The sequence below is a fragment of the Anser brachyrhynchus genome (assembly GCF_964034855.1).
Source record: "Anser brachyrhynchus genome assembly, chromosome: 1".
In the NCBI taxonomy this organism is placed as follows: domain Eukaryota; kingdom Metazoa; phylum Chordata; class Aves; order Anseriformes; family Anatidae; genus Anser; species Anser brachyrhynchus.
The window spans coordinates 121,857,177-121,971,314 of NC_137694.1; the positions used below are offsets into that span (position 1 = coordinate 121,857,177).

The window sequence follows — 114,138 nt, forward strand, 5'->3', positions numbered from 1 at the left end:
ATGGACACGGTTGTATTGGCAGCACAATAAAAAGAAAAATGCCTAGCAAAATGACCGGGTGCAAATTTTAAAGACTAGGATCAGAAGGGTCTTCCTTCCCTGATGAAGAAAGCACGCAGATAGTCATTGGCAAACTAGATATCCAGGAAAATGAGGCTGAAATTTCTGGCATCGCAGAGGATGCAAATCAACAAGGCATTAAAGTAAGTAAACAGAGGCCTGGAAAGTGAACAGAGAATATTTGTGCTTGATGTAATTATAATGAAGACAGCAGCAGGAAGGGATAAGACAGGAAAGGAAATCGCTTTATCAGTGCACATGGAGTAGGTTAAGTGGTTTTGATACTAGGAATGCCAAGAGGAGGAAGTATTCATAAATTTCTGCCACAAGGGACGATTGCAAATACCATGCAGGGCACAGCAAGTAACTCAGGCTGTAGGGACCCATCGTACACTGGACCTTTCAGAAGAAGAAGGGAGAAAAACAGGAGATGTTTAGAAGCATTAAAGGAATAACTGAAGAAATAGAAAGAGATCTTGAGGAAGGCAGGATAGTCAAAGCCAAAGAAAGAAAAAAATTCAGCAAGTGGTGTAAAATGGATGGCACCAAAGCCAGCTAGGAGGCTTATGACCTAAGGAAGATGTGGGCTAGTAGCTGGGAAAGGGGCAGTGGCATCTAGCGTGTGTACCATCCTCCAAGAAATGCATGAGCACTGGGCCAGATTTTCCTGTTTCCCAGGAGCAGAAGAGGGGATTTAAGTTGTGTGGTAAGAGCCCTGACTTGAAGGATGCTATTTCTCCTCACAAGCCAAGGTTTTATGATATCCTTAAACCGCTCCAGCAGTGACACCATGACTAGTATAACTGTCTTGACATGGCCGTGCCATGAAACCGAGATAACTGCACTGTGAAAGCCCAAGCTTTTCAGCACGGCGTGTCACTTAGCCAGTTCCAAGCCAGTGGTTTGCTTGCTGTAGTGTGGCTGACCGAGGACACGCTGGGCACAAAGCCGCTCACGTAGGTTGCTGTTTGAAAGGAAGCACAGACAGAGAAAAGGACCTGCAATATTGTCCCCTTAGCAAGAATTTGCAAAGATGTCTGGAGAACTTAGGCTGGGCGGGACCATGACATCCATCCGCTCTGCCCAGTGCAGCCCACTGAAATTCCTAAAATGATAAATCTGATGTTTTTCTTTTACCTCTGCTGGTTACCCTAGCCCTTCTTATTGAGCTCGTGCATTGTTACTCTAGGCTTCACCTATAAGTTTGCAGGGAGCAAGTTTTTGATGTATGTTTTTAATAATTTTTCCTTACTTCACTCGGGCAGCACCCTCCCCAGTGCCAAACACTGCTGCCTGTGGGAGACTTTCCAGTCACCCCGGTGAGCCAGGTCAAGCCACAGTCAAAGCCTCGTTCCTGGGAGCCTCACGCTGGTTACAGAACTGATAACGCCACGAGGAAAGCAAGCCTCGTGCTCAGTAATTGCCCAACGGTCTGTGAGAGAAATATCCATACTACCTAGTAGGCAGGCAGCACAGAGAGACCAGAGAGTCCAGAAAGACAGGCATATTGTTCTCCTATGGACATCTCTAGATGACATCTCTCTGCCTTAGTCTAGACTGGAATTAACCTTATGAATTCGGGTAATTATTCTCTGTCCTGAATCTTGCGTGAATGACTTTAGAGAGCCTTCTCCCCGCTGTCTCCAGCCAGAGCAGATTTCAGATCTTAATTGAAAAGGAAATGTTTGCCAAAGGTCAGTCTGAGTGGAAGAAAAGCCCCTTTCATTGTGGCTGGGGGGTAGAGCAGAGCAAATAAGTATCTCAAGGGAGGCATGGAAAGCCTTTGTGATTTATCTGTTAGGGGGAAGGTGGGAACCAGTGAATTTTCCCTCTCTTATTTATTTTTGTGCAGACTTTTCAAACTCAACACATTTCTAGCAAGACCATACATCATTTCAGTACTTACACAGCAGTTCTCAAGATCATTCATCCCTTTTTCTACATTTATGCACACGCTTGATAGGTCACGCTGCTCACGGCTTGGAGATCTCTGCGTGGATTAGTGCACAGCAATTTTTAAATAAATGGTTGGAGCGTCTCAAGTCACTTGTTGATTACCACCAACCACCTTGAATGCAAAACGGCATTCAGAGACCAGATGGGCATTGCTCTCCAGTTTTCATCTGAGGACACAATGTTCTTTTTGTGGTTATAGGCAATATATGGCGTAAATGGACTAACACTGTGTGTTTTTTAAAGCTTTTATTGTTGTTGTTGTTGTTTTAAATCTCTCACTTGAGCCTTTTGTTCCACACTGTATTGCACTCCTGGGTGCTGGGAAGCTGAGAGATGAATTGGGATGCTGGTACTTAGAGATGGGAACAGGCAGAGGAGGAACAGCCAGTCCATTTCTCCAGCAGTTTTGATAATTCTGGGTGTCTGGAAAATTGAAAGAGAATCCTGGCTACAGGACAGTGCCCTGTCAAAGACCTCAGTGTCAAACCTGCCTGAAGGGAGGGCGCAAAGAGGACGGAGCCAGGCCCTTTTCAGTGGTGCCCAGCACCAGGACCAGAGGCAGTGGGCACAAAGTGGAGCCCAGGAGGCTCCCTCTGAGCCCCAGGCAGCCCTTCTGTGCTGTGCGGGTGAGAAGCCCTGGCACAGGCTGCCCAGAGAGCTGTGGGGGCTCCTCCTTGGGGGTCTCCAAAAGCCGCCTGGGCACGGCCCTGGGCAGCCTGCGCTGGGTGGCCTTGCTTGGGCAGGGCTTGGGGTAGGTGGCCTCCAGAGCTCCCTGCAGGCCTCTGTGATTCTGTCATTATTTATTTATTTCAGCAGCAAAACCAACTTGGAGGAAAATAAAAAAAATCCTAATGAAAGACTGAGCTCTGTTTTGCAAAACTGCCTTGACAAAGTGCTTTGATACTGAGAGGCACAACTAAACTAAAAACCTGCCACCCGTTTTCACAGAGCATTCGTGGCTAAGCGTGCTCCTGCTCCTGTGTTTGCTTCTGCAAACAACCATCATAATATATGTTCTCTCTCTCCGTTGTGGTATTTGGCATCCAGACATCTTATTGAGTAATGGTTCTCCATCAACGGGTTGAAAAACAGGACAGCCTCACTAGCTACCTCTTTTGGAAACTGTCCAAAAGCTGCAGAGGATATATATATATATATATATATATATATATTTTTTTTTTTTTTTTTTTTTTTACAGTAGCCTTGACACCTGCCTTACACAGGTACCAGCAATCTGGAGACAGGCAGTACGCGCTAGCTTTCAGAGATGCTGAGTGCTGAGGTCCATGCAATTTCTGTGAATTTATTTCCCTTGAAGGTCAGGTCCCGTGCCTATAAATTATTGTCACTTGCCATGTACGATGTTCAAAATAAGCATGCTTGCTCTTCTGTCCAGCTCAGCAAGAGGGAAGAGTAAGAAAATCCATTGTGGCCCTGAGTATTAACAGCTCACTGCCCCCACAATTCAGAACCCTTTCTGTCTTATACACCTCCAATTGGTCTCACCGCCCTCTCGGAGCGCCAGGAAAGCCTTTCCTCGGTCGGACCAGTTATCCTCCCGTTATGTGGATGCCTAAAAGCAACGTGTGCGTGATCCCTACAATGCAGTCCTGCTGAGGAGTTGTTGAACACGTTTTTCAGAGCCCTTGATTGCAGTCTTGAGAATCCTAGTTACTACCCTGGCTAAATCAACAGTACTGTTAGAAGAATAACTATAATCTCCTGGTTTCTTTCTCCCAGGAAGACAGCAGGTAAAATAGATCGTTCTGCTGTACTGCAACTTCCTATAGCTGTTTTTGATTGCATTTTCCTCCCTGGTGCTACAATAAGAATTAAACTCCTGTCTCCGGTGCAGTTTTCAGCGGCTCTCCTGCTGTGAAGCGATGCTCTGAAATGCCCGGTGATTCACAGCTCTGATATTTCATGTCTAATGGAATTATTTCTGGATGGAATTGTTGGCTTTCCTGTGAGAGGGGGACTCATAAAGCTGGTAGGAGACAAATTATATGTGTCTACCCCTGTCTCCTCTGGAGCACTTCTCAAAATCAAATTACTTGGCTACACTTTTAAAAATTTCTCCTATTGCATGAATGTGTAAGTAATTTAAAGTAAAACATAGGGGCATTGTAATTATGCAAAACACCTGAAATTCAGGGTTATGAATGGACTTAAAGACCCAGTTGTGTCACAGCACAGAAGAATAAGAGAGGGAGATCTGGAAGCTCTCTCCGTGTAGACTGTACCATTAAAAACTCCATGTTACAGGTTTATATGCCTACGGTGATCGACTGACACGTGAAGTGTATTATGTATCACTGGATCAGGATTAAGACATTTTGTTGTCTGAAGTCAGTCTGAGCCTAAAGTGCCCCCAGTCCCTCCGTGGTCCCTGCCCCTGCTCCCATCGGAGGTGGCTGTGCCCTGGGGAGCCCACCAGGCTGCATGAGGGGGAGAAACACCCAGGGGAGCAGAGTGTTTTCCTGGTGCTCGGAAATCCCCCAAAACTACTCCAGGGTTTAGATCAGAAATCTGAGCTGCGGAGTAGGGCTTGAGAGCCTGCTGATGACTCACGCGAAAGCTGGGAGACATTTCTTTCCAATTAGTTAAATTCCCACAGCAAGCAAAGATCCCCCCGAGTGATATCAATTCCAACGTGCTCTTGTCCATCACGGGGAAAACGTAAGGCCCTGTCTGCAGGTCTGTGGGGCGCTCCACACCAGGAGGTTCATAAAATGGACGCAAACCTGCCCCACTGAGGCTGCAGCAGGTGGGGGCCCAGCCCCACAATGCTGGGCAGAGATCCCGCGGACACGGAGGGGCCGCATCCACCTCCCAGCTGGACACAGGCTGGGTGTTTCAGATGACGATGCTGGAGAAGACAGAAGTCAGGCAGGTGAGACACCGCTGAACTTGCTGGCTCTGACCTGGCGAGGGACCTGTGAAGTCCCACAGCCTGTGTGAGCGAGCAGTTTAACTTTCTCCCTCCAATGCACTTTTTTTTTTTTTTTTTTTGGTGCTTAAATCACTAAGCACCTGCCCTGTCCACTCTTCAATACCCTTTCCCAGCTATTGCTGTGATTCCTCACAGCTTAAGCCTCAGCTAAACGAAGTAACTTTGACCAACGAAGGCAGCAACTTCGGTGCTTGTCCCTCTTTCTGGATACATCATGCTTGTGTTGCAGCCTGCTTTGCACGGGTGCCAATCCCCTTAAAACAGGCCCGTTAGAGAGCAGCAGAATTCAATAGTCCTCTAACATACAACACAGACCACAAGGAGCTTTCCAAGGCATTTGGCAGCGTCCGACAATGCTTTGACTGTGGTTGTGAAAGATCTGCTTTCTGAATGGAGTCACCTCGGGTTGCTTGCCCCTAGAGAAAACCCTCTACACACACACACAGGCATGGAAGGGATCATCAGCATTCACAGAGGCCACAAAGGTTTGGGATTTCTTCAAAGAGTTGGTAACAAGATTGTGTAAGAACCAAATAGCCTTGCAAATAGCTGTATCCCATTAGTCATGATAGCAAATGCTGGGCTGAATAAAATGTTTATTGTGGCTTATGAAGTGTCTCTGTACACATAACCTTGGGCAAGACCCAGAAATTCTGGGCTCTGCATTTGAAAAGCAGCTGATTAAATAGCCCTGGCAAAATAATCAAAAAAAGCAGTGTTTATTTGCTCAATACATTAACCAAGTGATTAACTGAGTAATGGGGAACCCAGAAGAGAGAAGAAACCTTTCCCTTTGTGTGCAGAAAAGTGTTTTTCAACCTTTCCACCAGCATTACACATCCCTGGAAAACAAAACTAAGCTCGATATGCTTCTGCTCAGCCGGGAAAGCTCTCCTCAAACTGAACGATCATCTCAGTGCATTGCTCAGGCCTCCATGCCGCTCCTCCTCCCTTTCTCACAGAATTTGAAAGGCAGTGAAATGATTTTGGCTAACACTGGCTTTTTTTTTTTTTTTTTTTATGAGGGGTAAACACACATTCAGGAGTTCTGGAGGACTTCATGCACCCAAATCCAGGTGACTCCTTGCTATTTAACCCATCTAGTTATTCCTGCATTTTCCTTCTAGCAACTCAGCTTCTCACAGGTGATTGCTTCTGCTACCAGAAAATGAGTAAGTCTGCTGTAGATTTTTTTTTCATTCTCATTTCTGATGTAAACTGGTGTAACGAAAATGCTTAATTCTGTTTCAGAATTTCTACATTTCTTTGTCTCCTCCTGATTGTCCAAGATCCCCACTGAGTCCTTTCTAACCTTACTGTTCCTCGTATTCTGCAAGATGTTGATTATTTGAAAATTCTGCAGGCTTGCTGTTTCTGTGCAGCGTGTCCTCTGTGTATGTAAAAGAGAACACAGGGCAAAAACTATTCTTACTCTCTAAGAAAACTATAGAGGAGCTCTTTTTCCCTCTTCTTGCACTGACTCGAGAACGAAGGTTGGATTATTTTCAGGTGATGATAGAAGTGGCCAAGGAATCCCACAGCTACTGGGAACCAACTGCGGAACAAGTGCTTACAGTGCCTTCTGTGATGGCATCACCAGCTGGGTAGATGGGGGGAGAGCAGTGGATGTCATCTGCCTTGACTTCAGCAAGGCTTTTGATACCGTCTCCCATGACATCCTGCTAGCAAAGCTGAGGAAGTGTGGGATAGAGGAGTGGACAGTTAGGTGGGTTGGGAACTGGCTGACTGGCCGAGCTCAGAGGGTGATGATCGGCGGCGCAGAGTCCAGCTGGAGACCTGTGACTAGCGGTGTTCCCCAGGGGTCGGTGCTGGGCCCGGTCTTGTTCAACATCTTCATCGACGACCTTGATGAGGGAATAGTGTCTGCCCTCAGCAAGTACGCCGATGACACGAAGCTGGGAGGAGTGGCTGACACGCCAGAAGGCTGTGCTGCCATTCAGCGAGACCTGGACCGGCTGGAGAGGTGGGCAGGAAGAAACCAAATGAGGTTTAATAAGAGCAAGTGTAGAGTCCTGCACCTGGGAAGGAACAACCGGACCTATCAGTACAGGCTGGGGGACGACCTGCTGGAGAGGAGCTCTGGGGAGAAGGACCTGGGGGTCCTGGTGGACGACAGGTTGGCCATGAGCCAGCGGTGTGCTCTGGTGGCCAAGAAGGCCAATGGGACCCTGGCGTGCATTAAGAGGAGCGTGGCCAGCAGGGCAAGGGAGGTGATCCTCCCCCTCTACTCTGCCCTGGTCAGGCCTCACCTGGAGCACTGTGTCCAGTTCTGGGCTCCCCGGTACAAAAAAAGACAGGGATGTCCTGGAAAGAGTCCGGCGGAGGGCCACAAAGATGATACGGGGCCTGGAGCATCTTCCCTACGAAAAAAGGCTGAGAGACCTGGGTCTGTTCAGCCTGGAGAAAAGACTGAGAGGGGATCTCATCAATGTGTATAAATACCTGAGGCGTGGGAGACAGAGGGATTTGGCCAACCTCTTTGCAGTGGTTTGTGGGGACAGGAGAAGAGGTAATGGCCACAAGATGGAGCACGGGAAGTTCCGCGCCAACATGCGCAAGAACTTCTTCACGGTGAGGGTGACGGAGCACTGGAACAGGCTGCCCAGGGAAGTTGTGGAGTCTCCTTCTCTGGAGATATTCAAGGCCCGTCTGGACGCCTACCTGGGCAGCCTGCTCTAAGGAACCTGCTTTGGCAGGGGGGTTGGACCCGATGATCTTTCGAGGTCCCTTCCAACCCCTACAATTCTGTGATTCTGTGATAAACAGCTAATAAGCAATATGGCTTTTCTACCTCTAGGTGTAATCATTTACTCTCGAGTACCATGATGATACAGTGGTGATGGACCAAGTGCCAAAGCATAATACTCTAGGGCCGTTTGAGGTGCTGTAGGTTGTCTTTGCTGGCCACCAGCTCCTGCTCTAAGTGCCCCACCAGACTGTGCCACATCTGCCAGGCCTGTGCTCGTGTCTCCGAGGCCCTTAGATGTCTGAGAAGGCCGCAGCTGGGATCAGGCTTACCCTGGTCACCTCAAAGCCGGGTTTAGTACCAGCTTTGGAGCTGTGGTTAGTCTTTGGGCACCAAAGTCAGTGTGGGACACGGCACACCCGCACTGCCGGTCCATGTGTGGGGTCTGACCCGGGACTGTTGTCCAGGTCAAAGAGAAGGGTTTTTGGGGAAGGAAGGTTTTGACTACCAGGAACCAGGCATGAGCCTCTGTGTAAAAAGATGGAGAAAAAAAAGAAAAAGAAAAAGCCTATTCTTCAAGTGCACTCTTTAATGAAAACAGCACTTCTACTGATTAAAGCATAATAAATGTAATGAAAAACACTGTAAGCTATTAGTGACTGCTACCTGTTATGCATTTGTTTTAAGCCTTTTGAATGCTGATAACTTTTTTTTTCCCCCCACAAAATATTTCCACATTATTGCTGTTTCCTTTACACACTGCATTTGCAGTCATCTCTTGTAAATTCAAGTAATGAATTCAGAAGTCTGGACGGCATAATAATGGTGCCTTGCACGCTACCACGCTGCAGCCCCACAACGATTAACCTGCACAGGTGGATTAAGCCCCACAGAGCTGTTCTGATGCCAGGGAAAGCAGTGCACGTCCCTTCAGGCAGAACAAGAAGCCTTAAGGGCACCGCATTTCTGGGTCCCCGCAGCAGAAACGTACGTGCCTATTTGGTACCAGCCCAACGCCTCCAGGAAGTGTCAGATCTGCTCAGCATGCACTGTGCAGACAGCCTGCACATGTTCAGTAAACCTGACCTGCAGGGCTGTGCCTGGCTCCCAGCACACAGACCGAATATTGCACGTGCAGAAATGTCTGGTAAGCTCAATGCTTCTACAAAACGCTCAGTTGTTCTGCATGTGCGTGCTAAGTCCACCCAGTACTTCCAAAAAGTATCAGGACAGCTGATGGTGTGAGTAGTTTGTCCAAGACAGATCAAGGACTGTAAGGACTATCATCCTTTCCTGTAGATCGTCACAGAGGAATAGAATCACATGAAGTTAACCCACTGGAAATGCTGGATTCCATTGCTCATGTGCTGTGCAGCAGATCTATCCATGTGTTTTAAAAATGTCAAGGGGATTCAGATGTCTGGCATCCTGCTCGGATTCCTAAGTATAAAAAGAGTCTGTGATAACCTAGATGCATATTAGCTCTAATTAGAGCACAGAGAAGCGAAAGAGTAGAAGATAATTCTTAATCTGCTCACTGAGAAACAAGTAACAAAACAATTCTGTTATTTTAAATCTGCCAGACTTCACTGATAGCATATTAGTCAACATAATTAAACCGATATTAATATCTTTTTGTGAGAGGGCTAGCCAAAAGAGTTGTCTTGCTTTCAGCACTAAATTCAGGTTAGTAAGGATATTGACAATCTAAGCACTTAGCATAGTTCAATGGTTCCAAAAGGACCAAACACAGTTTTAAGTGTCTTGCTGAACTGGAACCCAGTTCACAAAGCAGGATCTAATACAGCCAGATACATACTGTATTGCATGCATTTTTCTACATATGATAAATTGTAAAGTAAAATATTGATTTCTAGAAATGACCCTACTCCTCCATTCTTTCTGCAGCTAGAGTTCTGCTGAGGTGTCAATGATCACTGACTTGTTGAAACACTTGGAGTGTACTGATGGAAAATGTTAATTTTAACAAGAGACACACAAATGCTTGCAAAAAACACGAATCAATTATAAGATAAACAAATGTACTTTTATTTTCATTTTGGTGTTATATGTGGCCCAGCAGTGAATTCCAATTTTGAAATTAATTAAATAACGTTTTGCAGCTGATCAGAAAATGGAAACCAATTAGCAGATTTTTAAAAAATCACAGACGTTGTTCAAGTATTACCATAGGAAACACACTGACATATTCTTGAAACTAATTAGTGACAACAAAGAAGGTGTTTTTTAATAGTGCACAAAGCTTTAGCTGACATACACACACATCCAGCCATCATGAAAACTACAAATGTCATGAATCTATTCACTGCTGAGAGGGATTAGCTGAAACGTACACCAAGTTACAGCACCAGATGAAATGAAACAAATTCTTTCCACAAAGGAGCTGTACACAGTGCCATCATATGCCCCTTGTTTTTGCTTAGAAAAATAGAGTTAGAAAACTTGCTTCTTTAGCCAAAATTCTGTTTAGGGAGTGAAGATCTAGGGGAGATGGACAAAGAATGAACTGATTCCTTCCAGCCACATCTCTCTGCATCCAACTCTGTGGAAGCTGCTCTGTTCCCGTTCTGCAGCAGTATTCTCCCGTGCCAGCCCACAGGAATGTCACAGAGGAAGATAATGCTCTCAGGGTCTCTATATTTCCAGTGTCAAAGAGTAGAGGGATTTGGAGGTTAGCTGGAGGACAGAAACAGCAGCCAGGGCACCCACGAAGCATGGGCAACCAAGGCCAACAGTAAAGCATCGTTGGTCTGCTCACCCTCTCTGAGATCAGCAATTAAGTGGATCAGTTTTGAGAGAAGTTTATGTCTGTCATACTACACAATGCTAGTTCTAACAGAGCTACAAAGTAAATAGAAAGAGAAAGAAAGAATGAAAAAAAAAAAAAAAACAGACTAATATGCCTCTGATGCTGGTAGAGCCAATCATTAAAGAACAGCATGGGAAATTTTTCAGTGATGCTGATCATTAGAAAAGGTACACAGCTTAGAGGCTCTAGACAAGAAGCAGCTTTTGCAATGGCGTTTATTGTCTCAAACATTTTCACAAATGTAATGCAATATTACATACTTCAGCAGAGCTAACCACACAGTTTTACTAAAGAATCATTCATTGCCTCGATCCTTTCTGAAGAAGGTAGACGTATCTGTGGACCAGAATATTCTGCCATTTTTTCTTTTGGCTGGAATCCAAGCATCAAAATGTAGGTTTTTCTAGCTGTGGTGAGTAATCCGTCAGCAGGGAAACCATGACAGCCTAGAGGAGGAAGAAAAGAAAAAATCCAATCACATTGGAAACAGATACTCCATAAAAATAAATAAGGGGAAAATATTTTCTAGCTCTAAGTCTTGTGTTGAGAGTTATTGGCCTGACAAAAAGTGCACGCTTAGATTTATTTGCTAGAATTTCTGATGATGAATCAGGAAAGGGCTGAAAATCACTTAGGATGTTCTGTATCACAGCTGATAGGTTTTTTCAGTGCAGACAAAATATATTAACGGACAGCCTAGCAGAAATTCAGACAAAGCACATTTAGACCAAAAGCTGAGGCCTTTTTGGTGTGTTATACTGTATCCTCAGCTGCTCCCAGGAAATGCTGCAGGTACCAAAACGGCAGGTGGGCTTGCTTGCAGATTTCAGTAGAACTGCCATTAGCATCAGCAGCAGTCATACTTGAATAAGGGCTTCAAAATGTATCCCAGCTTAGCTATACTTTCTGTGGTAAAACATGGGAAATACTCACTGAGGTTAATCGTGTGTCATGTACCCCTCCTGCTTCCCCCCTAGTATTTGATACACGCCCCAACAAACCCTTGGTATGGCCATGAACTGAGAAACGGGAATGTCAGCTAAATAAAATAGTGCTGAAGCAGCTTTGCTGTCCTCCCCGCACCTGCATGCACAACGAGCCCCTGTGCTTGCTCAGTTTTGAGAAGGTATTGCCTGGTTCACACTGTCGTGGTTTCCCAGCAATGTCTGACTGTACATTGTTCTTTCGGCCCAGGATTTACGGGGGCTGTGCTCTGGCTGCCTGTCTTTCCTTTCCCCACAGCACCGCTCAGTGTGACAGGCAGACCCCGGCACACGGTGGGGACTGAACACGCAGCTGTGCAGCCCCCCACTGCTGCCCATTTCAGAGCCATGCTCAGCCCTGTTCGGAATTACAGCTGAGCAAATAATTTATTTTTCAGTTCGCTAGCTGAGCTGAAAGGGTTAGAAAATAAGGTAGAAACAAAGCCCATGCATTCTTTATTCTTTAGCTTGATAAAATACTAGTATGACACTTTTCTTACCCAAACAAAATGTATAGTTTGAACCCAAAGTAAAGGTGCTTTTTATTTGTTTGTTTTAGAGTCATTAAACATTGTTAAAATAAAATAAAAAATACGAGCACTTTTCAGAAGTTTAAGGCCAAAACTGTGCGCTGAATTTAATACAAATTTGTTAATAATTTTCACTGTGTCCAAAATCTCATGTTTTGGTACATACAATACTCAGCCACTTACTAATTTAAAGCACATCTAGAGTTCATCTGAGAGCTATGTTAATGCCATTTCTGTTTTGTTTTTCATCTCAAAGTTTTCGCTAGCTTTTGTCAACATGATGGTTCTAAAGCCACCAATAAATAATAGGCTACTGAGATCTGGCAGCAATTTTCTGAAATTCTAGGAATGCTGAGAGAGGAGTTATGGTTTACATTAAGTGCCAAGCGTCCTCTCATGGTTCCCATGGATCACATAGTATCACACACACCATAACTTTTCAGGGTCCTTCAAAGTTTTGCTCTTGCGGTGCTTTCTCAGGGAAAGTTCCCATTGGTTTCAACGGCAGGTTTTCTTGAGAAAAAAATGCAGAATATCTAGCACCATCTGCTTTAAGTGTTTGGGAAATTGTAGTTTGTAAGACCAGTCCCTGGGACCTCAGCATTTAACATGTTTTAAAATGGAGCAGCAAAGTTAATCATTAGTGTAAACCTAGTGATTTAAATAAAAAAAATAAAATAAAATTACAGTTTATACTTTAGGTTTCACTTAGTGATAAAAACTGTGTCAAGCAACTGCAGACTATTATCAAAATAGGTCACATTTGTGTCCAGAAGTATTTGAGCTACAAATATATGTTGCCTACAGTCAAAACCGTGATGTGCAGCAGGGTGCATTTGAAACGTGTATTAATATTTATGATTTATTGAGAGACCATACTGAATCCAAGCCTGTAGAGTAACGCAGGACAGAAGGTGACCTAACCTCTAAATCATGTTATCTTCCTTAATTTATTTTTTTTTTACCATAATTGTCCATTTTCTGTTTTCTGCCTCCTGGAAAACCAATGAGCTTGGAGAATAAAATACTTCATCATCAACTTCTTCAGGTTTTCTGGGTAAACAATGTAAAAATGTCCAATTAGGAGCAGCAAATTTCACAGTCTGTAGATCAAAAAGAATTAAAAAAATCAAGATATATGCTATTACATTAATGAAATCTTTAACTGGTTAAAAGGTTAACAAATTTCACATTAGTTCCCATTCTAGTGACTTTGATGATGAACTCAGAAGAATTCCACTGACATCAAAAGAATTGCTCATCAGTGAATAAGGTGGGAATATCCCCATTCAAGTCAGCAAGAGTTCAGTGCTGCTTTCACAAAATCCATTTTTTACTTCTATTTCTCTGGCTTTAGAAGGAAGTAAAAACTCTAGTGACTTAGAGGATCGATAAACTGCGATCTGTATTTGAATGTCACACAATAATATAATACTATTGATAATTTCAACAAGAACACATTAAACCATGATTTAAAAGGCTGTGATTTTTTTTTCCTTTTGATATCGTCACTCATAATATATTGATCTAATATCAATAAGCAATGAAGCTTTAAACCAATTCGGAGATATACCCATTAGTAGTATTTTATGAACTTACGTTAAAATACAGTCAATTAAATCAGTAATTCTATCAGCAAGGAAAATATCCTTTTTATCTGGAACAATTAATGGTTTATGACTTCACATTATGTCTGTTTTTATTCTGATATGCACTTCAACTAGATGATTTTTAAAGACATTTATTCTTTGCTTTATACATTGACAGATAGACACAAAATTGCCCCAGATTATGCCCAGACTATGAACTTTAATAGTTAATCTGTGAGCTGCTCATTTTAAATAAAATGTAAGGGATCTTTTCTGATGGCAAAAAAAAAAAGAAATTCAAGGTTAGGAATAGTTTTCTTTTTATATATAAAAAAATAAAGGATTAGCTCTCCTGCACTGGTTATGTTCTGGATGTAGATCTCATTGGGAGGCTCTGAGAGAGGCCAAGCCATCTGAAGTGTACATATTAACCCAAAGCTTGTTATTTTTGTGAGTTTTCAAGCTGGAGTAAGGTTTGCATTTTTTTTTCCATAGCTCCACTCAAAAACACACCAAACCCATGCTTTATTGATGTTGATTCTTACAAATGCAATCCGTAAAAGGATCAGCCAAAAATGAAATCTGAATTCTTACCTGCATTGTAATCTGATAACCTCGAAATGCCTTTAGTCTTCTTTCCTTTTCCTCTTCTTGCCCCATGCTTATCCATGTATCTGTAACTAAGACATTGGCACCATTTGCAGCCTCCAACGGATCTGTTGTGAGAAGCAACTTGGTACCATACTAATGTGAATAAAATAAGGAAGATCAGGAAATCACAAAACTTCATTTATAGCAAAAATAAACTATTCAAACTACTATGATAGGTTGTTCCTTGGGCTCATACCTCTTTGGAGTATTGTTCAGTTATTTTAGTTATTCTCAGGTCTGGTTCAAAGCCCTGCCGAAAGAGACGATAGATAACATGATGGAACATACATAAGATCTTTAATGATTATTAACTCTGCTTAGAAAAATACTGACTGAACCATTTTCCTTTGGAAATGTCACGTTATTCGGCACTGTAAAGCTTCAGGACATTACTTTGATTTTGTTGAAAGTTTATTTTGGGGATAAACTGGTAGAAAGTATTCCAATAAGGTAAGGAAAATGTATTTCAACAGTTACAGAATGAAATACCGATACATCATTTAATTCTTTGTTCTAAATTGATTCTTGTATCTTGTAAAATCAAAGGTTTGCCCTCCTTTCTCCATGCCCACAGCTTTCTTACCTTGGGCGTTGCAATACGGAGATGCATTCCTAGCTTTGCAGCGCTCGTCATGATGGAGTGGAGGACGTTGTTTCCATCCCCGATCCAGGTGATGGTGAGTCCGTTCAGACCACCGTAGTGCTCCTGCCAGATGAATCACACAGCCCTGGGGTTACGCTCCAGGAGAATGGAGCAAGATGATGACATAGGGAGGGGTGGTTGGTTAGATTGTTCTGGTGCAAACGAATACTGGCTGCCTTCAAATACTAGCTGCTGTCAACATGGGATTATAGCTGTATGGAGACAGTTCTAATGCCAGAGATAGCACTCCTTCCAGTCTTCCCCCAAATTGGGAAAATATCCCTATATTCAGGTTTGCTCCAGCTTCTCTGTCTCCACACAACGTTCCCTGCAGTGGCCATGCTCTTAGAGTGCATTTTAACCAATCCAAGAATTGCAAAGAGCAATTCTTTAAAAGCAGCTGTGGCCTACAGGGCTTGCTCTCAAGTGCAGAGCCAAAGAATGCAGTGGTTTTATTAGAGTATGGATTACCCTAACCTGGAACAGCACTACAGTGTTAACTGTAGCTTTGCCTGATTACACTTACAGCCTGTACATGTGCAGCTACTCTGGCCCTTAGACACCAACAGATAAGGTTTAAGGAGGAACAAGAGTACCATCAGTACACTTTTCCAGATCAGGACAATTTGAAGCCCTTCAGCAAGGCTTGTTTTAAATAGGCATGTTTATAGGTACTTGAGTTGAGACCAGAAAACTTGTAGAGATATAACCAAGCACTTCTATATGCCTGCTCTGTACTACTCCACCTCAAGACTCGAAAGGCTAACTGCACGATGGAGAGCCTTTTATTCTTAGTTCAAAACTGGGCCTTGATGCTATTGCCTCGTATTAGCTGGAAGCCAGACAGTGTTTCAACACTTTGTATGACATGGTTCAATGCTTGTCAGAGAGGATAAGCACCCACATTGCAGAGCTGTACTGACAGGATACCTCGCAGACAGGCTCAGCAAAGATGCCAAAAGGCTGAACAGGAGAAGGGCTGGAACTGCACCCCCCTCTCCTGGCAGCAGCTTTTCCTAAACAAATAATTGCAGAGTTGTTGCAGACCAAACTTACTGTCATTTCTGCTAGTGAGCACGATTTTGAGTCAAAAATAGTAGCATCTGAATGATATTAAAATGCAGTTGAAATCTAAATCTAAGAGTCCTAGGCTGCCTACAGTTTAAAAGCCAAAATTATCATATCATGAAACTATAGCTTTTTGATCTGTAGACAACTATAGGCTCATGGGCAGAGCTGTGATGCGAGGGCATTCATGGGAGAGCAAAGCAGGACCTTGTGGACATGGAAGTTATTTTAGTAGAACAGCTCTGCAAGTCTCTAAGCATTGTTCAAAATCCTTCCACATCTCCTAGCAATGATGTTCCTAGGAGAAGGCCAAACTGAGGCATTTCTTTAAGGAGTCGTTTCCAGCTAGGGGTTAGCAATAGCTGAGACACAAACCCACAGCTAGGAGCAATTGAGACAACCCTCAGTTCTTTTGATCTCACTATTTAAAAATAGACATCACAGCCTGTAATGCTCAAAGCACTGACTAGTGAGTCACAAACACACTGCTATGTTAAATAACCTCCACCTTATTACCAGCTGCTACTCTGCATTAAAAGAAGCACAATGCATATTAAATACTTTCCTCTGTTTTCCCTAGCTACTAGCTGTTATGGATAAAATACAAAATACTGGCGATGTCTGTATAATAACCCTCATAATCTGCACTGCAAATTGCAAAGCCGCCTCTGCCGTGACTGCTGTATAGAGTGGACATAGCTGAGCTATTCTTAATGAAGACGTTCAGCTAATGGAAGAAGTCATAGTCAAGGCAGAATCAAGCTGTGTGCATGCCAGTGGAGCCTATTTTACATCGTGTGCTAAGCTTTGTGCTGCTGCTGGTATGCTACTGCTGCAGTTCCTACCTCTTCACTTAAAGCCAGCTCACATGACTGCGGCTGTGGTGCTTATCCTCAGCACACACGTGCTGTGGGGCATCCTGCATTGATACATCCTCAGCACCCAAGAACGTGAGAAAGATGAGGGGATTGCATCAGTCATAACCAATTAACGCAATACAAAAACTACTGTATATGAAAATGCATTTTGTTTTTCCATTTTATAGCACATGCTTGATCAACTACACAGAGGAAAACCTGCAAAAAGTCTTTTCCTATCACTGTAATTATCAAGGTTAAACCAGAATCTTTTCACCTGGCCCTCTGAAGATACTCTTCCCCTTGTATCACTCCCCAGTTTTTCCAAACTCTGTTATATTAATGTAGGCATTTTACCTGATTGGCTGTTCTGCAGTTTCTCTTTGTATTTGGGACCTGACTTCAAAATATTTAGACTTCTAGTAAAACCACAAAACAATATTTAGAAAATCTAGAGTCCTTCTCCCTTATGAGTGACTCTTTGGCAAGCTGACTGCTGTTTCAGTGAAACAAAACTCGATTTTGCTATTCTCATGAAAAATCCCTGCTAAATAATTAATGCCAATATTACAGTCAACTTTCTCACCCTCATGCTTCTTCTGCTGTGTTTCATTCTGTTCTTCTCCGTGGTTGCAGTGTATCAGTGCACCAAACCACGGGGAAAAAATAAGCATGCTCAACGGTATAGCGCTGTTGTATGTTTAGAGACGACTAACTAATTAATTAATTAGGGGCTTTCATGTCTGACTCTACGTGGAATTGCTTCCAGCAAGGCAGAAAATCTGACACCATTATAAGTTCCTTCTGAAACATTCGGCCTCAATGGTCATAACAACCCTCAATTAGAGCAAGCTTTTGAATGATGAATCAATATTCTGTCAAAATTTTAAATGGAAAGCAGAGGATAGTCAAAGCTTTAGTCCTTTGGGAGACAGCGTGATCTGGTAAATAAAAACCAGGGCAATCTTGGAAGGCACGTGCTGCACCAGTTATTGTACTCCTACCTTGGTGTTTGGCATGGTCATTGAAACAGTGTGTTCCAGAGGATCAGTCTGGATCTTAGCTGGGATTTCTAATTGTTAGAATAATGTTGATGATGATGGTGATGAATTTGAAGATTATAATAATTCGAGCTCTTTGGGTTACAGTTTGAGGAACGATTGAGAATGCACAGCAGCTCTCCAAACAGGGCGATGCTGTTATTTGTTGCGCTATTTGAAAAGGAACCCCTGATGCATTTGTAATGCTAAACATTTCTTTATGCCAACCATTTCTTTCTGAAAAAGAAATTTCCCTTCAGACCAGTAACATAAAAGCTAGTGGCATATGGATCCACTCTAATTACCAATCTGGCCATCCTGCAGTCAGCTACAAGCTAGCTGATTTGGCCAGTGGCATTAATATCAATTGAATCAATGTCAATACCTGGTCTGTCCCCAGAATACAAATTGTGTGATGCTGCCCGCCAGCCAAGCTTCGCAGAACAGAAATTGAGAGCCACAGCTTCTGCCCAGGAGACTGAGAGGCAGTGGGTGGGCTCAGGAAGCGGCTATTGTGTCTCTTCAGCACAGAGAGGGACGTAAAACGGCTCTCCATGTGCACAGCAGCAGCACACCAACTTGCAGTCTTTAAAGGCCAAATCCCCATGCTCTCCAAATCAGCTTGCAAAATGTTTACAACCATTTCTAGTGGGTTATAAGTCGAGAGAAAACTCAGCACAAACGAATTTTTTAGAAAGAATGCAACAGGTATGGTAAGAAAAACAAACCTGTTGGCATAATAGAGGACATCAATACTGACCACAGTATTAAAGGGGAGAGCCCACGTAGATGGAAAACCCGTGAGGGGCTCCAGGTTGCTCAGGAAGAAGGCACTGGGCAAGAAGATGTTGAACCTGAAGGATCTCACCCCAATACTCATGACAGTTTGTATCCTGACAAGAGCACCCTCAATACAGAATGAGAAAGAGACAGCCCCAGTAATAAACCCGCTGCAGTGTCTGGGGAATGGGCTAGAATATACAAAAAACTAAACACACCACTAAAATGCACCTGTGAAAAAGCAATCGGAAGCCATAAGCAGGAAGACAACCTGACAAAACAAACCAGGAAACTAGGCAGAGGAAGTGCTTGAAGAGGATTCAAGAAAGAATCTGGAAAAATTAACAGGATTTAGAAAATGGAGGAATAAAGATGTGCTAAACATGAAGAGGGCCAGTATGTGTGTAGAGCTCCAGTGGCAAACACCAGGGGAGAATAAAGAAGAGGAAAAAAAGTACATTTTGGGTGTGTACTGACAGCAGGGAGAGGCCAAATACAGGCAGGAAAGTATTTACAGAGATAAGGAAGAGACATTTTTAGGAGAAATCAGCTGCATAAATTCTGTAGTTATATGTAAATATAAGGCTATCAGTCTGTGTCACTATTGTATTTTGCATGCATGCATAAATCAAATAAATTGCTTTTGCATTGCAGAAAAGCAGTCCGAATGTTATATATGAACTTCTAACTGATTTAAAGAATCAGTGGTGCTATTCAACATCCCCATATTAATCTTCTTGCAGGGAGTGCTCAGATAACATCTGCTTACCCTGCAGAGAATCCCATGAGAAGTTTGATTGTGGCAACAACTAGACCCTGTGGCTCCCACTTCTTCAAGTGTTAATGCTACTTCTGTGAACTGCTAAAATTCATTATACGAGTGAAACGCTGTTTTATTAGGTGCTGTAAGACCAGCCTTCTTCACCTCAGCATACAGTGCGGAAAAGAACAAAGGCAGCAGAAGGGCAGAAAGGAAAAGAGCACACAGTGCCAACACCTGCAGTGCGCTGCTGGGAGCTCCCTCCCTGCCCGTCCCCTGCCTCCTGGGTAAGAAAGCAAGAGTGTAAAGTGCAGCATGCCCTCCGCAAAGTGGGCAACCATCCAGCTGCCCTCTGGAGATCTCCTGACAAACTCTGAGCTAAAGAACATGCTGGAAAGGCCAGGGGAGAGATGGGAATGGTTGGAGGAAATGGTGCTCTGCTATCAGGTTGGCTGGGAAAGTGTTGTAAATTTTAAAACGCTTCCATGGCTGTCCAAAAGCAAAGTCACTCCTGGAGCTCTCAGTGGGTGCTCGGTTTATCACGATACCAGTCCATATTGGATGTTTCTTTTGTATGAGCATCAGCTGTTACAGTCCTGTTTCCTCATCATGTCAAATGAGCAGGGACACTCATTCCGAAAACCCCCTCCCTCCCCAGTGCTTGATGTAACAAGGGCAGCAACTGCTGCTGCTGCTGTCCTGGCTATTCAAACCAAGGGACAGCCCACCCTGTTGGGACGTGTTCACCTGGAGCTTCTACCATTTCTGCCCTATTCAGGGACACAATAGAGGAGAAGCTAAGGATGATCAACAGGGCATCTACTCATTCTGCCAATCTCAACAGGTTTCTCCCAAAATCAGTGGAGAAAGAGAGACAACTCTAGAGGGTAATTGAGATGCTCAGCAGTCTCTCTTCATGGACTAGAGATGGCGTACAGAGCAACAACACTCTGAAGTTTGGTGCCACAGTCAGTGGCATCAACTATGCGCGATGAAACGAGATTTTTTTGGCAGAGATATCAACAGTTATGGAGACTATGAGTCATGATTACTGCTATTCACAATTGTTAAAATGCTAATAACCAAGGTGTTTGGAAGACAGAACCCCCCCCAAAACACAGTGATAATATACATCAATTTTACAGCTGCACAGTGTTTAAATAAAAAGATGATGTATAGTGTTTGATGACGTTCTCATTATGACTTACCACCTTACATAATTTTAACAGCTCAGTGTAGCTGGCTCAGAGTAATCTCCCACATGTAGCATATCCTGAGGTATGCAAAGCATTTTAATCTCAATTTCACTTTTCTTATTATTTTTTTTGCTAGTCTCTTCAATCTTAGTATTGAAAATTCTGAGAAAAATAGTAATCAAAGTAACAAAAAAGTATTTTCACTAAACATATGAATGGTTCAGTATTTAAAGTTTAAGGCATGAATAATTTGTTATTTCTCTCGCTAGATCTTTTCCATATACCAAACGTCCTGTAGTTTGAAACACAGCTGAATGAATCAGGAAATTATTCTAACCCTCCTTTTTTCAAGCAGTGTGATTTTTATTCATTCAGAAAGCAAACAAGGTCAGAAGAGTTCATCAGCGTTGTCAACCAGCCCTGCAGTACACCAATATTTTTTAATAAGCTAGTTCCTCAATTGATTGTAAAACAGCGTAGTCCTTCTGTTCACAGATAAACATCTGGCATTCTATGTGTAAAATGTCATCCAGCTGTCAAACCAAATATTTCATTAGATTAGAGCTACAAAATATGATCTTTGTTAACTGTTCTTTGATGTGAGCAAAGTTTAAATAGGTTTAAGAGCCTGAACATTGGGGATTTGCACCGGTAGCATTAACTGGCTTTTCAAAGTAAACTTGAAGCAATTTCCCAATACATGGATAATGACTCCTCTTACATTGTTCATGGGTTAAGGCAGCATCAAGACTGAACTACTGAGTCTTTTAAAGTCAGTAGCAAAACTTCCATTAGTGTTGGTTAAGCCAACATCTCACCTTTATCTTAGTATGTAACCCTCCCTGCACATTTTTTAAATCGCAGCCTAATTCCAATGAAGTACTTGATTTTATGCTTAACTTCAGTACCACTACAGTGGGTAGGACTAAGTAATTGTTTTAAATTTAAAAAAAATCTTAATTATATTCCTGAATAAAGATCTCTTTAAATAACGAGTGTCATGTAATTACCACTTAGAAAAACCTAGGACTAAACAGTTTTGAACCTGACTTTCCCAATGTTGTTAAGCAGGGATTATATTGTTACCTGAAGAGTTAGGTAATCAGCTAAAATCTGTAGAGGATGATATAAATTGGACAATCCATTGATTACTGGGATTGTGGCTTCTTTCGTCATTAGGTCCAGATCATTATGCTTATAAACTCGAGCCAAGATTGCATTTGTCATACTGGACAGCACCCTAGGGGACAGCAGAAGATATCCAAGTCAAACATAATAAATACATCCCTTTTGCACCCTTCAATGTGCAGTGCATAAATATTAATGAGAAGTGGTAATGAATCAGTTTTTTTCAGCTGTCTGAATAATGTATGATGCCTGCATAAAGCACTTAAATGCAGATATTTAACAAGCTGCTAATAAGCAAGCAGTTTTACTTATTAACAGACTATAGCAAGTAAATGAAAACTACTGCTGTTTCTCTTCAGCTTTTGATTGTAGCTACAGATAGAGCATCAATAAATGTTAGGTTACGTTAATAAATGAACTAAGATAAGAGATTGCACAACAATGTAATACTTGAATTCGATAACTTTGGAAGAGATAAGATTTCTTTAGTCTTTCATCGAAGAACAAATGTAGTATTGACTGGATATTACAGTGCCTCTGTATGGTATCTTGACCTTTGTGAGGATTAGGTCTACAGATCTGTCTTAGATCACCACAGTCGTTTACTGGTTTTAACAAACATGGGAACAGGAGGCCAACAATACCAGCCTGTTCTTTCTCCTATCTATATATCTGTATATTGACACTCATGATATCAGCACTAAAGTAATGTCCAAGTTGGAAACTCATTACATGGATAGGGGCATGCAGGATTCACTGTGCCACTCCAGCTTTAGCCTCGTTTGCCAAAGTGTGAAAGACTCAGAGATTAGCATGGTGGATTAGCATAGCATACTCTGTGTGCTCTGAATTCTTTAGATAAATTAAACATGGATTGTGGCTTTGCATTTCTTTTTTAATCAAGCCCTGAAGCATGACTTTGAAGTAGCATTTTGTGTGCGTTAATATTATCTTTAATAGGACCTTAAAACAACAACAAAAAAAGAAGAGACTGGAGAGAAGACTATGAAAAACTGTTGCAGTATTTCTTTCTGATTAGCCAGAAAGGATTCTGATACCTCCTCAGGTGGAAATATAGCTGTTAATCGCATGGCCTTTACACAGAAAAATTTCCTGATGAAGTAAGTCAGTAACAATTTTTTTTCTACTGACATCAGACATTCCTTACACAAGCAAAACTCATAAAATGTTACAAGATTCCCAGTAGAGCTCTCTCTGAAGGAAAGACTGCTGATAGCAGCCACAAGTGTAAAGGAGGAACCGAACAAACTATTTACTGATTGTAAACTATTGGAATACCGTCTGTGTGACTATTTCTTCCTGGCTCATGATTTCTATTATTCAGTTTGTCTGGTTTTTTTTTTTTATTTATTTTATTCTAGCTTGAAGTATGTGACTTCAGAAAACCTGTTCTGAACTAGCCATCAGAGATATGATGCATGACCTCTGTTGTTAGCCATCTAATAGGTGTCCACCCTAAACAAGAAATATCTAGTTCCACTTCAGACAAGGAAAAAAGGCAATCACATTGAAAAATTGCCCATTTATCTTGGACATTTTACAGGATATTAGGTCAGCTGACCTAAAAGCATTTCAAGAAGATGGTTCCTTTACAGGGTATGGCAGTAGAGGAAAATCAGTCATAATCAATGACAAACTAGTGAATACTGCTGGATTTCCATCTTTACCCTGTTGAAAGTAGGTACTAGAATTATTGGGCTCTTACCAGGAAGACATCAGACAGTTCTTTTTCCAGCATTTCTAGATATCATATCTTATAGGAGGAAGTCCAAGTGGAAACTGGGATAATCTTTCATGAAATCAAAACCAAATTTAATTCAGCCAAAAATCTACACCTCATCTGAGGAAATGAAGTCTCTTGTAAGCAAAACAATATAAAGGAAACCACATAAGTCTGGAATTGCATAGTAAAAAAGATCTGGTTAGAAAAGACGCTTTAGTGAAGATGATGTTTTGGAAGGTGAGGGGGAGTAAGCATAGGTTTATCAGGTGATTTTGCATTTGATGGAATTATCAAGGTACCTATGCTATCACCAGTTAAAAGTTTTTGTTTGTTTGTTTTTTTTGTTTAAGATTGTGAGCCTATAAACTTAACCTTCAAAATCCCAGAGCTTGTAAATATATGAGTACATTGGAATGCTACATATGAATCTTTTCAAAATAAGTTTTATTTCTACCTAGAAAAGCTGTGAAGTTTTGCTCAGCTGTATCCCCTATGGAATTCAAAAATAAACACAAATAAAAATATGTCTTTTGATGTTATCTCTGAACTTTTTAACCCAATGTTGTGATTTTAGAGCATTTGTGTACTTTGGGGGTAAAATATTCTTATCCAGGGTTTGGAGTATTCTATGTATTTTTTGAAAGTATGTATCAATTCAAAAGGTTTAATTTCCTGATAAGACTACTTCATTGTCATTGACAGTAGTAAAGAGGCATGTCGTAGACTTGTTCTTAGTAAGAAGTAAACCCATCCACCATAGATGGAGAGATTCATCCCCTGATAACGCCAATGGACTTGTACAATCATCCTAGGAGCTCTTTATTACTGCCACTGAATGTTATGGCTACTGAGTTATAGCAGTGCACAACGGAACTTCTCTACACTGGAAAATACAGACGCAATACTTACATTTCATTTCACGTAGTGTATCAGACATGCTAAACACTGAAAGGCTTGGAGCTCCTTAATGGGTAGTAACTTTTTGCTACTGTGTCAGTGTAAATGTAAATGTGTTGTGAAGCATGGAAGAACTGTATTATAACCAAGTAATAAGTCACTAAAAATATGTTCACAGCAGAAATGCTTTCAACCCTTACCTTCAGCAATTATAATAAAAAACGTGGACTTTTATAACTCGGTGTCCCCTTTGCTTTAAGTCTCAATCTTAAGTATTTCTAAGGCCTTCAGAGCCCTAGACACAAAGCTGTAAATATTTTAAATACCCTCTGGGTTTACTACAAGCATTGTTTTTTTTATTCTCACATTAACTGAATGAGGTTGGCATGTCATCCTTCATTCACAAGATATGCCAAGGAATTTATAATCATGTTGTTCTTTTGGGTAAACTACTCAGTCTTGATTATGCAAAGTCAATAATAATTCCGCTAATGAGAGCAGGACTGAAGCAGAGCACTTGGGGCTCCGTAGTGATTTGGGAAAGCCTTCTCTCCACTGTCATAGGCAAGTGCTGTGACTCAGCAGAGCAGAAAAATCCCCAGGTCAGGGTCTTGAATAGCAACTTGATGTGGAAGAGGGGAGCAGTGACAGCGAAACGGTGGGGTGAGGGCTTGCACGGGAAGTGGGAACTTTCTCTACCAAATGGGGACTCCTCTGGAATGGCTGGAAGATTTGCTTCTTTCCACCTTTTGCCTTATTTCTTGTAGTCTGTCCATCTTTCCTTTTCCATTTTGCTTGTGCAAGCAAAGGTCATTCAATATACTGCAAACTAAAGATTTAACAGCCCTTTATCACCCTATTTGGGAAGAAGAAAAAAAAATGGTCTACAGAAGACATGTCCTTTTGTGGATTAGAACAGGACTGGATTTGCTGTAGGGCTGGTGTGTGAAAGACAGAGAAGTTCCAGACAATGGCCCTGCGTGTCTGGTGGGATGGTGCTTGGAGAGGTTGTTGCAGAGGATCACTCTATAAGGGCCCTGACCACATCCTTATCCTTCCTGGAGGTTGAAACGAAGAAGAGGGGAAATCCTTGGACAATAATACTTCCATCACTTAGGAGGAACTATCTTTAATATGTCTTCCATTCACATTTAACATGACATAGTAATTAAATTGGGGCAATGTGCCATGATGTATGAAGAATTTCTTTTGAGGGGATGTGTTTGAATCCCCTGGCAGTGCACGAGCTCTACTGAACTGGCCAGGTGGAAGCAGTGACCTAGTATACCTCAGACTTGACTGATAAATCTCAGATTAATCTGGTCCCTTTGTAGGCTCATGAGTTTCCACAATTTTTGAATCATTTAAACTCATAGTTACTAAAGCAAGGCATTGGGACAGTTTCACTGAAACATCTAGATACTATAGCTGCAGTTCTTGTGATATTGGCAGTTATATACCTAGCAGGAAGTCAGCATTTTCACGCCTCAAGAGACTGAAATTTTGACTTTCTACTATCAACACCCATCTGTCCTCCACTTCAGCAGTTAAAGGCAGGAAATGAAAATTTTAAATGTTCTAATGTTTCATATTTTTCTTACATTTTCCTTGGGTTTTCTCATATAGAGAACAGCCACACAGTTCTCAGTCTCTCCCACTAGACCGTGAAAACTGTAATACACAGCGGGGCAATGGAACCTCGGCTGGCTGATGGCATATTTTGACTTGAGCCTGACAAACTTGACACTGCATATCTTTCAACAGAACAAAAAGGATCTTTCAGATGCTACTAACATTTCAACAGCTGAGCCTGAGAGAATCAACCCCAGGCTGCAAAAGGGCTTCCTAGAAAGAAGCACAATACCAAGGCTGGGTGAGTCTTTAATATATGGAGGGCTCTGAAAAACTGCAAGGGCATCTGCAGAAGATAACCTCATGTTCTGCCTACTTTGAGCTAAGTTCTTTCCTGCTAGGGCAATGGGGATAGACTGCTAGCTACCCATTCCTGTATGCATGTGGGACTTAGCATGATTAAGATCTTCCACGGGTGCTGGTAAGAGAGTGATGCCATAGCCCAGCCTCCAAGCAGTCCTGACAGTGAGTATGGCAGTGGAGGAAGGCACATGGCATCAAAAATTTGCTGCAAAGTGTTGGCCAAGATCGGTGCTGCTGAAAGAGGGGGATCAGAGTGGCCTTCAGTGCTCCCCTGCAGGTAAATTAAGGTTCACCAGCAGCTACTATAACTAGGATAAATAAAGTCTTTGCTTTCTGATTTTTTTTTTGATTTACCAGTCAGCTGTACTTCTATCTCCATGAGGAGCAACAGAACAAGAAGGTTCTAGTCTTATCTGAATATATGTGCCTTTATCAGCAGAGCTGTTCTATGAAAGTTTGTAATATGTTTCTGTTTGTGTGACTGTCACTCTCGTTATCACTCCACAACCAAAATTCAATAAAATTACCTCTTGTTGTGAGATGTTTTGGAGAGCAAGAATGGTTGGACTGATCATGTACAGAACTATAGTTTCTGTGAGCTGACCTGTAAATACTTAAGAATTTGGAGTGCCTTCTGACGTTTTCCATAAAGAAAATATTAACTTTGAAAAACCTGCAAGACAGGTTTCAGCCTGATAACTACTTCCTTAAACATTAATGGTGGACTTGGCAGTGCTAGTTTAAAGGTTGGACTAGATGATCTTAGAGGTCCTTTCCAACATAAACGATTCTATGATTCTGTGATCTATCAGATATATAGTGATCAGTCAAGTGACATCTTACCAACCTTGCTGTATCTGTGAGACTCTCATTAGTGCCCAGATGAATGTCTTGTGTTGTAAGGAAAGAAGGATGTCCTCCAAGGAGAGCAAATCCTACAATGAGGACAAATAAAAAAAAAAAAAAAAGAAATTAAACACCAGCACCTCATACTTACAACCAAGATTTCATGCAAAAGGTATTCACAGCAATGAAACGAAAAGTCAGCAGGGCATCCAAATGTTTCAAATGCTTAAAGTTGGGTACCACAAGATGCAAATAAGTGTGTTAGAATAAAACTCCTCAAATATGATGCTTTGCTAAAATTCCTGGGCATGAGATCTGATCTGTTTTCGCAGGATCAGTCATAGGCTACATATTGTTGAAATATGTGGCTTCCTGTTAAGAGTTAAGTAACCCATTCATCATGCTGAATTTCTACGACGTCTACTTCAAGAGACTTTGCATCATAGAACTAGAAAGGACCATCTGAGTCATTAGGTCTAAGTCCACATCCCTGCAACAAGTTGCAAGGATATTCACCCAGATAGAAGACCTTAAGTCTCCTCATATACCATTATAAACTTAGGCTGGTCACAAATAACCAAGTGTCTTAAAAACGGTGATGTGACAGGGACAGAAGGAAAGATCTCGGGCACTGTCAGTATCTCTCCACCCTGCAATAGTAAGGAATTTACAAGGTGAGCCAAAGAACCAGATGGATTAGGTCTGAAGAATGAAATACATTCCCAAACAGGAAATCAGGGAAAGACTTGAGCATCATTTAAGAATATAAAACACTTTGGGAAACTGGACAGTATTTTAGACTGACAAATTTCACACTAAGGGTAAATCTCAGGTTCCATCATGCCTTATTTCCATGCTGACACAAACATAGAAGGAAACTGTTTTTTTTTTTCACCATGCTCAAGCCTGCCTGCCTTCACCTGGTTTAAGTGCAAAGACTCCTTACACTGAATCTCTGTGTAAAGGCCATCATGGCCATGATGGCCATCGTCCATGGGGAGGATGGGCTCTGAGGGGGGTTGTTTTATAAACTTTCACAAATGGTTTAGCACAGGCCTAGCACAGGACACAGCGTCCTACCACTGGGAAAGTATGAAGCAGAGGATTTGAACTGGGCTGTAAGTAGCCCTGTAAGGCATTTACTGTGCAGTGGGAACGATTTTCCACGTAAAAACAACTCTCTGCTAGTAGAGAAACTGTCAGGGAGGTCTTGACTTGTCTCTAATACCCACGATGGAGGAAATTCTGGAGAATCCTGATGTGGAAACACCAACCTTGTTGAGACAACCCCTCAGAGGAGTGAGCCTCTACGGTGACAAAAAGCTAGACAAAAGCCCAGATTATTTTTATTGTTGTGAAGAGAAAGGCTGCACACAGCACAGAAGAGCGGAGACCCTCTTCTCTACCACAGTGTGATCTCCTGGAAGTGCTAACATTTTCTACTGTTATTAAAATAAATAAATGAATAAAGAAGCAAAAAGATTAAAAGCTGCTTGGGCTGGTTATAGCCATTAGATGGCACTGCAGACATCGTCAGGACTGCAGCCTCAACACGATGTTTGTAAAGGCACGTCAAAGATTAAAAAATTGACCCCACAGCTACTCTTCAAAAATGATCAAACCAGTAATGAACACTGAAACCTTTCACAGCTAAAACCAAGCAATGAGGTTCAGGCTGCAGGCGTGGGCCCCACAGCTGGGCCCCTAGCACAGAGAAGCCCTTATTAAATTCCGTCCCATGCGGGAAGCAGGGTTGAGGTGAGGTCCTCCAATTCGGATCAGTTCAGCCAGTCTTTAGACTTCAAAATGAAACCTTGCCTTTTGACTGCCTCAATTTCCCTAAAAGTAGTATTAAAAACAATGATGCTCCAGGTCCCACCTGCAGGGCAACTCTCTGCTCCATCCATCCAGTGTATATTCACTTTTGCTAATGGGCCTGATTTTACTTTCCCTTTGTCATTATTAAGAAGTGCTCCAAATCACAGCGAGACTGGATTCAGACCCAGCAAACTTTTAAGAATGAAGCATCACTTATTCTACTGTTACTATTTGCTAATAGAGAAACATTATCAATATGTTTGTTGCTTCACCCTTCTTTCTTAGTTATTCAGAAGCCTTTTTGTATTAAGGCAGGAAAAATGTTTAGGTTTCCCCAGATATTTTCACCTCCTCTCTGCAGCTTAGCCACAAACACTGTATTTATGGGAACGTGCATGCAAACTGGTGCCTAGACGTTACAGCCTGTTTATTCAATACTGATTTTTAAGTCAAGATCTCTTGGATGAAAAGTCATTTGTAGTAACTTCTCCTGACAGATTTCTTGTTTGTTTGTTTGTTTGTTTAAAGTTATATATGATTATGTCAGTGATTTATACCAGGAAGTTCCACACAATACAACAGCTCTGCACTTCAGGCTTCTAAATGAGGACACTTTGGCAGATGTTTCACAGTCCAGGCAGGCTCCCATGGACACGTTCTGTTTTCTATAGTGATGCACAAGTAGATAAAGAGGAATCTGACCATTTATTCAGAATTGCCAGGCGTCAGGCAGCCTAGTCAGATCCACCACCTGGAGTCTGTGTACATAGCAGAGTCCTAATGTGTTGGGTTTCTGCTCATGAACTGGCCATCTGTGCAGGGCCTGGGAACATATTTCCATCCAAAACTTTCCATCTGTAAATACAGGAGCTCTGTGCTCTAGCTGCTGTGTAGTTGCAGGGGAAGTATCCATGCTTTAGATTCTTTCATCCAGACTACTGGCAGGAAAAAAAAAAAACAACAAAAAAACTAAAACTTTTGAAGATATTCAGCAAAAAAGCACACTCTGGAGTGCTATGTTAAACTGGAAGATCTAATCCTCTTTGTTGTTGCAATTTGGTTGTATCCAAAGTCACTTGCTAAGTGTTTATATGGATCTCGGTATCTTCAACAAACCACAGTAAATGTTCATACTGGAGAGACAGAATAGATTATTATCTCATTACCAAACTTCTTACTACTGTTAATTTTTAAATAATGGACAGTTTTATGCCTCAGGCTGTGGTATTATTGATTCCACTTATGCAAATGCTTTTACTTAGCACATGAGTTCTGGTGGTTGTACAGACCTGGGTTAAATTTCCATTCCAGCCTGTCGCTGCTACATTGGGTAAGTGGGCCAAAACGAATCCTCTTGTTCACACACTGGATACACATTTATGGGGCTGCCTTGCCATCACCAGGAGCCATATACACCCATCTTCTCAAACTCAAAGGAAGGATCCTGTTTTATATTTCAAGACATCTAGATTCGGATTTGTTAGTTTCCTCACTGCCAGGATGCCTGCCTCTCTGCAGGATGTACAATCTACCAAGTATCTTTCAGTTTAGACTGATAACAAAGAATGTTTCTCGCTAACAATTACAGGAGCATTCCTAAAGCAGAAGCCTGCAACCTGATAATCATTTTTAAAGTGACCCCTCTAACTGGAGAGTGAGCTAAAAGAGTGCTCTTGCCCGCTTTGTAATGTACCCAAGCTAAATAACACTAGCCACTCTAAAGAAAAAGCATACTGTATATTCCTGCCGTGTAATATCATCCCCACTACATTAGAACATGCCAAGTGATGTAATTATTTCTGTGACAGTATGTAGTAGCCTTCAGGCATGGGCTTCATCTTCCCCTCACCCCCATGGTAGGAGGAGTGAGCTGGGAGTAATTCTGATGAAGCCAGTGGCAGCAAACCTCTATAAACCTGTCAGAACCTTCTGTATTTCAGTACAGAGGGAAAGAAGGTACACAGGGATTTTCTGCCCGCATTGTTCCAACTCTATTTCTTCCTTCTGACATACTGTCTGCATTCAGTGTCTGTGAAATGATAGGATTTATTTATAATTTGTTAGCTAAAATGTAACTTAAGCTGTTTATTTTAAGAGTACTAGTGACAAACAGAATATTTTACAATAATGCTATAACACAAACAGGGCTTTCAGCTTTATGCCATACCTGAGGATGTTTATTTTACAAGTAATATACGACCATGTGGAATACTTTTGTTTTCAAAAAGTATGCAAGATTTTATACAGAATGGGTATGAGATTCTGACTGCAGACAAATGACATTTACCAGTATAATAGCACAGATGTCACATTTCCCAATATAATAGCCAGTGGTAGCAATAAATATAGTAGGTGTTGTAAAACTGGATTTACTTTACCAATAGCCTATGGAAGTTATTTGTAGTTCTTCATCAAACTTACAAGACCACTACTATTCTGAAAATGGTAAAATAATACGGGTTTCAGAAATATGCGTTAGGACAAGATTACATTTGTTCAACAGGGTAAAGGGACCATGGATTATGCCACAGGGACCTATACATTATTCAGTACAGTCCCAATGCCATAAGAATAAAATATTTTAGAGACATAGCATATTGGAAAAGCAACTTCAGCTGTTCTGTTCTATTATAAATTCATGTTTATTTGTTTTTCAAGAATGGAGTTCTTCAGGGGCATAGAGACAGCAGGACTTCTGAAAAGACTTCCACAGTGTTCATATATGGCAGCATTCTAGACACTGCAGAGCAGATATTGCAACCAGCGTTTTCCAAGTTTCTACTCCTTTAAACTGAAACACATTGATTTTTATCTAATTGTTCCTAAAAGTTGCAAAGTTTGTTCAGATCAATCTGATCACCAGAACTTTGTCCCACAAGTGACCTCTTTCAACATCTTGAAGGTGCAGCTTTTGGGAAAAGCTATTTAAGATGACTCCTCTATTTTATAAGCAAACATTCCAATCCACTTCAATGTACACTCCCACTGGACATAAGGAAATTGGCAAGAAATTAGCTTATTCAGTGATAAGGAACGCATGTGACCCCACATTGTTTTCAGCTATAAATTACAAGGGACAATTTGTGTATGTCAAAAAGTAGCTGAAATATATAGTTTCCGTAGACAGAAAAAACTCGAGTCTGCCTTTGAAACAAAGTCTTAGGCTTAGTGGACTTAAGACCAAATAACTGAAGGTGTGAAGATAATTCACAGAAGTTAAACTGCATTAAACTCCCTTGTGGAAACTCTCACTCAGAAACAATTTGGTTTTATTTCATTGGAGCTTAATCCCCCTTGGATGATTTTATATGCATTAGCTCCCATCCTTAAGTTAATTCATCTGAACTTTCCTGAGCTTCCTTCTTCCATAAGCCTTTCAAAGCCAAGGACTAAATAGTGCTTCCCTCTGAATACAGAAGCAAGAAGGATAAACAGATTCAGAGAATTCAAGATTACCTGCTATTATAAGTATGGCAGGCAACAAGAAAATGGCCTAAAAACTCCAGTATTAAAAGGCAGGTTGCCCTTACAAAGAGGGAACGCGAGTTAGAAACACATTCATAATCCCTGCTTCATCTAGAGAAAATAGAAAGGAACAACAAGCCTACATAAAGACCAGGATGAGCAGGTAAAGGGCTGTGCTAGACAATATGAAGGCAAACTTAAAAATGCTTGCAGATGACCTATCTTCTTCCTCCTTACATTATTTTTACCTTTTCCTTTACATCTTGTAAAGAAATGTGAATACTCAACAAGTTTTCTGTCCCTTAACCTATGAGAAGCTTCTCCTTCCCCAATGAGTAAAAATGTACCCACAAGACAACCACCAATTCACAGTTATTCCTGGTTTTCTTGGAACCATGCAAACACATGAATAAACTATTTCATTAGTCCCACTGACTTCAGTGCAACTACCATGTAAATAAAGATATGCATGTGTTTCAGTGTTTGCTTTAGTGTTTTTTAGGACTGTATCCTAAAAGAATAGTGTTCCAGTGCCTCGTCTTATTATCCTAATACCATGGAATCTCCATCGAGTTATCTTCCCATGTAGGTAATCATGTTAAATTTCTTTTTTTCCCTAACACATATCAAGGCATTACTGTGATTCCCCATCTAAACACATACTCTGAAATGTGACAATGGTAATGCATAACGCATTAGAAAGATATTTATTAGAGCTTGCACAAGATGTAATTTGTGATGCTTACTAAAATTTATGTAGGGAAATATGCATATTGGTGGGAACTTACATCGGAAATGTTCACTTTGACCTGTTGCTTTATTTCTGGTCTATCATGTTTTGGAACGATCTGGCGAAATTTCAGTGGCCGTTAATATGCAAGGTGAAACACCATTAGCTATCATTCTTTTCCTATTTTTGCTTTAAGATATTAGGTGTCTCTTAATTAAAAAATGCTAGATACAAAATTATGTAGTGCTTTTCAGTGCATACTCACAGTATACAATTTCAAATAAAAGGTGATTGTGCCATTGCTCTGATATACCTGTTTCTGCAGATAATCTTGTTCTTGTACTTCTCTTCTCAAAAATCATGGCCAAAGCTTTTCCTTGCATCAAAGGTAAGTACTGGAAAACAGGAGTTGAAGGCATTTCAATTTTATAGTCATTATCAATTTTCCACTGTGAAAATACTTCTTGCACATTTTAATTCAGCATTAGAAAATTAAAACTTTTTTATTTTTTTTTTAACCATAACTTTATTCCTCTGCTCTTCAAGGACATCTAGCAACAGAAAAGGTTAAAGAGAAAGATCTAATTCTAGGGGCACAAAGACACTGCATTTTGGCACCCAAACTGATCTCCCATTAAGGAGAACTGTTACTAATTTTATTCCCATGCAATACAGGGAACTGTCTTCTATGTCCTACATTTAGTGCTGCATATACACCACGTGTACGTGGATGGGGCTGGCCAATAACAGGCCCAGCTATGCAACACTGCGTAACTTTTTCATTTGCAAAGTCCTCTGCAGTATTTAAAGAATATCTCTGAACATTTTACAGGAACATTCTTTGACCTGTAGTATGTGGTTCACAGTATTAAAGAGCTTAGGTGATGATGTTTAGGACAAGCCAGCTAAATTGCTGGTTCCCAATATCTTTCAAAACAATATTTATTTCAATATCTGAGTGACCCAAATGTCATTTGGACGATTTTACCTCTCCTTTGTGCTTTATCCTTTGTTTCAAATCTGAAGCCATCCACAGCAAATGCTTCAGTTCCTCAGCTGTGTAGTTCTGTAGAGTAAGGAGGTCACGACCTTTCAGGCTTACATTCATTTGAGATGGTGGCCCACGCCTGTGTCAAAAGAACAAAAAAATATGCTTTTGGCATTTGACACAAAATTGTACTCGTGTTAAAGCCAATGAACAAGTAGCTGAAATCTCTCTCGCTCCCCTCATTTGACCCAGCTGGATCAGCTTGATGGAGTGCCTTAACTGGTTTCAATAACTTCTGTCATGCTGGCACAACATGCCACAATGCAGTATATTGATCACCACAGTAACAGCGTCTCAAATTGTACTATACACCGTACATTAGATGTAGCTTCTTTTGCCTTCTTATGTGTATGACTTGACTGTGTGCTGCCTAATCAAATAAAGCCAAACGCGTAGCCACTCAGGGCTCGGTGAAATGGCTTACAAGGAGAATATAAAGCAGTCCTTTGGAGCACAGAACATCGAGGAACTGGTCTTGGTGTTCTCTTTCCCTCCTGCATGTTTTGTGGTTGGGTAAGACACGTGCAATCTTCCACCCCCATATATACATATTATGGCATTTTTATATATGTCTTTTAAGTACCCATGGCACTGGGGATGAGGGTAACCAAACTGAAAACTAACAAAATAGCCATGTGCTCTGGCCCTTCTCCTACCACACCAGACATTCAGAACATGTGTAGTTTATTTACTTAGGGAGGGTACAGTACCTCCAGCCAGATTTATGAGTTTTGAATCACGTGGAATGGGATGTTTATAATCACCCACAGAAGTTTCACAATATAATTTCTGTTATTTTAGGTGAGGTGTATTAATGAAACAGTTGAGTCTAAGCCTGTGTTTCCACTGGTTTAAGATTAAGACTAGAGTGACAGATTATCTCCTTCTCTGGCACTGTATCTACAGCCCTCCTTAGTGTAACACAGATTGCACTGTACTCTTGCTGAAGTTTTGGATGGGTGCAAGCTAAACATATATTTCTTTTTAACTAAAGGCAGCATTTTTAAGCCGATCTGATGGAATGGAGTACAAAGCAATGCAAACAGCTGCTTCTGCAGCTACGGGTTTTGTATTTCCAAGTAGGTTCCCCTTGAGCTCACCTCTGAGGCCAGGCTCAGCTACACCACCTGCCCATTGTCATGCTTCTGAGCCCACAGTTAGGAAAATTCAGGAAAATATACCATAATTTCTGTTCATTCTTCTGTTAATTCCGATGAATAAAAGCTCAGGTAGTGGATAGGCCTATGTGGCTTCTAAAGATTTTGGTGTTGGTTAAATCTGAAGGAATGGACTTTTTCTGCAGAATTCTGTTGTATAGGCTCAAATTGAAACTGAACAGAGAATACGGCATCTCTTAAACTAATAGCACCAAACATTATTACTGTTAATTTGACAACGCAGTACAAATTGCATGACTTTTCAAATCATGTAGCAGAACTTTTTCCTTTAATTGAATGTTGTGTCTTTTCTTTCTGGACACCCTTAAGAGTTCTTTAGATAGACATTATACCACCACCATTATTAAGAAGACTTTTTTCACAGTGAAAAGGATTATGTGTAACAGCAGGAACGTGGAGAATATTTGAAGAAGTAGCACACAAAATACAGATGCCCTGGAGATTAATTTTGCTGGAGCTCAGTACATGCTGTCATATATCAGGGTAATGTGCTCCAGAGATTATGCAGACGGCCAGAGGATCCACCACTAAGCTAGCTGAGCATAAAGCACCACAGAGGTTCCCATCAATGTCTACAATCAGTCTCTGCACAGGTCCTCAAATTGCAGGAGGAATGGACTTCTATGAAGCACTGTTCAGAAAAGGGAATGGATTTCTTGCTTTCTAAGTTCAGAGTGATGTTGCCCATGTATTTTCTTACAGTGTTACTGAAAAGTGATTCTTAAGTGAAATGCAATCTGAATTGTATGCATGACTTCATTAATACATATTTGTCAGTAACATTTAAAATAATAACGCACATTTCCAAGACATAAAGACTAGTGTTCACACCACTACAATCATTAGTAAAATAAAGTTACATATTTTTCCCTAGGTGTTATCCTTCTGTCCCTATGCCTGCCTCCAAACTGAAGTAAACTTAGAAACAGTTAGCAAGTGCCCAAATGCCACGTTTTTGAAACTGAAGTGGGTATTACAAAGCATTATTACATAATGCTTTCCTGTACTTCTGTATTTGATAGCTGCAGAATAGAATATACCTGGCATTAGAAGAAAGGTTGGGCATTTATGCATCAGGTAGCTTCCACCATTGCTTGAAAAACAGCCTGCCAAGGTATGCTATTGAAATCCATTCCTGTGAATACCAAGGCTCTAGCTTGATATTCAAGCGATTGGATATGACTTCAATATGTGCATTCTGAAGGAAATGTAGTTTAATGAACATGACCTTTTAAAAAATATTTTCTCAGAAGAGGGATTTGCTGCTCCGTCCATTTTTGGGGAACGAAAAAATACTCATCCTGTTTTAACATCTATGCACTTGCTTGCTGCATGGTCACTCTATTCTCCTTCACTGCATCATTTCCAGTCACAGAACATGCCAACTTGGAAGGATCTCAAAAGGATCATCAGGTCCACAAAGGACCACCCAAAAATCAAACTCAGTATCTGAGAGCCTCGTCCAGACATTGCTTGTAATCTGGCAGGCTTGGTGCCATGACCTACAGAGCCTGTCCCAGTGCCTGACCACCCTCTGGGTGCAGAACCTTTCCCTAACCCCCAGCCTGACCCTCCCCTGTCCCAGCTCCATGCCGTTCCCTCGGGTCCTGTCGCTGTCCCCAGAGAGCAGAGCTCAGCGCCTGCCCCTCCGCTCCCCTCGTGAGGGAGCTGCAGGCCGCCATGAGGCCTCCCCTCGGCCTGCTCTGCTCTGGGCTGAGCAAACCAAGGGGCCTCAGCTGCTCCTCATACGGCTTGTCCTCTAGACCCTTCACCATTTTTGTAGCCCTCCTTTGGACTCTCTCTACTAGCTTTATGCCCTTTTTAGACTGTGGTACCCCAAACTGCACACAGCACATGACGTGAGGCCGCACCAGCAGAGAGCAGACCAGGACAATCCCTTCCCTTGACCGGCTCACAGTGCTATGCCTGACACACCCCAGGGGATGGTTGGCCCTCATGGCTGCCAGGACACACTGCTGGCTCATGTTGCTGTCAACCAGAACCCCCAGATCCATTTCCACAGGGCTCCTCTCCAGCCTCTCGTCCCCCAGTCTGTACATATATCCAGGATTGCTTCATCCCGGGTGCAGAATCATGTGCTTGGTCTTGTTAAATTTCATACAGTTGGTGATTGCGCAGCCCTCTCATTTATCAAGATCTCTCTGCAAGGTCTCTCTGCCCTCAAGGGAGTCAAAGCTCCTCCTAATTTAGTGTCATCTGCAAACTTACTTAGTAAACTTTTGAGTCCTATGTCCAGGTCATTTATGAAAACAATAAAGAGAACTGCCCCTAAAATGGAGACCTGGGGTACTCCACTAGTGACTGGCTGCCTCATTTAAATGTAATCTCATTTACTGTAGCCATTTGAGCCCAACCTACCAGCCAATTGTTCACACATTGTATTATGTATGTCTCTAGCTGTATGCTGTATGTTCTGTCCAGGACACTGTGAGAGACTTTACTGAAAGTTTTGCTGAAATTCAAAAAGATTACATCAAATGGCTTCCCTTGGTCAACTAGGAAGGTAATAGAATAAAATAAAATAAAATTAGTTAAACAGGACTTTCCCTTTGTGAACCTGTGATGGCTATAATCAATGACTGCTCTGCCATTCAAGTGTTTTTCAATAACTCCCAGAATAATCTTCATAATATTACTAGGCACTGAACTGAGACTCACAGGCCTGTAATGACCAGCATCTCCTTTCTTGCCATTCTTGAAAATCAGGACAACATTTGTCAGCTTCCAATCAACTGGGACCTCTCCAGATTCCCAAGACTATAGAAAAATACTTGACACAGCTCTCATGATGATACCAAACATCTCTTTGAGTACCCTGGGATGAATCCCATCAGTCCCCATAGACTTATATGCATCCAGATGGATGGATGCTTTTGTTTCCAGTCTTCAGTGCTGCTGCTCCCTGAGTTTCTAATGGCAACCTACAATTGCTTGAAGGGAGTTACAGAAATTGCCTAGTCATAACCTCCCAAGCAGCAACATCTGTTCACAGATCTTGTTTTACCACTTGGCACCACTGAGAAGTGTATTGAGTAGTATCTACCACTAACTTCTGCACTAGTAGACAGTGAAACACTAAAATTGTTTATCCAAAAAGTATTTGGAATTACCATCCTTGGAGATTTTCAAGACTTGGCTAAGCAAAGATATAGCTGACCTGATCTGCTATTGTCATACTACAAGAAAGTTGGACTACAGATCGTTTCCTGATCAATGTGTTCCCATCATGATTCTGCTTTATTGCTATGACCTTCAGAAATGTGTTCTCTTCCCTTGTCCCCAACCTCAGAAACAAAGGCAGAAGTGGTCAATGAATTGCAGTTAAGGGGCATGAGACAACAAACCAGAGTTAAAATATAACAGGCAGAAATGCAAGGTCAAGCAGTTGCATATTTCCTTCTGAGCAGGGATAGAAATTACTTTGGATTACTAGCATATCAATTGATATATATTACGTTATCTTGTGATATCAGCCATGGTGTGCTTAACTTGTAATGTTCATAAGACAGTGGTGATTGATAGTTTATGCCAATGTTATGATATAGTGTAAAAAAAAAAAAATGACAACATTATACAGGGAGCTTAATAAATTGGATGATTTTTGAAAACCAGGTTTACTGGGTTTACTGCAGTTGTTTTCCACACCTGCATTTCTATCGTCGCTGCTAAACAGAGAAAGTTCTCACTGATTACCAGCAGTGAAAATCTATAAATCCATTGAAGAAATTATCACCCAGGCTTCAGGACCACTCTAAAACTGTCACAAATAAACCAAAGAACTCAGAAAACGTTTGTGTTTCATTTGATGTAATGTAGAAATTATACATAAAAATGCCATTGCGTACTAGGATTTCTGTTTATATGAAATTCCTGTATATTGCTTTCTAACACTAATCATTTGTTATAAATGCTGCTAATATTATTCATATTGACACCAACACAAAAATAGATAGATGTGGCATTAAGTTTCAGGCCTTTAATTTTAACTTGATTCTTGAGATGTGACAAGCATTAGAAACAGCTTACTGAAACAGTGTCATAGAGGTACTTTTCTGAAGCCATAGGGGAGGGGCAAGTTGATGTGGCTGAAGAAAGAATCCAAGTGAGGTTACGCAGATGGGTCACCTTGGTTAATTTTGAATCCCATATCACATAATGCTTTTCCTACGTGCCTTAAGTGTACACAGAAATAATAATAACAAAAAAACCCCACACCATCTCTGAAGCTGATTCACCTTGCAGCTTCAAGGAGATAATTCACACTCCCCCTTCCCCTCCCAGTACTGATCATGATAATTGTCTAAGTACATAAGGATTTCCCATGCTTTACTTAGATATTTATCAAATACTGTACCTGCAGAGCACACTGTACTCAAGAAGCAACATTTTTTCTTGGTTTTGAAGCTAAATCCCATGGAAAGAATTAACAAGATTTCACAAATATAAAAAGGAAAAATCCTCCAGTCTCATAAAGACTCAAAGCTTGCTGCCTCAGAAGGCAAAAGGGCACTAAAAATGCTAACAGAAGCTTATATCTCTCACTCCTCCACAGAATTCAATTGCTTTTGTCTCCAGTTTTCTGATTAAATGTCACTGAATGCCAGACAAAAGAAAAGGATTAACTTACCAAAAATGTCGCAGCAGATGCTTGTTGTTCCACGTTAATTTTTTAATATGGAAAAAGCTCCTCAAATTAAAAAGCATCTTCCTTTCACAGTAGATTTCTCTCAGTCCTAAAAACAAAGTTAACAGAAATGAAGTTGTGTGAAGCAGCCACTGTGCAAATGAGGATACTATGAAGAACAGACAATCTTATCTTCGATTTTTCCAGTCTGGGCCAGGCCTGGTCAGGGCTCATATTGAATCTTTTCCTTGGTTAGATAAAATTCGACAGATAAAGACTTTCCACAGGGTCCATTGCACAACTCACAGTTTGTGCTCTTCTGTCTGGGACCATCATATTATACCTTGTGTCAATAGCATATCGTAGCAATTTCATGTTTGTCAAATATCTGTGCAGGAACATGTCCTAACAGAGAAAAAAAAAAAAAAAAAAGAAAGCAAAAGAAGAATTGTTATGGCACTGCAAGAACAGGGCTGCCTGGGGCTGGGGGCCAGGCCTATAGGGCTCCCTATGGGATTGGGCAGGGCAGGGCCTGGCAGCCAAGGCCCATCCCGCTGCCCCACCAGGAACAAGGTAGCTGGTGGCAACGGGACAGCCCCATCCCTGGCACCAGGCACCTCTGGAGTGGCCAAGTCCATAGGGCTACTTGCACGTGAGGTGAGCCTGCCGCATCCTGCTGAGAGGTGGCTGGTGGTGGCTGCTCATCGTGGCGCAAGTGCTGATCTCCTCTCCAGAAGGGACAAAGTGAGATCTGCATACCCAAGGGGTGGCAGGTCTGTGCCTCAGGTTAGGAGGGCATGAGCAGGCTGATAAAGAACGATTACTGAAAGCCTCTCTCCTCTTTGAGCTGGCAGGAGACTGACCCTTGACACCTCCTTTCTTGAGAGGCAGCAGCAGTCAGCTTCTGAGTACACGGTCAGTAGAGGAGCAGGGTCCAAACTGCCTTTTTTGTTGTTTTGTTTTGTTACTAACAGTTCTTTCTTTTCAGAGAAAATCAGCACCAAGACTGGGAACCAGAAAACATACACATACATTTGTTAAATATCGAAGATTCACACTCAAGCTGTGATGCCTGATTACAACACGTTTCTCATGGTACAATCACAGCTTACCACGTTTAGTCAGTCATGACCAATGTAATTAATATAAACTAGGAGCTCTCCTGAGTTTTCAAGGATTGCATGGGGTTTACCTTCACAAAGGTGTTGCCTTTCAGACATTAAAATTAACGTATTCCCTCAACAAAGTACAACAATACAGCAAAGTTATATTAATAATATCATGGAGTGAAAGGAACAGATTTCTTCATTGCTCCTCAAATGTGAAAATAAAAGCAATATTCATGAGCTGAATGTGTTACCACTTACTAACTAGCACCACTAAAAAGGCATCTGAGGGACTTTGCCATAAAAGCCTTCAGTGCTGAATAATTTGAGGCATATTGTTAGCTATTAGGGTGTTAGGGTGTGCAGGAGGAACATCACTGCTTTAAACTCTGTCTTTGGTTTAAGACCATTTTAGCTGATGATTTTAAGCATTAAGAACTGAGAAAGGAAAAAAAGAGAAAGCAACACATTCAATCCAATTACAGCAATTGAAATTCCAGTGGTATTCACAAGGTGCAGTCTTGAAAAACTCACAGAAGACATATAGCTTAATAGACCAGTCAGGTTCATATTCATATTGGATGCCAATATCAATATAACTTCTTTATCCTAAGCTACTTTTCTCTCTATCAATACAGATTTACACCACATTATTTTCTCTACACCAGTATGTCTCAACCCATATGCTCTTATTGTTGCATTTTAAATGCCAGGGCCTGGAATACAGAATTCCCAAACCAATGCCCTTGCTGTCTGCTTCAGATTACAACTGCAGTCCTTTGTGCCATGTGGTGGGCACTACAGCCAAGAAATGTCTCGTTTGTGCCCTGGAGAGGGGCTGGGTAGGTGCTTGACAGGAAGGGCACTGCAGTTGCTCCCTACAAAACAGGAATACTACAGTAAAGGAATGGGCAGACCTTTTCCCACAAACCTCAGAGACAGACAGTGCAAAGGGAGAAGAGTCTGCAGCACCGCTGTTATTATCTAAGTATCACTGGCTGAATGGAAGATTGAATGTCTGCTTGCGTACCCAGTCAGAAAACTTCAGAGGGACAGCTCGGTGAAGCCACACAAGCCACCAAACAGAAAAGAGTTCTTTCTTAGGACAGCAGCATCCTAGTGGTGGCAAAATAAAGATTCTGAACTATATTCTGTTTATGTGGCCGAGGGATGGCAGCTCAGGAGACTCAGCGAAAGCAGTGAGTTTATTAGGGGACAGGTTTGGCTAAGCTGGGAGCTCAAGGCAGAGCCCCCACACAGACAGATGTCTGCTTCAGGAGCCAGTGGCAGGGACAGGCCACAGGAGGAAGACCGAAATGTCCCTGAAGGGAGGGTGCAAAGAGGACGGAGCCAGGCTCTTCAGTGGTGCCCAGTACCAGGACAAGAGGCAGTGGGCACAACCGGGAGCCCAGGAGGCTCCCTCTGAGCACCGGGCAGCCCTTCTGTGCTGTGCGGTGAGGAGCCCTGGCACAGGCTGCCCCGAGAGCTGTGGGGGCTCCTCCTTGGGGATCTCCAAAAGCCGCCTGGGCACGGCCCTGGGCAGCCTGCTCTGGGTGGCCCTGCTCGGGGGGAGCGGCGGGACCGGCGCCACCGCCCCACCGCCAGCCGTCAGGGGGCGCCCCCCGTCCTCCATCCCGGCGGCAGCCCCGGGGCGGGCGGTGCGGGGGGCGCGGGGCGGCGCCGCTCTCTATGTCCGTTGCCCGTGGCAGGCCCGCTGTTTACTTCCGTCCGCATGGGGCGCGGGGCCGAGCGCCGCCCGCCCGCCGCCATGGCCGAGCCCGCCGGGGAGCCCGAGCTGACGGTGCCCGGTGAGTGCCGCCGGGCGGTGGGGGGCGGGTGGGCGGGCGGACACACGGACACGCAGCCGCTTCCCTTCGGCCCGCTGCAGGCTGGGGGGGCCTCGACCTCCTGCTGCTCCGGCCCCGAAGTATATCTATTCATATATATTCCTATTAACGTTGCGAAAAGGAAAATGAGCTGGGGAGCTCTGCTTTGGCGTTAGTGCCTAACAGATCGCAGTATGCATGCCTCGATATACAGCTCGGCTGGCTGGCTGGGGATTAAAACCCGAAACAAATATCACGTTTTCAGATACCTGCTGTTGGCATGTCTGTGAGTGTAGGCTTATCTGGGTAAAAAAAGGCACAAAACAAAACGTTAAAGCCTTGAGTTTGTCTGCAGAAAGATGTGTTTTCAATAAAAGGCAGCTGAAGGGGCAGTAAATACACTTCTGTAAATGGTTAATGAATGTGGTGCATAAAATTACATCTCACCAGTAATATCGGAAGCTTTTATGTTAACCATTTCAAAAGGAGTGTCAGATTTACAGTTCAAGAGAGAGCTTCGGGTTTTGGAGCTGGGGTGCAGACCATTGATGCCAATGAAACATTTCAGTGTATATATTTTCAGCAAAAGCAATGGTATTATTAAATTATATATACTTCCACGGAAGCAGCCTAGTGTTCCTCTGTGTGTTACCATAGCCTATCAGTTAAAAAAAAAAGTCTGCAAAGAATAGTTGTGTGTGTCCTCCCCCCCCCCCCCCCCTCAAGTGTTTAAAGCGCAAGGTTTGACATCTTTAAATAGGAGGCCTAATTTTGCTTTACCGCGCTGCATGGCATTTTGGCAAATGATTTAACTTGTAAGTTCATTTATTCCCCATAGGATGAATGTTTTCTGTGTCAAGCCAAACGCTTGACAAAATGCTTGACCAAAGGGTGAATGAATAGTTAATGTTGTGTGTTTTAAAACAATGGTGCTGGCACTTTTAAAAATGGAAAGAATTGAGCAAACCGATTACAAGGGAGGAAGAGCTGTTTGGGTTTCGTTGTGGGGTGGGTTTTTTTGGGCTTTTTTATATCGTAGCCTTATGAACAAGGACAGTTGTGGCAACCCGTGTTTTGAAGGCTGAGGGTTTTGATTTTAGGGGGCCATTTTTAGAGCACATGTATCTTTTCAGATGGGTGAGGAGGAGTGGTCAGTTTGGAGCCTGTCACCTCTTTACAGTGTGTCTCTCTCTCTCTCTCTAATCCAATTTGGAAAACCTGTTTGAATTCAAGTAAGTGAGAATTCTTTGTCTCGACCTGCTTTCAGGATGAGCTTTTGATTGTACTTTTTGGGGGCAGTTCGTCAGAGTTCTTTTTTCTTTATGCATCTAGTAATTTTTCTTAGGGGGTAGTGATAAAGTACATTGTACTTTCAAATAAGTTTGTGTGTCTTCAGAATACAGTGTATCATCAGCAGTATCTGTTCTTCTAGGAAATTCACGGAAGCTAGGAAGTATCAGAAGGACTAAAATCTGAGCCTGAAAATCAGATAGTCTTGATGAAACAGAATGGAAAAAAATACTTCAGCCACTATTTTATTTTTTTATTTTTTAAGGAAAAAGATAGGTAACTAAAATGTGCAATTGGGTTAATAGGAAATGACTATTTTAAAATGTCTGAGGAAAAATTTATATCCACTAAAATTGACATTTTTTTTAATGTTTTAGAATCAGGTGCTGTTTTCACGTTTGGGAAAAGCAGCTTTGCAGAAAATGTTCCTAGCAAATTCTGGTTCAAAAATGACAAGCCTGTACATATATCATGTGGAGATGAACATACCGCTATTGTTACAGGTCAGTATTGGAAGTGGTGTGTATGATAAAAGGTTATACATTTGGACAGCTTGGATTCTTATTTAAATTCTGAGGTAATACTTGAAATGTGGAGAGGAGAGGGAACTGTTCACACTGGGGCTGTTGGATGCCTTTGAAGTTAACAGGAGTCAATGAAGGTTTTCACAAGACGTGCCCAGGAACTGTCATGAGTGAATCTGTAATAACTGAATGTATCATGTTGGATTTAAAATAAGCATGAACTTGTTCAGCTTAAATGTTTCTTGTAAATCTGATGGTGTCCAGTAGACAGTCTTCAGTATATAGGTTTGTATTGTGGAAGTAAACAGTATCTGTTGAACTCAGTCAACAAGTTCACTGGGAATCTGCCTGAAATGATAGATAAAATTGTATCTCTGAAAGGAAGTTCTGCCTTATCAGTTAACTGTCAACTGAAAACAACCCTTGAAAGAACAACTCAAAGAACTTTAGAAAATCCTACTAAAATCAGAAATAAATAGCAAAAGCATTCAGAGAAGCTCAGAAGCAATACGCTGAACCGTCATTATTGATGTTCCTTTTCATTTCTTTGAAATGCTGGAAGCAATACTCATCGGAGAGTTCATTCAGTTTCTTATGTGAAAGAGACTGCTCTTTTGTGATGAAAACGTGTGTTAATTATGTTGACAACCACCTTTAGATAGATAATCAGACTTTTTTATCATGAAATTCCTCCTATGCATATTTTCAGGATGTTTTTTATCAAAGTACATTTATTCCTCATCAGGACCCAGTGTTGTATCTTTGTCATTGCTCATTAAATAATTTCTCAAGTTTTTTTTTTTCCCTGCTATATCCCCAAGCAAAGTTGAAAATGCTGGATTTTTTAGAATGAAAAGTTCCAAGCATGATAAAAGAAGATTATAGATTTCATGGACTGCAGAACAATTTGAAGTAAAATTATACAATGAATTTTTCAAGCCTAACTTCATAGAAGATGAATTATGCATGAATAGATTATGTTTTGAACAAAACTTCACACTTTTTTTTTGATTGAACCCATTCTATTAAATTGCCTGTTGCATAAAATTAATCAGAACATAACCTAGGGCACTGTGAAATTTTCCTCTTGACTTTTTTTTAGTGTATCCCTTCATATGCCCACACCCAGTTTGAAATAACACTAGTATTATTCTCAGTTTCAGAGTGGTCAATTTAAATTGCCTCCTTTAACTCCCTCAGCATGTGCTTGTGCCAGCACTGTTACACTAATCAGCAGCAATCCACTAATTCCCATGTCCCTGTGATAGAGGCCACTTGAATAAAGCTTTTTGAACAAGTCAACTTGCATAGGGTTGCACGTAGCGCCATTTCTGTACATCTCTTTCCCCACCTCCCTGATATTTTAACATATACTGCATATTTTAAAAATGGTCTCCCTAGCTGGCCTTTGCTGTGGTAGTGTGCAGATAAGTCATGTGGGGTACTTCTAGGTAAGATCATCCTTTTCTCAAAGCTTTTGTAGAGAGGGAACTGTAGAAACATGAATTTAAAAAAATAAATCTTTGATATCAAAAGTTTGTTTGGGACATGATAAAGTAGAAGCAAAAGTGAGGGAAAAATAGTGACCAACACTGAACAAAGGGATTGAAACTGCAGGAGTCATACAAATGGTAAAAAAGGAAAAGAGAAAATCTTTGTCCCTCATTTTTTCTTCACACCTGTGCATGCACATGTGCACCACACATTTCTGCCATTAGATGGAGTTGGATGATACAGTGGAATTAAAGCCCTTGGTGAATGACATTGAACTGCAATAACACCTGGAATAAAAGAGCCACAGAAGTGCATGGTGGTAATGAATTTACTGAGAAGGATGCGGACCATGTAGAAAAGCGGGAGTTCCTTGAAATCCATCTGAACCTGACCTGGAAGAAAGAAAAGACAAACATTGCTGAGGAAGGGAAGGTATCTCAAGCAGGTGTGTACTGCATGCTTCATATTACTTTCAGTCTTTACTGGTCACAGCGTTTCACACTCCTTTGTTTTCCGCCCCCTGGAAGAGTAGGGGGAACTATGTATTTAGGGGACAGTGGGAATATGAGGTAGATTCAAATCTGATAGAAATGCATCAGATTTATATTAAAATGTGTCAACAATCAAAACTGTCACGCAAACTGACTCAAAACATGCCTTACAGCTGGTTTTGGGCAGGAAAGACAGCGACATCTAGCACTGAATGTTGACTAAATGCAAATGAAGAAAATGTACAGGAAGTAATATTCAGCATTCAAAGTATTCAGAACATTTCAAATACTTCTTTCATCTAATCCAACATCAGTATTCCCATATGACTTCTGGGGAGAAAAGTGTAAAGTGAATATAAAAAAAACTATTCTTTGCTTTTTAGGTTAGGATTTTGAGTCCAAAATAAATTGCATTTACATACCATGGCTGTATGTTGGAATCTAAAGAATCAGTGACAGTTTCTTGCTGACGTTGAGTTGGCTTGTTGAGCTAGTCAGGGAAACACTTCTTCCTCTACTTTTGGAATTTGGGATTGAATTTTTGTATTTCCTTCCTCATTTTCTTTCTGCCTTAAGCACAATCTTGACTAAAATGTTCAGTTTTTTTAAGCAGTTGTCTGAACAGTTTTCTTCCAGCATCCCTTGTAATATGTTTAACAAAATTTCTTGCCCCATTCCTCTATTTTGTGGCCCAAGAACAGTTCACTGACAGTTCACTCCCTGCATCTTTTGTAACTGTAGGCTTTGTGAAGGAATATATTCATCCTCTTGGGAGCTAGTATGAATTAAGTGACATTAACCATATTTTAAGGATCTCTTTCCAGTACCTATCTATTAATAATTTTATTTTCTACAAGCCTCTTAAAGTTAACAGCTGTCTTATTGTTTATTGGCCTTAATTAGGGTATCCTAGGCAGATCGCCCACATTTGATCGAAGAGACCGATCCAGTTCACAAGGGGGAAATGGTGATGGCAGAAAATGTATCTTCTGGACTCAGAGCTCTGGAGAGAATTGAAACCCCTGGTGCAAGAGGGTAAAAGGAAAGAAAGAAGTATGAAAAGGAAAAACAGGAGTTCAAGGAGGTTCACGCAGAAGCACAACAAGATAGTATGCATATAATTTCAAGTTATGTAAGGCATTAAATATTCAACAGTTTACACAAAAGAGACATTGGAATCCCTCCAGGTCTTGGGACTTAAAACTCCATCTATTCTTTCTGCCTGCTGGCAGGCCATCAGAACATGACTCCTGTGTCTTTTGCACTCAGCTGTAAGGGGAAAACGAGGAGGATTACTACATGTTTGTCTTAGTTTTTTGTTATGTGTAGGAGCAAGCAACATACTTTCCTGTTTGTGTTTGTATGATGCTAAATATCCTAAGCATGACTGTTCTTACTGCTCAATAAAACTTTTGAGAATATTGTGACTTGCCTAAGAAAATTAATGTCATTCCCATTTTCATGAGATGTATTTGAATTGTATACGAATTTCAAACGATGTGTTAAGAGTTTATTAACAAAATAGCACAAATAAATACAAAAAAAAAATCGTGACGCCTGGCATATGATACTCTGTCCAAAATACTCAATATAGCTTCTTAACAGAATGTCCTAATGTTCAAAGTCTGTATGTACTCTCCCCATTTTATCTCTATCCCACACTAATACCATGTAGGAAGCAAGGGGTAAAATGCCTAAAACATAGGTGAATAGGGATGGATGGGTGGCTGTTAATATTATGAAGCATGTAGAGTATTTCAGCTTGTACTCCCCAGCTGCTGAGTAATGCCTATAGCCAGGCTTCATGAACCAGGGTTGCACATGACAAACGGGGTTCTAAGGAATCACAATGATAGTAGCAGCCACCATATGGGAAATATCCTGGTTAGTACCCTCTTCCTGAAGTCTCTTACAAAATCTGCTGTTTCAAAAGATGTAAGCATCTTGTTGCTTTTGTTAATAGCTCGGAGTTGGTGTAACATTGGTGATGTGCCAATGCATAAATACTTTGGAGAAATAGCCTAGTCTTGCATCAGGAGGAGAGTGAAGACTGGTGTTTGGTGTATGTTTTCATCACCAAAACAGTCCAGGTAGTCCCTTTCTTAATACCCTGTTGTATCCCTTCTTTTGCCCAGAATTGTAATCTTACTGTGCTGGACCAGTCTTCTGCCTGCTATTCCCTATGGCAGATGGCCATGGTCTGTGTGTATCTGCTCTAACATGAATGCAAAACGGCATGAGCAATTGGAGTTTTCAAGGTTTTGAAATGATCCTTGCGTATTTGCCTGCTGTGAAAGTAGTTCTCACTTCAGTGGATCTGTGGTGATGACTAGAGATTACTCGGTACACAGTTACGAAAATAGGGCATTTTGCATGCAAAGTTCTGAAGTGTCTCCTGGCCAGTTCTGATGCCACGTTATGCCTGTTCTAAAACCTGGTCTGGTATAGGGACCCAGAAATGTTGCTTCATTACAGGCATTTGATATGGCTTCTCTGTAGTGTCTTAGTTTTTATTCACTGTCTGAATTACATACGTCTCGGTTTTCTTATTTTCTATTACACTAAGTCTTGGAAGCCTGAAATTATAAAAGGCTGTCACTCAGCTGGTAAAGAATATATGTATAAAAAAATCTCATCTGTTAAGCTTCTTGATTTATAACGCAATGTCTGAGAACTTAAAGATTGATATAAGAAAGAGCAGATTATAGGATTAAAAGCATGACCTGCTGGAATTCTGAATAGATAAAAAAGGATGTGATTAAACCCAATTATGGCAACTTGGCATCGTGTTCCCACAAGTACTACCATCGTCACAGGCATTTAAAAGGTATATAGTAGTGATACAAAGTAGGATGCCATTTGCTAATAAAGTTTTCTGTGTCACCGTGTGTTTTGCCTTCAGTGACACACCTCTGCGTGTGTTTTGGCATGGTTGCATTACCGAAATTGGGATGGTGATACAAATGCTGTTAGTAAAATTTGGTAAGCGTTGCCTTTACCTCAGAATTTTTTCCCTTTCAACTTATTGGAAAGACGTAATATTGACACACAGCCCAATATTCCATAAATTGTCAAATCTGACAATTGGATTGAGACTCCGGTTACTAGTTATGTTTCATTTTGAGTATTTTTTTAAAATTTGTGGTTATATTTAAGAAAATAATTGGATTTTTGTAACAGTATTCTTGTATTTTAAAAATCTCCAAATCATATATCAAAGTCTCTGTAAATCACATTCAGAACCTTCACAAGGAACCTGTGCTACTGAAGTACAAACAGCCATAATATTTTGGCATTGCTATGTGGAAATGTGTTGTGCTCATGCGATAATTGATGGCTAGGGTAACCGGGATTTTATTTACATGACAGCTCCGTGATGGAATCTAACTTACAAAGACCTGCAGAGCTGGAGCAAAAGTAAACAATCTTGTTTTAACAGTTGTAAAAGGGATTTTTGGTTTTTGTGTTTGTGGTGTTGGGTTGTTTTTGACAACTCAGATTCTGTTGTTTGCAAAGACTTATGTTGAAGGAGGGGTTTTATCTTTGGATGTGAACTTCAGAGCTTTACACGAGGTAATAGTTTAAAAAATTAAATGGAATGGGATTCATTCATTTTAAGGTATTGCCAGTAGTGAGATTTGGCAGTCTGATCTGCATGGCTGATGAAAAAAATTTTATCTGTTCATTTACCATCCTCTTAAAATAATGGACTGTTCTGAATTGCAACAGTTCACTGTTGGTAATGGTCAAATCTGCAAATTCAATGATATGTCATAACAGTTTTGGAAATAAAATTTTAGCATTATACCTGTTGAAGATTTCTAATCTGATGTTTTCATTTAGGCAAACAAAACTCCCTGACTTCATGGTGTTTTTATACATTTCTTCTTTATATGCAGAGTACTTTGTTAATCCATGATGGAAGATGCAGAGAAGCAAAAAGGCTCTTGTAGTAGGCCTAATACGTCCAAAGGAAAACCCATACAACTTGTGCACCTATTTGAAAATGTATCGTAAACTATGTTCTGTAGAAGCGCAAATTTGTAAATCATTTTAAGAGAAGAAATTTAGCAGTAAAAAAAACAAACAACCACCATTCCTCCCCAATAGAATATTGAATATTAGAATTGAATGAATATTAGAATTTTGTGTTTGTGTTATATAGCTGCATTATTCATCCCTGTCTCTGACGTAAAAAGTGTGCGTGCTCAGATAAATGTATTGTTGTTTTACAAGTAGCCCTATAGTGACTGTGCTTCCTGTGCTTCCAGGGTCTGTCCAAGAGTACACTTTTTTTATTTTATGATGAGTGCTTTATCTGTGCTGTAGTTAAAGGAGAGGATGTCTGTTCTGCTTTTTTGTCCCTTCTTCTGGCAGGGGTTTTCTTACACATACACAATGCAATTACTACTCTTATGTTGAAAAATCACAAGGATAGTAATTATTGCTTACACTTAGGTATGGAAGTGCCTAATTTTGAATCTTCCAGTATAAAGGATATAATAAATAGCATAGTGTGTGAATGACCATCTCACCTTGTGTGAGATATTCAAACGCTCATACGAATTCTAACTGTGCCTTTTCTTTCAGGGAATGGTAAACTTTACATGTTTGGCAGTAACAACTGGGGCCAATTAGGACTAGGATCAAAGAATACTGTCAGCAAACCAACATGTGTTAAAGGTTTGTTTAATTTTTCTTTTGTCCTTTTGAAAGGTTACCCTTGTGAAAATGTGCTTTATAAGATGCAGTTCCAGAGTAACAGACTGATTTCTTTACTCATCATGTGTAGCATATTACTGCATAAGCTCATAAAGATAGTTTAAAAGGAAACCTGGCTACTTTTCCTTCAGTTCAGATTCTGGGTCCTTTTGTGTCTGAAAATAACTTCAGATACATAGAATCCAATCTTTTTTCATCTTTTTAGCAAGTGTAAGATGTGCCTGAGGAGGCATAAATGGAAATATATTTGTATGAAGTGTAGAAAAACAATAAAATGAATGTCCATATTCCTTCATATGCTGTAAAATATGTTTTCTTTGCATTCTTTTATCTTCTGAATCTTTCCTAGCCAGTTCTGTCTTGTCAAGCAAAACTAATACTTTCTTCCCTATCCCCTTACTTATGTCAAATCAGATCTATCCCATTAACACATTCCTTTTCACATTTAAATGTTTATCCTCATCCTTTCTGTGAGCAGATCGATCTGTTAGTTTATTGCTTGAAAACAAATTACTGTGTTTGTTCAAGCTGTTTTCTTCCTAATTTAGTTTATTCCACTATTCTTTATCTGCTCCTCTCTCTATTTCACTTCAGAGGGAGAATGCAGCCACTCTCGGGTTCACATCTTCTGTCAGCCATGTGAGAGATTGATTCTTACCTTGGCTTGAATGGATAGGGTATCAAGTTCTGTTTTATTGTCAGATTGCAATGGAGATATAAAACAAACAAACAAACAAAAAACAGAGAGATGACAGCAATTCAAAAGAGACCTGGTTTCCACTGAAGAAAGTCACAAGGGGGTATCTTTCCTCTCTTGGCAGTAGGCAGCAGGAGAAAGACCTGGAGCTTTTCTTGCTAGCTTTCAGACATCGGTTGGCTCTGGGAGTGGGGTTGCAAAAACACGTTTCAGTTTCTGCTCAGGGCCAAGTAGTTGTGGCTGCTCATTTTCTGACAAAATAGTTCTGGAGTTTAACTGGAGACTAATGTAATTGGTTATGAAAAACTGCCAGCAATGTTGTCAATATTGCATGGCTCATTGGATGTGATTGATTAGCGTAAGTGGGAGGTTAGGGAGCACGGGCTTCTGCTGAGCTTATCAGGCTGATGTAGGAGGCAGTGGTGGGATATAAAGCAGCAAATTAAATTTTAGGAAGAAACTAATATTGGAAATACTATGGTTCTAAACTGGTAGTAACAGTAGATGACAGGTAGGATAAGTAGGGTTCTGAGTTTGCACAATTTTTGTTTGTGTCTATATGATACACCAGAGAGAGATCAGGCTTAAGTAGGTAGATTTGTTCAGTATGAAGGAGAAGGGATTTAAATTTGAATGTTACAATGCTGATGAAGGTTGATTTGGAAGGACTGAAAAGGTTTTTGTGAAAGGGATGATGGTTGTTGCCTTTCTCATGGACCAGTGCAGTGGAAAAAAATACATTATGTAAAAATAATGTTGTTTTAAGAGCATCATGAGTATTGTATAAGGTAAATTGGTGTGACCTGACTGCATAGAAGATATGCATGGGTGGGTGGTAATTGAGCTGATTTTAAGTCAGGATGGTATATGCAAAATCTGTTATTTTAGGCAGTAGTCCAGGTAAGACTGCCCTTACCAGTTGTGAGTTTAGTGATTAATAAAAGGTCAGTACAGAGCAAAAGTCTAGCAAGAAAGTAGCTGTGCATTACGAGGGAAGGTATGTTTGACAGGACAAAACAAAAGGTATGATTTTAAAGATTTAAAATAATGGAAGAAGTGAAGGAGTGAATTAAGAACAGTATTATTAATGAAAACTGAAGAAAGCTCTAAGCATGCATTTTGTACTGCAAGTTGATGTACTCTTTGAGGCGTATCCTGTAAATGGTAAATTCTGTGGAATGTGGCATTTGGATAAAGTAGTCATCATCAAGTTATCCTGAGTATAGCAGCTATAAGTTTTTAAGATATATTTGCTTTCTTCTCTTAGGAGAATCCTGATTTAATGAGTCATGTGCTAAGATCAAATGGCCAGCTAACCTTGTAATCATTCTCTAGGTAAAAATAAGAAAAAAACCATAGCTTTCTCTAGAGCATAGAACATTTTGTTGTTAAACCAACTATCAGACTGTTTGTAACTTTTTCTCTCCTCTTCTTTGCCTGTATTTCATAGCTTTAAAGCCAGAAAAAACAAAACTTGCTGTTTGTGGAAGAAACCACACTTTAGTTTACACAGGTATGTAACATACTATGTACATATTGAAGGTAGATTTTTTCTTTCGTTTTAATGCCAAATTACATTGGTAACCCCATGAGTGTTCAGGAAAGAAAAAAAAAAGCTAAGTGAGCTGTTAAAACTTGTTTCTTGATATCCAATTCTTTGAATACTTGAATTATTCTGTGCAATGAATTTAAAAATAATGTTGTATAGGAGTTTACTAATAGTATAGAGATGAAAAAATTTGTCGCCTGCATTTGAGGTGTGGCTAACAATTACCAATATTAAATTTAAGTCCTTTATAGGTATGTTTTTATATATCTGTGCTCAAATTTACCTTTAACAAGGTACGCATCTTTATTAGTGTGAAGTTTTGTATTTCAGTAAAGATAGTAGAACATTACATTTTGAGGCCTTCAAAGTTTGTTGCATTTTAGTTAGACAAGGTAGTCTGCAATTTCACTGACAAGTTACTTTACTAAGATATAAATAAATAAACTTTAAATTTAAATTGAAAACAAATACATTTTTAGGGAGAGAGTATACAGGGAATTGATGCAAATTATTGTCACGGTTCTAAAAGTTGTGTAATGGAATAGCCATCTTTGTGGTAGCAATGCTGTAGCTTGCAGTAATGTGATAAAGAGATTTGCTTGTTTATTAGGGCATTTACATACGTGGAAACCGTGAGCATTGTAAATAGGCCTATTAGAATAAAACAGAAGATTTTAATATCAGTTGAGTATGCAAGACTGCACAGCGTAAATATTAGTCACTTTTAGTGTACACTCTGGCTAAATAATTTGTAACCTTTTATATAGCATGGTCCATTTGTAAATTGTATGTTAGTTGCTTATCACATTTGTGTCTGGATTTGTGTTATTAATGAGCCTTGGCTTTTTCATCGTAGATAAGCACTTCAAAAACGAAACATACTAAAATTAAAAATATAAATTTTGAAGTTCTTTTAAGTTAAAGATATCAATCATCAGCTTTAACTTCAATTTTAAGATTCTAAAACAAAATAAAAGCTAGTTAATGAAAGTGATTTGAATATTAAAATGAGTAAAAGATTTCTAATAAAAATGTAAGTAAAAATGTATTTCATTCCTTCTGTTCCAAACTATCAAGTTATGTATCTCTTGAATTTACGTACTAATATGATTTTAATTTTCTTGCCTGTGACATCATTCTCCATTTTCCCCTGTTTTATCTTAATTAAACTATAAATTCTTTAGTGAAGGAGCTGCTTCCAGCTGTTAGGGCCACAGGTAGTAATTTTATGAGGACTCTTGCAGAACTTCAGGTAATATTTGCTTTTCAGATCAGCCTCCAAAATGATTGGAAACACACTCAGTTCACAGACATGTAAGGCCTATCGACTATTTCGATCTAAATGTGTGCAGGAAAACCTCCCTGCTAATTACAACAGGAACATCTGGCGTCAACTGTAGAATATTTCAGGGCAGTAGACCCCGACTTCTCTGTAATGTTTTCCCATAGAAAATTAAATTACTTGCTGCAATTTCTCTGACTTCTTGCCACTGCTGACAATATCCTCTTTCTGTGTATTACATGTGGTTTTCTGTATGCAGAAAAAGGAAATGTGTATGCTGCTGGAGGTAACAGTGAAGGTCAGTTGGGATTAGGTGACACAGAGGAAAGGACCACGTTTCATTTAATTAGTTTTTTTACCAACCAGCACAAGATCAAACAGCTAGCAGCTGGATCATACACTTCAGCAGCAGTAACTGGTAAGAGCAACAGCTAATAAAATCTATTTATGTGTGTTCGAGCCTGGTGTTCCAGGGAAACATTTATTCCCTCTCTCTGTCTGCATGTATGTGTATATTTTCTATGCCTCCCTGTCTTCTTTCCCCATTAAACCTAAGATCTTTTCCTTTTTTTTTTTTTTTTTATAGACAATTGCCTATTTCACACAATGTGGTAAAGGGAGGCTGCTGAATAACTTGTTAAAATTTTTGTGAGAACGGAACTTTTCCATGGGCAGTGACCTGCAACGGGTCTCATTCTGTACTAGTTACAGAATCTGTACAAAGGAAGGACAGTATGAGTACTCTCAAATGGGAAAAACTCCAATTAATTTCCGGGGAAGCCAGCTGCAAAACATGAATCTAACAGAAACGAAGTTTCTCTAATTCTACTTCTCACTACAGTTATTTTGGTCTGCTGGTACAGGCTACACAGCAGTGTCATTACTAATTCTGAGAGTGGCCTAACCTATGACTCCAATGCGAAATTACATGATCATGACTTGATGAAGTCTACACAGTTATAATATGTTCAGCCATAGTCCTTTATTACCCTGTAATTTCTCAAGACTTGTTGCAAAGCGACTGTTTCTGTACATGTTTAGGATAAATTATTGAGGCTGTGATTTCAGAAAGTGACAGAGCAGGGGAGTATTTAAGAAAGATGTTAGCCTGCTTTTCTTTGGTTTGTATTTTTTGTGACAATTGCGAACATTCTCATAAGATTTGTAAATGAACTTTGAATGGTTTTAGTGCCAAGCAGCATCTCAGTAGCTTTGTGTATGATAGGTGTTTTATTCACAGCTTATTTCCCACCAATAAGAAATATGCAGAGAGAAGGCCTTATCTCTTCTAGAAAACTCTTGAGATTTTTCACGTTGTTCACTACCTGTTTTTGCTTCTTATTGCTGCCATTGGTCTTTGTGTCACCAGAGGTTGGTCTTAATAAAACTGGAACAGCTATTGTGATAGTTCAAGTAAAACAAAATGAAGCTGGGCAATATAATAACCTGTGAAGAGAACTGAAAGATAAGGAAAGAATAAGGGAGATGAGTACCAAAGTCAGAATAGGGAATAGGTTTGGAAGAACAGGAAGGTGGTGACGTGCTACTAGAAATGAGAATATGCCTCCAATTCACCATGATGTTTCCATGCTGACCTCTGGCAACTGAATTGCCTTATACTCTCAGTCTTCCTCTCTTTTTGAAGGAATGTTCTTGTACTGGTGCTGTTTATGGTCTAATATCAGTGGATCACTAAGTGTTTTGAGTCACTCTTGAGAAGATTAGGGAATACCCTCATACTTCAGACTGTTTTGTTGCATTGTGTTAAATATCACTTTATGTCCCTGAGATAATGACGTTTAGTGGTGTTGTACACAGAGCTTATGAAATGCTTCTTAAATAGGTAAATTAACTTTTTATTAGTGTAGTTTTGCTTTGAAATCTGTTAACTTTCCGTGTCTTCATTTTAGAGGATGGGCAGCTTTTTGTCTGGGGTGATAATTCAGAAGGTCAGATTGGCTTGGCTGATAAAGCTTATGTCTGTGTCCCTTGTCAAGTGGATGTTGGAAAACCCGTTTCGTCAGTATCCTGTGGGTATTATCATTCTGCCTTGATAACAGGTAAGAGGATGAGATAATGGTTAGCAGAGACAAATCACTGGTTCTCAGGTTGTTTTATTGGTAAAGGTAGTTAATAAGACATTCATTACTTTTGAAACTATACAGGCCATAGTTGTTACAAACTGTTCTGAGAAAGTCATCTGTGTGGTTTTGTATCGCACTGGGAGTTTTTATTGGTGAGAGGTTCTCTAAAACATGGTACCGTTTCACTTATTTGGAGAATTTATATATAATCTACTCTGTAATTGTTTATTATTATTGATTTAACAATCCCGTGAAAAAAAATCGCAGTAAATGTTCTGCATATACACAATGAAGGATATTAGGAAGAATGACTGTCTTATACATAATTTTATTTTCATGAAGGTTATGACAAATGTAGATTAATACTATGGTTTCAATAATCCAGTTCTTCTTGAAATTACACTTGTTTGTTTGATGATCATCTAGAAAATACAAATACTGAATAGACTTACTATGTTTTGAGGTAAAATTAATCTCATTTACTAGCAGTGCAACATTGTTGTCAAAGTTTGATGTTACGTCTTATTCTTAGGTTTTTAAGTCAATTAGGCAATATACATTGCGAGGAGAAGCATACCCTACAGTAAGTTGGTGTCTGTTCTCCAAGCCATCTCTACATATTCCCGCCTCTTTTTTTTTTTTTACGAAGTGGTGATACCACTCATTTTTTAACAATGCCCATGTGGTTGAATTTATCAGTCAGTATGGATAGTGTTAAGTGTGAGCAGCTATGAATTCCTCTCAGCCATATATTAACATTATTAAGCTTCACAGTATAGCAAATTAGAGTAAGAGTAATTAAAGATTTTGAAGGATCAATAGTTTTGATTGTAAAGCCTTTAATAGGTACCCAGTAACTACTCCATCAACTTGATAAATATTACTTTTCCACATAGAATATCTATACAGCTCTCTGAGAACATGCTGTTAACAGAATGAGAGCTTCCTACGGTGTCGAGGTATTAATTAGGTGTTATGCTGGTAGCATGCAACTTCTACTACAGATGCCTTATTACAATAAATGAACAAAATACCTCTGACTGATCAGGAGCTCTAAACCTGTTGGGAAGTCTACATCTTCCTGAACTTGAAATAAACGGAAAAAAAAAAGAAGACCCTTAATTCAAGGATATAGTAAGAAGGTCTGTATTTCTGCCTTAGAGCCAAGAGCTGAAGTTCTGACAAGATCGCAATGGGATCTGACAAAGCTCTCATTAAAAGGTGGGCTGAGGGCAAGCGTCTAAGATCAAGGAGATAACAGTGTGTGCCAGGTTCTCTGAGGAAGTGGAAATTGTTAATGGAGGGGGATGAAAAAAAGGAATTAGGGTAACAACTGAGTGAGAGAAATGGATCCCCTTAAAATATTAATAAGAAGATAAGCTGGTTATCACCAATGAAAATGAGGACTTGTTGAACCCATTACTGTTTAAACAAGCCTGGTTGGGGGATGGGAGATCTTAATTTTCAGCCTCTAGTATCTGGAAATCCTGCAAAAGTTGAGCCTGACTCTACCTTCCTGAAACTACTGGCACACAGATGACCTTTTTATGGTGAAATGAGAAATATTTTTTGATTATTTTCCTTTGGGAAAAAAAAGAAATTTGAAGAAAAATTATTTTCCTTTGGGCCCTTGCAGTTTTCTTTGACTGATATTGTAAGTAGCATAGAAGTTTAGTGTTGGGCTTTTTAGTGAAAAAATCTTCTGTTGCACAGAGTTTAAAAGCAGCTCTACACATTTAATTTAAGTGGACCATAGTCACACATTTTTGTAGTCCTGATGCTAGCCATTAATTCATACGAATTTGGAAGTTCTGCAAGCTGAGTCTAAGTACAAATATAGCTACCTTCTTTTTCTTACAGCCTACTTAAGAAGGCACTATGCTGTTACAAGGTTTTATGTTAAAAAAAGAAAAAAAAGGTGATACTTTTATTACTGGCAGGATTCTTTTATTCCTTATGGAAGAGACTTGCTTGTATTACTTGCTGGACTGGCTCAGGACAGTGGTTCACATCCTCAGTAGTCTGCCTCTGAGTGGTAGTAGAACATAGCAAACCAGATAATTATGGAGTATCTGGAATATTCTTATAGAAGAGAGATAAGAGGTTTTCTTCTCTAAATTGCCATTTAGTCATTGAATTATGCTTGAAATTATGTTTAAGAGTTTGTCTAGCACGGGGGGTTTTCCATATGTTTTGATTGTATGATTTTATCATGTACACTAGAATTTAAAGTTGTTAGTGGTGTTTTTGATACATAATTTTGGGGGAAATATCTGGAAAAAAAACAGTGATTCTGAATTTCTAGGAATTAAATTTGAACAGTTCGGGTGGGTGTATAATCAATATTAATTCCCTCAACACAATACAAAGGAACGTTTTTAGACTGTGATTGCTATTACTATGAAGGAAATGGAAGAAACCGTCACTAGCAAACTTTCAACACCTGTTTTGCCAGTTATTACAGTACTGTATAATTAGCACATTTTGTCTTTTTAAACATGACTTGTTATTTAAAAAGCATCAAATAGTATACTATCTTTAATAATAAAACATGGTTGCAGGATGTAGGACTTGATATATGTAGCAGGGTTGAACTGATGACCATGTCACCATATGGTTCCCTTTCTTAATATATTTGCAATTGACATAAAATATATATTGGCTAAGTGGGCTGGTAGGATCACAGGCATGTTTGGGTTAAAACATACAAGGTGGTTAATGAGGACGCACTAGAATACATAGCATGGTCACAGAGTGCCCTCTCCAGGTCAGGATGTTCATTAATAAGAGACAACCGAGGAAGAAAAAAAGTTATGTTGTATAGATTTGAGCTTTTTTTTTCCTTTTTAAATTAAAGATGTTATTTCTTTGAAACAGCTTTTGTTTAAGAAGATTGTTCAAGTAGGTTCAGTAGGAATATGTTTTAAGGTTCTTAACTACCAGAAAAGTACTATGAAGTACAGTAGCAGTCAATGAAGAGTGTAATCTTGATGCAAACCTTTTAGTAAATAGAAATATGTTTTTATAGAAATTGTGGTATTTGATCATCTGAATTTGTAATTCAATTGTACTAGAAAACTCCAAAGTTTTTCTTATCTACTAAGTCTTTTTGTGGACATAGGACATTTGCTCCCTGTATTAGCAGTATCTCTCAGAGAAAGTAACAGAGAAAGAAGTAGCTGAAAATGTAGCAACACTTTTTGAGTCCATTTACAGATCTTTACTTGTCTGGTCTTTGGCCACACTCACTCAAGAGGGAACAATTTTTCGGAAAGTGCTAAGCTTGGCAAGTGTCTATAGCGTCATCTGTCCGCTGAAGGAGACGTAGGGCAGGAACCCAGATATATCTAACCACTATTGTGGTGTCTAACACAGAGTCACATTCTTGGAAACAGAAAGGAATTGAATATATTAGACATCTTCTGATGCTTCTCCTGCCAGAACTGTTAACTATAAGCAAGGTCAAAGTAAATTCTCCTTGAGAAGATACCTTCTCATAGAGAGATTTGTGGGTTCCCCAAATTCCTTCCTTTTATATAATTTACAGTTGTTTTTAAGGACCAGTTTTAAAGGTCATCCATTCCAAAGACTTCCATGGTTAGAATTCCAGTCTGTGAGGAGGTGTCAACCAATTTAATCTGGAAAAAATATTTCATTTTTTTCTTTATTTATTCAAAAGATCATACAGTGATTCAATTCTTTTGTCTCCTGCCATCAGCCAGATCTCATCTCTTCTGTCTTATACAGTACTCACTATCTTTGAGGAGCAATGATAATTTTCTGTTTCCTTGTTGCTTATTCATTTCCTTGACATGCTCCTGTGACCTGCGTTTAGTGATACCGAAAACATACCACATTAGGAAAGTTTAATATGTGAGAAGACTCACATGAGAGGAAAAAAATTGAATAGCCAGGTTCCATGGACTTATTTTGAACAGAATGTCCCTAAAATGCAGATGCGCTGCACACATATAATTGTACTGAAAATTTATCTGAGTTTGACTGGATCCTATTTACATTTTATCGGTATTCTTCATAATTTTTAGACTACAGTTTGCCTTAAAGGGATGTGTAATGTATTCAAAAATTACTTTAGTAAATGGGTTTATCTTTGTTAGCTGGATTATTAAGTTTAAAAAATGTAATAAACTTGATTAGTTTGGGAAGTCAATGGAAGCTTGACCATTCGAATCTCTAATCCTATTAATTAGATTGTGATTGGATTAATATTTACTGTGCAGTAGTGTTTTTAAAAAAATGCTGTGGTGTCTTCAAAGAGAATTGCATTAGTAGTTAACCCCTAAGTGCTTTTTGGGGTTTATGAATTTGTTTGAAGAAATACATGGCAGATCTGAGAATATTAAGACGTTAATACTTACCTTCCAAAAAATGTAAGTTTTGTGTTGTTGTTTTTTCTTCTTGCAGTCCCTAATAAAATCTTCCAGTGGGAGCATTGACACCTCTTGTTGTCAATGGAATGGTTTGATTATAGACACTCTGACGCTACAATTAATTCTTTTTTTTTTTTTGCTGTTACTTAGGCTAGTATTTCAGAATTTAAAAAATGCTGCTGCACATAACTGCAAAGTATCTGTTACTGAGGCCTGTTCAGAGTGTTTCTGCACATAGGAATAAAGATCAGAATTAAAATAGAAAATCAAACTGAACAGAGAAGTCTAAACACATTACATAGTTTAGAAATGAAATACACTTCTCAGCAGCTGAGATTGTCTGCCGTTTCTTTAAAAAACACGTTGAAGTGACTACGAAACACCTCTTAGAAGAGCATGGAAGCATGCAACAGAAACATTTCTGCACAGATATGTGCAAATAAATGAAGTGTTGTTAACATTATTGGTGTTATTTTAAATGGTTTGTGTGAAAATGTCATTAATGAAAGAAAAGAGAAAATGTCAGGAATGAATGATAAAATAAGGACAGGCAGGAGGATGTGGTTACACCTCTGATGATGGTAGGTAGGAAATACAGCTGCTAACCTGATTCATTACCTTGCCAAAGATAATGTGGCTCTGTGAATACATTGTGGTGGTTACTCTTAATAACCAGACTCCTGTGAAACCCTGCAAGAAACTTGACATTGAGTGTCGTTGTATTATTGTTATTTCCTGATTGCATCTGTAGTCACAGCATTCAGAAAAGACAATTAGTCTAGTTGCTGGCCTTAGCGGCCTAGAAGCATGGTACTTGGAGACTCCATACCTTAGCGAGAGGCAGATGTAATCTTGAAAAACTAAGAACCCATATAAAACAATATAAAATAGTTTGGGATTTTTTTTTTTGACTAAGGCAGAGGCCAAATTGTGAGCTTTAGATATAAATATTGTGCCGTCAAAGTTAGGTTCTAAATTTTTGATGCAAGTGCTGGGTTGCAGCTTTGCACTGAGAATTGGGACCAGTTTCCATTTAAAGCAGGAATTTGGCTTTTATGAAAAATGGCCTTTTTACAGTCCTTGTGCTTTGAGTATGGGATACATTTTTTTTCCCCCAGAATTTTCAAGTTGATTGACTGATTTATGAATTTAAATAGATTTGAAGCTTAGGTGTCTTAAAAAATGCATAACTTTTTTTTTTTTAAATTTTTTGTCCAGAATGAACATTACTATAAAATATGAGACATACTTCAAATTCTCCCTATAAGTAAAATTCATTGAAAACCTATCCTCAGGCTTCATTTGAAGAAAATACTTCATAATTTAGATCTTTTTTTTTTCTTTTCGTAGACTACTGGTAACAAAGGTAGCATACATCTTAGATCAGCATGACGGCTCCAGAATTACTTCCTCTGAGAGGATGTGAGTAGAAGCACTGTTTCATTAAAAGACATGGTAGTTTGAGGGTTTTCTGAATGCATCAGAACCCTTCTTGACTTCATTGCTCTCCACAGCTTCCTGAGGAGGGGAAATGGAGAGGGAGGCACTGGTCTCTTCTCACTGGTAACTGGTGGCAGGACGTGGGAATGGCACAAAGCTGTGCCAAGACCAGATATTAGGAAAAATTTCTTTACAGTGAGGGTAGTCAAACACTGGAACAGGTTTCAGTGAAGTGGTTGATGCCCCATGCCTGTTCATGTTTGAGGCATTTATTTGGATGAGGTCATCAATAATATGCTTTAACTTTTGATTAGCCAAAAAGTTAGACTCAGTGATCTTTGTAGGTCCCTTCCAACTAAACTAAACCTACTCTACTCTACTCTACTCTACTCTACTCTACTCTACTCTACTCTACTCTACTCTACTCTACTCTACTCTACTCCATTCCATTCCATTCCATTCCATTCCATTCCATTCCATTTTTATGGAAGGTCCTGGCAACGGCGGTCTCAGTGCTGCTCTGTGTGTGCACCAACTGCTGTAGTCACTGTTCAGCACAAATTGTTGAGTCATGCGCCACAGAGGAAAAAAGAAAAAGTGTCACTGGCAAAGACTTTGCCAGGAAAAACACGTTGAATCTAGTTTATCTATTGGAATATGTCAGACAGCTTAAATGAAAACATGTTAGTAACTAGTCATCCCATAGCTATGCGTAGTGAAGCTGTAGTTTTGCTACTTGAAATTCTTGCTCAGTTTTTATTCATGCAAAAGGAAGTTTTAAATGAGTATATTGCCAGAGTAAAAGTAAGGAAAAATGAATAAAAAAGACCCATTTCTAACTGACACCAGTTTTGACTTTCTTATCCTCAGAATTAAAAATTCAAAAAAAATCCTTTCCTGCCTTGGCTTGTAACACTCAAGTTTTAATAAACCTCAGTTCATTTTGAATTATATTCTTCCATTTTTATTAACTTGATTTTGATAATGTGGCTAATCTCATTCGCTTTTTAGAAAGCATATATAGCTTCATTTTTTCTACTTTACATTTTGATGCATTAGTTTACTTTTAGATCATATTTTCTATTTTTATGTAATCTTATTTTTCTGGTCATTGTCACTAACCTTAAATTCCCAAATTTTAAGTTTTGGCTGACAAAGTGGAATGAAAAGTAACAAACATAGCAGCTATGCTAAGAAAAAAGGCTAACACAAAACTAGTAGTAAGTTCGTTTTCTTATTCCCTGCTTATGTTCAGTGGAGAGAGTGGGACTTCTCTAATGAACAGTTCTGAACACATAAATAAGGCTTCAGCTTTGAAACACTGCGAGCACATCTATTTTCAGTGTCATTGGGCAAAAAACAGCATTTCTAAAGTTAATTCAACTTTAATATTGGCAATGAATTTAGAGCTTTTGAATATGAATCTCTCAAACATTTGTTGTGCATAGTGCAATAGTAATGCCTCTGAATTCTGTAAAAGCAAATTTGTGAGCACTAAATGTATCCCTCTAAAAGCAAAAGTACATTTTGTACAGAAACATAAATGTACGTTTCCAAAAGTATTGTAAATGTGTGCTTCTGATGACTGAGCATTAGTAATGCAGTATAAGTATGTGGTTTGTTATTATGTGGATTACGTAAGTGTAGCTATGTCTTCAAATTTCCCTTGAGCAGACAGCTCCTACATTAGTCTAAATGTTTAATTGTCTTGGACTAGCTCCGTGTGAGAGTTCTGCTTATCCATGTGCAAATTAGATTAAAAATTAACCAAATTAGATTAAAAACCAAACTTTTTCTTACAAAATAGCGTGTGTTGATGTTTGCAGGGTAAATATTTTCACATGTAAACTTTGGGCCATGATTTGCTAAGAAGATATTATTCCATAGAACTCATTTTTCTCTGGAGTGGAGAACACTCAGCTATTAATTTAAAGCCGTTCATGACAGTAAGGAAACATTTCCCAACAAAACCTCACTCTGACCTATTAGAATAGTGGGGAGGCCCATTAGCACAGAAAATCAGAAATGCAGGAAGTAGATAAATTGTAAATATAGCAATGGAAAATACATTTTACATGTTAGTTCTTTAACTACTGTAGAAGGATGCTATACTGAATAGTACTTTAGGAGAACGGTACTTTAGGATCTATATTGAATGGTACTTTAGACTTCCATAGTAGTGAAAAATCAAAAGAGGTAATTGGAAAGATGAAGCAAAGGAAACTTTGAAAGTAAAATAAGTTACCCAAACTTTGGATTGAACAGATTTTGAACTGAATTTGTAAAAAGTCTGGGTAAATCAGAAAGCTCTTCTGATATCATTTTCTGGCAGATCAGAAAGAGGCTGCAGGAATGTATTTGAAACAGTTTTGTCTCAGTATTTTTTCTGAACTTATTTCTGGTGGAGTTATTGCTGTGGAACCACTGTTGTTGATATATAACTCTTCTTGTCTGGACTTCATGCAATTTCATATCATTTACTCAGCTTTTTTATTTTTTCTCTGTATCTCACAAGAAGAAAGTGTGTATTTTCCATCAAGATTTTCTGTTTTAATTGAGACTATTATGAACAACTTCAGTTGAGATGAATACTGATTACAGAAGGAATAATAACCTCTCTGACATGGGATGTTTATTGTTTTGTTTTTCCCTGGCTATATTCCTTGCAGGCAATGATTCTTACCTTGTGAAGAAGGTGGTGTTAAAATTTAGCTCCTCCAAGTCCCATCAAGGCATACTAATGCACATACACAGCTATTTGGACATCATACAAATATGTTCAGTTGTCCTGTAAGGTTCATATACTTTTCTGTTTTACTGACTTGAGTCTGCAGCTGTCTAGATGATCCAGACTTGTTTCTGAGTGCTTTGTGTGAGTCCTCTTCTCTTCTGTATTTTCACAGGAGATGGTGAGCTCTATACTTTTGGAGAACCTGAGAATGGGAAACTGGGATTATTGCCTGAACAGCTGAAGAACAATAGAGTCCCACAGCCTGTACTGGGAATTATGGAAAAGGTTAATAAGGTTGCTTGTGGTGGAGAACACACAGTAGTGCTTACAGGTAAGGTATTTAATTGCCTTTTTACAGCCCTATAACTTAGTAATCTCAATTTGTTTTAAATAATTTTCATCCCACTGTAAAGTAAGATTCTGTAGTGATGCTAACCAGAAGACCATTGTATATCAGGGAGGTAGAAATCCACACGATGGTTAACCTGAGTAAGTGCAGGCTTGCGCTGTGCTGTGCTAGCCCTTTGCTGGAGGATAAACTTTGCAAGCTAATTGTAACAGAAGAGCTTACAGGCAGCGCTTACTCAGTACCAATGGTTATCTCACCTGCGTGCTCTTGCCTTTATCTAAAACTTCACATTCCCATGTGAATGTCATTTTTGTTTGACAGTGAAAATGATGAATTGATTTTTTTTTTTTCGTGTAAGAAAACCCTGTAAGAGCTCAACTGACCAAAACAGGGTAACCTTTCTGTGGATGGAATCTGTGTGGCATGCTGTGCATGGTTGGAGGCACATTCAATTCCACGTAGCTCAGGTTTCCCAGCATATGAAGGGATGTAAGATTATTTGTACCAATCTCTTTTTTTTTTATTTATAGTGTTATCCCCAATAAATAGCGTTTTAAGAGATACTTTACAAGTCTGAGAGCCTTTCTTACTGGGATCCTAACAAGCTAACACCTCCTAGCGCAAAACCAGTGATCAATGTTTCTTTCTTCTGAGGAGCTTGAAATTAGTGTTGGGAGTGTGGGGAGGAAGTCTTAGATGAAGTCTTCCAATCTGTAGTAAATTTAAATGACCCAGAATATGCGGTGTTTAGAAAGTCACTTTCCAATTAGCTGTTGAAATAGCGAAAAAGTTGCACAATCTAATGGATGCCTAAATGGATTAAATATCTCTTGTAATACAGGCAACACCTGTGACTTCAGGTGAATTCTGTATTAAGGTGAGCAGAATCTTTCACATGCGTATAAAACTAGTTCAGATACAGCATATTAAACATATCATACAAGTATATAAAAATCATTGAATAAAACTGTTATATAGTAGTTCACAGGGTTGAAATTATAATACTTGGAAGATGAAATATGGTCTATATTACTGTTTTACAAATCTTTTTTAGCACATTTTGAAATATCTCAATCAGCTGATTTGAATGGGAAGTCTTCTCAGTGATTAGAGCTGTTTCCACCAGTTACAGAGGGTATCAGTGGGTGGGATAAAATGGCTTGTCTCACAACTTTGAGGTGATGCCCGGTACGGTAAGTACCAGAGAAAATGATAGTTAACTACTTTTTTGTGCATATAAGAAATACTTTTTAAAGTTTTGGATGAGTGAGTGAGTAAAGGAAATAGGATGCTATACAACACTTAAAACACACCAAGAATGGTAGTGTATTTCTAGAAATTTGAATGAGAAACTCAAAAAGAATTATTTTTAGTATATATTTGTCATAATTTTATGTGTTGAAATGCATTCATTGGCTGACTGTGCCTAGATAGATTCACAGTATGCAAAATAATGTTACGGTTTTAGGAGGTAGGAATTTAGGAGGTTCATAGCCATTGTCAGAACAAAAATTCCTACCATTTGGCCTCAAAATAGCTAAGTGTTTATTTTAAGTGTTATTTTATGTGTTTTAATTTTATTTTTTTTGTCAATATGGAGGATTGTTTTAAACAGAAAAAAAAATTATAAGTAATAAGAGAGAAAAGCAATGTCTTTTGTAATCAGCTGTAATACACAAATAGTAAAATGGAAAAGGAAATTTGGAAAGAACAGAGAAATAAGTTAGATCCTTATTATTACATTGAATGTTTCCAAACAGTCTGGGCCTAATGAAAATTCAACCTGAACAACTTCAAGAATTGAGACTCTTAGAAATATGCAAGGTTTTCTTGAAAATTTCAGAAGGATGGATGAGGGGTTTAAAAGACCCTGAAAATTACAGATCAGTCACTGTAACTTCTTTAGCTGTGTAGAAGTGTTGAGACAATTAAACAGCCTGTTCATAAACAATTGGAAGATAATTCAGACAATATTATAAGACCAATACAATTTCTTCTATCAGAAGGTAATAGCCAATAGATCTTATTATCTTTTGAATTTCATGAGGCTTTTCAATAGCTTTTAACAGGGATTCTCTGGAATCAGGTATGGAACTATAGAGGACTGCACATTGCAAAGAAGATAGCCATATAGTGCTTTTAGTAGTAACATTGTAGATATGTAAAAAGAAGTTGCCTGTTGTGGTGGTTTTGCTCAGCTGGGCAGCTGTGTTCCACCACAACCACTGTCACTCCCTCTCCTCAAAGGGCAAGGGAGAGAAAGTAAGATCAAAAGGGCTCAGGGGTTGAGATTAACAGGGAGCTCAGTAAACGATTATCATCATGGGCAGAACAGACTCAGTGTAGGGAGATGAATATAATTTATTGCCTATCACTGGCAGACTAGAACAGCGAGAATTAAGAGCAAACCAAAACCACCTTCCCCACATCCACCCTCTTCTATGTCCTCACCCTGAGCAGTGCAGGGGAATGGGGAATGGGGGCTGCGGTCAGTCCCTGATGCTTCGTCTCCGCCGCTCCCCCACGGTCACCCTCTGCCCCTGCTCCACGCGGGGTCCCTCCCACGGGATGCCGTCCTGCCCGAACTGAGCCTGCGGGGGCTGCCCACAGGCAGCAGCTCTTCCAGCACTGATCCCACACGGCTCCGTACCACGGGGTCCATCCATCCCCCAGGAGCAAACTGCTGCAGCACGGGTCCCCCACGGGCGGGCGGCAGCTCCCCCCAGACCCCCTGCTCCTGCGTGGGCTCCTCTCCACGGGCTGCAGCTCCGGCCCGGGGCCTGCTCCTGCGGGGGCTCTCCATGGGCCGCAGCCTCCTCCAGGCCACATCCACCTGCTCCACGTGGGCTCCTCCACGGGCTGCAGCGTGGAGATCTGCTCCGTGTGGGACCCATGGGCTGCAGGGGGACAGCCTGCTCCACCAGGGGCCTCTCCACAGGCCGCAGGGGAACTGCTGCTGCCTGCCTGGAGCACCTCCTGCCCTCCTGCTGCACTCACCTGGGGGGCTGCAGGGCTGGGTCTCACTCTTTGCTCTCCCAGCCGCTGTGGAACAGCAGAGTTTTTTCCCTGTCTTAAATCTGCTCTCCCAGAGGTGCAAACATCACTTACTGGCTCGGGTTTGGGCAGCAGTGGGTCCCTTTGGAGCCTGCTGAAACTGGCCCATATCTAACAAGGGGCAGCTTCTGAACTCTTCTCACAGAGGCCACCCCTGCAGCCCCCCTGCTGCCAAAACCTTGCCACGTAAACCAAACCCAATACATGTGCAAAACCACCAAGTTTACATTCCACTGCATGAAGGACTTTTATGAGTTCTGCTGGAACAGTGTGTACATTTTGATCATTGCATTTTTGAAAAGGCATAAAATGATTTGGAGATTCCGTAGTGAAACAACAGGGATGTCAAAGGTTAAGAAAACATACCTTGAGAGGAAAGTTTTAAAAAAGGGGAACTGATTAAGCTAAGAAAGAGAAAACTAAGGAGAGACATGGCACCACTTTTCACTGGCATAAATTCCTCCTTAGAAGGAAGGTAATCAGTTGTTCTCTTTGTGGGATCTCAGAGTAGGACTCTGGTTGCAACACAGGTTAAGTTAGATGTTAAGTAGAATTTTCCATCATAAGGATGGACGCATTTAAAAAACTGGGGCATCTCAGTGATTATAGTATCTCTGTGATCAAAGAAGAAATAGTAGGATCCAGGGAAGTATGGAACAGTCAGTCTGCCTTCTCCTTCAGAAAGCGTGTTATGTTTTTCTGTAATGTGCTGGCATAGTTCTTTCCATGTTCCCATTATAGCTTTTCTTGTGGCTGTCTTGTTTTAATCTAATCATGTATCTTATTCCTGGGAGCTTCTGGGAGCTTCAGTAATTCAAACAGAAGACTCTTTCCTTCTTCTCCACCTTTCCTGACCATCCTGTTTGAGTTGCCATCTGCCTGTCAAAATTTCTATTCATTGGATTTAATAATTATAAAATACTATAGAAGCAGGAAAGGGGTGTTTGACTTTGCCCACAGATGATTTCAAAATTATCAGTTTTAGCTTTTATGAATTCCACAACTGTATAGCATGCCTGTAATTAATCTTCTATCAAAATGCAGAAGCTATGAAAACAAGTAGGTTTTGTAAGTCCTTAAATCTGTATTTTGGAAATGCTAAGTAGTCATCTGTTGTCAATCTGGCAGAGTGCCTTCAAGGTTATGAAATTAAAGTTTCTAAAATATAAACTGAAAATCTATCTGGGGGGGATTTTAAGTAATTTGATGTGATATTGTACTGCAAGTCACTGGAGAGAATAAAGGTGGATGTGCTGGAAATAGTTATGTGTAATGATGAGACAAGCTGCAAGATTCTGGGTAAATCAAAACTCCTTTGGGAAGAGTATGAAGAGGAAACAACAGTAGCCAATCCAGGAAATAATGCAAGCATTTGTCTACATTTCAAAGGCTTTGTCTCTGTTCTTTCACCAACATACAGTCTCACCCTGGCAGTATTCTGTCATAAAATAAATTTCTTTACATGAAATCAGATTATCATTATTAGGAAAAAAATTACCATAGATTTAAAGCTAGCAAATATATAAATCCTAGCATTATTTTATGGGTTATAAAGTGAAGTTCAGCAGAAAGAATTAGATTATCATTATTGATTTTTTTGACCATAAATCTCAAACCAACCAAAAGATATTTTGTTTTAATGGTATTTCATGTGATAAAATTTCATTAAAACAAATGACTTATACAGAGATTTTGTAGGAAGATGTAGACCTGGATGATATTTGCATTATAGTTAAATCTTACAGGAGATAAAAGTAGAACGCAGAGGCAAACTATAAATGCCAAAAAAAATGAAGAAAACACCATAGTAAATCAATGTCTTGCTATGTAAGATTTATTTGCCTATGGAAATAGATGATATAATAGAAGACACATAAGAAATTCAGTGCTGGCTTAGCTGTCAGTTGATGATCAAAGTGCTGAGTGCCAGTACTTCCAGTTGGGTCAAGAGAAGAAGAAAACAATATCCTCTGACAAAAATGCCTAAAGATTGATAGTTGCTGTAATAAGAGTGAAAGGTCAGATAGAAGATTTTAAATGTAATTCAGCAATTATTATTCAGTGCCTAGTAATGTTATGGAGGAGATTATTCTGGGAGTTACTGAAAAACAATTGAATGACAGGACAGTCATTGGTCATAGCCAACACAGGTTCACAAGGGGAAAGTCCTGTTTAACTAAATCAATTTCATTTTATGACAAGGTTACCCACCTAGTTGACCAAGGGAAGCCAGTTGATATAATCTTTTTTAGATTTTAGCAAAGCTTTCAATACTGTCTCTCACAGTATCCTTATAGAATCGTTAAGGTCGGAAAAGATCTCCAAGATCGTCTGGTCCAACCATCCCCCTACCACCAATACCACTAGTATCATCCACTAAACCAAATCCCTAAGCACCAGGTCCAGCCTTTCCTTAAACACCCCTAGGGATAGTGACTCTACCACTTCCCTGGGCAACCCATTCCAATGCCTGACTACTCTTTCTGAGAAGAAATGTCTTCTGATTTCCAACCTAAACTTTGTGTGATGCAACTTGAGGCCATTTCCTCTTGTTCTAACTCTAGTTATTTGCAAGAAGAGGACAACCCCCAGCTCCCCACAATGTCCTTTCGGGTAGTTGGAGAGAGCAGTAAGGTCTCCCCTGGGCCTCCTTTTCTCCAGTCTAAAAAAAAAACAGTTTCCCCAGCCACTCCTCACAGGACTTGTGCTCCAGGCCCCCCACCAGTTTCGTAGCCCTTCTCTGGACACATTCCAGGGCCTTGATGTCTTTCTTGTAGTGAGGGGCCCTGTGGACAAAACACCCAGCATACAGCTAGACAAGCATATAATACGGTGGGCGAACAATTGGCTGACAGTTGGAACTCAAAGGCCTATAATAACTGAGGTTACATTTAAATGGGGGCAGACAGTCACTAGTGGGGTTCCCAAATACTCCGTTTTAGGGACAGTTCTCTTCAGTGTTTTTATTAATCATTCGGACACGGGACTCAAATAAGTAATACTAAACATGCTAAGTAATTTTGCAGATGATACTAAATTAGGTGTTGACTACCTCAACAGGGGAGAGTAGAGGGGCCTTGCGGAGAGATTTTGACAAGTGAGAGGGCAGGGCAATCACCAACTGTATGAAATTTAACAAGACCAAGAACAGGATTCTGCACCTGGGTTGAGGTACAGACTGGGTGATGAGAGGCTGGAGCACAGCCCTGTGGAAAGGGATCTGGGGGTTCTGGTTGACGGCAAGTTGAATACAAGTCAACGGTGTGTCCTGACAGGCAGGAGGGCCAACCATCCCCTGGGGTGTATCAGGCACAGCACTACTAGCTGGTCGAGGGAAAGGATTGTCCTGGTCTCCTCTGTGCTGGTTCGACCTCACCTTAAGCACTGTGTGCAGTTTGGGGCACCACGGTATAAAAAGGATATAAAACTATTAGTGTCCAAAGGAGGACTACGAAAATGATGGTCTAGAGGGCAGGATGTATGAGGAGCAGCTGAGGTCCTTTGGTTTGTTCAGCCCAGAGCAGAGCAGGCCCAGGGGAGACCTCATGGTGGCCTGCAGCTCCCTCACGAGGGGAGCGGAGGGGCAGGCGCTGAGCTCTGCTCTCTGGGGACAGCGACAGGACCCGAGGGAACGGCATGGAGCTGGGACAGGGGAGGGTGAGGGTGGGTGTTAGGGAAAGGTTCTTCAATGACAGGGTGATTGGGAACTGGTGCAGGCTCTATTCGGTCATGGCACTGAGCCTACTGGAGTTCAAGAAGCATTTCAACAACGCTTTCAGGCATACAGTTTGATTTTAGGTAGTCCTTTGTGGAGCCACGAGTTGGGCTTGATCATCCTTGTTGCTCCCTTCCAGTTCAGGGTATTCTATAGATCTATGATTCTATCATTAAATAGGCTACAGCTATGAAATTCTGCCTCAGACACTTTGAACAAAAGAGTAAAGTTAATAGAAATATCTCAAGTGAAGGGTGCATTGTCAGTGGTGTTGACATACAGAAATTTTTCTGACTCAAACTTGTGAAAAGTATTTGGGAAACAAGCTATATTGGGCCACTGTAATCATTTAAAAAGTGAGTGTAGCATATGTGCATTTTAGGCTTTACACCATAAAGTCAATTTGGAATACATACTGGAGCGTATGTTGCATCCTGAGATGAAGTGGTGTGACCACAAATTCAAAATTCTGAAGAGGGATATAGCTTAACGAGCCTGAGAAACATATCTCTTTTAAGATTAGTTTCTTAAATTTGTAAATTCCTAAACTAGTACAGTTTTGCAGAAATCCTGAATTTCATGTCATGTACAAATGGGTACTGTTTGGCTTTAGTAACACCATGTATGCTGATACAGTTTTCATCTTACCGGGGTCTTTCCAGTTTTTCAGGGTGTGTCATTTCAGTCTTAAACAATAAGGAGTGAGTGTCTGGTTATTGTATATTCTTCTGTTTCATCTATCTCATTTAACATAGGAATAAGACAGGAGCAAATATCATAGGGAGAAACTGTTGTACATCTTTGTTCGTTTCTTGTCATCAGTTCTACTTAGGGATCATCAAATTAGAAGAAAGCATAATCCAGTTATCTTATTGAGTATGAGAGAAGTTTCTTCCTGACTCTCATGCATAATTAGTCTATTCCAAAGCACTTCATTTGATTTCTTTCTTATGACTGTCTTATCTACTCTATTGGTAATTTTGCATGGTAAGAACCATTGTTATCTGGGTTATTAAATCAAACTGCTGTTTGGAATCTCTCCAGCAATGTATTGGAGTAAATGGTAGAATCTAGAATGGAAAATAATTAATTTTGTGGTCTGAAATTCCAAAATGGGAAACTTTTTTTTTTTCTAAAGAACAAAAAATTAAATATCACTATTAATTGATAACAGTAATAAGGGGGAAAAAAGGAAAAGAAAATGAAAAAAAAAACACTTTTTAAATATACAAGGTTTTAGAGATTTTGAATATGGGATTGGAAAACATCTTCTCTACAACTCTTATTGTTACTTCTTCCTTTAATATTTGCTTTCGTTCTAGAGAATAAATAGAACAGTTAAAATTCAGTTGCTGCAAAAGTTTTCTCTCTTTGTAGCAGCACAAACTTACTCATTTCATAACAGTCTTAGCAGCCAGTTCATGAAGATCATATCCTCATTTCAGGTGATTTCTTTCATTCAGACTAAAAAAACTGTTATCCATGATTCTTTCAAAAGCTTTCTACCAAAAATGAAAGCTGTTGGTACCATCATCTTCAAAAGAAACGAGAGCACAACAATCCCGAGTTGTGTACTTTTTCAATAAAGCCTTTTAAAAAGTAGCATGAAAGCAACTTGTGAATCTAGAAGTTGGAGAAGAAACAGATGATTGGGAGTGGCCTCAGTATCTTTTTTTTTTTTTTTCCAAATGATGACAGATCCTCTGGGAATAATCCTCTCTATAAAAGGATGTATTACCTCCTTTTATTCTCTGAAGGGAGGGAAAGCAAAGATATCTCTTCAAAGGAAAGAAGTAAAGCAGTTCTTGGAGAATGGGTCACTCGACATTACAATACAACACATTAGTGTGTTAGCATGTAAAATGATGGATTTTTTATCTTCTGTTTCAAGGTCTTAAAAAGAAAAGGAAGTCAAGATACCCTTTTGAAAGAGAATGAGAAGGATGAAAAAGCTATACCTTTTTATGACAGAACTGAGAGACTGTTCAAACTGTATAGGATTATCTAGATTTTTCAAACAATTCTTAAGTCTGCATACTATTGATACTGAAATCTCCAAATCCAATTATGAGCTGTGGTAAAACTGAGTATTATGTCAACAGCTGATTTTTACAGTAACATTTTTCTGCGTAAGCTATTCAAAAATAAAGCTCTAGTAAGACTGAATAGCCTATTGACAGAGTAGTAGTAATAATGTTCAAGGGAAATGAAGACATATGGAGATTCTGTGAGCATAACTGTTTCTGTTATTCTTCTGCAGGTTTTTAACTTTGTATGTAGCCTCAAATATGTAGCAAAGAATGCACGGATCTTGGGGACTCTTGGAGCTCCCTCAGTTCTTTCAGCAAATAGCGTGTGTTAAAAAAAATATCTGAAAACTATACATTTTTTGTCTAGGACTATTATATTTATAGTGACAACTGTCATTGAGATTGGAGAGCTGTTATGTACTCCAGAAGAAGCTTGTAGAAGTGGTTGGTGTCCTTTTGAACACAGTGGGAAATATCCCTGTTCTTCCAAAATAGGAAATACAGGAAGTAAAGGAGAAGCAATCCCAGTACCCAAGAGGCCAAGACAGGACTTGGGCTCTTTCCCCTGCGTGCTGTTAACACAGCTGAGCCATCCTCATGCTTCACTAAAGCACTGGAGGAAAAGGTGCTCCCTGCATGCTGTTGCGGCCGTGTGTCTTTCCTCTCCACTTATACCACTCTGGTACTGTCTTGACCATTCCACAGGAAACCACATGAGTTAAAAAGCAAAAAAGCAACAACCTGGCTTACTGAGCTGAGCTGTCTTACTGTGTAGCCAGGTGGACAGAGGATACAGTGCAAGCAAGAGAGAAGAATGGGGAAGTGACATCTGCCCTTTTGGTGGTGTTTCATCTAATCATATCATTGTTGGGACTGACAACAGTAAGAAGTCAGCAACCATGGGACTGTATCCCCTTTTGTATTCATGTTGTCAGCAATTTTGTTTGCAAATTCAAGTTCAGAATGGAGTTAGCTCTGTCATTTTCTCACCAAGTCTGTGAGATTGCTTTGCCACAGACTTCTGTTGATCCCCATTTCTGCTAAGTGGAATTATTACTGAGGTTAGGCCTCGCTTATGCACAAGAGATGAATCATTTAAGAATGGTGCAAGGTTTTTGTCTTTCTGTACCTTGATAAATGACTAATAAGCAAATTTTAGGAGGAGCTAAATTTAGGTGCCTGTGGTATTTGGAGGTAGAAGAGAAATTCATTCTTCTTATGAAGGTACTCTAAACTGGTTTAGGATTGATCTCTTCTCCTCATTGTCAGTAGCAATGGGGGAAGAAAATAGTATCCTGTACTTTTGAAGTTAACATCTCTAAACACAAATGCCTTTAGAGGTCTCGCCTGTTTTATGAAAAAGGCGTTGCATATTGCATATTGCAATTAAAGATAATATGAAAAAACTCCAACTTCACTCAAAATAATTATGTGAATCAGATAGAGATGTATATTTTGAAAATTACAAGATCTTCTGTTTTTCAAAGTAGAAAGTCAAATGGCATACTTTTAAATAGGATTTATGGAATCAGCCATCCTGAGAAAGCCATTTCCTAAAACGAAGGTAAGACTTCTTCAGTTCACTTAGAGTGAGGTATCTTTCAGGAATCATGTATTGATTCTTATCCAGAAAGTCAAAATGTCAGATTTTTTTTAAAGATCCCCAAAGATGTTCAGTGCTTTCTTGTGCTGAAATTTCCAGTAGAGGGAGCTTTACTATTACATTTAGTAGAAAAATTACTTTACTGAGTATTTTGCATCTCCCATCTAAAATAGTGAGAGACCTTTTTTTTTTTTTTATGATGTAAATTCGTGACATCTTTATATGGAACAATTTTGAAAGGGGCAGAAAGGGCAAACTGTTTTCTAAAAAGAAAATTTCCATATTTAGTGTTACAGTATTTCATCATGGTTCCTTTGAAATTGAAGTTCTGTATAAAGCGGTAAGTGTGCTACTATGGTGGTAGTATCAAATCTGGTCCATTGTCTGCTTTCTCTTTCCTTGAAGGTAGTGAAAGATTAGTTTGGAGTGAATGGTAACATAATTTGGTTTTAATATTTCTGTGGTTTGTTGCTGGTGCAAGAGCAACAACAAAAGAGTTGCACAGAATAAATTACTTTTGTGGTGCTGACACTTACTTGGCTATTCCAGTGACCTTCTGTCCTTAACTCGAAGTGCTCAAAAAGGAAAGATTCTCCTTCGATTCTTTTTTTTACACATTCAGATGTAAATGCCTATTCCTGCCTTGTTCTTGAAGATGCTGAGGTTTTTGGTGGGATGGCATCCATATGGCAAGAGCAGGCGTGCTCTGCACTGTGTTCATAATCATGATGTAAGGATATATTGCTCCCAAGTCACAGTTCTTTTTGCTTGAGGTAGGATTTTTTTTTTGTCCTTCCCAATCCTTCACAGATTTTCATTAAGTTTTTACAAGTTTTAATTACTATTTTTCCAGCTTTTCCTTTGTTGCCTACATGCAGAAAAACAACAACAACAAAACAGAACAAAACAAAACAAACTACATAAAAACAAGCAAACAAGCAAAACCACCCAGGAAGTAAAATTCCAAGAAAATGTCTTCCCAAAAATATGTAGTATTTGAATTTCTCTTTTCATGCATCACCTCATCAAGATTTCTAAGCTTCACAGTCATCTCCTGTTGTGATGGAGTGCAAGGGATGGACACACCAACAATCTTTATTTTCTTGGAGATCATCACATTTTTTTTCCTGGCACAGACAGTCCATTAAATGGAAAAAATATGAATGTGGAAAGATTATTATTCTGTAACAAGATAACACAGTTATAATGTTCTCTATATTTAATGCAGGGTTGATTTGGTAGCCAAAGACAATACTGAAACCTCTTCTGTTATTGTTCCAGGATCTTCTTCCACACATATCAGTTGTGTTTTAAAGAGGTCTATTCTATTACATTTGGGGTCATACAGTATATATGTAGGTAACCAGAAATTAAGATTAGGCTATTGTACTTGAAAATGCACTAAACATTGTGGTCTTGAGATAATTGTGGTGCATGATCTCCCATAACATTTTGTATTGGCTAATATTTTGTGTACATGTGGTCTGTGGATTATTTGCAGTTATGTTAGAAATATTAAATACTAAACCATTCAAAATTATATTCTGCATATTGTTGCCTCTTTTCTATTTTATTTTGTTATTAACTGATAAATTTAATTAAATGGTATTTTTTTAATTGATGAAACAGTGCTTTTTGATGCTGATGTCATTTGGCTTTCATTTGGCTAATAGAAAGCAGGTTATAATATATCATAGAATCACAGAATGGGTTGGTTTGGAAGGAACCTTAAAGACCACCTGGTTCCACCCCCCTGCCATGGGCAGGGACACCTCCCACCAGACCAGGTTGCCCAAAGCCCCATCCAGCCTGGCCTTGAGCACCTCCAGGGATGGGGCATCCACAGCTTCTCTGGGCAGCCTGTGCCAGGGCCTCACCACCCTCTGAGTAAAGAATTTCCTGTAGCAGCATATTTTTTGTTAACTTTGCCTGTACATTTTCAGAGACAGATGTATATACTTTTGGACTTGGACAGTATGGGCAGCTGGGACATGGCACTCTTACTTTTGAAACGTCAGTACCAAAGTCTGTGGAACACTTGAGGAGGCGTAAAATACATAACGTTACATGTGGGGAAAATCACACTGCTGTAATAGCAGGTATGTATGTGAAAAATTCAGAAATGCACTTGTAGCTTCTCTGTGCTGTTAAAGCTTTTGTTATAAAATGAGTAGTAGAAGAAGACATTGCAAACTTACTGGTTCTAAAGGTTAAGGAGTTGGTGACAAATTCAGATTCAATATTAGGAATTTTAGATTCACAACCATGCATAGTTGTGTATACAATATCTCCTGGAGAATTGTAACCTCACAATCATGAATTACTAACAAGTATGCTTGTTTAGAAGCCTTTTTTTTTTTTTTTGCTATACAGTTTCAATCCCATTGTTTCATTTTTTCCCCAAATGTCTAGACTAACTGTAATCTTAGCCAGTCCTTTGTCTGAAAAAATACGTACTTTTAGATCATATTCATCTGTCGAGAATCTAAAAATAATTGTTCAGTTTTTGCTTTGGGGAGAGAAATATTCCTTACTTGCATGGCCTGTTACTTTGTTTGTAATGGTTTTGTCCTGTTTTTCTGTTGAATCTTTGTTGTTAACAACATCGTTTTTTTTCCACATACAGAGAATGGCCTCATGTTTACTTTTGGAGATGGGCGACACGGCAAGTTAGGCCTTGGAGAAGAGAATTTTGCGAATCAGTTTGATCCCGCTCTGTGTTCCAATTTTTTGAGTTTCACAGTCCTTTTGGTAAAACTTTTTGTCATGCTTCTCAAACATCAAGATGTTTAGATTCTTATGAAATGTTGTTAATGAGAGCTGAAATCTCATTATAGAATGATTTTTTCCTGCAACATTTAATTAGTAGATAGCCTAGATAAGAGAAGGCTCAGGAATAATCTTATCAATGGCTATAAATACCTGGAGGGAGGATGTGAAGAGAACGGAGCCAGGCTGTTTTCAGTGGTGCCTAGTGCCAGGATAAGAGGCAGTGGGCACAAACTGGAGTATAGTAGGCTCTGTCTGAGCACCAGGCAGCACTTCTGTGCTGTGTGGGTGAGGAGCCCTGGCACAGGCTGCCCAGAGAGCTGTGGGGTCTCCCACCTTGGAGATCCTTAAGAGCTGTAGGACGTGGCCCTGGGCAACCTGCTCTAGGTGGCCCTTGTTTGAGCAAGGCGTTGAAGCAGGTTAACTCCTGAGGTCCCTTCCAACCCTAACCATTCTGTGATTCCATGAAAACACAAAGGGAAACACAAAAAGGACATTGGTTTTGCTTATCACACTATACATTTAGTTTAGAATGTGTTTCTTTGTACTACACATATAGGCTGTTTTGGGGGATTTTATTCAGTAGCATTGGGCTATAGTGTTTTAGTCTGTAAAGCCGGTAGTAGCCTATAAAAGAAAATACTTGTTTCTTTTTGCTTTTTTGGCAGTTGGGGCGGGGGGGCTGGGGGGGGGGGGGCGCCAAATCTTCTCTGAAAACACCAGAATGATATCTATTTAAATATCTATTTCATTTTAATGATTATTTGTACAGTGGGATATTTGTAAAATCTTCAGATTTTTATTTTATTTTTTTTTGCTATCCATATGGGATGAGAAAAGAGAAGTACTCTTTTCTTTTAAGAGCATTATTTTTATATATTTCCTGGGGTTTTTAAGAAATAAACATAACAGAATTGCCAACATCAGAAATGCAAACATCACTCGAGGTTGAGCAAAATTTGAGACTTAAGTACATGGTTTACAGTTCTGTTTGTTTACAGGACATAGAGTTTAAAAAGTTTTATCAGAAGTAAAGGTTTTAAACTTTTCTAAAGGGAAACCTCTGGTCTTCCAATAACAATACCTTGTCTATTGGAGGTTGTAGGACTTTGCATTACATTTTGTGGATATTGTAATAAAATGCCTGCCTGTATATTACTGTAGTTATCTGTTGCCTACATTTGGCTCACTGAAAATAATTTGCAACAGTCCTTTAAAATAAATAGCATAAATAGTCCTTTAAAATAATAAGCAACGGTCCTTTCAAAATCAGTGGAAATATTTTTGTTTTCTTCTGTATCAGTAGTTTCTTAGCCTTATCTAATGTGTTGTTGAATACAAATATATTGTGTGTTAGTGAGGAAAAATGAACATAGATCATTACTCATTAATAATCATAATTATGTACTTTTATTTAACTAAAGTCAGTAGCAACTAGATTTGAAGTAACTTAGTATCTCTTACTTTTGTTTTGGTTTTCTTATGATCTAAGTCCCTGGGGATGATTATAAGAAAATGAGATCCTTGTGTTGATGCTTGCAAAGGAAATAATCAGAACTTTGTTTTGGTGCTGTAGGTGGCTTGTGGTGGTTGTCACATGCTTGTTTTTGCTACTCCGAGACCTAAAGAATCTGAAGAAATACTCTTAGAAGATTTATATGAGAGCCGTTTGATTGCTACTATCTCTAACATGAGTGGAGAGTCACTAGTAACAAACACCTTACAACTAACATCAGCACGAATGCGACGTCGAGAGAGGGTAAATTGAGAGCTGTTGGGAGTTGCCATACTTTTTGTGGGAAACAGTCACTTTTTAAACTGAAGTAACAGCATATACTCAGCAGACAAATATATCTCATTCAAATATATGTTTAATTTTAATGTATAAAAAGAAGAATGAATATCCACCCTCTTCCCAAAATTGATGTAGGTAAAAAGATAACTATTGGCCAGATTTTACTTGTTTACGTGTATGAAAAACACTCAAATTGGGCTTGTATTTTTTTATTTCTAAAATACATATTCTGTTTCTTTGCATTTTTCAAAATATCTTAGAAATACAATTAAATAAGCAAGAATATGACTCCTTTTGATGTTCCCTCTGAGTCCTTGGAGCAAGTTTATAGTTTATACGTTTTCAAAGAGAATCTCTCACAATTGTCTTAAAATAATCTTAAGATACTGTTGCTACTTGCTACTTGCTACTTTCAACAGTGTTTCTTCTCCTTTATTTCCAGCTACGTATTCCACGTGATTTCCTTGAGCAGCACAGTGAGATGGTCGTCTTACTGTCCTGTCTGAAATCTAGCTCCCTCACAAAAACACAAAAGAATGGTTTTCCTTTATTTTGTAAAATTGTAGTGATGCTGTGGATCCTATACCTCAATGCAATTGAGAAACAAGTATTTTTATTTTAAATAAAAATCAAATTTTGTTTTCTTCTTTGTTTATATTTTAAGACTACTTGAGATTATTGTGTAGAAACCATCTAAAATATCCCATTGTACAGCTCTCCAATTTTTAGGACTACAAATAATCAATACGTTCAAGAAATCAAGTTTATACTTGTATAACAAAGTTACAACGCTGTATCATCAAATGAAGGAAAACACCATTCTTATGTATGGGAGGTTACTTATGTTTAATGTTTGTACCCTTATCTTCAGGATTTTCTCAATATATGTTCTTTTAATCTTCTAAAGGAAAGGTCACCAGAACAGTTGATTCGAATGGCACGAACTCTGCCTCCACTGGGAGAACACTTCTTAAAATCTTCATTGCCTGTGTCTAGCAACACCAGCCCACTCTGTTTTTCTGCAACAAGTCATCGTAAAGCTGTGCCTGTGGAGGAGAGACACCATGAAAAAGGTGAATTGTCACCACATTTTGCTACTCTTTTCTGAGAATTACGTAGTTTGTTCTTCATCATTCGTAAATGAATGCTCAGTTTGAACACAAAAGAAGGCTCCAGTTCAGCCTTAACTAATGAGTGTTTGGCAGAATACAGACAGAAGTTGAGAAATATGTAGAAGAAATGGCCTCAAACTTGGTTCATGGTTGGAAAATGTGCATAAAGATTTAGAGAAGGGGTGAGTAAAAGAAAAACAATGCTCAGATTGTGGTTCCTGTGCTTATAGAAATACAAGCTTATAGAAATACAGCTTTATAAAAAGATCAGTAACCACTTTCTCTGTTGTCATGATGAAAAAGAATTACAGAGAAAAAGTGATTAGGAAACATACTAAAGACTCAGGAAGGTTTAACGGAGACCTTGGATAAGAAAAGAGGTATACTAATTCATACAGGAGCTTTCTTCCTCCATTGGAAATGAAAAGTGCTGTTCATTTTCTGTTGTCTAAGATAATAAGGATTTGGAATATCCTAGCTAATGCCAAAACCTGGATAACAGTGATTGATACTGTGCTAGACTTGTGCAGAGGTTCTCTAGAGCCGTACTGGAATTATCTGAGTTCCTCGGGGTGTGTGATTTCCTGGAAGAAGGAATGCTGAAGAGTGCAGAATGCAGCGTTTCATGTAAAAGTTAGTTCAGATTGATCGGACAGTCAAATCCAATTTGACAGTAATTAATTCTGCTAGAATTAAAATGATTATTAGTAGAGTTGCTAGCATGTCCATAGTGGTTCCAGGAAAGCATTGCAGTGAAATTTGAAGTGCATTTAGAGTCTTTTGAGGTCTAAAACCTAGGGTTTTGTGCCATAAGAAACTAGTCATACACCTAATGAACCTGAAAATGTAGGAACATTTTCATTATGCTGTGTTGGAGTTACTAAACTCACTCTCCATCCTCTACACAGGTAATGTGCTATGTAGATAATATGACTGCAGATAATTTACTCTAATTGCTACACTATTATTGAAAGATTATCCAAAAAGAAAGCTTTGTCCCACGTAACATTTACCCTTTGAAAGCCTGTAAAAATGGCCAGAGATTGGCAGTGCACTGAGGCTAGATCTTTGAGCTACCATTAATGTTAATACTGATGAAAATGAGGTGGAAGTTTTTCTGCTGTGTCTTAGGTTGGGAAGATGAGGAATCTCAGAACTTCAGCCCAATGTCAGTAAAAGATCGGTAGTCTCTCTTTTACAAGAGTAGGCTGTACTGCTTGATATATATCACTTACTCAAATGATATTTGTTTACCTTGAAGAAAAGAATCATCAAAAAGATGAACCTAGTGAAGGCTCTGCAGAAGATTCAGATAATGAAAATAAAGACAGAAACCTTGGAGATACAACTGACATCCTAAATATGGTAATATATTTCACTAATGAATCTGTGAGTCGATTGCTTTTGTGCAGGGGGACAACAACACAAATAAGTCCTGCTTCAAGTTCTAGTGCAGAACTTTTGTGTAGCCCAGAACTTCATATGTGACATGAAGAAGTAATAACATACTATTAAGTGAGCATGCATTTAATGTCATCATTATGCAATGAAAACATTTATTTTCATTTTCCAAGTGATGTTGTATTATGACACTGAAGCACAACCACAACCCCTCCCAACACTTCAGCTCTGGATATCAGAAAGAAAAGGAGAAGAGCATTGGATACCCCATAGTGATCTCTTATCTCTGAACTTCTTCCTCTTGATGATTTCCCAGACAGAGAACTGCAGGAAAAGAAACAGATCTGTCTGTTCCTCAAAGAGCTTTTTTAGTATAGGTGGATCATATTAAAGGGAAGACCAAAATGGAGACAGTTTGATTATGTGGTAATCCGCAAGCATGTTCCCACATGTTTTTCTTATTTAAAAACTGTTCACCTTATCACATGTGCATCTCCCAAAACATTTTCTTCTCTCAGCAGGTAGGGCATGTCCCAGCCTTACCCAGTGCAGCAGAAAGAGAGCTTTTGTTTTCCTTCAATGGAATGTAAACAAATGTGCAAATCACTGTGGACTCAGCTCAAGATATCTTGACAGTTGTACTGGGGGGATTGCACATTTTACGAATGATTAGTTGTTTGTACTTAACAAGTACTTAGTAATTTAACAATCTGTGCATACAACATAACACTTAGAAAACTTCATTTTCATTTACAAGAAAAAATTGTTTTCAGATGTGATGGACAACATGGCTTTCATTAATTTACTGAGACATAACATTGCACACTTTATATGGTAAACTTCTTTCCTCTTTTTATTTTTGTATCCATTATGAGTCAGTTTCAAAACTTATCAGAATGAAACAGTAAATTTGAAAAACATCTGTCAGGCAAACTTGTCAAAATATATAAAAAAAATATTGATCTTCAGGAATTTAAATGAAAGCTGTTACAGCATAGTTGTTTAAATTTTTCTAAACTGTGGGAACATAGGTATTGTTGACAAGTGTTTGAGCAGAAAAAGCCTTTAATGGCATGTTGATGATGTAAGTTCTGGGAGTCAGAAACCAGAACTATCCATGCTCACTGTCTTGAAAAAGAATACGGTGGTTAAAGCATAAGCAGTTAGCTAACAGCTGCAGAAAGTATTTTCTACTCATTTATAATATATGGGGAAGGATGACAAGAATCTCACTATTCTTGCCCACCTAGTAGTATTCTTCATTGCCTTGCCTTTTATGTTTTTCTTGCTGAGACATAAAGGCATCAGATTCCAATGAAAACTTCTGCTATAGTGTTCCTTTGAACATGTTCTTTCAAGGCTGTGGAATCAAACTGGATGTTAAGCTGAAGGCTGGGATGCTAAGGTAGTGAAGTGTTCTATTTGTAGCCACAACTTCACACGGGGTGGGAAGCGGATCTAAAATGTGCTTGTGGGCAGTAAGAGAAGGCGTGTAGTTTTCAGTCTCCGTAGTCTCCAATATAGACATACAAGCTGCTTACCACTATCTCTCTTTGTAAGAAGTAAATGAAGAAGTGTGTGTAAAATAGATGAGTTTGAGTAATCATACAGATTTTTTCTCAGCCTGGCTGTGCAATAGTATTACAATGGTCATATACCATGATGGTGTTGTGCTTCGTGCTTCTCACACTTCTCAAAAGCTGTGTGCATTCCCTGTATAATCAAATAGCACCTCTTCTTCAGGTTTTAACTTACTAGTAATGTCATAATTGAAATAGCAGTTGTAAATTTAAAATAAAACTTACTCAGATTACAGTTTCTCACTACAAGGTGGCTTTGTTTTTTTCCTGGGCTCAACTGGAAGATCCAGCATTTTCTCAGGAGTCCTTTTTCTGAAGAAGTCTGATTGTCCCCTAGAGTGTTGGTAGCTGGAAAATTAACAGTTACGGTGGAAGATGGTGCTGTCTAGTCATTTCTCATGTTCAGATCTCCTTTTGCCTCCTCTGATCTTCAGAGGAGCAACTCACTGTCCTTTCAGCCAAGAACCAGATGACCTGAAAAGGCAAATTACCTGATCCCTTTCCTTCACTAGAGAAATAATTAATTTGGCAACTGTTTTAAAGAGGAAGTGCCAGTTGATGCAATATGCTTATATATATGAGAACAGAAACAAAGCACTAACCTTCAGGTAGTGAAAATCTGCAGACCACATAATATTAATAATTGTCTGAACATAAGAATCTGTGAGTTTATTAATTTTTTAATTAAATAAACTTCTTTACTAAATGTATGCTCCAAAGAAGTCCTGCCTTTCTGATGTCTGCAAGAATGTAATTAGCATATAGAAGTAGGTATAAGTTTCTGTTAATCAAATTTTCCTCTACTTGTTGGGGTGCTTTAGCATTTTTAACATGTATGAAGGTGTTTACTGGTTAGATGTGTATCATCTAGCGACAACACAATGAGAAATCAATGAATGCTAAGTTTAAAATCAGTAGTTTAATCTCTAGCTCAGGGATTTTTAAAGTGTTTTTTGACTCAAAAGTTATCAGCTAAATAAAAGCAATAGACTAAGTGCATATAACATTTAGAAACCTAATCTCTAGACAATCATTTACCTATTTTCCTTACTGAATGAGACTGGTAAGGATACACAGAAACCTTTTAAAATGTTATACTGCATATTTTCTTTGAAATAGTGTGAAGATTTGAGTTCCTTTACAGAAACTGTAGCTTTCATTTAACTAGCAATTTAATTGGCAAGCATGAGGCTTGAAAAAGTCTAACGTTCTCCAATGAAAAAGTTTTTTGAAAATGTTGATACGATGTCATTATGCAGCCCTTCTTTACTAGTTATATTCATTCTTTAATAGAGATCTAATTCTTTGCAGACACATGTGATGAAATTGAATTCCAGTGACCAGTCCTTAATACTATCACCAATCCAAAAACAAAAGGTACTGTAACTAATTATATACGTATATTTATATTCATGTTTAAAAGATTTTTAATCCTTGTATTATCCATGTATTTCATTGTTTTGTTCTGAGTTTTAACAAAAGCTAGGCAAATTTTATAGGCCTTCTCTTGCTAATATTAGGAATATCCAAGAGGTAAAATTAAAAAAGCTAGCTGAAGTCAGGGAGGATTTGTGCAGGCACATAGAACTCATATGTCCAGAGCAGTTTGAAATGAGAGTGTATAGTACTCTCCCAGTCTAAGGAGCAAGAGGCTGTCGTAAACACTTTATAATTTATTCCGGTAACATACATGTCTCCTGTTTTGTTGATACCAGAATAGTTTAACTGACTTTTCGGACACAAAGTAAGTAAAGATTTTATTTACAACAACAAACAAACAAAAAAAACAAAAAAACATTGTTGAATATATTTAAAGGACCAATAATACTGGTCTTAATTATAAAATTAAAATATCTTGAAATTATTATTCTGCTTTACTCCTAAAACGATAACAGTGTTTCAGCATTTTGGTATATTTCATTATCATTTCATTCTACATTTAAAAAAAGATTTTGCAGAATTTGTTAAGTAAGGGTAAACTTCAAAGCAGAAAGACAAAAGATTTTCAAACTTAATAGAAAAAAAACATAACAATGACTGCATCAGGAGATATCCCAAGGGGACAGGTGGAAAAAGGTGTATGAGAACTGTTATTCTTTCCTTCTGTTCATACTACCTCTCTCACAAATTGCTGTTACTCTAGCTTATGGGATGTGATAGTGGCTGAATAGTTAGTTTTGCATTCACGTTGAGTGCTTGGACAGTGAAAAACAGTACATTTGCCATCAACAGGATGATATATGCTTCTAATATGTATACATCTAAATTAATTTCATTTGAAATACTCCACCTTTTATGTTACCTTTTAGTCCCATCACACAAATTGTTTCTTTTCTTGTTCAGATGTTTCTGTAGTCTTTCTTTTGCTGTCATTTGTCCTTAATGTTTTCCTTCTTTCTTTTTAATTTTCTGCTTCTCATGTGGAATAGAAGAACAATAAAAATGTGAAACTTAAAAGAGATGGTAAGGGTGGGCTGAAAACCATTGATTCTGATTTCATGCAGAAAGGTCCAGAATTAGACTCTGGTTCTTTACAAAAGCAGTCTTCACTTTCAGAGTTACCAAGACAATATGCAGATTTAGAAAAAAGTAGTGCCTTTGTAGTGAAGCCCGTGGCCAAAAAAATTAGAGTGAAAGGTAAATCTGAGCATGCACAAAGTGTTAGTACCTCAAAAAGTGGTGTTCAACAAACCAAGGACAAATGTATATTAGTGAAAAGGGAAGAAGAATATTCAGAAAATCCTGAAATTGCCAGAGAGGAAGTAACACATAGTTTTCCCACTGAAAAACAAATTCTGACTGAAAAAGCAAATTATTCAGATAAAAAGTCAAAAGTCGTTAGATCTAAGCAATCCCTTAAAATAGATGTACTTCCATCTGCATCCAGTAATCAGTTCCAGACTGGTTTAATTGCAGAAAAATCCAATCTGGTTGAAAATCAAGGAAGTCAAGAAGCAGTAGAAAGTGGAAACAAAATAAAGAATGCTGTTGAAAAATCTAATAAATGTGAAAGAATAGGTGTCAGAGGGAAAGAAAATAATGTAAAGGAGAGGGAGTTTAAAAAAAAGGATCAGATTTTGAAACAAAGAGCAGTAACTATGTCATCATCTTCAAGTGAAGAAAATAGTAACGACCTTGCAAAATACATACTTAAAAGTAGGGAAAAAGAAGGGGACTGTTATGAAGGCAGAGAGATCCAGAAGGCAATGAAAACAGTAGAAGATGTAAAAGATTTGGACTTCGAAAAAGAAGTCAGTGAAATTGAAGAGGTTCAAGCTACAAACAACACGAAAGAATATGTAGAAGACGCTGATATAAAAAGCCTAAATGAAGAAGAGACAAACTCAGAAGCTAAATCTAATGAAGAGAGACAGTTAGAAATTGAGAATGATGAGGAATCTAATCAAGAGCAGGAAAGTGAAGAGAGTGGAAATGGTAAAAGTGAAAAAGAAAATGGATATCAACTGAATGAAACAGTTGACAGTGAAGTTGAACTAGGGGAGGAAGAAGAAGAGACTGAGGTTGAGGAAGATAGAGACGAGGTCTCAGCAGAAAGAGATGAAGATAAAGAGGAAAAAGATAGTGAGGAAGAAAATGAAAGAGATGAATCACAGGTTGAAAGAGACACTGAGAATGAGAATGCAAAAGAAGTTGAAGAAAATCATCAAGAAGATAGCACAGACCAAGGAGATGAGAAAGGCAGGTTCATAGAGGAAGAAGAAATATCAAGTGAGGGAGAAAAACAGGATATTGAGGAGGAGGATGCAAAAGACAAACAAACTGAAAAAGAAAAGGAGGAACGGGTTGAAAGTGAGGAAGGAGATGAAGATAGAGACAGGGAGGAACAAAAAGAGGTAGAGGCAGAACAGGAAGGAGAAGATGAAAATGAAGAAAAAGAAAGGGAGAATGAAGGAGATGTGGGTGAAGAGGGGGAGTTAGAAGAAGCATTGTCAGGCAGAGAAGAGGAAGAGAGAGATGAAGAAGAACAAGAAGAGGAAGATAAGAGGGCTAAGGAGGTGGGGGATGTTGGAGTGGAAGAGGAAGAAGAAGATGGGGAGGATGAAATGGAAGAGCAAAGAGAAGAGGAGGAGGCAGGGGAAGAAGCAGAGGTAGAAACAGAAGGGAAGGAGGGAGAAGAAGATGAAAACAAGGAAGAAGAGGAGGGGGGAAATGAAGAGGAAGGGGAAGAAGAAGAGGGAGAAGGAGAAGAAGAAGAGGAGGGAGAAAAGGGAGTGGAGGAAGAGGGAGAGGGAATTGAGGAGGAAGAGGGGGAGGAAGCTGAGGTGGAAGAGGGAGAGGGAATTGAGGAAGAGGGGGAGGAAGCTGAGGTAGAAGAGGGAGAGAGAGAGGAGGAAGAGGAAGGGGAAGAGGGAGAAGAAAAAGAAGAGGAAAAGGGGGAAGAGGAAGGGGAAGAGGAAGAAGAAAAAGAGGAAAAGGAGGAAGAGGAAGGAGAAGAGGGAGAAGAGGAAGAAGAAGGGGAAGAGGAGGAAGAAGAAGGGGAAGAGGGAGAGGAGGAAGACGAATTGGAAGGAGAAGATGAAGAGGATGAGGGACAGGAGGAAGAAGAGGAAAACGAGGAAGAAGAAGGGGAGGAAGAAGAAAAAGGAAAAGGTAAAATAAAAATTGTTAATAATAAGCTTCTACAAAAGGAGAGACGATCCAGGAAACCAGGGAAGACAGAAAGTTCTGCTGTACCAAACAGCTCTAAACAAAAAATGAAGTCCAAACAGCGTGTAGCAAATGGTTTGCATAATTCAGAACAATTTTGGAACAATGTGTTGCCTCATTATTTAACTCTAAGGTAGTATGGACTACTGGATATGCATTTTAAGCCTACTCAGGAAGATCTGGAACTACGGTAGATTGATTTTAAGATGTAGCCAAAACTTTCTATTATACATACACTGAAGTGCCTATTTCTTGAAAAGGACTGAAGGAAATGTTTAGATTTGGGAAGCTCTCATGAGATAAGTCATTTGCACAATCATCTTTATCATATATGACAGTTGCTGAGGAAGGAAGATGTGTATGCCTCAGATTATAACTTCATGCTGATAACATGAATTACACATTGTAATAGTGTAATCTTTGCCTTTGAATCAGATTTTTTTGAAGTAATACATGAATTTTAGTTGCAGCTTATTTGTTAATGTGCCTTATATGAAAAACAGTGTCAGTAAATCATAAAAGAAACACATTTTCAAATTTTATTTTTCCATATTCATTCTCACTACTTTTCTTCTGTTTATATATTTGTAAAATGTTTGCTTGAGTATTCAACATAAATTAAAGAAAGGCCAAGTTGCCAAATCTGCTTGGATCAGTAGATGGGAGGGAAATGGAAAGGCAAACCTGAGTAAATGGTGGCCTGGGCTTTTCCAAAGGCCTTAAGGTTGACTTCTTATTTTTGTGTGCACAGTTATGTGCAAAAAGACAAACAGGAGCCTCAGAATTTGGCCTGTGTTTCAGTATAGTCAGAATACATCTGCTTAGTGATAATTTTTGACTATCACATCAGGTGATTTGACATAAAAAATGAAAAAGATTAAATAGCTGCCTACAAAGTCTAAATTACATTAGTCATCTAACTCTTAAGGTTCCCAAGGAGAGGAATGTATTTGTTGCAGTGTGAAGTATATATGTATGTTTTCAGGATCAGAACTTAAGCTTCTTCTCATTGGAGGAGATTTGTGTTTTACCTTCCTAAAAGTCACATCAGTGATCTCCAGAAAGAAGATACTGTAATAAACCAAGAAACTAGATGGAGTAGTAGCAAAAGTGGCATAAAAGTCTAAACTGCTTTTGTAAATTGCAAAGTATGCTAATATTTCTAAAGCTTCCTTAAAATGCACAAAAAATCTTAAAAATTATTTTTGTGATTTTGAAATACTGTGCTATTGCTAATAGTGGTTGAACCAGCAAAAGAAAGGAAATGAACTCTTGTCATTCAGCATTATTAGTTATTACTATGATAATGGGTGGTCTGAGATTTTGTAAACAGATCTCAGTATTGACATTCTCTGGAAGAATTATTATTTAAAACTTATTTAAAATGAGTACAGGAGAAGAAAGAAGCCAAAATGAGTAAACATCACTCAATAAAAATGTTAATGAGATCATTATATTGAGATTATGAAACATTTTTAATGTTGTTTTGTAAGATACTGACATTAAACCATCTTTGACACAATGTCTCCTGAATTTATTTTCTATAAAGACTGTGGTAGATTAATGGTTTGCCAGTAGATTCTAGTTCAGTTCAACCTTTCCAACTTCAGTCACCACTTTCATGTACCATGTTTGAAGGTAAGATTGATTTCAGTAACATGCTGTATGCAATAACTATAACAAGAATACTTACGCCAGTGACTCTATTTTGTTCCCGTGAAATTAATTTCAACCTTTGGAACTTTCTGGAATATGTTATGTTGACATGAGTATGTGCAAGTCTTTGGAAAAGGGTAAGTATCCTGATATTGTGATTGAATGGAACATTTTAACAGTTAAATGCACTTCCTAAGAAGGCAGCTTACTCTAGTAATGGAGTGCTGTGAAAATATTTATGTTTGAAACTAACTAGAGTTAAACCATGTTATTTTATTTCTTAGGAAAGATCAGGATGTTACTGTGACTAAACTTAGAGTAATACTGAGAAGTATTTTTATAGACCTAAAACCATATTTATAGACCATGGCCATCTTGGATACGATGCCTACTTATTTGTGATTCTGAAATTCAGTCTTGAAAGAAAGCTGTATGCTAAGAAAATTCTGTTATTTCTTATAAATAATATTTGAGAGAGAGAGAAAAAAATACAACACGAGAGCACTTTGAAACAAGTGATTTCAGGTTCCACATGGGAATAAATCTTCATTTACTGTTTGAGTGTAGCTTTTAATCTAGATCCTTAGGTAAGTGGGGACCATTCATTGTTGCTCTCTTAACACATGCTGGTAGCATAAGTCTTCCCAATGTTTCCCAGGAGTGTAAAAGAAGCCAAGTTGTGGGCATCTCCTCTTCTTTATTCTGTCTGGATAAAAATTCTTTGAAATGAGAACTGATTTTATATTGCTTTGTAGATCATTCCTGTGGTAGGGGAAAAGCAAGAGCGTTGCTGCATCTCTTCTGATGGGTTTCCACAGAACAGTTACATAAATTGTACACTATGCCAATGTTTGGGGGGACTTTGGAACTCCATCAGCATAACTAGAGTGGAATTTTGTTTTATTTGACTCATGCGGATTTATAAAGCTTGGTAGTTGCAGTTTTATGGAAATTCAGCATGTCCTTGGTATTTACTATAGAAAAAAGATTTATGTGCAGTACTTACACAACATGGCAGAAGTACTCCTAAACTAGTTTCTAGTGGAGAAAAAATCCTGAAATAGAGAGAGAAAACAACAGACATAACTGTCCAGACCAAAGGTCTATCTAGCCCAATGTCTTATTTCTGCCAGAGGCAACCTGTGAATGCCTGGCAAAAAAATAAATAAAAATGTGTAATGATACTTTTCCTGTATAATCACTCAGCTTTCAATAATCTGTGCTTCAGAAGTTGTATCTGTTGTATATAATAGCCTTTTTTTTTTTTCATGAATTTCTTCCACTCACTTTTTGAACCCATGGAAGCATTTTGTGTCTGGTACATGTTTTGGCAAACAATTCTTAGATTACCTTAAATGTTGTGTGAAGAAGTAACTCTCCTCTTTGTCTCGAATCTGGCGTGATACTTTCATTTGATGGCTCTGTATTAGAGAAGAAAAAGAGCATTAATTGTCTCATGATTTATTCCCTCATGGTTGTGACAGGGAAAAAGTGTTCAACTCTGTGGTTGAAACCAAGTCAAGATCAACGTGGTTTATTGATATGTTAATAATAGTTAACCAGCAATCAATGAACTGCACATTCAAGATCAATAGCAGTAACACAGCAGGTACCAACAATACTAGACATCCGTAACATGTTAATAAGCAGATGCAAATTTCTGAGCAGCCTTTTGCTGCTGATCTCAGAAACTCAAATCCCCACATACACCTTCATGAGCACGTTCACAGAATTGCACATAAATACAGTTCTTCTCACAGCAGGCACAAGTTACAAGCACATACCTGATTTTCAGGGGGACGGGCAAATCTATTGCCAAACACCTCCTGTAAGAGATGAGCGTGTTCTAGATTTATCGGTACCCAAGCTGCTTCCTTCAATCTGCTAATCCCCATGCTGGCGAGAAAGCACCCCGTAACAACCCATACACACTCACAAGGTGTGGGTCTTCTTCTTCATTGTAGCCCGTCCAGCAGCTGGCATGCAGGCATCTGGCAGAGAGGCTATTCTCTCAGGCCTTGAGGAAGGTCCTGGTGCTCGTGGGGGAGCTCATGGCAGTATCACACCCAATTTTGTCCACTCTTCTATTCCCACTTCCCTCCCCTAATGTCAGAAATTGGTGCTTTTATACTTCTTTTCAAGCTGACTCTGATTTTCTTTGGGTTTTCAAAAGTCTCTTTGTTACCGTGTAATCCACCCAGTGCTTATTTTAAGCATATTTTGACATTGTCAATTTTCTCTTTGTCAATTTGAGGGCAGATGTACACTTAAGTTTTTGGTATTCAACTTCCACGCATTTACATCTGTCAACACTGAATTTTGTCACCCATTCACTTTATATAATGAACCCCCTCCGCAACTCTTCACCATCAGCTTTTGTCTTTACTCCCCAGAAAAACAGCAAGCCCTGTGATATCATGGTTCACTTCTTCCCAAATTATTTCTGAATAAGTTGTACCATAAATTTTCCCTCATGCTTGCAAAATTTCAGCATTTAAATTTTGTCATGTTGTAGCTGAAAATATCAAACTATTCAAATAATTGCTCTCTTTGCATAATTTGTACTGAAAAACAAAAAAGTCTTTCTCCAAACTACAGAAAATACCTAGTTTGGATTAACTATGTTTTGTTCTGATGTCTTATCTGGATAGGTACATCCTTATTCTTTAGTATGGGGCCATTAGGAATCATGGAGAAAAGGACATTTAGCTTTTGTTTCCATTGCTTTTACATTTTCCCCCAAGCTTTTCTTAGCTAAAAGGTAACTTTTAGCTTATTTTCTCCATAAAGTAATGATACTTTATTGATCTTACTTCTCAGAACAGCAAATTGAATTTGCAGTGTGAATGTAGTCATTTGACAAATGCTTGGCTGAGATACCCTTTCTGGTACAAAAAAAATAAATAAAAATTTAAGGGCAAAGCATAATTTTATATTTTTTAATGCGATCTGACCTTTTTCTTAGGACATATAGACTAGATTTATGAACCGTGAACTCAAGTGAACTTTTGTGTATGTCTTTAATTTTAAAACTAGTTTTATGGGAAGCCAAGTTCAGAAATAACAGGATCTTCAGACAAAAGAATGCTGTCAGATCTGTAGCCTGTAATAGACTACATGGTATCTGATACACAAGGGCAAATTCTCAACTCATTTCTAGATATGCAATTCAGATAAATGGCGATGTTTAGTACTGTAGCATTCTACGAGCAACTGAGTTAATGTTTTTCTTGCACCAATGGCAAACCTATAGTTCTGTCCTCAGTTGAGTTCTGAACATGTTCTTGACCTGAAGTCGCTCATTGAATTATAATATTTTAATACACTTTTTTGTACATTTTAATGCAGAGAATAGAGGTTTACTTACGCATAATGAAAAGATTTTGATGAGATACCTTTGACGTAAAAAGATTGCACTGCTGAGAGTTACTGAGGCTTTACTTTTCTATTGCAAAAAGACAAAGCAAGTACACATAATCACCATCTTTTTTAAGGATTTGTATTAATGCCCATTGCTTCTTTCCTTGGCAACCTCATGGTATAATCATCTAAATAAATGTTAATATCGTGATCTCAAAAACTCATACTTTGTTATGAAAATATTTATTACCAGTGTCCTGAGTTGTCAAGTAGACTACTTACCATTCCAGCTTTCACAGAGGTCCCAACATTGAAACGTCAAATGTGGCTCTCAGCTCTTTCTGTCTCTGGGTGATGAGTAGGTTACAGGGCAGTCTGATGGAACATCCCAGCTTTAATGTTCTGGGTCTAGAGCATTATAATTTGTAATAAGTACTCCTCCTTTCACACAGAATTGTATTAGTGGTTTGTATGAAATGTAAAGTATTTGTGGTTACGTATTGAAAGTGAGCTAAATGAAGGTAGCTGTAAGTAGAACTATATATTAAGCAAAGCCTTCATCTGCATTTGTACCTGAGGAGGTGTAGATCACTCTAGTGTTGAAGAGTAATGTTTCCCATTTCCCCTATACCAGTGATGTTACAAGACGCTGCTGTGACATTCATCTGGAAACTCAGCAATCATTATCATTGTAATATGAGTTTGGGGCTGTGAGCCGCCCGGGCAGAGGCTGGTTTTCTTAAAAGGAAGTTTAAAATAATTACTTTCATTTTATCCAGTGTCTAGCCAAGGCACAAAATGCCTCTCATAATTAGAAACGCAGCAGCAGCAGAACTGCTGCAAAATGGATGCTTATTGTCATTTCTAAGAAAAAAAAGAACAATGTAAACATTTTCCTATAAGAATTTGGAAAAAATGCAGAAAATGCATCCATGTGTGGACTAGTATTCCCAACTTATTTTTAACAGACTCTTTGTCTGTTAACATTAAGAATTCATTTTTTTATGCAGCATAATATCTTTCAAAGACACAACAAATTTCTGAGATAATATATTCAGATTTGAAGCCGCTCATATTTCATCTGTTTTGCTTAAGTACCTAGGATTTGTTTTGGTATGCCTTTTCCAAGTGATTAAAAATTAAAGGGTATTTATTTAACAAAACACTCTAGTTCTGTAGAGTTGGTTGGTTTTGGGTTTGTTTGTTTGTTTGTTTTCATTTTCACCTTAGAAATTGATATTATTTATTTGTTCTCCAAGGAAAGCAGACTTTTTGGAGAAGATATTGTTTTGTATGTGAAAGCCATAATGTGTCTGAGCTATTTCACATGTTGACTTATCTTGGGAAATAAATAATAAAAATTTGTTCTGACTTGCTGGAGGTAATTCTAGGTAATCCTATCCTTTAGGTAATTCTATTTAAATTATTTTTGTAGTGAAGAGATTAAGTCAAAATCTAAAACAAACCTGAAAATACAAATGCTGCCTTTTTTAGAAAGTAGTTTTACATTAAGGTTTCATACATTGTTAAGGAGTTGTTTATACTCAAACAAAAATTCAGAGGGGTATCTTCAGTTACTCCTACAGTAGCAAGCTGGCAAGCCACAGACTAATTACATCACAGCCAGCTGAAATAATGTGTAAGGTAATGGCAGCAACAAAGGACTCTCTAGTACTGTGTACTAAACATCACTGTACTGTTTCTGAGTGATATCTGAAGTCCTGAAAACGCAATCAGATTTATTTTTAATGCAAAGTATGTGTACTGCCAGCCTGTGACAAAAATGGACAGATCTGTGTAAACTTACAGGTCCTCGTTTGCTTTCTGGTAAACAAAGTATATTGTTTAGTAAAGTATGGTCAGAGATGACTTAGGAACATAACAATGAAAAACGAGTCTGCTCAGTTTCTATCTACATTGTTTACTATTTTACTCAAGTTTTCTCAGTGACACCGTCCTGTTAGAGGATGCAATTGTAGTGTCACAAATAGTATTGTAGTAATTTGATGTCACATATTCATAGTAGTCATTGTATCACTGTGTGGGCATCAAATACTTTGAAATATTTTCTTCCATCGTATTAGCAAAAAAACACAGCTATCATTAGAGTTCAATTTTTGCTTAACGTGTAGGAACAGAATCTCATGCCTGACATAAAAGTTACTTTCATTTGCTTGACTGTCTGCACAGTGTGCAGGAAATTATGAGCTCAGCATTACATTAATATTCCAGGACACTTACATGACAGAAGTCTTCCCGGTTAAGGGACTGTTAAAAGTATCAGATAATCTGTGCTGAATGCTCTTGACATAGAATTATACAACCACCAAACAAATAAAACCTCATAGGATTCCAGATTTTAATTTTTAGGTGAGGTATGGTGATGGGCTTTGGTTTCTACTGAAAATTCTTTTGCGTGTACACAGCTGAGCTCCCCTGTTTGTCTTCATGAAAATATACAAGGAAAGCCTAATTTGGCTTTTTGACTGCCTCACTGCTTGTAAGTGAAAGAATAAGCTTTTAAATCTCTCATTTGAGTACTCTCATTTGAATACTTCTATCTTTAATCTATACAGCTTTTTCTTTAATAATCATTAAAGTGGAAAATACTTCTCTAAGGGTTAGAATAGCTGAGCTAATAGCTTTTCTATATTAATAGCTACAAAGTGAAAGTCCAGTTCAAATTCCTAACGACATGGCTAGCACTGTATGGCTTTTAAGATATTAGGCTTTCACTGTAACCCCTAAATAACTGTGAGGTATGTATCTTAGCCTTATGAAGAGTTTTGTAAGAAAGTATTTCCAAGCACTTCACATTATGTAACTTGACATCATTACAAGATCAATATCAACAAAATGGTATGTGCCTACCCATCCATATATTTATAAACCACAAAGGGTAAACAGAATTCTTTTTATTGTCTTCTTCATCTATATGTAAATTAATGGTTAACCGTGTTACTTTATATGCCTTGTTAGCAGAATATTAACATAGTGTATTTTCCTAGCATAGACAATTCAGGAGTGACATTGACATGCACTAGTGTTTTGGAGATCTTCGGAAGTTGTAATTCCTATACCTCTTCCCCCTCAATCCTGCATCAAAAAAGAAGGATGGTCTGTAGAAATGTATTCTGTTGTTGTCCTTACCAGTGCTTTACAAAGGGAGCGTTGTTAACTCCCATATGACAGCAACTGTGGCCCATATATCAACCTCTATAGAGCTGATATCCATCTTCTATGAGTCTTCTTCACAGTGAAACTCCTTTTAGGTATGTATTTAGTTCAGTTGTCGTACTATATAAGAGACCCATGGGATACTTTGGAGCATCTAAAGGTAATAGGCTGGACAGGTAATAGGAGGAATCTGTTCCCTCCATGATTGAAAACTCTGGTAAGCAATTGTAAATTTGTGGCTGCTTGGCAGAAGGTAGCCAAAGAAGCAGCATGTAGCTAACTACCTCATTCTCAGCTGTCTTTATAATAATCTTCTCTGTGGATTATTAACAGTTTCCTGGACAAATAGAAAGAGAAATATCTGTTCTGTAGGCCAGAACTTCCCAGAACTCCCAATTTCTTAGTGGTACACGTAGTAGTTACAGATTTCTCTTCATTGATAAGTTTTCACAGGATTTGAAAAAGATTTGAGAAGATCCAGATATGTTTTGTCAGTGGTTTTGAGATTTTCTTCCCTAGAAACATAAATTGGTGGTGGCAAACCAAAAATATTTTGACTTCTTGAGGAGACTTGGAAAGATACCAGAAGACTTCCCCTTCTGAAATGTTCAATATGGACAGCCAGGCTGTCAGGTTCTGTAAAGTATATGAAACAGTGAAGGCAATATCGAGAAACCCGGTTCCCAGCTGTCATTTGAGCAAGGTCTACCATGAGACATGTCTTCAAGCTTCACTGTGATTTTTTTTTGGCCAGAGCATGACAAGAGGTGTGACAGCATTATGGAAAAGGTTGTTTCGTAGTGCTGACAACTTTTTTGTCCTTGAAGAAACTGGAATCTGAGGCTTAAATAAAAGCCATTTCAAGTATTTTTCTTGCATATTCTTTGCTGCTGTTGACTTTCTGTGTGTCCCTGACCAAGTCATCTTTTCAGTGTCTCAACTTTAGAATTAAAACTATTGAAGCTATTCTTACAGCTTTATCTTTCTATGACCAGGGAACATAAAGTGAAATAAGAAAATAAACCTTCTAAGGCATGATGATGGAGAATAATGCAGCGTTTACATTGGGTTATATATTTGCTTTAAATAGTAGTGTCAAACTATTCAGATATTTTTAATGGCCTGATGGTTCATCTTTTGAAGTAAAAAGGATGTCTAGTATGGCATGCTCATCTTGTTCACTTACATTGGTAAAAACTCTCCAAAACATGCCTGTAAATGAGCATGCGAAAGTGACGGTAATTAAACTGTGCTATCAAGAGTTATAATTTGAAATGGGTTATTGTAGAAGTTGATAAGATGAGGTGACAGCCAGTGACACCTCTGCCAAGCTGCAAGTATAGTCGGTAGGAATGTGATCTGTCTGGGAGGCTGTTCAGTTTACCAGTAGGCATCTTCTTGGAGCTCCACCGCTCTTAGTTCCACTTAATGGTTTGACTGGGGGCATGACTCAGTTACCCAAACACATCCAGTGTCACTTCAGATGTTGTGGGATATCCTGTATGGCTGTGAACTGGGGTCTAGAATGACACTGGGTCCTTTTAAGTCCCACGGAAGGATGTCTCAGATTCCTGGGATATCTGAGTGGTGTTTGTCAAAGGAATTCCACTGAAGAAAATGACAGCTTAGCTTTATGCTTTTTTTTTTTTTTTTTTTTTTAATTTTTTAAGCTTAGCTTCCCGTGTAGACTCCTACATTTAGGTACCTTTGTTTAGGCTAATAGGAAAAGTTGTTTTGATATTAGAATCCAAACCTAATACAAAAGTTAACCATAAGCATCCAAACCTAATACATAAGTTAACCATAAGCAGAACCTATGGAGTAGTACACTGAAGTTCAACCATTACACATCTGTAAAAGAACAGTGGTTTTTATAGGCATAGGAATCTTGTAAGTTCTATAAGGCTACCGTGAGATATCTGTGTACAGTTTCTGAAATGCCGTAATTACGTTGTCATGGATGCCATGGATGATATCACACTGATTGTGCTCTGTTTTTTCATTCAAGTATACCAAACACGTCCATGTTTATGATGTTGCTTACCACAGTGCAAACCCTGTCTACATGATAGAAAAACTCAAGATTGCTGACAGCAATTTTATACTCTGTTCACACATCATTTTTTTGAATAATGCTATTCTAAGTCCCCATTGATCAGTGTTGACTCTATAGGGACACAGAAAAAAAAGAGTATTTTTTAATGTTGCTTTATGTTAACGTTCCTAGCTATTTGGAGCATTTAGATCTGATGACATTTACCAAAGTTTACCCCCCAAAATGGTTCTTCCCTCCTTTCTCTTTTGATTTAGCACTAGACTGTGCTTCCAGGAAGTGTTTATAAACACCAAGTTCAGCTTTTCTTAGTTACCTCTGGTAGATACTGCTTCCAGCTTAATGAGAATTAAGAGTGCTGCTCGCCATCAGACACGTTATCTGTGCAGAAGAAATGGTCTTGAAAGAAAATATGCTTTGCATTGTTAAATTATGTTTTGAATATTTAGATGAGGGAGAAAGCAGTTGTGAGTAGATAGAAAGCTGGAGGTGAAGTGTGAATAAAAGTGAGGCCAGGAGTACGGGTGATTTTTGAGATTGTATTGTGTAATTGAACAAGTGAGGATTGGAAGAAGAGCTTTTTCATATCAGTTTGTCTTTGGGAACTAATTTTGATGTGAATATGTCATGACTGTTCAGAACTCAAATCCTAACTACTTTTATTACCTACACTGTATAGAATGTCAGCATTTTTGTTGTTGATTGCTTGAACAGTATCCTCATGTCAGCACAGCTAGAGATACTTATATGTGCTTATAAACTGGGATAAATGGTTTTGGTGGTTCAAAGCTGGACAAAACTTCTCATTTACGTTTAACTATCTTTACCTTATGCTCCATTTAGTAGAGGAATGTTGCATAGTGCATACATGTGCTATTAATCTTAAATTTTCTCCAGTTTGCAGTGACTAAGTGGAGTCTCTTCCATAGGCCATTACTTTACTTAATATCTCTGAAAACTGTCTTAATTTTGAAGGAATCAAAAATAGAAAATTCTTTTTCACAGATGTCCATTCTGAATAATTCCACATCAATCTTACAGTCCTCTGGAAGACTGTATGTCAGTATTTTATCTAGTGGAATTATTTTTACATTTTTTTGCAAAGACAAAATCCTGTGCATGCGTTATCTCTAAACACTTCTGTATTTAATATTGCAGTGTCCTATAGTGGTACCATAGAAGCCTACAGGTAAAGTATACCAGTGATAAATAACACCACTTCCAAAGGAGTTCAGATGAAAACATTTTCAGTTTTTATTGTTCGTTGTTCCTCGGATATACTGATATCTAAGAAACAACCTTTTTCATCTCCTAGAGAGGTGAAAGTTATTTGCTTTTGCTTTCCATCGTAGATGTCTGAACATATTATAGAAGAATCAAGTGCATAAAGAGTTTGTCATGTTTGGTTTCCTAATCAAATTTCTCACTAAAACAAACAAATGAAAAAATCAAGGACATTTCAAAAAACGTTCACACCCTTCCAGAAACCTGCTGTCATTTTCCTTATCCTTGTTCCAAATGCCAGCAGACAGGATTTTTGCAGTTATTGTTAGTGTTCTTTCGATGACTTTCCACTGTGCAGAGCCCCAGGGAAACCACAGTGGGATCTCCTCATGGAATCTTTTTGCACTGCTACTGGGAAACTTCCCAACAGCACACAAGGTCACAGGACCAGATGGTAATGTGAAAATGGTACGTCTAAACAGGATGGAGTGTGTCAGCAGTGCTGTTCAATCTACATGCTGCGTGAAAAGATACCTCACCCAAATACTTCTGATGCAGAAGCATGCAGCTCATGTACTTTCTGACCTTACATATGGTAACAGGAAGTGTGGTCCATGCATCATGAAAGTTCTGGCTGAGTTAAACACTTTTTTAAGGTGAAAGGATCTGTCAAGACATTAACCCTTGCTTTTCAACATAGGCAGAATTATTCTGATGAAAAAAATTCTTTTCCCCATTTTGAAAAAGTAAGTCATGCAGTGGCAAAGCATTTAAACTTAGCATAACAAAATGTAAGACTTTGTAGTGTAAACATGAGCTAACTCAACTGTGCCCTCAGATAAGGGACATAATAATGCTTTTCTGAGGGCACAGTTCTGAGGGCAAAGTTAGATTTTTGAGAGTCCTTCTTTGAGAGCGAACCTTGAATAACGACTCCTGTCTTATTTTATCTACCTTAGAACATTTTCTTTTGCATTTTCTTGTTCTTAGTCAAATAGTGATGTGTATGATGAATTGGTGTACGGTTAGGAGCATGATAGCATCTTGCAGCATGCATTTCAAAATTCTTTTTTGGCCATCTTGTCAAAGGAACAAAACTCATCTGGAGATGAGGAGACAGATGAAGAAGAAGAAGATGAAGATGTAGAAGAAGAAGTAGAAGAGGAGGAGAAGGAGGAAGATGAGGAGGAAGACGAGGAAGAGGAGGAGGATGAGGAAGAAAAAGGAGAAGAAAAAGAAGAAGCAGGAGAAGGAGAAGCAGAAGGAGAAGGAGAAGGAACAGACAAAGAGGCAATGGAGGAAAAATATGAAAAAAAGAAACATCATAGTAAAACACCTGAGGGAGAGAAAACCAGGAATAGCACAGTGGAAACTGCAGAGGTAAAATCTTTTACTCCTTTTAAATCATTGTATGTGAAATAATTTGTTTCTTTAACTTGCATTTATTTTAATATAGATATCTTAGAAATGTGAAGTTGTTTGGGGTGGTTTTAGTAGAGGGAAAAATACATAGGTAGGTGTTTATAGTTAAACATTATTTTTTAGCAAGTTTGAAAGTAGAAATTTCATTGTTTTGTCTCTCTATAGACAGAAGAGACTACTCAGAAAGAGACCATCATTGAGCAGGGTAAGAGTACAATTCCTAAGAACTGGACCATTGTATACATTCTAAAAACATATAAAACATTTCAAAAAATAAAACTTTTCTAAATAATCTCTATTATAAATATACTGAACAATACCGTTACTGTCAGTGGTTGGTAAAGCAGTTCTTGAGAGAGAATGAAGTTTGAGAGGCAAAAAATGCTACTAATTGTTAATGAGTTGCAAGAAAAAAAACAACACACTTTTCCCAGTTACGTTTTGGAGGAAGTCCATAAAAAAGACTTTCTCTTGAAAGGATTGTTTTACTGAAAAAGAGCAGTTCTAGTTGTGAAGTATTGGTAACTGTATTATTTCTCAAGCAACTTCTTTAGGTGCCATGTTTCTTCACTTAAGCGGACTAGCTTGTCAGAAGTCTTTTTTATCCCTACCCACCAATGACATTTCCTCATTATGTTCATAAACAGATTATTTTTGGTGGAACGTGGTCATTTCTGAACACCGTTCAAAGACGCTGAAGATCTGAGTCTAGATGTTGCTTGTAGTTTTGAGGACAAGTTGAGCAGGCTGATAACAGATATTCCTTTAGAAAAGCAGGGGAGCATGAAGTTGGCTGCCCTATATGCAAGACAACTCAAAAAAGCTTCTTTCTCTAGAATTTTAGAATTTCTAGAATAATCTGTAATTGTTCTTTTGTAAGAAAAAATAATTGTGATATAAAAAAGATCACTCCCTTTAATAATGAAGAAGCTATGCCATTTATCTTCAATATTATAATTGGAACAGCTTGTGTGGAATGGATGCTTAAATATTTTCCATCATTCAGTGAGCTGGAAGTTTTGGTATTAAGTTCTAAATTTGTATCATTCATGCAGAGAGTATAGGAAAATTGAAACATGGGAATATCAACTCAGTTGGAAACCTTTTCCTTTACCAGAAGATTCTATGGAATAAAGATTAATGCTGAACAATAACTCTTGCCCTAAAAGTCAGCTTTTCCAAATTAGAATGTATTTTCAAAATCTGTGTACAAGACATTGTCTTCTGTCCACAAGAGGAAACTATGAGCGTCCAAGTCAAAACATTTTATATCATGTTACTGCCATGCTTATTCTTTTCTGGAAAATCAAACATTTGGAGAATAATACAAGGGCCTTATATAGAAAAATGAAAAAAATTAAAACATTCTTGTCAGACTGGGCATGAAGTTGAATTGAATACTCTGATTGCTTAAGATCCACATTTTATTTAGTGACTTTTACTTCAAAAGTAATTTGAATAAGAGGTCTTTTTGCTCCTAACTTGCAAGAATTGGAAGGAAGTTAATATAAAGGTTTATATTATTGTAGAGAAAGAAAGCACTGACAATCATACTGTGAATAATTCTTCAGAGAACACTGAGGACCAAATAGCTGAAGGAATAACAGGGAGAAAAAAGGTAAGTGGCCTGATTTTTCATTCTACTTCTAGTAGTGACCAAGAAGGCATTGGTCAGTTATATAGGTGCAGCAAATACCCAAATTTACCTGAACTGCATAAACAGTTACAGTGCTTAGCCACCCGTTGTTTCTGTTTAAAATTTGATTGTATTTTTTGATACCCATGTGTGTTGCTTGCTGTGGAAGTGTTTTTTACTATTCTCTGTCCGTGGATCAAAATGAAACAGTTGGTCATCTTCATATTGGAAGATTGTGTATTAAGCATGTATATCAACATTTTTCTGACAGAGATTGTCAGACATGCAGGTTGGTGTGTGTTTTATACTTCTACTCCCTGCCCTTAAAATTATAGAGGGCCTTATAACCTTAGATGTGACACATCCTGGCTATTTGACTCCAATATGTTGATGACAGATTAAGGAAAGAAAAGAAGATGCTTATACTGAAAGCTGAGAGTAATTATAACATTAGAGGATCTGCACTGCAGAATGATGGGATACTACTGTCTATGGACGTATCCCAATATTACAGTAGTGTCATAATCCACTGTAGAATAGATCACAGAATCATAGAATCATTCAGGTTGGAAAAGACCTCTAAGATCATCCAGTCCAACCTTTAACCTAGGACTGACAAGTCCACCACTAAACCATGCTACAAAGTTCTACGCCTACGTGTTTCTTGAAGGCCCCCAGGGATGGTGACTCAACTGCTTCCTTGGGCAGCCTGTTCCAATGCTGCACAACCCTTTCAGTAAAGAAATTTCTCCTAATATCCAAAGTAAACCTCCCCTGGTGCAACTTGAGGCCATTTCTCCTCATCTTATCACTTGGTACTTGGGAGATAATATATAGATTTAGGTAGATAGATAAGATATATAGCACCTGTAGCTTAATGTAATTTAATAGCTACTATTATGGAAAAAGGCCAGATATTTAGTATTTTTTGTTACGATTTTTTCATATGGTATCCCATTGTCTTGTCATGTTCTTAATATGTCTCAAGATATTACAAGCTGCTCTTACCATCAGGTTTTTTTTTCCTTGGCTGTTTGTAACATTGCCTTTATTTTAACATAAAAAACAGTAAACTAGAAGGTAAACTGAAATAGTGGGAACTAATGTACCTAAACTGTATTATTGAGTTACTTGGAAGTAATTACTTGGAAGTAATGGAAAAGCCTTACAGGGGAAGGAAAAAAGTTGTTAATTCTTCAGTGGCAAATGAAAGTATAATGAAAGTCAAATGTGAAATATAGTCAAATAAAATAAATAAAGTTCAAATAAAGTCAAATGAAAGTCAAACGAAGTATACAACTCTATTGCCAAAGCAGATTTATTAGGGTTGCGTGGTAGGAGTAAATGTGCACCTTGCATGTGGACAACGGACACTTGTCTCATGAAATCCAAATTATTACACCCATCACCCACAAACCTTCAGTTGAGTTGTGTGAATGTCCAGCACATATGTATTCTATAACTGTCATTCATCTGTGACTTGACTGGACTCAGGTGTAAGCCAGGGCCGCATGAAGGTTTTGCCGTGATTTAGGAGGAGGAGAGAGAATGATAAGTCCCCATTTGCAAAGAGGAATGTATAGCCAACATACAAACACACACACCAGTTGTTACAGATTTAGCTAAGATGAAATGCCTTTAGGGATGGCAGAATTCCCCACTAACTTCAGTGTACCCTTTCTATTCACAAAAATCTCTTCCAAGATTTCCTCTCAAAATTGAAGTCTTAGTAAGGAAACATACAGCATTGTACCTGGGAAGTGACACCATAATTACAGACTGAAGGGAACAAGACAACTGTCTTTTAAAAGTAATCACGCAAATCTCTGGCACTCCTTCTTGCCATATATATGTTTGTGCTATCTTCTGGTTTTACACCAGCTCACATGAGGGAGAAATAATGTGAGGCTGAAAATAAAGCTAAGTTATATTTCATAATAGGGAATGTAAATGGAACAATCGCAAAACTAGAAATTACATCGTGAATAACACAAAACATAAGTAACTATTTTAAGTATTGTCTTGTTGCAGTAAAAACAACTGTTTTGTGAAGCTATAAAAAGTTAAGAGACAGTTTTATGACTTCAACTCCTGTTAGGCTAAAAATATTGCAATATATTTTCTTTATTAAATTGTATTTCCTTTATTTTTTATATATTTTCTATGTATATATAATATATAGATACAATATATTTCCTTTATTAAAAAATGTCTTATGTTGATACATTTGCTCTGATGAAGCTTATAATGGGGAGTTCTCTAAGGCATATACACAGTGGTAAATTTTGCAATAAAAGAAATAGCAAGTGAATGAAAACAAATAAGACATTACTATAATTAGTGTGAAAGTAAGCAACATAACTACACTTTTGATGTTTCAAAGAACTTCTCTGCTATTCCCAGAGTTATTTCTGTTGCCCTTAAAGAATACATGTGTGATGCTTGACCATCTCTTATGCAGAAATCCTCTGATACAAAAAAAGAGATTATTTAATGAATTACAATTTATTATGAAAAAAAAAAAAGTTTTGTGTATGTAACCGATGGTTAGTTTAATTTGGTTTCTTCTAAAAGCAAGTATATAAGTCAGTCTGCAAATTTTTATACATTGTTGTAATTAGCCTCGTGAGAGTATATTTGAACAGTGAATGGCTAGTATGTATTAGTGAGAGTTAGCAAGACCAGAAGAAAATATGTTCTATGAAAATAAATCATAGTATTTCTGTCAGTAGAAATGAGAAAAAGTCCATTATCACCTGATTTTGTACAGCATGCCCATAAAAGACAGGTTGTTACTCACATCAGGTTTCAGTGAGGTGAAAGCTTTGGAGTTGATTCTTATGAAACATTAGCTAAATAATTTTTCTACCATGTTTCCTTATGAAAGCAGCAGCTCAGCTAGTTGATCTTGTATCTGTTTCCAACATGCACTGATTTAAGATATATATATATATATGCATATTGAGGTATACTCTACATGGAACTTCTTACATGTTTAGGACCCAAAGGCTTCTGCATAGACTGGCTGCTGTGTTTCCTGTTGAACAAAGTCCTTAAGCATCAGTTAACTTCGAGCATGTGTGTAGTCTCATTGGCATAAAAAGATATTGTTATTAACTTTAATGGGACACGTGGTTATAATGAAGCATATTAAGCATTAACTGCTTTGGGCTTTGCTGATCTGAGCTTTTATTTCTGGCCCTTTTCTCAGACTTGTTTGAAAGCAACACAAATAATTTTGCACCACTTGCATTATTATGTACAAGCTGTATAATGTGTAATTTGACAAAATTCAATCATTTTAATTTATTTTATTCATTTCTGTTACTTTGACACATTTCAAATAGTGCATCAGGGTGTTTTTCATTAGCATTTTTAAATAGTCATATTGTTTTGAAAAAAAAAAGATTTATTTTACCAGGGATAAATCTGTGACCTAAATTGACCCTGTTATATACAAAAGGCACTTTTTATTTTTTTTTTTTTTGATTTTTTTATACTCCAGTTTTCCCTGTTTAAGCGAAAGCCACTGACAAGCCAGAAGAATGTATGCAACAGAAAGGAAGATTTATCTGGAAAGCCATTCCAGAGTGAACAAGAAAAAGAAGATTTGTCTGGTGAAGACAGTAAAGATGAAAATCAGAATCATACATTGGAGAATTCCAAGGAAACTGTGACTAACCAGGACAGAAGGATGAAATCTTCTACTTGTATATTACTCTAACACTGTTATAATACGTAAGAATGTGACAGTCTTAAAGCACATAATGCAATTTATACTTGAAAACAGTTACGAGTTACTGAAGCTGTTGATGGTTGCTTTGATTGATTTGATTGTTGTGATTTTAAACATGCAGACCATTTTCTTGGTATTTATTGGTAATTTTAATAGTTGCAATTGATATGTCTGTCAGAATCTTGCTGGAGTTCTGTGGCCTTAACTGTTAGTGTTGTAAAACAAAATATATTTTTTTATGTGAAAAGTTGAATACAGGCATTTCATGTTTTTTGCTAAATAACTTTATGCTGTTTCAGTCTACAGAGCACCACTTTCAGTTTGATGCTCTTGCAAAACTATAAATATTTGATGTTAAGATATTATTTGACTTAAACTGGGTGAGAATATTGAAGTTCACAGTTTAAAGACATACTTACTTGGTACAAAAGACAGTACACACTTACATGTGCCTCTTTCTGTTTTGACTTAGAAAAATAGCAATAAACACCCTGTGTATTTAACATGTAGGCCCTCGTTGAGGAAGTTACTTAAGTATGTGCCTAATTTTGTAAATGGCAGTAGTTCCATTGGAAACGGTACCTCTAACAATGACATAAATATGTAAGTCAGAATCCTGCCAAACTGGGAGTTGCACAAACTTCTCATCTCTGAGAGAAGCTGAATGCCTTCACTCCTGCCGAAATCAACATAAGGTGATGGGACTCTCTCCTCACAGAATAAAAGGTGGACATCCTTACTGTAGTTTCAGTTGGATCCCAATGCTGTAGTCTTTGAACATCCATACCTTAGTCAGTCTCTAGTGAAGCTTTTCTTACAGGAGAAGAATGCAATATTAAGTTATTATGGAATACCTCGATATTACAAGCAGATTGCTGTGGGCTATATATTCACACTTCTGGCAGGCAACCTGGCTTTTCTTCAGATGGTGATTAGAAAGCAGGAGTAGTGAATCCCATTACTGGTATGGATGAGCAGAATCTTTTTTTTTTTTTAATTAGTCCAAGAAGCAAAAGGGACAAACCCACTATTCTAATTACCAGCATCCCCTCTAAATGAAATCTGATTTCTGAACATTTAGTCTAGATAAATAGGAAATATAACCCTTACCCTGATGAATCTGGTCCAGTATCTGCTTGGCCCTTACTCAAATATGCATAGTTTTTATGAACATACACAAGCCCTAGGATAAATTATAAAATAAAGAATTAATGCTAAACTGAGTACTTGTCATAATACTTTGCAAGGGACAGGTGATCTTTGTAGAAAACCTAGGAATACTGGATGTTTGGGTCATGCGTTACCAGAGTTACTTAAGATCTTTTTGTTCTGAACTGTTACTTTCCTTTGGGCTACACTTGAGTTCTGCAATGAACTGTACATGAGATTTTTATTTTTTTCCCAGTGTGCATTATATTTACACATTTTCTTGTTTTCCTAAATGTACATGTTATTTCTGCTCTGCCTGGATAGTATTGTGAACAGTAAAGAAGTGGAAAAGGAGGGATAGACCAATAGTGCCCTCAGTAATTTAAATGAGCTTTAGTTATTTTTAAGGGGAGAAATTCAGTCACGGAAATTATTACCATAAGGTAATACTTCTTTTAAATGTGAACTATTTAAGAGGAAAATAGTACATTGGAGTGGTAATTACCCTTGAACTTAATGCTACCAAAGTTTACGCAATGGAGTCTAAGCTGATGTTCACCAAAGCTGGTTTCAGGAACTCGTATATTTATCTGGTCCATACCAGATGGTCCAGTTTGCTTAGGAAAAAGCAGCAGCAAATTAATCCATTCAGATGTCTTTTTTACATGTCTTCCTCAGAAATAAAAAAGAATAAACCAGTAAAACAAGTTACATGTACCTGTGTATTAATATAAAACTTTTTTAACAAGTTCACAGCCCTTATGATGAAAATGTAAGGTACTTTTATTATGAAAAAGCTTTCATCAAGTGAACAATAACAAAAAGCTGTAGAAACATTTTTAGTATATTTTTCTATAATTTGTTACTTTCCCAAAGATAATTTATATCTTTATTCTTAGATTTCACAGCCCAGTTATACAACTGAGATCGTGCTTCAGAATTTCTGGTTTTCTAAAATTTCATCATCGGAGCTACCACTAGGTGGAGTTTGTGTTCCTCGGAGGTGTAACTGTATCGTCCCAGTCTCTGCAGCCAGCAGTTTTCCTTCCCCGGGCCCCCAAAAAGCAGTTAAAGATACTCACACTATCAATTTTTCTGATTCAGAATTATCTGAAAGCTTTATCTTGTCTGGATTATCACTTTTTGCTTTAAGGTCCTCTGGTACCTTAAAATTGTTATATAGTGGTATTGTTTTTTTTAAATTGTTATAAAGAGATACATTCATAAACATTTAAAGACAGAAAAATTAAATCACTCATATTTCTGAATGTATATGTAGATGCTCAGTGGGAAAATTCTAACACAAAAGTTCAGGTAAATGATCTGAAAAAAAATCTTCATATATCTTGCCTACATATATATGAATATATATGCTGATACATAAAACTGTGTATATATAAGATATATATACACATATGTATGTATTTGTATATGTTTGTAAATGATCAATAATTTATATATATGACCAGAAGTTACTGTTTCATACATATATATGTTTGTTTGCTGATTTCTAGAAGCACAGGATTCATTCATGCATCTACCATTCCTATGGAAGTTTGTGACGACTGAAATAGAAGAGGAGAGAACATGCTGTTCCGGCAGTATTTTCTATACCCAAAGGTTATACTAAAATATCGAATGAACTTCATATAACTTTTTCTTTTTTCTTCCAGGAAATAGTTATATAATAGGTAAGCTGTGTCCAACTTTTGTCCCTAAGGAGGGTTTTAAGTCATGTTATTGTCATTAGAGTAGTTGAAATGAATTAATATCATAATGGTAAACTAATGTAAGTCCCAATAATCATGTGTGCACAACCTAATCTTATGTGATTATTGATTAACTTAGTAGGGGTTCATTTGAAATGAACTCCTGAATAAGACATTAAGTGCCAGCTTTTACAAGTGCCTTTTGACATCTAGCATTTTTTACCTTTAGTTAAGTATATCAGAAATGCTTTCTTGCACCCAAAGCCCATTCTGTCCTCAATTTCCATTGAAACTGCTGGCCAGACTCCCTGCTGACTGAGAAAGGGGTCCTTTGTAAAGCAACATAGTTACACTACCACTCCTGATACTACTGTCACTACTCTGGACATCTACCTCCAGATGAAGTAATAATGCTTCACTCAGATTTATGACATCCGCCTTGCAGCATGGATGCTTAACAACATCATAGAAAAAAAAAGAAAAGTTAAAAAAAATCTGAAGTATGTGAATTAGCAGTGGAAATCTATTTGAATTGGCTATTAAAATCCAATACCGAGCAAATTTAAAGATACCCGGGTGTTGGATGTGAAAATGATAACCATTTACAGCATCCCTGGGCAATTTTCTCTCTTTAAAATATAATCAATCTGGAAATATCCTACGAGTGTTTTTAAGAGCTATGTAATTTATACTATTCACTACTCACAAGGGTTACATTTTCACACGGTATGATATCTAAATTCCTTTAAGAACATAAATAGTTTCCTAGTTAAGTGTGATGAGATCACTACTAGTGGTGAGAATTGGGAAAATTAATGCTTTGATAGTAGGTCTGCTTTGCTCAATCCCTTATTACTGATCAGGTGTCACTCAAACTTCAACCTATTTGCTTCTAAGACAGTGCTGGAATTGCATTTTAATCACAGAATATAATTACCAGTCTCTTTTTCAGATAGTAATGACTCAACAAAAACATTGCAAAATCTAAATCTGGCTAAATTGCTGTTCTTTTATTTATACACAAAGAAATCTTTCATTTTCAAGACCATTCTCATTTTATGTTGAAACAGTTTGGACACAGCTGTTTCCAATCAAACTCATCAAAAACTGAAGAGATCTTACCAGTTACAATTTTAAGAGATGTTAGCAGCTTTAAAAAATACGAAAAACAACAGAGCTTTTGTTCTTTGCTATATCTATTAACATTAAAATATGTATCTTCTGATACACCTCATACTATTCTTGAAAATATTCTACAGTATCTAAGAATCCAATATTCTCTTCCTCCCTCCCCCTCCATTCTGTTTTGTCACTGCTGAAAAAAACTGTGAGTCATCCAGATGGAAGGAGGAAAATGCAACTGGTGTTCTTGAAGACTTGCTATGTATGTCTACTACATATATGCAATGTATGCGACCGACCCAGACCTCTATGTTGAAATTTTATGCAGAAAAAAAAAATGTTAGTGGAGAAAATGAGGAAAAGTCCTTATGCCATTGCAGGACAGGAGAGCACGAGGCCACCAATAACTGTGAAGACGCGAAGAGACTTGGGTCAGATCACTGGCATGGGGTGCACCGTGGAGGGATGTGCTTGGGGAAGGAACACGCAGAGAGTGCTGTCCTGAAGAACATTTCTTTCCCCTAAAATATACAGCCAGAGTACTATATTCTTCAGTATTTTTGTCAAGGAGTAAGTCATTAAATGAAGATTGTTGTTGCGTGCAAGAAACTGTTTGATAATTATCTTAGTTATTGAAGCTTATAGAATTTCCATTGGTCTATATCCTTCTGACATTTTTATCCAGTGATGAAGCTAAAAGCCTTCTAGGCTATCCTCTAGTGTTCTGTTTTCTGTCTGTATCTTAAATAATAATAATAATAATAAAATCTATTAGAAAATATGAATATGTCACTTAAAAATGCAAAATGAGCAAAGTCTCCTCGACAGGCACGCTATCAGCAGTGGAGAAGCCTTTCGCAAGCAGCACCGAATGAAGCACCTACTCCTTGTGAACTGAAGCACATGTGCTGACCGTGGGGTTTCACAGGCATTTGTTGAGAGCAGCATTACGGTAAGATTGAGAAATTTTGTATTTCATTCCCAGGTCTGAGCTGTGTGGGACACATCCGTCTGCCTCTGTCTGGTAATGTCTTCCCCAGATGCTTTTTTGCCTTTTTTCCTCTCGGTGCTGCCCATGCCTCATCACAGCAGCGCCCACCCCAGAACTTCTCTTCCTTCCCATCATCTCCACAGGTCAGTCCCAATCTGTGCTTCCTTTTCCATCCCGTCTTTGTCAGAGTCGCAGAAACGTCCCAACACTGGAGTGCACCCAACCAGCCTGCAAGCACCCAGACTGCCCCCAGAGTGGGGGCAGAGACCAAGTTCACGTGCAACAGGTTGACATCCAGAGTGAAAACCTGAGCCCTACGAGCTGGCAGGCAGAAGATGCTGAGAAGAGGGTCTGGTAAAAGCAAACACAGAGCAACAACCATGCATTTCAAACTGTTGCTGCCACTGAACGTCACAGGAAAGTCGTTCATAAACTTTCAAGAATTGTAAGGGTTGCACAGTGCTACATTACTCGTGTTTTAGAGCTTTCTGCAGAAATTAACAGGAGTAATTCTAAGTATCGGAGCATTCTTGTTCACCAGGACAATTCACCAGGGTAAAAACATGAGTGTAATTGTTTCCTGGATTGGGCCCCCCATTTGTCATCTTCTTATCATGACTAATAGAGTCTTAGCTGGGGCTTCCAAAGCTTAATTACATGCAGCTGGGTTGTTGTTTTAGGCTTGTTTCATTGTTTTCTTATTTTTTGTTTCCTTACCATTCTTTACTAATTGGTGAAAAACTTTAATCGGATTGTTAAACTTTATTAAAAATAGTACTTTACTCAATTTCTGCCCTCCATCAATAGCTGTTTTTGTATTATCACTATAACTGTAGTTAAGTTAAAGCAATTGTGGTATAGACTAAGAAAATTATACTTCTGTACCTCTATTAAAAAAAGCATGAAAGATGAATTATGTACTTAAATTAACTCATAAGCATATCAAGAATATATTTGTAAGTCTCCAACAGCACTTAACTTTGCTTTGGGTCTTATTGTGTATTAACTAAGACATTCTCACCCACTTTCATCCTGTACTGATGGCTAATTTTGTTTTTAAAGAGCTTTATTTAATTGGGGACTGCATTTCATTTCCTCTAAACAGTCAAAAACTGTGAATCTTCAGTGAAAATCATGGTGGTTATTTCTTGTGCAATGCCAGT

General features: G+C 38.5%; 3 protein-coding genes and 1 long non-coding RNA gene across 4 annotated transcripts; 2 read left to right on the top strand and 2 right to left on the bottom strand.

Annotated features, from left to right (window-relative positions):
• Nucleotides 1-10,446: 10,446 nt before the first annotated feature.
• Nucleotides 10,447-41,506, bottom strand: OTC (ornithine transcarbamylase). Its single transcript, XM_080576310.1, has 11 exons — nt 40,381-41,506; nt 40,041-40,146; nt 34,155-34,293; nt 33,480-33,561; nt 27,155-27,242; nt 21,690-21,843; nt 14,843-14,965; nt 14,456-14,509; nt 14,203-14,352; nt 12,985-13,122; nt 10,447-10,952 (listed from the first exon to the last, which is right to left on the bottom strand). The coding sequence occupies exons 1-11, from the start codon at nt 40,394-40,396 to the stop codon at nt 10,893-10,895; spliced, it is 1,110 nt and encodes a 369-aa protein (XP_080432436.1). The 5' UTR covers nt 40,397-41,506; the 3' UTR covers nt 10,447-10,892.
• Nucleotides 41,507-41,799: 293 nt separating this feature from the next.
• Nucleotides 41,800-91,890, top strand: RPGR (retinitis pigmentosa GTPase regulator). Its single transcript, XM_080576309.1, is given in 16 exon segments — nt 41,800-42,951; nt 44,637-44,762; nt 51,359-51,451; nt 53,638-53,700; nt 55,278-55,436; nt 56,929-57,078; nt 65,837-65,995; nt 78,359-78,514; nt 79,042-79,166; nt 80,761-80,943; nt 81,887-82,052; nt 83,353-83,456; nt 86,384-86,449; nt 87,093-87,131; nt 87,134-87,148; nt 87,502-91,890. Coding segments are annotated over 16 exon segments (4,056 nt in total). The 5' UTR covers nt 41,800-42,875; the 3' UTR covers nt 89,878-91,890.
• Nucleotides 57,087-65,816, bottom strand: LOC308187900. The gene is made up of 3 exons (XR_013944997.1): nt 65,756-65,816; nt 58,137-58,188; nt 57,087-57,524 (listed from the first exon to the last, which is right to left on the bottom strand). It is a non-coding gene; the product is annotated as an uncharacterized lncRNA (long non-coding RNA).
• A 9,659-nt stretch (nt 91,891-101,549) lies between the features above and the next one.
• Nucleotides 101,550-112,765, top strand: LOC308187716 (uncharacterized protein; the record flags this gene model as incomplete). Its single annotated transcript, XM_080575946.1, has 5 exons — nt 101,550-101,678; nt 102,240-102,590; nt 102,798-102,837; nt 104,162-104,250; nt 107,774-112,765. 5 exons carry the CDS (start codon nt 101,550-101,552, stop codon nt 107,990-107,992), a joined length of 828 nt encoding a protein of 275 aa, XP_080432072.1. The 3' UTR covers nt 107,993-112,765.
• Nucleotides 112,766-114,138: the final 1,373 nt, after the last annotated feature.

Coding starts and splice junctions, on each gene's coding strand:
- OTC (XM_080576310.1), bottom strand. Junction 21,844..27,154: donor AGTCTCACAGATACAGCAAG/GTTGGTAAGATG, acceptor GCTGTCCCCTAG/GGTGCTGTCCAGTATGACAA. Junction 14,510..14,842: donor TCCGTATTGCAACGCCCAAG/GTAAGAAAGCTG, acceptor CTCTTTCGGCAG/GGCTTTGAACCAGACCTGAG.